The sequence below is a fragment of the Chlamydotis macqueenii genome, chromosome 4, assembly GCF_036417535.1.
Source record: "Chlamydotis macqueenii isolate bChlMac1 chromosome 4, bChlMac1.mat, whole genome shotgun sequence".
In the NCBI taxonomy this organism is placed as follows: domain Eukaryota; kingdom Metazoa; phylum Chordata; class Aves; order Otidiformes; family Otididae; genus Chlamydotis; species Chlamydotis macqueenii.
Genome location: NC_141559.1, coordinates 54,560,893 through 54,705,071, shown reverse-complemented (window position 1 = coordinate 54,705,071; position 144,179 = coordinate 54,560,893). Strand labels below are relative to the sequence as shown.

At 42.9% G+C, this 144,179-nt stretch overlaps 1 protein-coding gene across 1 annotated transcript; it reads left to right on the top strand.

The window, feature by feature from the left end:
* The first annotated feature begins 78,827 nt into the window (after positions 1 to 78,827).
* On the top strand, positions 78,828 to 135,198 carry KIT (KIT proto-oncogene, receptor tyrosine kinase). Its single transcript, XM_086746451.1, has 21 exons — positions 78,828 to 78,946; positions 97,686 to 97,925; positions 101,531 to 101,809; positions 105,194 to 105,330; positions 108,014 to 108,173; positions 110,959 to 111,148; positions 111,862 to 111,977; positions 117,942 to 118,056; positions 119,308 to 119,501; positions 120,534 to 120,640; positions 120,733 to 120,859; positions 121,124 to 121,228; positions 121,315 to 121,425; positions 123,090 to 123,240; positions 125,019 to 125,107; positions 125,450 to 125,577; positions 127,951 to 128,073; positions 130,732 to 130,843; positions 130,938 to 131,037; positions 131,687 to 131,792; positions 132,935 to 135,198. The coding sequence occupies exons 1-21, from the start codon at positions 78,880 to 78,882 to the stop codon at positions 133,058 to 133,060; spliced, it is 2,883 nt and encodes a 960-aa protein (XP_086602577.1). The 5' UTR covers positions 78,828 to 78,879; the 3' UTR covers positions 133,061 to 135,198.
* Positions 135,199 to 144,179: the final 8,981 nt, after the last annotated feature.

Below are 144,179 nucleotides of genomic sequence, written 5' to 3'. Positions count from 1 at the left end.
TCTGGCTTCCATGCAGTCGTTAGCATTTAATAACATAAATACTCATATTCCCTTATCAAGCTGAGTTGTTCGTCTGCTTTTTGTCTCCTGCAGGTTCAGATGGCTGTGTGTACACAGTTGCAGGTGTACGTGCAGGGTCTGGTTTGGATTTGACGCTTCCTCCTTCATCTCATCCATTCCTAGGGAGGCAGCGATGAGCATTTTGTATCTCTGAAGTCCATTTCCTTTAGCTGCTCCTTGTAATTTCCTAGCAGGATTTGTCTGTGTATGCAAAGGCACAGCTGGAGAGGGGCGGTGTTTGTCCTTTTTTTTCCTACAGCTGCTCTGTCTGTGTGCGTGGAAGCTGTCAAGGAGGCCAGAAGGCTCTTGGTCGCAAGGAAGAGCAGTAGAGGAGTGTGAACCCCGAACTCTTCCCAGGACACAAATAATCTCATTGGTTTAAATTTGGTACTTCCTAAGGTTTTAGGTGTATAATTATTTTCACTTTTTGCTTCTTGAAAAAGAAGCCACTGAAAAGTAAAACAGTTTCTTTTAGGCTAATGTGAAGAGGCAGGAAAAAAGTAAAGACAAGTCCACAGGTAGGGAAGCTGCTGGAGACTGAATGGACCAAAATTAAACCTGGCCCAAAGTTTGTCTCAAAGGAGCAGCTACAGGTAAGGAAAGGGCAATAAAGGAGGGAAAGCTAGTGTTTATGCAGCAGCTGTGAAATCAAGGGCAGATACTAATAAACATCCTTCTTTGTATCATGCCATAGAGTCATTTAACAATGACATTAAATGGCACAAAAAGATGAATTTTAAACACACTTTTCTAGACCAATTTCACAAAAACTGCCATCCCAACTGTGATAAAGCTGGAGCTCTCTATTTACTGATAGGACCAGGACTGGGTAGTCTAGAAAGACCACATCTTACTATGGGAATCTCTACCTTTGCTTGCTAAAGGCACGCTGTCAAAATGATACCTGCTTATTTCCTAAAATGAGTTAAAAGTAGCTTGAGGATTACACCTGTCTTTGCCAATTTCTGTCATTAAAATATTTCCTGTCTCCAGTTTCGTGCTTTATTTCCTGCTAGTGTCTAAAGAATGCGCGCTGACAGCTGAAGAAAGCGACAGTTGTGAAACACTGGCACTGCCCGTGGGGCCGTGATGAGCAGCAAGACGAACTGGTGAGCCCGGGTGAGATGTTTTCTTTTGTTTTGATCCATCGTTTAGCGTGAGAAAAACGCAGCTTTGGCGGATCTGGCACTACTCACTAATCGGGCTGAATGTGCAGATTGACTAAAGCACATGCTTACGGTTTGGGAGATCCAAGTTCAGCTCCGCCATCTGTTTGAAGCCCCGTTTTCCTGCAGGCCTGGTTGAGCAGGCTCTGACTTGAGAGGGGCGCGCAGGCGCAGAGTCTCTCTTGCTGAAGTTGTTGCAGTTTACTTACAAAGATTAAATATTCATTAGCGCTGATGGTCCCCTGTGTCCCAGCTCCCACCTGGGTGCCCTAATCGCCGCACTGTAATGCTCCCTCCGGAGCAATTCATGTTCAAATGTAATTTGCAAAGTGAGACTACATCATGGAGAGAGACTGCAGAGGGGTTTCGGTGCTGCACAACACTTTGCAAGGCTAAGGCAACTGCTTGAGGGAACTGGTGGATGAAGTTGCCAAGCCACTCTCCATCATATTTGAGAAGTCACGGCAGTCCACGTGAGGTGTCCACTGTCCACAAACCACATTTTAAAAAGGGAAACAAGGAAGACCTGGGGAATTACAGGCCAGTCAGTCTCTCCTCTGTGCCTGCCAAGATCATGGAGGAGATTCTCCTGGAAACTATGTGTTGTGGTTTTGTTTAGTGGGGAGGGGGGGGGCTAAGGTGGTAGCTTCTGTAGGAAACTGCTAGAAGTTGCTCCCCTTTGTTCAGTGGACTCGGCCGGGCCTAGGGCGGATGCGCTGCTGGCCAAGGCCGAGCCGATTGGTAGCAGAATGTTCCGCGATAACACCTCTGCGATAATGTATTTAAGAAGGGGAAAACAGAAAAAAAAAAAGAGAAGAGAAGATGTGAAGAAGCTGAGCAGGGGCAGAGGCGCAGAGGGGGAGGCGCAGACCTCATGGGCCTTGCAGGCTTCACCCTCTGGCCTCTTGCCAGGCAGCTGACTGGGCCCGACTTGGTCCAGCCCGGCTGCAAGAAGTGGAGAGGAGATGAGAAGTGAATAAGATGTAAAAAGGATCCTGAGAGACGTCTGCCAGCCTGTTGTGAAGAATTTTTCTTGTGAGAAGAACGACTGCAGACGCCAAGGTCAGTGAAGAAGGAGGGGGAGGAGTAATGCGGCTCCTGGCCAAGATTCCCCTGCAGCCTGTGGTGATGACCATGGTGGAGCAGGTTGTCCCCCTGCAGCCCATGGAGGTCCACGGAGGAGCAGAGATCCACTTGGAGCCCGTGGAGGACCCCACACTGGGGGAGGTGGATGCCTGAAGGTGGCTGTGGGCCGTGGAGGGCCCGCTGGGGCGGCCATTCTGAAGAGACTGTACTCCATGGAAGAGATGACCCACACTGGAGCAGTTCCACGAAGGACTGTGTCGCATGCGTGGGACCCCACAACAGAGCAGGGGAGGAATGTGAGGAGTTCTTCCCCCGACCATGAAGCAGTGGCGTGAAACAACGTGTGATGAACTGACTGCAACACTCATTCCCTCTTCCCCCCTGTGCTGCTCGCGGGGGGAAGGCAGTAGAGACAATGTTAAGCTTGGGAAGAGGGAGGGGTGGAGGGAGGTTATCCTGTTGTCTGTCTCATTATCCTGCTGTTTTTGGTAATAAATGAGTAGTTTTCCCCAAGTCGAGTCTGTTTTGCCCGTAACGGTAACTTTAAGGATTTCTCCCTGTCCTTATCTCAAACCTCGAACCATTTTTCCTTATATTATCTCTGCCTATTCTCTCGGAGGGTGCGGGGAGAGTGAGAGAGACTGCGTAGTCTGGTCCCGATCGGGGCTGAACTACGACACTATGTTAAGACACATGGAGAATAAGGAGGTGATTGGTGACAGCCAACACGGCTTCACTAAGGGCAAATTGTGCCTGACAAATTTCGTGGCCTTCTACAATGGGGTTACAGCATTGGTGGATAAGGGAAGAGCAACTGACATAATCTACCTGGACCTGTGCAAAGCATTTGACACTGTCCAGCACAACATCCTTGCACCTAAACTGGAGAGACACTGGTTTGACAGATGGACCACTTGGTGGATAAGGAATTGACTGGATGGTCACACTCAAAGAGTTATGGTCAACGACTTGATGTCCAAGTGGAGACTGGTGACGAGTGGCATACCTCAGGGGCTGGTATTGGGACTGGCCCTGTTTAACATCTTTGTTGGAGACATGGACAGTGGAGGCCAGCTGCATCCTGGGCTTCATCAAATGAAGCGTGGCCAGGGGGTCAAGGGAGGTGAATCTGGCCCTCAACTCCTCTCTCATGAGACCCCACCTGCAGTACTGTGTCCAGCTCTGGAGTTCTTCGTACAGGAAAGACATGGACCTGTTGGAGCAGGTTTAGAGGAGGCCACAAAAATGATCAGAGGGCTGGAGCACCTCTCCTATGAGGACAGGCTGAGAGAGCTGGGGCTGTGCAGCCTGGAAAAGACAAGGCTCTGGGGAGACCTTATTGTGGCTCCTGAGTATTTAAAAGGGGTCTATAAGAAAGATGGGGACAGACTTTTTAGCAGGGCCTATAGCTATAGGACAAGGAGTAATGGGTTTAAATTAAAAGAGGGTAAATTTAGATTAGACATAAGGAAGAATTTTTTTACAACAGGCATGGTGGAACACTGGCACAGGTGGCCCAGAGAGGTGTTAATTGCCCCATCCCTGATAACATTCAAGATCGGGTTGGACTGGGCTCTGAGCAACTTGATGTAATTGGAGATGTCCCTTCTCCTTGCAGGGGGGTTGCACTAAATGGCCTCTAAAGGTCTCTTCCAATCCAAACCATCCTATGATTCTATAATTCCAAGATAGTCTCCTGGGGAAGTGAAGCAGGTAGAAATCCCCTTGTACAGAGGAAAGCAGGGCAGAACTGGGATTTCCTTCACACTGAATATGTGCCCAGCCCACAGCTCTCTGGGGTTCCCCTCTGGGTGTGGAGACATCCCCAGTCTCCAAGTTATGCAAAGGACTATGGAAATTCACTAAGAAGCCTGAGCCTGCAGAGGAGATTTTAAATCCTTTGTACTGGAGTCCTCACCTGGCAACTTTGGGGGACTTCAGTAAATCAGAAGAGCTGGAAAAAAGTGGAGGAGGTGCTTGGATAAAGGAACACAACACCCGGTAGAAGAAGATGAACTAGAAATATCTGCATGCTTTCTTGGTTTTTATAAATTCAGGTGAGATGCACTGAAGACTTTCTGAGGTCTAGAGACTGCCATAATCAACAACACAACTGCAGAACTAAGTCTTCCCTTCAAAAGCTCACGGGCCATAGTGGGTAAATACAGTTCAGACACAAATATGTTTTTAGATTAAGAGTGTTCTTTTAAATCTTTTTTTCTCTCTCCTGAGAGTGCCAAGTAGTGCCAGTTTGGAAGTAATTTCTGAAATGTGGACATCTGTCTTCTACGATCTGTACTGAAAACACCATCTTTTTTTATATGGCTCACCAAACAAGCCATTCTTTAGTAACTAGTCTCAATTTGTGATGACTTTGGGTCTGATTCATGGTTGTTACTCTTGAGCTTTGTGCCATTGTCACTGGGGTTTGCATGAACATGTAGCTGGGGTGCAGAAGTGAATCTGGCTCTCTTTCTGGTCAGACTAATGATTTTCATGTGATGTTTCACAGCTCTTCACAGAGCCCTTCTAATGTTTGAGAAAGAAAAAGCTGCAGAATAACATCTACATCATAAAATTACTCTAAAAATAACAGCTAATCTCCTGTTTGAGATGTTAATTTATAGGGGGAAAGGCTTTGGAACAAACCCCAAATCTTGTAATTATGTGACTGTTCTTTTTTCTTGAGATATATAAGCAATTCTCCTGCCCTTTGCTGAGAAAGTATGTGCTGTGTTCTACCCCTAGATCTTTTAGCACTAGTGAAAAGGTATTTCACACCAGTACACATGTAAGAAAAAGCTTTTCGTCAGTCTGAAGTAAGGTATAAACAACCTCAGGAAGTTTGGAATATGTTATTAAAACTGTTCGCTAGTATCCTTGTTACAGGGTGTTTTGGCACCACATCCTTTAGTGTAAGCTTATTATGTAAGTCACTTGTTAGCTAGCCTCTGGTCTGTCCCATGATCTCTCATCAGAAAATCACATCCTTTTGTACATGGAGTATGAAAGGAGAGACAGTGCGCTGCTAGTCATTTAATGATTCATCCATCTCGCTTTCCTCCTCTTCTAACCTCCCTCTGCTTCTGTATTTCAACTTGCCTGTTTCTCGGGCATTCCTCTTGGCTTCCTCCATCCTCAGGGACGCCTGCACCCAAATAAGTCCAGGTTGACTTTGGGCAGCTCCCCGGACACGGCATCAGGGATGTGCTGGCCCTTGGCCCTGCTGCAGGTCGGGGAGAGTCTATGGCTCCAGTCAGGAGCGATGAGCACAAATGCTGGCTTTAAAAAGACTGAAGATGCCAAACAGGAGCCCCTTTGCTCCCCTGTTGTAGGGCTTGAGCTGAGCCTCCTGAGATGACCCTCTCCAATCCCTGCACACTGCCCTGTCGCAGGCATGCTGCTGCATTTGGGTTTTGCAGAGGTGATGTAGTAGCGCCTAAACTTCTGCTGAAAGCAAGAGGTGTTTAAAGGGGGAATGAGGCAGCCAGGTATCTGTGTTTCCAGCTTGCAGTCAGTGCCTCTGCCTCTTACTTTACATTTGACATATTAAACTACAGGATGCCACAGGCAGACCCTGTAACTAGACAATTTTGAAGACAGAAATGTCAATCTTGGATAATGCTTTGAGGCACTGTAGCTGTGGATGCAACAAGTACTGTATTTATTATTGCTAAGGAGGTATAAGTATAGCGGTTACAGGAAAATATGAAACTATGGAAACACAAATATGAAGCATTTCTAGTGCTGTACAAGAAAAAGCATCAGATAGATAGTTATTTTCTTCGCCACATCTTGAAATGAGTAGGTCAGTGTGTTCCTAGGATGATATCTGATGCCTCATTTCGTCTCAAGAAAAGTCTTCAAAAGTCTTTAGACTTTTGTCACAGGGCTGTCTCTTCAAATGGCCCCTCCCCCTGTCCTTTTATCACTTGTGTTCTTCAGGCTTAATAGAGCAAAGGTTGTAAATCATCCCATAGGTTAAGTAACAGAGCTGGAAATAGCTGGGCGATGGGGACAGCAGAGCATTGCCACCACCAAAGCAAAAGTCAGCTCGGACTTGTGGTGAGGTTATCTGAAGTGCCCAGAAGTCCCAGAATCAGTACAAATTCAGCCTCCCTCAGGGCTTCCTGCACCGCCTATCAGTCCATCAGGCAGCGCTGGCTGTGGTGCCGCGGGTGCCGGGGCTCACAGGGTGCTGGGGGTGGCTGCTGGAGGAAGAGGAGGAAGACAGGGGCCAAGCAAACTTTCAGAAATCTTCCTGTGGTTTCAAAGGCATTGCCCACGTTTGACAGGTTGTGCAGGTGTAACGGGAATAAATACATTGTTGGTAATGCATATGAATAGAGAAACCTGTGAGGTGGACCTTGCCCGTACTTGCAGACACTTTTTCCAAAATTACTTTGGAGGTGGAACCAACCTCAAGTATCTCTTTGCTGTTCTTCACTCTGAGGCACTGTTTTGAAAGGGTCATTAAGTGGCTGAAAGATGTTACATCAGGGTTTTTATGAGGAGAGCTGTAGCAAGGGTAGGTGAGGAGCAAGAAGAAGGAGCAGAGAAGCCCGAACCTTGCATTGAGGTGAGTGGAGGAGGGTGAATGCCTGTGGTGGCCAGGAGGGAGGGCAGCAGCATGCATCGCTGTGGAAAGCGGAGCAAGCCTGCTTGAGGATTGTGCTGGCAGAGGGAGAGACAACACAGCACCCGCATATCTAGTCTGTCCTCCCGGCAAGTTGAAGCCCATCGGTAAAAGCTGCTATGGTCATTATACATTGTAGTTACGAGCTATCTTTCATCCCTCAGAAATTAAGCATGCATTAATGGTATATTATCCATTATTAAGTACTATGCTTTATGTAAACCAGAAATTTTCTGCTCTTTCTCTGGCTCTACATTTTACAACCACTGAAAAATGCAAGTCTGGATCTACTTATTTGCTTATCTGAATTGCTTTTGCTGCTTCTGCTACCACTGCTATAAATTTCCTAGGAAACCACCCTGCAAAGCCTCAGTAGGAATTCAAACCTCTCTGATTGATGGCATCATAAATTACAAATTTCTTCAAGGTCAGTCACATCAGAGGTGTTGTTCAAAGCTTTTTAAATAGCTAGCCTGGTACTGAGTCAAACGTGTTTTTTCTTGACTTGGTTTGTATTAAAGGCCTGAGCTACAAACCTTACTCAGGCAAAATTCCCAGGCACTCAGCTCCTGTTGTGTCCTGGTTTTGCTTGCTTTGATGGGAATCTACTTGTTTAATATCTTGACCTGCACAGATAGTGCGAAGTTAACCTTCTTTAACCAAGTTATCCTTGCTCACCCAGCACTGGCAGTGGTTATCACAACAGATACGGAAGCAGCAGGGAGGGAAACTGCCTGGCCACAGCCAGCTCCTGAACCTTGGGCACAACTGGGTAAGGTCATCTTGGCGACCTGTTCATTCTCCTGGGACAGCAGGATGGCTTTCAAGGGTGCAGAGGTGGCCTTAGCTTTATTTAGGGATGCATGTTTCCCCAGGAATATGTAAGATTGCCCCAGCTGAAGGCAAAGTTTCACTGATTCTTATTATGCTCACGTTTGGTACCATGGAGTTTCAGGGCATAATTACTGCCAATTACAAAGCAGTGGGTTTCCACAGGTAATTAGCATCATGACCTCTGCCTGGTCAAGCTCCTCTGCTTGCCAAGAGCAGTCAGATCCTTGCAAAAAAACCACACCTAAACTGGAGTTTGCAACTCCAGCCCCATCGCCCAGCTACCTCATCTGCAGCTAATGCATCATCCAAGACCCTGAAGTTTTCTCACTGGACCAGAAGTAGACTTATTAGTTTGAAAAGTCATTTCAGAGAGCAGGAAGGTGAGGAGAGGCACCAGTAAACGAAGTAGAAAATGAAGGTGGCCTGTTCGTGCAGCACAGATGCTCCTAGTAGGTTCCCCAGTCCCTGGAGCTGCTCTGGGCACGGGGCCGGGCTCCGCGACTGTGCAGAAAGAGCAGAGGATCTGGCTTGACTCTCAGACTGGTGTTTACAGGGCAGGCAGAGGAAAAGTGGATGTTTTACTTGAAATGTTATGGAAATTGCTGAGAAATAGTGCCTGTAGAAGGCAGTTCTCAGAGCCTAGTTCTGTTCACGCGGGACAGAAAGGCAGGCAACAGAACCAAAAATTCTGCAAATCCATTTCCTTTTATTTCATCATTGCGAAGTTCATGAACTGAAAAAGGAGTTAGAGCAATTTGACTCAGTTTTCAAGTGGAATTATTAGATTTAACTTTTTTTAATACTCCAACCTATTATTTTTCTAAGTTAAGCTGGGATTTTTCCCTCTGTACAACAATAGTTAAACTTGATACTCAGTTGCTTGGCTAAGAGACTGATAGGATTAAAATCTAAAAATACAAAAGATAGAAACCAGATTGTGTTATCTAAAATATACATCCTCTCCTGTCGTGCTGGTAACTTAAGTTCACACAGTGTAAACAGAGAACTAACAAGCTCTGGTATTGTCATTCAGGCTAGAGGGTTTGTTTTTTTTTTTTTTTAACATAAACTAGCTCCAAGCAGCTCACAGAGCTCTCTGAGAGATCAGGTACATAGATTTCAATGTGTCTTTAGTCCGTGAGTGCTCGATTGATATAGTACAGTACTGCTGTTCATATAAATATTTGAAGTTGGAAAAATCTTCTTGTTTTAATTCTGTTAAAAAAAAGTTAGTTTAAGCTAACTTCCCCTAGCAGAACAGTTCTTTCACACACACACACACACACATATATCTGTGTGCGGCTCTGCTTCGTGTATGTAGACCCCTGCCACGAGTGATGGGTTTCGTGTAGCCACTTGGCTCTTCTTGTTTCCTACAAACCAGCAGGAAGGGAGGAGGGGCCTGATCCAAAGCTAGCTGATTTTGCAGAGCCCCCATTGACTTTGGAGGACATGGGATAAACAGAGTTGTAGGACCAGTCACTTCCTAGATTTCAGATGTTTCTAGGGAATTCAGTCGTCCTCCTCACACCTCATGTGATCCGCAGTCCCAGTGCAGCAGTTACAGAGGTGACTGCATCACACCGAAGGGCTTGGAGACCTCATGGGGTCTACCAGCCTGTATGTTCAATTCATACGGCAACATTTTTGTTGCATTCACTACTTTCTGAAAATATAACGGTATTTTTTTTCTTGTTCTTATGAAGCAGAAAAAATGTTGTTTCCAATTAGAGAGACTCCTCACAAATGAATATCTGAGAGAAGGGAAATAGGGACACTGCAGATTCTTGTGCCTATGCTGAGGCATAGGCAAAAGCTGTGAGTAACCCAGAAGAGGATTGCCAGTGAAGTAGGAATTGCAACTGACATTAAAAAGGATTTCTAAGATGCCTGGCTTGACAAATTCAGAATTGGAAACCATATGTAAGAAGCTGCAAACAAAGAAAAAAACATCTAAATGTCAGGAAAATCAAGAGACTGATTCTGCAATCAGTGAAGGTAAAAGACGCAGCAAAGTCGAAGGCACAAGACAAAAACAGTATCTCATGCTCTGAGATATGCCTGTTCTCAGGTTTGTATTTTCTCTTCTAGTCTCTCAGGTTCTCTCATAGAACTTTTCCTTGTCTACATTCTAGCATGGAAAATACCACCCTCCTGGTTACCAGCAGCACCTACCACACTGTCAACGAGCTCAGTTATCACAGACAGGGAAGACATATCTGAGTACTCCAACCTCAGTCTTTTAAGGACCTTCGATTCACGACCAATAAACTTGAGCACCAGCAGAAGTTAGAAGTGATTTTTCAGACACAGCTCATGCCAGCAATAACTGGACATCTGCAGGAACCAGTGACAAGTGTGACTCACCACCCACGACGCTGCTCCCAGCGCGGTGGGGAAAGGCTTATTGAGGGCACCACTACCTGATGCACGTCCTCTGGCTTCTGCGGAGTGCATCAGAACTAGCAGCATGGCTCCCAGGGAGGATGGAGCTTCAAGGGCTTTGCCACTTTATCAGCCTAGTTCCTCCATGGGTTGATGTGGCTTTGTCCGTAGCTTTTCCAGGGAATCAGAGATTACCTTGCAGTGGCAGTATTTTCTTTAATCTTTATTTTAGGCAGGATTGTTAATTTTTTTTTTGCTACCTACTTGGCTGGGAGATAGGAGCCTCCCAGCATAGCCAGGATGGTGAGAGCCATCTCCACCAGTTTCATTGTCAGAGTGGCCTTCGTCCTTTGTCCTACATAAAATCAGAATCATAGAATGGTTTGGGTTGGAAGGAACTGCCAAAGATCATCTAGTCCAACCCCCCTACCCTGGGCAGGGACATCTTTCATTAGATCAGGTTTCTCAAAGCCCCATCCGATCTGACCTTGAACACTTCCAATGATACAGCATCCATAGCTTCTCTGGGCAACCAGTTCCAGTGTCTCACCACTCCCATTGTAAAAATTTTCTGCCTTGTATCCAATCTAAACTCTTTTAATTTAAAATTGTTGCCCCTTGTCCTGTCGCTACAGATCCTCATAAAAAAGTCTTTCTCCATCTTTCTTATCTGCCTGAGCCCGCACAAAGCTGATGATGCACAGAGGAGGTAACAAACACATGGCAGCAGTGGAAGAGGTGAAGCCGCCTTGCTGTGAAGGCTGAAGTGAAGCAAGGGCACTTGTAGTGTTTGTTCAAAGATGTCCAGACCAACTTATTCCTATATCCCTCCATGTTTCTTCTCTGGAGCAGCTGTCTGGTACCCTGCAATTTGCAGCTTCCCTCAGCCCTGCACCCTGTGCCAGACACCACTTTTCCAGGAGAAATTATTTCAGGGTCAGAAAGCCTGCAGAAAGAATAAAAGGCTGCCTCTGGCGATGAGCGAGCTCGAAAGCCTACACAGAGTGCAGTCTTGTGCTTCCTGACACTTAAAGGGAATATAATTTCACAGTTTAATAAGGGAGGCTGTCTGCTTTAACTTCACCTTTGTGACTTTTTATTTGTTTGCGGTTCTTTTTTTTTTTTTTTTTTAGTTCCGGCTTGTACAGGTGGAGTCAGTCTATGCATTAGCTTGTTCCTGTCTGCCTGTGGCTTAGCTATATATTTTAAGATCATTTTCCTTTATAGGAAACAGGAAGCTGTGGAATGCAAAATATCATTTTAGTAAAAATAATGCTGCCTAACAAACTCCAAATGATTTACAGTGTATGTAAAAAAAAGGAGATACACCAAAGAGACTCACTTGGAAACAGTATTTGGTGAATAACTTTTTTTTTTTTCCACACTGCATTATTTAAAGTTAGTCGGATACACCAAGAGAGGCTGACTTGAGTAGGCGGTTTGTTACTCATCACTTATTTCTCAGTTATTGCTCCAAGCATACACAAAATACAAACAAATTCTGCACCAGTGTCCCCAACAACGCCTCTGCTACAAAAGAGTCAACCTGAAGCCATTATCCTATATAATATAGGATTCTCACAGACAACATGAAGGCCAAGAAAAGTAGGCAGCTACTTTTCCTTTGGGACAGGTTACAAGTGGTCAAAAAGCAAATATGAATGCATCAGACATTCACAGAATCATATAATGGTTTGGGTTGGAAGAGACCTTAAGGACCATCTAGTTCCAACCTGCCTGCCCTGATCCTCTAGACCAGGTTGCTCAAAGCCCCATTCAACCTGGCCTACCTCTCCAGCCTGTCAAGTTCCCTCTGGATGGCATCCCTTCCCTCCAGCATGTTGCCTGCACTACACAGCTTAGTGTTGTCAGCAAACTTGCTGAGGGTGCACTCAATCCCACTGTCCATGTCACTGACACAATGTTAAACAGTGCCTGTCCCAGTACCGACCCCTGAGGAATGCTACTCATCACTGGCTTCCACTTGGACATCGAGTTGTTGACCACATCTCTTTGAGTGCAACTACATAGCCAATTACTTAGCCTTGTCCATCTGTCAAATCCATTTCTCTTCAGTTTAGAGACAAGGATGTAAGGATGTTGTGTGGGACAGCATCAAATACTTTGCACAGGTCCAGGTAGATGATGTCAGTTGCTCTTGCCTCATGCACCAATGCTGCAACCCTGTTGCAGAAGGCTACCAAATTTGTCAGGCATGATTTGCCCTTAGTGAAGCTGTGTTGGCTGTCACCAATCACCTCCTTATTTTCCATGTGCCTTAGTATAGTTTCTAGGAGGAACTGCCCCATGATCTTGCCAGGCATGGAGGTAAGATTGACTGGCCTGTTGTTCCCTGGGTCTTCCCTTTTGTTTCCCTTTTTTAAAAATGGAGGTTATGTTTCCCCTTTTCCAGTCAGTGGACACCTCACTGGACTGCCACGACTTCTCAAATATTATGGATAGTAGCTTAGCAACTTCATCCACTAGTTCCCTCAGGACCCATCGGGTCCCATGGACTTGTGCACCTTCAGGTCCCTTAGATGGTCTCAAACCTGATCTCCTACAGTGGATGGTTCTTCATTCTCCCAGTCCCTGCCTTTGCCTTCTGTGACTTGGGTGGCATTGCTAGAGCACTTGCCAGTGAAGACTGAGGCGAAACATTCCTTGAATACCTCAACCTTCCCCATGTCCAGGCTAACCAGGTCTCCTGTTTCCTTCTGGAGAGGGCTCACATTTTCCATAGTCTTCCTTTTATCACCAATGTACCTATAGAAGCTTTTCTTTTTGCCCTTGATGTCCCTGGCCAGATTTAATTCTGTCAGGGCTTTAGCTTTCCTCACCTGATCCCTGGCTGCTTGGACAATCTCTCTGTGTTCCTTCCAGGCTACCTGTCCTTTCTTCCACTCTCTGTAGGCTTCCTTTTGTGTTCGAGTTTGTCCAGGAGCTCCTTGTTCATCCATGCAGTCCTCCTGCTGTTTTTCCCTCCTTCTCTTTGTTGGGATGCATTGCTCTTGAGCTTGGAGGAGGTGATCCTTGAATATTAATTGGATTTCTTGGGCATCTCTTCCCTCCAGGGCTTTATCCCATGGTACTTTGCACAGCAGATCCCTGAAGAAGCCAAAGTTGACTCTCTTGAGCTTGCTGTGTGCCCTCCTCACTGCCCTAAGGATCTCAAACTCCACCATTTCATGGTCCCTGCAGCCAGGGCTGCCCTTGAGCTCCACATTCCCCACCATCCCCTCCTTGTTGCTGAGAATAAGATCCAGCATAGCACTTCTTGTTGGCTCCTCTATCACTTGCAGAAGGAAGTTATCATCCATGCATTCCAGGAACCTCCTGATTGCTTGTGCCCTGCTGTGTTGTCCCTCCAACAGATATTGGAGTGTTTGAAGTTCCCCACGAGGACCAGGGCTTGTGACCATGAGGCTGCTCCTATCTGTCTATAGAAGGCCTCATCTGCTCGGTTTTTCTGATTGGGTGGCCTGTAGCAGATCTCCACTGTAATGTCATGTGTCCTTGCCCTTCCTTTAATCCTGACCCACAAACTCTCTGTTAGCTCCTCATCCATCCCCAGGTGGAGCTCCATGCACTCCAGGTGGTCATTGACATAGAGGGTGACATCCCCTCCTCATCTCCCCCGCCTGTCCTTCCTGAAGAGCCTGTATCCCTCCATTCCAACTCTCCAGTCATAGGAGCCATCCCACCACATCTCTGTGATGCCAATAAAATCATAGCCCTGCAGATGTGTGCATGTCTCCAGCTCCCCTTGTTTATTCCCCATGCTAAACGCATTTGCATAGAGGCACTTAATTTGGGCCCCTGCTTAAGCTGACTTGCTGACTGGAGTGGCTGGAATTCCTTTGTGCTGCTTTCCAGGTGCTCTACTGCTGACCTGTGGTCCTTCTCCAGGCTCTGGGCATCTGTTGCTGGCACTGGCATTCCTTATTCACTGGTGAGAAACCTTTCCTCAAGAGCATTTTGCTCTTGGTAGGCCTCACATCAGCTTGACTCCCTCATCCCACCAGGTCTCAGGAGAAGCGGCACTGGTGACTTGGCAAAGCTGGTGGGTGGTAGAAGGCGCCCACCAGCCCGGCAGCCGCTCCTGGTAAATCTTTGCGTGCCAGGATGTGTTCAAGAAAAGCAGGGAATCAGTTTGCAAGCTATTCATTCATTTAAGCTGAAATTAGTTGCTCACGGCAAATTTATTTGCACTGAATAATTCCATCCTCGCCAGTGAATGGTTAGTTTTGTTTGTGTACGGCCTGCAAGAATGAATCCAGACTTTTCAGCATCTGTGACTGAGTTTTGGCCATGCAGAGTAATTAAAGAAAGTATACTAAATAAAGTACTCTTTAATTTGCATGTTGCAGAGCCTTCCCTTGGCAGATACAATTACTTTCAAATGCAGCGACAGGGTGACATTGTTCTGGCACAGACTCTCCACAGAAATGTTATCGGAGTGACTTTAAGCCAGCAGACGGGGACAGGAAAGGCAGCCCAGATTCCATGGGACTGGGACCATCCCTAAGAGCCCTGAGGCCCTGGTTTGCTTGCCAGGGAGATGAGAGAGGATGTGCATGGTGCCACAGCAGAAATGGATTTTAAAAGAAGCTATGAATCCACTGACAGGCAAGGTAACCACACCGAGCATATCTCTGTGGTGCAGCTGTGTCAATTTGGGGAAAATATTTACATTCGGTCCATGTCAAAAATATAAAGCACACTACTGTGTCTTTCTTAGAAAGAGAGAATAATCTTAGTAGTGTATGTAAGAGAGATAATTTCTTACTTTATTGATTATTTCTCTACAGATTATTTTCTTCTTTTATATGACTGCTTATAATAAAACATCAATGGGAAAAACAAAGGCCGTTACTATAGTAGATCACCCCTCATGCTGACCACAGCATCAGACAAGTATGGCTTCCTGAAAGAGCATTTGACGTCACAATTTTGTTCCTCCTGGGCATCACCTTTACGTTTTGAAACAGTGGGAAAAAACCACATTCGCCTGCTGTTGTCTTATGGATGCCTCATGCCTATTCATTTAAGTTTGTTGTTTCTTGTGTTTCAAAGTAAACACATTTCTTCCTGACAGTTTTTGGTTCTTGTCATGCACTGGAAAAAGATTACTGCTGGCTGGTACCTTCTCTTTTGTTGAAAAGGAGCCCAAACCAGTAAAGCTTTGCACCTGCAAGTAAGACTTACTTACTCAAATAAATGAGACACTGCACAGAAATGGCTAACTTGAGTAAAGACTGCAAAGCCAGTTTTGCCCTTATGAAAACACTCCTCAGTCTGAACAGGAAAAGGCAAAAATGCAAGAGAGAAGAAAAAACTAGGAAAGAGAAAAATCTGAATGTCAGATCTTTAAGTCCCAGAATCTACCTCCTGTACAGAATTTGCATGTAAGCAAATTGCAGGCATAGATGTTATGTCCACAACCAAGCAGTGGAGAGTTAATTCCATTTAGCCACGTCAGTGCTTGATATGTGAGTACCACCAGATGATCAATGGTTACTTTATATCAGTCACATCTGGTCGTAAGTACTGGCTGTGAAAATTACACCTCGGTGTTTAAAATGCCGAAAGCAAAAGAGATGCTTGACCTTAGGGTGGCCCAGATAACATGCCACAGTTATCTCAAAGAGTTACAAGTGAAAAACAACCCATCGGTGCCGCTTGCTTGCTTGCAGTGGACTTGGGTCAAATCATTACCAAGAAGAAGCACCCAAATGTGAGCTGCAGATTCAAAGTGATTTCTACTGCCAGAAAACGTATCACGTATCAGTGCTGCTTCCACTGAGATACAGGTAAAATTCACACCAAGATCACTATGGGAAGGATGGGATCCAAAAATCATGGCCACAGGTAATGATAGAAATTTAATGTTGTAGGAGTGAGCTCTTACATCTAGGGATGCTTTCCAGATCCCCAATGTGCTCCTCCCTCCCAGCCAGGGGTGCTACCCTTGTCCAGACAGGGCTGGCTCTGATCTCAATAAATGATTACCAGGCAAGCTTCTGCTCATCTACTAGACTAGCCACATTTTCGTAAGAGTGTCTGCAATACCAGTTTGAATAACTGACCTTTTCATTTTACCTGCAAAAAAAAATCAGGCTTTTTTTTTTAAACAAAAAACAAAAGGGTAGATCTAGGCTTTCCAGTAGCCTGTATTTAGTGCTACCAAACTGTCCAGATTTGCTTTCCATCTATTTGCAATGTCCTTCTAGTTATTAAATGCAAAGCTTTTGTTTAAGGCAAAGCAAGAAAACAAAAATTTGGGTTTCCCCTTGACTAATCATTTTGAATGGAAATGATGGAAGATCCCACAGGTTTGTTTGTTTCTTTGTTTTCTTTTTTCGCCCCCTTCTTTAAAAATATGAATACAGAAATGTCAACAGTGTTTTATTTTGGCCTCTGCTTCGGCTAGGGGATGCCTGTAGAGAACTTGAGACATGCAGGAGGATTAGGCAAGCTTGGAGCTGTGGCTGCTGTCCTTCTCCCTTTCCCAGGACCCCTCCACATCACCAGAGCAGCAGTGGGTTGAGCTGAATCATGCTGTACCTCACCGGCTGGTCAGGCAGCAACCAGGGATGACTCTGGTGCTGTTGCTGCTTGAAGGCTACAATAAAACCCAGGAAAATCACCTCAGTCCCACTTTGACCTGACGGTCCTCAGCTGTCAGGCTAATGTGCCACTTCAGAGGTCTAGCATGGTGGAAATGGGTGGAAATTTCCAGATTAAATCTGAGTCTCCCCACACACCCTGCTACCTTGGTGTGAGATTGGTAAAAGGCTTTTTGCTAAGTTGCCTTGGGTTCAGCAGCTGAAATCCTGCATTAAGATGTATTTCTGAGTCGTGCTGTTGGGTCCAGCTGTCTCCAGAACACAGAGAACTGAGAATGCTTTTTTTAGCTAGAAAAGTCCTTTAATTGAAATTTTATTCAGCGTAAATCAGTCTTGCAGAAAAACTAGCTTTAACACACTAACTTTCAGTCACTTTTTACATCACAAATTATATTTCTTTCTTATGAATTTCATACTGGCAATTGCTGTTTCTTATTCTTACTCTTAAAGGGACATATTTGCTGCCTGCTTTGTGCGATTCAACTGCAACGTTACACTAAGATTAAAGTGCAAAGGTATAGAATTTCCTTCTCTGTGTTCAGTTTTGCTTCTTGATATGGAAGTCTCTACACCTAATATGTATGTATGAAAAGTGCTGCTATGGAAGATTCAATTTGTTGAAAAGCATAGCCATTGATTTGTGACTCTTTTCTTCTGCCGTAGTCTCATCCATTGTATTAATGCAAATCAAATCTCTTTCTTTGTGAAACAATAGCTTTTACACACACGTACGGCATTTTTATTACACATCCATTTCATAAAAGGTATAGATTTACTTCAGAAATTCAGCTTCCACACTTTATATTTTTTTTCAGAAATGAAGAGTTTAGCCACAAACAAATATTTTTCAGACTAAGTTTTGTTAACCCTGGATAGTCCTGGTTGCTTAAGTGTTAGATAATATGAAATTTCAGTTCATGGGAGCATTTTTACCAGTGCTGGTAGCATTTGGTCCAGGTCTCCATCGTTGCAAAACTCTGAGGGAAGATGTCAATGAATGAACTTGTGTATGTGTTGGGAATTGCTTAAAAGAGACTTGTTTCTACACCTTCCTGTAAGTCCCAAATTGCAAAATGTTTGTTTTCAGACAATATCCTTTGTGCTATTTAATGACTGCCAGCTTCTGAATTGCTTTCTTTTAGGCTGACTCCGAAGTTTCCATGACACCGGATTACAGTACCATGAGAAGTATGCCTTACCAATTCAATTACAGCCTGAGAAGAAAGGTGAATAAGACAGAAACTTGCAGCCACAGAGAGCAAAGATTCCACATTTAAAGAGAATCCAGAATAATATACTTAGGAAAGGAGGGGGTTTACCTTAAATACTGTGAAAAAAAATGGAACAGCAGTTGCCTGAAAATAAAATGAGGCTGCTGTGTATTCTCTTGTGTGTGTCATTTTTATAGAGTGTATCTTTTTCAGGAGCTGGTTAGAGCTGAGATGATAATTTGTATGTCAAGCAAACTGTCTTAATTTCCTTGTTCTTGCTTCCCTCCTAGGATGTCGCCGCCTGGTATGTGTTCTAACAAACATGTTTGTCAACTAAGGAATCACAGCAAATGCTTAAGTTAATGACAGCGTTAGCTGTTAGTTTGGCATCCTGCTCTGACTTCGTTGGCAGATCTGTCTGTGACGGTAGCCAGCAACGCATCTACTCAGAACACAGACACGGGCACAGGGAATCCACGCGACACGCTATAGTCCGATATTCCTCCTCACAGTGAAGTTAACCTTGAATTTGAAGTGTTTTAATATTACCAGTTCTGGTAGGGGCCCTGTATCTGCATGCACTCCTGCTCTGAAATGCATAAAAAACTCAGTCATACAACTCTAATTTAAATCAACTTTGTACCATTAGCCATAATTCTGTGAAATTCTAAATGCATTGTAATTATAAGAAATCCATTGCGTTTTCTAGCCCATTAAAAATACAAATGAGAAAAAATAAGTTCTTCCCTTCTCTCCCTTTCCCAGAGGGCAAAGAGTTCTTGAACTGGGTGACAAATGGATATTTCAGGAACTTCAGGTAGTAATGTTAATTACTTTATCTCTTCTGCTCGAAAGCGTCCTGTCGTAGCAAGTATAAAAATATTAATGCAGACTGATTTACAATCAACAATACCACATTGATAAGGAAATACCTTTGTTAAGAACAGTTTTAATTACTGGGGCAATGGAATTGCTTAAATGAGGAAAATCTGAAGGGGCAAAAAGGGGGAAAAAAAAGAAATTCAGAAGGAGAAGGAAAGAGTTATAAGGGAAAGCCACACTACAGTCTCAGAAAGAGATTGTAAACTAGGTAATATCTTCTCATTTCAGGGTTCGATGGAGTTAATAATCTTGAATGTTCTGCTCATTCCTGGATCTTCATGGTCAAGTAACAAATATCTAACCAAGGCCCTTTGATGTGAAGCAACATTAAAATGCATTCTATACAGCAATATTAATCCATCTCCGCTTAGAGCTGAAAAGTCTTGGTCATGTTTTCATACTGGATACTGTGTAAAAGCCTTTGGTCCACCCTGGCTGAACTGCTGCACTCTTTCAGCACAAAGCCTCTAGCTGTATCAGAAGATGCTTCTTACAGATCAGCCTTTGGTTTAACTAAAACACATGAAGCATTTGTGAATTTTGAGCGCTTGTCCTTGAAAAGATGGGTGTACCTTGACTGGCTTCTGATATAGAGCTTTAAAATATCAAATTGTTATGGGAAAAAAAGGGAAAAGATTGGCCTTCAAATCTAGATAGCCTACACACGTAGTTTCAAATCATTCTTGTACTGGTTAGTCTAATCCCTGTTTCCATGAAAATCCCCCAGCTGAACCAAACATCCAGTTCTTCTACAGATGATGCTTCTCAAAATGGACAGGCACTGGAGGAATTAATTACAGGTGAAAAGGATATATCTCATCTATAAAAGTAAGTATTGGATGCTAAGCAAACAGGCCACATTTTTTTATTTAGTTAAAATAACATGATCTTATGTTCCTGAGGGTGATAATAAATATTTTACCGCACAGAATTTAGGTAAAATTGAAATACTCTAATTGAAAGTCACTGAGGACATATTTATTGAAAATTCACCTTCCAAGAGAGTAGCAGTGGCTTTTCATAGTGTTAAAACATAATTTGGTAACTTTCTAATCCCAGCTGATACCTATAAACAAAAAGCTGTCCTGCAGTCAGTCACCAATTTTTTTTCCAACCTTCTTACCAAAACCTCTGTTTTCTACACATTTGTCTTGATGCAGAGGTACCTCAGTGACTACAGTTACTTGCAGATGTGTGGTTTTTAGTGTGTCGTAAAGATTTTTTTTTTCCTAAACATCCTTTTGCTCTGCAGCACATGTCAACCGAACTGAATGAATTTCTCAGTGCCTTGCTGGGCTCAGCCATTGAGAGTGAAGGCTCTTCCTCTGTCTTCGCCTGATGCTTGTGCATTGAGCATTGTTGCTGCATTTCTGTCTTTCACAGATGGATTGCTAGGAAATGTGTGAAACTGCCTTGGGCACCAAGAAAACAGGGGCATCAAGCCAGGGTGTTAAAAGACGACTTCCAACAACTGCAGCTGCAACGTGCCTTGCTCCACACTGAGCTCCACTCTCCTACCCTGCTGGCTCCCTTCTCTTTTATCTAAGAAAGAGGGCACGTTTCAAGTACAAGCAAGTTGGGGAATTACAGGAAAAAATGCAAAATGCAATCTCCTTTAAAGCGTATGCAGATTCTTTACTCAGTGTTGAAAATCTATGTATTCCCACAGGTGAGATGGGCCATGAAAGTGCTCAGATGCATCTTTCATCGGATCCCTCCCTGTTCATGCAGAAGCGCAGAGAAGGCAAAGAGCAGTACATAAATACCAAAATTAAATAGTGACTGGATTTCAAAATTTTCTTAAATCCTATTTTTCATTTTTTATTTCTCATCATTTGACTAGAGCGATGGTCCCCGAAACACTTTGAGTGGAGAAATTGGGAGCAGAAGAGCACACAAGCCAGCTCAGCATCAAGGTGTAAGGAAAAGATAGGAATTACCATGCCATCTCAATGCCCAGCAGACCTGAGGCACCTCACAAGCAGAAGAAAGCAGTTCAAATTTGGCTGTAAATTTGCTGCAAAATCAGCTAATAGCAGGCTTTAAGAGGTGTACCTGTCCCTGGAGAAAAACAGAACTGGGGGATAAAAGAAATCTTGCAAAATTGCAGCTAAATGACAAAATTGCGAATACTACTGGAGCTTTTCAGGAATTCTTAAGAAAGCAAAAAAGGATATATCTGATGCCAATAGAAAGGGCATAAAAGCAATCTATATCAGTGTAAATTATACTGTAGCAAGTCCAGGGCATCATTTGTCTGTCTTACAATATCATCATAAATGTATTCTCTGTATATTGCAATTCATGTCATCATTCTGCATCTGGAATGCAAAAAAAACCAAGGACACCAAACTGGAAACAGATGGTATTCTCTCCATCTAGATTAATATTTACATTTCTAGCCACTTAATCTCAAAGAAACATAGAAGAAACGTAAGGGGCATGGGGAAGTGACAAAAATGAGAAGAGTACAGGGAAAACCAGCTTGGTAGGGAAGGTGGGTTGTGGAGGAAGGAAAAAAATACAGAAAATAAGCTGGTAAATCTCATTTCATATTACAGGGATGAGAGAGAAAGCCAATGGAACTGAAAATCAGTAATCAGAAAGCTAACTAAACCACCACGCTTTGTCTTTACACAATACATAATTAATCTATGTCACAGATGTTCTAGAGTCAAGAGAGATTAGGTGATTGTATACATAATATGAACATCTGCAGCCATGTGATATAGGATGGAAACCCTTATGTTGTACGATATCACCCAGGTACTCACTGCTGGAGTTTGGGATCAAACTTCTCTTACTAACAGGTTATTTTCTATCTCCTCTGCCTTAGGTTTGCGGTGTCTTGAATGCAGTTGGCAGACAGCTGTCACATCGAGTTCCTGATGTGCTGAGCTATTTGGCCTTTTCTGACCTGTGTCATCTATTCCACTTTGATCTAAAGATAAATATGTATATATATATATATATGTATCAACTTATCAACCTTGCATAATAAAAATCTCTCCTGAAAGAAAAATAAATATGACTTATTTTTTCGTGTGGCTTAAAGCAAAGATTGCATCTTAAAGACTTTGATTAAAAGCATATATATTAATTCTGCATATATTATACAGAATTAATCACATGGATGCAGATCTCTTCCCTCAGAAGGCTGGCTGCCTTTAAGCAGCTTTTCCCTTTAAAAACCCTGAACCCTGGATGTGACAAAATCATTAGTTTGTATTTTAAAAGAATTACAATGAATGCTAAAGAGAGACCCCCACTTCCCACATACAAACTTTCTAGCGATAAAGAGCCTTTTCAGACTGTATAATCCTATTTACTGTTCTTAATTGGAGAACCATGTTTGTCAAAAAGTACAGAAGTCTTCAGTTGTTTGGAAGTGAGTCTGGCTCATCAGCTCCCAAGGGAAGAAAAGAACTATTTATTTTAACTGTTAAGCTTAAACACAAACTGCACAATAAATCTGTCTATCCAAATACTGACCTATTTCATGTAATGTCAGGAAGAGGCTAGCCTTGCTGTATAAGGCTATTGTCGCTCATATAAAAACAGCAAACCCTATTACAGAGCCCTGGAACCAGTTTTTAGGAGGTAGCAGGGTGAACGACTGCCAACCTCACCGCCTCCCGCAGCTCTTCTGAGACCCACAGGCCTGCAGGGAGGCTGAAAATGAACCTCAATTACCCAGCTCCATCTAGTGTCTGGGAAACAAATCACTCCTCAAAATCCATCCTGCCCATTTACAGGAAATGCCACTGGTTTTCTGTTTTCACCAGAAGAAAAAGTTTTGTGGAGCAGCTGGCAAACAGTGGTGCCCGGACGGGTACTGGTGCGCATGTATGGATGAGGATGGCCAAAATCACAGTGTCTCCTGCCTGGTAAACCCAAACCAACTGCGTTTCTGTGCCGAGGAGCTTACTCTGTGGCAGTGGGGTTTTGCTTTGGTCTCTGAACCTCTGAATATTGGTAAGGTGAGCAGTCAAAGCCAGCTCATATGAGTAATGTATCAATCTGGGTATGCTCAGCTTAAGGGAGGTTTTTCCACTGGAAAATTTACCAGGATCAGCAACAGAAAACCACCATTCCACATCCAAAGAGGTGATCAGGAGGAGATGGTTTTGATGCTCCTCAGAAACATGCCAAAGTGGGGTCTCCAAGAGAAAAATGCCTCTGGATTTCTAGACAAGACAAAAAGAGTCAACCCAGTCTTATCTCCCTTTAATTTTCCCACACCAAGGCCAGCCTATAGAAAGCAGAATCCAAAGAAATCACAAGAGACAAGGTTGTCTTCAGGCCCTCCTAAGCCCAAAGGTCTCCCTTCTGAAAGGGCTGGTAGTTCCCCTCTGCTCACTTTCTCTGGCTCACAGGTGATCTCTCCCTGGCAGCCACTAACAGAGCTCCTGGAAAATGCGCAGCGGCTCAGCTGCCAGTCACATTTCTCTCATCTGACATGTTTCAACTGTATTTCTTTAAGAAGAGACCACTCAGGAAAAAGAAAACCGTGGCATATCCCTGCCAGCTCTCCAGTCTGAGCATTTTGAATAGTGCCGAGATAGAGCAGTTTAAATAAACAATACGACTGTTTTCAAGAATGAATCAACCATAAAGAGTTTCCAGCAAATGCTTGTAAAATTTAATTTAAAGTTAGTTTTCTTTCTAGTCAGCTCAGAAATAAAGTTTCTTGCTTTTTTTATCTCCTTAATCCTTTGTATGGCTTAATTGGCAATGCGCTTCTGCTAAATTTCCTGGGAGACTCATGGTTTGGTCCAGCAGAAGCAGGACTATCCCTGCTCCGACTCCGCAGATCTGCTGGGCATCAGGCTAGCCTTCTTCTGAACTGGCTGTGGATGCTTCCTTGAAATCCTGCCTGCATACTGCAATGGGGTTACTTCATCGGATGCAGAGATGGCTCTTTCCCTGAGTCATAACAATAGTTGTAACTCCACAACAGCAGTTGCGTACTCTTCGCTTCAGGGTATCTGATTTGCATAATAACTAGAGAGATGGTTATTGTGGAAAAAAAATGGGCCGTATGCAAATCCCCGTACTGCGGGAGGCCAGCAGCCTTGGGAACCAATTACAGAGGAAGGATTTGAGTTAACTGCTGCACATGTATTTTTTTAGGGGTGTGTTGCCTGTGAGTTATTTTAAGGTGGCACAGCTACAGACCACCAACTCTCCAGCCTTCTGCAGTCTTCTCAGGCTCTCTTCCTGACCCTAGCCCTCGTGTTGTCTAGGAAAGCTTAAGGAAGCCCCGGTTGCTCCCTGAGGCACAGATGGCTCACATACTAGGTGAGCCTGGGTACCTCCTTGCCTCATGGAGGAGCCTCTCAGCTCCCGTTCCCAAAGGCCAAGAGGTGCCAAGCACCTCAACCCCATCTCCAGGGCTTCCACACAATATTGCAGGACTATTAATATGCAAGCCTTTTGCCACAGCAACATGTTGCTCAGATCTCCTGCAGGATGGCTGGATCTGCAGCACTTCCTCCTTTACCCTACACTGTTCCCCATCGCCTTCTTCTCTATAGTCTCCTTTAATCAGCCCGCAGCTAATCTTGTCCATGCCTAAATAAACGTAAGGTAGTGTAAGCTGCTTAGGTGTGCTTAATGGCCCATGCCTCCTCCTCCCAGCTTCCTTCAAACTCTCTCAGCTAAAAGATAATTCTCTTCACGGTGATCCATAAAACAAAGCACATATGTAGCTCTTTAGTAGTCCATTTTTGCAGATTTCCAGAGTTAACGTTTTGCCTCTAAAAAGTGAAAAGTAAAAGGGAACATTCTTTAAAAGCATAATTTTGCACTCCTTTTCTGCTTCTTTTTAGGATTAAGCTAGCAGACAATATTTAGTCTGGTGAGACAGTAGCATGGGACATTTCAGGAAGGATTTTTTTTTTGGCAGAGAATATGGAACGAATTAGATATTGGCAACAGGGCTTGCATTTAGCTTCAAATTGACCTGCATAAGCTTAAGCAATGCACAGCTGAGGGATAGTCAGCATTACTAAGCTTTTCTAACAATTATATCTTTCTGCAGAGATAAACGTCAGTATATTCCTTTATCTAGCAAGCTACTGTAGGTATCATGAGACCTATTGACTCACGATCATTAGTAAAGTCACAAACCCACAGTTACATTTATCTGCAGCAAAACATTTTGCCATCTATGCTATCAAAATAGAGCAGAAGTCAAAAGAAAATATATAAATCATTATCAGAATCTAAAATGTTTTGTAGTAATTACGGCTCAGTGAAAACCAGATTGGAGAAAGGCTCACACATCCTTAGGTTGTCGGGAGTGAACTTGCTTACACAGAAGATGTCAAAGCATCATTTTAACACGGGTTATGATTGTTCTTCAAGTCTAAGTTTTCTTGAGAAAAATGTTCTGCAAATTCATAAATGATAGCAAAAACCGAAATGAAGAAATACATCTGAACCTTTGACCAGAACATGCTCAGAAGAATTTAACCTTTCTCTGTCTCCACACAACAATTTTCTCATTTCTACAGTTCCTGGTTTTGACTGGGGCATACTGAGAGGATAGAGAAGTGGGTTTGCTGGTATGTTGCTCAGAACAGACCAGGAAGTATCAGAGATCTAGATAAAAAATAAAGTCTGAGTGTAAGAGATTTCCAGACAGATTTCTCCAGCTCGAAGTTTCAGATCAGTGTGGCTAACCTTAAGATAATTATTTCAGTTTGTCTTGAAAGATAAGGTCTCTAACCTGTACCCATTAAAACTGAATGGAGGGTTTTGGTGTGTTTTGGATTGGGCTCTAGGCTGGAGAATAACCACTGGAAAAAACCCTTTGTTATATTAATCAGCATGAAGGGTACGTTTGTTGCTATTTTAAGGATGTTTCCTCAGAGCCCTACTTTTGCATAACAGAATGTTGAGATAATGCACCCACTGTAATTCTTAAACAGAACATCATATTCTCCTGTCAATGAGAAATGTGAGATATTACGGTGGCTGCCCATGTGTCAGCAAAATCAGCTGGGTTGCCAGGGGGTCTTCTAGCTCTCTTGCCTGTCCATGTCAGCCCCCAAGCCAGGGGCACAGCATCACTGTGGGAGCAGGGACAGCCACCCCAGCCCCGGGCTACCTATGTACCCCAAGCACAGCTCTCTAAGTACAGCATCTTTTGCAACGTTTAAATGAAAATCGAGGTGTTTCTAGATACCCTGAGGGTCTTAGTCACACTCTCAGGATCCCCCAGGCAAATTCTTCAAATTCTGGCATATGGCACCATTTCCCAGGATGTTTCTCTAAGCAGATAGGCAGGGAGTGCTCTGCTTCTCTTCTTGGCAGGAAGGGTCATAGCTAGAGACGAGGAAAAGTATCTCCGAGGCATGGGAAGCAGCATTCCCGTGACACCTGGAGAGTACCTCCATAAAGGAAGAGCAGTTGAATTTATACAAGTAGAGGCAACCACTGGATTATGTTTCACTTCTGACAGCCAAAATTTCTGACTATAGGTCTGATGACTGACTTCCTCTAGGTGGGTACCAGAACCAGCTGATGGGATGAAGTTTTCTGCTGTGCCAGTGACGAGGATCAGCAGCTGATGCCAGAAGGTTGGAAGAGATTTTACCAGATCTCCAGAGTGCTTAGCCCCTGACTGCAGCATTGTACTCTCCACTGTGCCATTCTCCTGGGTTCTCTAGGAAACTATTGAAGCAGCATGTGGCTGGGAAGTCACTGGCGAGTGCCATGCTGGCAAAAGCACTGGAGCTTCAGCTACCATCACTCCTAAGCTCTGTCAGAATGAAATTCTTCAGCAAAAACTGTGGGTAGACTCTGAGTTTTCATGTTGCCAGCAAATGTAGTAGTATATGGGCAAGAAAGAGATACTACTTGGCACAGTCCAGACTTTCAAACACAAGACTGAATTCCATTAGAGAGGCTGAACTGCACTGGCTGTGAAAGGATGTTTGTTTATTTACAATCCTTCCAACTTTTGCAGGGATCCTGCAATTTCTCCTCTGATGCAGATGGCATCTTGTACACCTGAGGATCACCAGAAGTTGTCCATTGTGGTATCGTAGCATGTTCATTTTGTCCTGATTCATTGTACCCGTGCCGAGATGCCAACTCCATGTGATACTCAAGGTTCAGAATGGCATCAGAATGTGATTTTGGGAGGCTACAAGGAAATTGGAGGTGTCTGCTTGGTGACTAATGTGCTTGTTATAATATCTGCCTGCTGAATTTTGCATAATACATGGGAGGGAACTATAGAAAAGGAAGTCAATAGACTTGGGTCAATTTGTATGCAAACAGCTAGGTGATCTGTTGCTGCTGATCTCACACAGATTTGGACAAGAGAAAGGTATCCTGGTGCTACGCTGGGCTTGTTCCCCACATGTATTTTACATCCGTGCCAGAAAATTGGAGATAGATGAGTGAAATTAATGTTACATTTGGTTTAAATCTGAAAAAAAAAAAAAAAGAGAAGAACTAATTATATGTTGCTGGCTTGATCTGTGCTTTACAAATTCACGTTTATGAATTTTTTTCTCACAATTAGCAATTTCTATTTGAAAGGGTGAGGAAGTGCTTGGAAGAGTGAATTACTGCTCAACACTGCTGCCAAGTCTCATGTTTGAATTTCAAGATTCATGATTTTTGATGCATTTCTTAAAACTTATATTCTTGGAAAAAAGATTCTATAACATTTCCAGCTTTTTAAAAATGTAAAATATGGAGTGATTTCACCTAGAAGATAAGATCAGATCTAAAAGGCAAATAAAAAGAATGAAAAATGTGTTATTTTAAGCATGCCTCATGATTTTAGGTCAGTCTGATGGGATTTGAGAGGCCTGATTCCTGAGATTTTAAGGAAATTCGGTGCTTTATTCATATGAAAAATAATACTTCAATTATACAGGTATATTTTCAAAACCAGTTGTGATAGCCAAATGAAGAGAAACATTTGCAATGACAAGTAGAGATGTTTGTTTTACATTTTCATACAGCCCATTTCAGTTATCTCTCAGTTTTCCTCCTCTTTTATATGGTAAACTATTGAAAGCAGAGGACCTGAGATGGTCAGAGAGCAGCAGTTCAAGAAGTATAGTTCTGTACTTCGGCAGGTGACACAGGACTGGTTGGGCACAGAAGTTTTATTTTCCACTTAAGAAATCTTTCAAATTCTGGAATTTTTCATTCTGGAAAGCATTTTTCAGCTGATTCCCTCTTTTCTGTCACAAGCTTTGTGTTCTTGCAAAAGTGGCTTATTCAGAGAAATGCTTTTGATCTGAGCTCAGGTTCATCCTGTCAATGCATAGACAGGAATTAGGCTTTTGTTTTCCTTGGATCTGAGATTTCTTTTCTCCTTCTGCTACAGATCCAATTTGCTTACTCCAACCAAGACTATTTGCCAGTGATTACTACAATGTATCAGCTGTTACCGTGTGACTGAAGAAATTAATGCAGATTAAAGAGTACATTGCCATAGGAATATTCCATTCAGTCCTAGAAAGACTAAATGCGTGTAATACAAACAGCATCTTCAGGCCAGTCCCTGTTTCTTGCAGCTTCCTTTCCCATTTCATTAAGGTAGAAGCACATTTAGTGTGGAATATGCAAGAATACTAGAGAGATTTGCAAAAAAAAAAAAAAAAAAAGATGAAAGGAATGAATTAAAGGGAACAAATAAGATGAGGGGGACTTTCCTCTTATCTGGGCTGATCACGTGAACGCAGCGCGGTGTGTTATAAGAGCCAAATGACGGTTAGCGATGCAAATTTCTCCACGACGCATCAGATCAAGGTCAAATTCTCAGTTTCTAACAGTTTGCTCTAGATCAGTGTTGATTCTTTATGCAAACAAGAACACTTCATGCCACAGATTTTTTTTTTCTTTTTATTCTTAAAGGTCAAATATAGATACTGTAAGCTTTGCTTCCCCATGCCCTTAGTACAAAAAGAGGCTCTTCTGCTCCCCTCCCCTTCCATATCCATTTCAGCAAGCTTTTCTTCTAACTTCCTAACACGTTTTTTCCATAGCAATAGTGCACGAGCCCTGAAGCTGAATGCAGTGCAAGCATATGATCTAACATGATCCTTGTTCCCAAGAGCTTACAGTGTAGGTAAAGCAGAACTATGATACAAGAAATGCACTTGGAGAGCAGCTATAAAAAAAAGCAAAATTCAAGTTCTCCTTCAGTGAGGGATGACCAAAGTAAAAAGGACGGTATGTGGACTGATTTGTCCCCTGAAATACATCTGTCCCCTTTTGCTGGCTTTCTTCTGAAGGCTCAGAAGAGGTCACTCACTCTTAACCAGGCTGTATTTTGCCACATGGTCAGGCATGTCCTGGAGGCTACAGGTTTCAAGCTTATGAAAACATAGCTGTCATCTTTCAAATCTGGGACCTGAAAGAAAAGAGATATAGGTGTGATAAGAAAAAATATGGTGAAATACTATAAACATTGAGGTTAGGACACATAAGGTTCATGTTCACATGAGGAGAAAGACGGCTCTGCCTGGACCAAGGGCAATGGATTCTGCCCTATTTACAGTGAATCACCAAATCTGGGCTCTTATCTTGGAAGAAAAAGGTCACTGAGCCTACAGTTATTTAAAGAGCTGTGTCATGAAAGCAGTAGGGAGATTAAAACAAATAGATTTTAAGCTTGTTGGCTTCTCACCTCCTTTTGAACCCCTCTGTTAAACTGAGGCTCTATATTTTCCTTTCTTTAAAGTCTCTTTTTTTTTTTTTGTTGTGTGAAAGACTCACACAGAGCAACAGGGGAAAACACACCAGATAATGGATATACAAATAACACTATCTGATGCACAGATACAAAAAATTATCTTTTTATATCATTTCTCAGAATAACCTAGGCTTCATGCAGCAGAGTGAGGTTTCTCAGAAGCCACAGGAGGTCCTGTGAGGGTGGCCAGAGGAGCAGAGGTACTTCTCCTGCCATCCTCTCACCCTCCGGAGTAGGAACGAGGCTGACGGGGCTCCCAGGTCCTTCTTCTAATTTCTGAGCTCTAGCAGCAGCCCTACAATGGCAGGCAAAGGAAAGAGAAATAACATGGTTTGATATTCTTAAAGAAGAGCTTGTACAGCTAGTGTAAAAACATATCACAGAACAAAAGAATAAAAAGGAATTAAATCTTTGCACCTGTCTCTTTGGGTACCATATTCTGTGACCTTGGGATGTTGGTTTTTTCATCTCCAGCATAACTTTCCAGACTGTAACTCACCTTGTTAAGTGTATAATTACCATAGCAACCACAAATAATTTTTTTTTAATGGAACTAGTTCAGAACTGAGCACTTTTTTCTTTTTCAGTTTTGGTGCCTGCATGTGCTCAGGTATGCATTGTGCTTTTGAGACAGGGAAGGGGAGATTACAATTCCTATGTGGAAGGATTGTCTTTTGTGTTTACACTGATATTCTTGTCTGCAGTTTGCTTTACATTGGGGTGTAATAGCAACAGCTAAACTTAAAGGTCACTCTGCACAAAAATATACAACAAAAAAGATTAACCCTACTCTGGCAATCCCATGGTCTAAATGCACAAGACAACCAGCACATAGGAGGAAGAAAGCATCCTTGTTACCCACAGCATATGCACATATTTGTGGAGAACACATTTTAAGATCAGGGAAATGTCAGAACATAGTATTTCTTACTCTAAAATATATTTGACCCAAAGTGGTTGTAAATGTGGGATGTGTCTCCATTGGAGTACCCACACAGAGACATCTTAAGTAAAATTGGTTTTCACAAGATGGCAATGGTCAGAGTAACTTGAATATATCTCCAGGTAAGCATCTGGAATAGCTCAGCCTGTCTCACCAGCTTTCTGATGTTTACCAGCGGTGAAGACACTTCTGTCATGCCTCTGGTACTGATGGTATTAACACTTTAGTGAGCTGAGCAAAGTTCATCTCGTTTGGTCTAAGCTGCACTTACAAGCTCTTGCCTGCATGGATGTCAGTAATGTGAAAAAAAAAATCATATCTAACTTAGAAATAGTGCTGAAAACTCTACTGTAGATATAAGCCCACAGTTCTTTTGCTAGTAAAGTTTATCCTGACTGGCAAAATAATACGACCCAGACTGACACAAACCCTCTTTTCTGAACATAAGTTGACCCACAGCAAGGAAGATGTATTGCTCTTATAAAACAGTATTAAACATTTTCTAATAACAGGCTTTGGAGGCCAAATGCAGGAAGATGTCTAGGTACTTAACTCCACTGAAATTGGGTGGGAAAATTGTTTAGCATAGTTTCTGTCTGCAAAGGAACTAAAGAAGGCATGCTAAAAGTTATTTCTGCGATCAGAAAATACAGTTAAAACAGAGACTGCTTAAGGAAATTCATAAGGAGACTTTAAATCTTCTGACAACATATATTTTTTGAGCTTGCAACATTCTTCCAGTATCCACATTGGTTTCATTGCACCCTGTTACAGACAGCATCACAGACTGGATGCACCTGATGGGAATAATACTACGGCTACGTGCATAACCTTAGCATAGTCCTGTCGACCCTTCTGCCTGTTCCCATTCCCGCTCTAAGACCATTTTCTCTTCTCTGCCACTGCAAGTCATGCCTCCTTCAGGGACAAATTTCTAGCAAGCCCAATCCCCAAACCAGCAAAAACCAGCAAAGAGAGTGAGAAAGGGCAGCACTTGCACACTTACAACTTTAACCCTAGCTACGTGAGGATTAGTGGGCTGAATGGAAATGCCATGTCTGCCAGTTTCTGAACACAGATAAGCATTTCCTCAGACTACGCTCCTGCAATCGCTTCTGATTTGTCAGCCATTTCGCTAAAATTGCCTGGAGACCCCAAGAGGCAACAAACTCAAAACTAAGCACGAATGACTGAAACAGAGAAATGAAAGTAATCATGCACTGTGGCTAGGAAATCCTGGCTGGAGTTATATCTGAGTTTATCTGATGACTCTCTGTTTTCAGTGTTCAAATGTAATTTAAATGGGGAAATTCAGGTACCTAAACATAATGCCTTTGGAGATGACGGCAGTTGCTGGAGTCATCTAAATGTGTTGGCAGCTTTGACATAGGATTTATGGCAGGATTTGTGCCCTGCTGGAGCAGCAGCTGCAAGCCAGACGGGCTTCTCAGAGCATCTAAAATGACATTAGACAGCTCTTCTTATATTTAGGCACCTCTCTAAATGTTCCTTTCTTGGAAATAAGTGTTTTTGAATCCATTCAATGCTACTTCGAAGTTACAGGAATGGTACAGTTGTGTAATCAAATACAGAACAGAAAATGACTGAAAGAAGGTGCCTTAGGCAGTCTCAACGTGTCTTCTTGCAAGTGTGCATCTTGACATAGTTCTTAGGATATCGGATATTTTTTTTCCTACAAAACCCACGTCGCACTCAGTCTCCAAAAGGCAGATACTTATGCAAACCTTTCCATCTTTTAATTACTGTGTACCTTTCAGAATCAACAGTGAATATGAAATTATTAATTTCCTCATGGAAAATTATTAATGAATACTAATGAAAACAACTTTACACTACCTCTCCTTAAAAAAAAAAATTGCCTCAATTCCCAGTTTACTCTGATGCCAAAATCTTTAAAGCAAAAACAGGGACAGGTAGTGTGGACAAAACACCTTGATGCTGCAGCTGGGTGGCGTCCATATGGGTGTTGCTGAGAATCTGCTGGAGTTCATAGATGAACAGAAGGCTTGTCTGATTAATATGTTTCACAGTTGTATGCTCCATGCTATCACAACTTAATAACGGTTTCAAAAGGTGTGCTATGTCACCTTATCCTAGAGAGGGTTACTAATAAAAGGGGATGATAAAGTTCAAGTCATTAAGTTCACATTTGCTGCGTAAGCAAATTAGGAGTGAGAAGATAAAACAGTGCAATGTAAGAGCTAGGATGGAGATAAATGATTCAGGCAAGAGGAGATGGGCAGGGAGAGGGGTGGACAGGGAATGGATGGCTATGGGAACGCTCACTTCCCGTCTCTGCTGCTTAGACATGTTGGAGGACTTTGTGGTGACGCACACTGAAATGGCACAGAGAGAGTGTTTTTAAGTGCAGAACAGTACTGCGTTTTACCTTTGATTTGATCCTGAAATCTCTGTTTCTGGTATTAAAATGATTAGTCCTAAAAGCCTAGCCTTAGTCCAAAATGTATCTTATATTTAAAAGGCAGGGCAAGCCTCAAGGAAACGGGAGCCTGTGGGGTGCAGTGCCTCAGTGGCAGCAATGAATCAGCAGAGAGGAGGAAGCCAAAGTGTCTGCTCCTGACAAAGCAGGAGATCCTGCCTGGGGTGGACGCCCCTGTGTTGTTCCTGCTGCTGCCATCACAGGGAACTGAGATGTTCTGCAAGGCTCTGGGTCAACGTCGAGATGCCACAAACGTCAGGTCAAGGTGGGCAAGGTTAGTATGCACAAGGCTTAAATCCTTTGTAGACTCAGTCCCCAGTCCTCTAGGGCAACATCAACTGCCTCAACTCTAAGCCCGTCCTTTTTGCCTGTAAACCACTGTCTCCTTCACGGTATGTCTTTCCAGTATCTTCAATGAAAGAAATGGGTCCCGTGGGATGAAAAGAAAGTGTTGTAGAGACCAAGCTATAAAATATGTGCATAAAGGCAGTCAAATGAAGGCTGCACAGGAACTCTTAATTTTCCCATTTCCTAATTTCTTCACTTAACTTTTTTTTGTAATGTGGTATTTGAAAGAAAAAAAAAAGGCCATTTCCTATTTTCACTCAAAAAAAATTCCAGACAAACCACAGAAAAAAATTAATTCCATGATGTGACTCAGTCTTGACTCTTATCAGTGGACTTGGGACCTTTTTAAATCCATAGCAAATCCTCTATCCTCTTTCTGTTTTTACACTAAGGTGAAGGATTTTGTCTGCCATCTGCACACCTCTGAGGCAGGAAAAGATGTCCAGGAGGGCAGTATGTTCTAACGGCCAGATCATCCCCATATCTCCCCCATCTCCCCTACCGTTCCTGCATTGTCCCTGCTAATGTCTGCCCCCTCCCTTCTTATTCCTGATTAAATTGCTCTCATAATTTTTGTTGCATGTGTGAGAAAAGATTTTATGCCACATGTTGAGAAAAGACTATATGTTAGATTTCTGTTTTCTTTATAATGTTACACTGTTGGCTTGGTGAAAGGCACACAGTGTTTACTCCAGAAGCACATTTCTTGTGGCCAATTTAATATGGAGTTAGCAGGAGGCTAAATCCATAGAGACTGAAGCTTCCCAATGCTCAGTGTTGTAATGACTGACCAAATCCAAGGCTTTTCTCGAGACCCAGAGCAAGGTTCCAAACTGTTTCCACAGCCCATCATGCTCTTAGACTGTGATGGCAGCCCTCAAGTTGTCCTCCAGACCCTTGCGAGGAGGGGCCATCTCATCAGCCTAACATTAGCACATAGGGATGTGGGAGGGCTTCAGGCTTTTCTGGGTGTCAGGGTTATTTACGCCACCTCTAAGTGTGCATTAGTGAGAGGCAGACAGACACACCACAGCTTGATCCTGGGAAAGTTCATGCCACTTCTGAAAAATGACAGTGTGGGAGATATACTTCTTTGTGGCTTTTATCAGACTCCCTTTTATGAGCTTAAAGACCAACTGAGCTCTTTAAAGCTACTGTACATCATGTTTGGTACTTTTTTTTCACTCTCCTGCCTCAGCAATTTTTCACCTGGCTATGTATTTCAGTGATTGTTGGGGCCCTGAAGGTCTACTGCCAGGAGGACCTACAGCTAAATCGCTTCCCAGTGCTTGCCTTGGTGCCACAGTATATGTAAAACGATAGTTGCAGCTGCAAAGTTTGGCATGCACATCCCTGAGCAGTTATGGGAACTGCACTTATTGCATCCTTGATGTTAGGACCTGAGCCAGCTTCCTCGTCAGGGGCTGCACCCTCACCACAGGGCTGTGCATCCCTCTGTGTCAAATTATAGCCCTTTTGATGGAAGAAGCTGAGCAAAGCCAGCTCCAGCCACCCTTTCCTTGTGGTTACTGTGGGAGATGTGGACGCACCTCTCTCACTCAAAACAGAGTGGGGATTTAAAGCTCCCTGCCCCAGTGGTCAGATACAGTTATGTTTCTTGCTATCATTTATGGGTCACTTAAACCTCCTAAGACAAGGCAGGTGATGCTCTGCAGAAACTCTTGTTGGGATCTGGTTGAAGATATCCCTGCTCCTTACAGGGGAGTTGGACTAGATGACTTTTAAAGGTCCCTTCCAACCCAAATTATTCTATGATTCTATGACTTTGCTGTGAACTAGGGCTGATTTTGGGCAACCTCTGGCAATTTGTACACAGCCACTGGGAAATGTGGCACTGGTAAAAGTTGAATGTGGCTTTTAACATTCATCAGCAGGGTTGAAACTAGTAGATAAACACATAGTAAAATCCAGTGGCAGGAAATCGATGGTCACTTTGGTAAGTCTTGAAATGCGCAAATTTTTAAAAGTGAACGTGATTAACAACTAGAAAATCTTGTCAGAGTGTTGTGGTTTTGTTTGGTGATGGGGGGCCTAAGGTGGTAGCTTCTGTAGGAAACTGCTAGAAGTCGCTCCCCTTTGTTCAGTGGACTCGGCTGGGCCTAGGGCAGACCCGCTGCTGGCCCAGGCCGAGCCAATTGATAGCAGAATGTACCCTGGTAACACCTCTGTGATAACGTATTTAAGAAGCGGAAAACAGGAAAGAAGAAGAGAAGATGTGAAGAAGCTGAGCGGGGGCAGAGAGGGGGAAGCGCGAGCCTTGTGGGCCTTGCAGGCCTCACCCTCTGGCCTCTCGCCAGCAGGCTGACTGGGCGTGACTTGGCATGGCCCGGCTGCAAGAAGTGGAGAGGAGGTGAGATGTGAATGAGATGTGAAAAGATCCTGAGAGGTGTCTGCCAGCCTGTTGTGAAGAATTTTTCTTGTGAAAGGAATGGCTGCAGATGCCAAGGTCAGTTCAGAAGGAGGGGGAGGAGTAATGCGGCTCCTGGCCAAGATTCCCCTGCAGCCTGTGGTGATGACCATGGTGGAGCAGGGTGTCCCCCTGCAGCCTATGGAGGTCCATGGAGGAGCCGAGATCCACCTGCAGCCTGTTGAGGACCCTGTACTGGGGCAGGTGGATGCCTGAAGGAGGGTGTGGCCCATGGAGGGCCCTCACTGGGGCAGCTGTTCTGGAGGCACTGCACCCCGTGGAAGAGATGACCCACACCAGAGCAGTTTGACGAAGGACTGTGGCACGTGGGTGGGACCCCACGATGGAGCAGGGGAGGAATGTGAGGAGTTCTTCCCCCGACTATGAAGCAGCAGTATAAAATAACATTTGATGAACTGACCACAACCCCCACTCCCTCTTCCCCTCTGTGCCACTCAGGGGGCGGGGGGGAGGTAGTAGAGATCATGTTAAGCCCGGGAAGAGGAAAGGGTGGGGGGAGGTTATCTTGTTCTCTGTCATAATTCTGCTGTTTTTAGTAATAAATGAGTAGTTTTCCCCAAGTCGAGTCTGTTCTGCCCGTAACGGTAACTTTAAGGATTTTCTCCCTGTCCTTATTTCAAACCTCGAGCTGTTTTTCTTATATTATCTCCCCCTACTCTCTCGGAGAGTGGGGAGAGTGAGAGAGACTGCGTAGTCTGGTGCTGGTCGGGGCTAAACTACGACACAGAGGATCTGATGAAACCATTCATAAGATTTTTATTTTTAGTTTTAATCAAAAGTGCCTGTTTTCTGAAAGGGATGCTCTAGTTCAAACAAGAAGTGACCTGCAAATGCCTGGTAGTTTGGTCTGGTAGATTCCACAAGACACCAGGCCAGATAATCACAACTGATCCTTGTTAACCTACGATTATTTGAGAAAGAGGCACTGGATATTAGATATCTCTGATGGGCTAGACCAGTTTTTTGCATCTTCAATATTGTTGCGTGAACTCAGAGAGTGATTTGAATATAAGTATGTAATGCTGTGCTTGAATCTTCCTGGAAATTCTTCAGCACTTCCTTTTGAATGTCCTTCCCTTAAGGCAGGTGGCTATCAGCTGCCACCAATTACATGTACATTCCTTTCAGCTCTTAGTAGTTGAAGTCTGTCTCAATTTATGACAATAGACCATGTCCTGGTGTCAGTGGGGATGGAGTTAATTTTCTTCTCAGTAGCTGATATGTTTTGGATTTTGTATGTGAAGAATGTTAATAAAAACACCCTGATGGTATGAGTTGTTGTTAATGAGACCAAGGACACTGTCTGGCTTTCCAAGTGTCGCTAATGTGCAGATGCAGGAAGCTGGGAGAAAGACAGACAGCATAATTGACCCAAACTGGCCAAAGAGAGTATTCCATGCCATAAATGTCATGCTCAGTATGTAACTGGGGGTTGCCCATGGGAGGGAGCATCCTTGGCATCCTTTGCATCCATTTTAATCTTCTTCCACCTCTCTCTCCATTGCTGGCATCGTTCCCTCTACCTTGCTGGCTCGCTTTTGCTCCTTTGCTTGCTGCTTGGTTTTGTTTCCGCGATCGCTGCTCGGGACGGGCTGTATCGCTCATTCAGACATTGGTGGTGAGAAATGGTACATTGTTCATTTTGTATATTTTAATAGCGTTATATTCTGTTATTATTGTAGTTTCCCTTTGCTATTTTAGTAAACTCTTTTTATCTCAACCCATGAGTTTTCTTTTCTTCCCAATTCTCTCCCCCATCCCACTGGGAAGTGAGAGGATGTGTGAGAAACTGTGTGGTCACTTGGGCTGAACCACCACAGACGAGAATTTCTTCTCCTGCCCCAACTCATCTGGCTTGTTTCCTCAAGCCCATTTCTTCTTTACTCAAACCTTGTTCCATAACACCCTTCTTCCCCCAAAAGGAAATAACAAAAATTAATATCGAAGAGCTCTTGACTTTCTTTAGACAAAAAAAGTGCAGACAGATTTCTAAATTTGATACGTTCACAACTTTGTATTTTTTCCCTTAAACTGCAAAACTGAAATATGTCTTTGAGTAGAGGTGAATGTGTTATAGCTAAATTTGCCCCAGACCAACTGATCAGGCATCCATGTGTCATCATGTGAACCTATGAGGAATTTCCTGAGTATGAAAGATATCAACCCACATTTATTATTTTTGTGAAATATTAGTGTGATATTTTTAGATGCCTTTTTTTTTTAGTAATGCAGTCCTGAAGTTTATTATGTGAAATATTGTTTTTATTTGCAATTGGATTGCTAAAATAAGTTTTATTTTCCTTTTCTCTTTCTCCTTCAGTTAAAATAATTATTTATTGCATGTGCACATTCTGTGCCACTTATCAGAATTGTACTGTATAATATTTGGAGTTCCATCTATAGAGTTAAGCAAAACTGGAGATCTTTCTGAGACCTTTTTCATGGCACATATGCGTAGCTGAACCATATTTGTTAATCTCTTGTTAAATTCCCCAGACAACACCTTCCCTCACATTAAAAACTGTCCTACCTATTTTCACATCAGCCAAGTTTTCTTATCTACATGCACTACAGTTCCAGGCCATACAATAATTTCTGTAGAGACCTGTGCAACAAATTTTCTCTGTAAGAATGCTATTTACTTTAACTAAATGTTTAAAAACCAAATTGTAGCAAACGTTAAAGCACAGTTTAGGAACTAGGTTAAACCCACTGTCCATCCTGTCCAAGCCCCTGGCTTAATAAATGGCTTGCTGAAAGAGATCTCCAGGTAGTAACGATGTAATCAGCTGATCATGGTACTTCTCACTATTTGGTGTTGGCATACATTGCAATGCAGGATACAGAACAGGAATGAATGCCTGAACCATTTAATTAGTTTCCTTGCAATTCTGCAATCACATTCAGAAATGTACAAAGTTTCATCTTAAAACCAGTTTCCTCTTTCCCATCAACTCAGTTGCTGATGGAGGCTGTTGGAGAACTTATCTCTGCTGAGAGCCAGCTTTCCTAACCTCTTAGCATCACTACTGGCCATGTCTGCCCTAGTGAGTTGGTCTGAAGCAACAGCACAGTTTGATGTGAATACTCTGATTGTTCCCATTTACTTTGTGCCACTTTGGTTCCTAGAGGGAACCAAAAGCATGAGAAGGAACTTAAATGACAAACTCTATTACAAATGTATTCTAACACTTGCACACCATTGGTCCAAGATACACATATGAACTACAGCACCATGAGATCCCCTAGGAGGTAAGCCCTTGAGAGTTCCTGTGACAGCATGTGTTGCAGCACAAGGACCAAGAGCCACATACAGTTTATTTGCTGCTGACTGCCAGACATGAACTCTATTGCAGTTCGTTGGACATTAGGAAAAATTTCTTCACTGAAAGAGTGATCAGCCACTGGAACAGGCTGCCCAAGGAAGTGGTGGAGTCACCATCCCTGGAGGTGTGCAAAAAATGTGTAGATGGGGCACTTCAGGACATGGTTTAGTGGACATGGTGGTGTTAGGTTGATGGTTGGACTTGATGATCTTAGAGGTCTTTTCCAACCTTAAAGATTCTGTGATTCTATGATTCTTTATGTCACATTAGCCAACCAGACATTGCACCTAAGAGAACACCTAATCCGCATCATGCCATATTGCTGTGTGGGGTAAAATGGCACGTAGGCATATTTAAAACCAACAGATTCCTGTTGTTTGTCCAGGAGGAAACAAACTGCCTCCTGGAAAGGCAGCCTGTTGTGTATGGTGAGATGTTTGTGTGTTAAAATTCCCAGCTCTCAGGCTAGATGGCCAGCAACACAGCATGGATAAGATGCAGAGCAAACACTAGTAGGATACCCCTGCTGTGCTCAGAGGCTCCATCCACCGCTTTGCAGCACTGGAAGCAACAGGAAATTCTTGACTTCTTCATCAGCACAGACTCCAAAAAAAGGGATCAGTATTGCCATGGAGGGATCTCTCTGGCCTCCCTATGTAGACCCAGATTTCCGCTTCCCTTCCTTTCCTGGACAACTTTGAACAACCCTTCCCTCCATGTCCTGCTCTGACTTCCCTGCCATATAGAAGAAGTTGCAGAAGACAGTTTTGTCACACATGGCATGGAAGGGACATACCTGTTCCTGGAGCATTGCCTTCTTCAGAGTTGGGCTTTCCACCACTCCTCACAAGAATTAGGTTTATCCCAGTAATCCCACAGAAAACTCTGTCCTTGACCACCTGGGGCTACGTTGGGTGTAGCCGCTGGCAAGGGCACTGTGCCGAGTATCCTTGCAGGACTGCTGGGTTTGTGTCTCTCTCCTCTACGATCAAGTAGAGGCTGCCAAAACCCTTCTCCTACCCCTCTGTGCCCAGTCTCCATACTGGAGCAGGCACAAGGTGGGTACACCTAGGAGTCCATCCTGGAGGGGGAAGTGTTTCGAAGGAGGAGAGAGGCTAGGGAAGCTGAGGTAGAAAAGGAGCCTGTTCCTGCAGGGCTGGCAGCAGCTCCTGCTCGCTTGGACCAGCAAAAGCCTGGAGAGGAGGTGCAAGGAGCAGCTCTTCCCCTGTTTCTCAGTTTATGGCCTAGGTTGCTCTTCCAAATCCCATCCCTGACCTTAGGAGCTATGGACAACTGTGGTGCCCAGAAAATCAAGGTTTTCTGTTTGAACATTTATATTTGGCTGTAGGAGTTCCCCAATTCAGATTTTCAGCCTTTGCTTAAAGCTCCTTGCTTGTGTGCCCCCACAGCGGGGACAGGCAGCGAGCCAGGGCAGGTTGTGCGGCCCATGGGCTGGGTCTGTCATGGGACGGGAAGGCCACTCTCACTCCGCAACAGTCTTCTGCCTTTGCCTGTGGGATGGATGTGCAGGGTGTCCTCCAGGCCATTTTGGGAAGCTAGTTCTTGATCTTTGCTTTACTGTTACAGTTTTCTTCCTTACCTGTTCCTCTTTTTTTCCATGCAGCTGGAGAACCTTTTGCTGTGTCTTTTAATATCCTCTGCAGGTCTGACTCAGCTTGACTTTTGGCAATACTCCTTTTATTGAAGACAGATTTCTTTGCTGATCAAATGCTTTTGCAATACTTCTGAGCTCTCTGCTACTCTTAATATGACTTCTGAGATGCTGACTCAGTTTGAATAATCTGGAGCCCTTGCTGAAAGATTTTCTTTTGCTTGGGATAAAAGTTGAAGATACTACGGCACCTTTGGCTTAAATACATTTCTTTCCATTCATGTCTTCTATTTCTTCAGCTGTTAGAATTCATTTAATTACACAAAAGTACCCTTTAGAAATTGAAAAACTTTGAAGTCTTCCACTGAATTTAAGCTGAATCAGGTTGTAATCATGAATTATTTTATAATCGGAGAATATAGAGGATACTCTACATTTCCTGACATCTTCTCTATTATCTAAGCACCTTTCCTGAGCAAAACATGAGGATTTTCCTGGAGCTTCTTTCCTCCCTTCATTGCCCCATTGCAAGTGGTCCAGGCTCCGCTGTGTTTCGCTCCTCAGGGGTGTCCTCTGATTTCTCTTTGCTTTCCCCAGAAAATCCTGCCCATACACCTGACGGCGAAACCCGATGAAAAACCTGCCATCCTTCCCTCTGGCTGTAAACTGGGAGCATTTGGTCTCTCATCTGTACGAAGGAAATCAGTGTCACTCCATAAGATGTTTACCAGTTGCATGGGCCAGCTACAATCCACACTTGCATGCTGACCTGAGCCTGCTGGTCTTGGAGCAGTGAGCTACACCAACCATCTTTTTCCTCCCCAGAGATCTCTGACCCAAACATACCCTTATCTAGGCTTTTCCTGCTTATTTCCTGTGGTGCAGTCAATCTGTTGCATGTATGGCAAGGCACGGCCCTTCTCACCTGAGGTAGGACTGGAGACAGGGCTGGGGATGAGTCCTCCAGTTGTAAGATAATGCTGAGTGGGGCAAGACATTTTTGTCTTATTTCCTGATGTGTTTACTAAGTCCCAACGGAAGATTGCAATTCTGAGGATGATGTCTCATCATTAGCAAATTAGACGCTGTAATCTGCTTCTAAATGAATCTTCTTAGGGGGCATTACTTAGGGTCAGATTAAAATTAAGTGAGGGAAAGACTGATTAAAATGTAAGGTGAGCTTCCGTTCTCTGCTTCTGGCAAATGCAACATGAAACCCTTGAAAGGGCAGAGGTATTTTTAAACCAATTTTTTTTTTGTGGCCTGCCCCAGAACTGTCTCTAAATTCTGATGCCTCACAGATCCCATGGTGATGTGCATCTCCTCCTCTCCTCTGGGTTCCGGTCCCCAGGTCTACAGGAGAGTAGGTCTGACTGAGATCATGCCTAGAGCAGGAAAGTATTTTCACTACCGAAGGGGAACTTTAACAGCTGCTGTAGACACTTTTTCTGGAGCTGCAATCAGCAGCAGGAGACCTTCCCATACTTTTCTAGCCGTCCTAGCATTATCATTCAGGGTCAAGAGAACTTGGACTAGCCAAAGATTTCAGCTACACTAGTGCTGTTTCCTTTTAAATATAGGATCCTAAGTTAGATGATGCATTGTTGAGGGAGAAAAAGAAATTAATTCAAAGTCGTTTCGTCCTAGTTGTTCATTTGTTCAGTCTTGCTCTGATTTCTGAGAGGGAAATAACCCAAAACTGCAAACAAGAGGCTGTGAGAGACCAGCTGCACTTTAGCAGGGACTCAGCTTATCTGAGGGTGTCTCATGGCCGCTTTTGGGCTCTCTGACCCAGATCAACCTTTATTTACCTTTTGTAATCTCAGATTAATTCCGGCTGGCTTCAGATGACTGCAATGCCATGCTGGTGCCATAAGGGTAATATGGATCTCTGTAAATGGGCCAATAAAAAAAATATTTGCTTTTAATTTTGACTGAAATAAATGACTTAGCAAGCCACTGTATTTCAAAGCTTTGCTACGGCAGATCAAAACTGTCCTGTTAATTAACTGCCATGTTAATTAATTAGACGGGTGTGAGTTGAAGTTTAGCTGCAGTTGAATAGCAGCGTATTTATTTTTCTCATGCTTTACAAATGGCATTAGCATTTCCAGTTTCTTGTCTCATTGCTGCCTCATTTAATGACTGAACATGAAGGGTGTTCATGAAAAATAGCGCTTTAAACTATTCTGACGTGCTTTCCTTTCTGCTCCCTCCCCATCCACTGACACCAGCCTTGCAGGTTTCTGCTCCATGGCCACTGTCCATCCTACACGGCCCCAGTGCCACTGGGATGGCCTCACTGTGTGTGCCAAAGGAAGGCTTCCCCAAATGTCTGAATATAGCCTCCTTTACCCAAGGTGGTTACTCATGAGGCGCTCTAATGCCAGTCACTGAGTGATCAATGCAGCTGCTCATCTCTGTGCGAGGTGGGCATGGGGATGGTGCAGCACAACCGCACCACCCAACAGCTCATGCAACCGCTGCCGGCAGTGCCAGGCATTAGTCCAGCACTTCGAGAGCTTGCATCTCATCCTCCTTTTTTTTCACTTCTTTTTGAAAGAGGTGTTGGGACCCTCAAGGGAAAACACTTTGCCTTTCTTTTCCAAATCTTCTCCTTTGAAATGACAGAAAGGATTTCAGTGATGAATGAGACCCAGGAGGGAAAATTAGCCATTGTAAACAGCTGCCATTTTCTCTCTCAACACACAGTCCTCCAAGGCACCGATTCCCACCCTGGGACTAAACTCTGTGCTTTGGTTTTTGCTTCTTCCATTCCAGCCACTAAAGCTCCTTGTAGTCTTGGTAACTCTAGGGGAAGCTGCCTTTCCCCACCACTGGCTGGTCTGCATGGGGCTTTCGCAGCCTGCCTTATTTAAAGCCCTCCTAATTTAATTAGGTGTCTCTCATGAACATACTAACAACAAAGGCCACACGTCCAGAACTGTTATTCGACACACAGAACAAAGCCCATTTTGTAATTTTTCCGTTCAGGGCTTCTAATAGCTGAGCTCCACATTTGCCGGGTGATACATTAGGTTTTCATGCCAGAGAGACAAGATCCAATTCCTACCGGCATTCTTAAAAAGGCCCCTGCTGACATTTGGCTGGGGCTCAAGGCCTACATCTTTATCAGAAAGCTTTGTTGTCTGCCAATTTTTTTGAGCCTAATGCATATATTCAGGCAAATGCAGTGACAACTGTGAGAAGCGCGCTAACAAAACCAGGCAGGTATATCAATAATCCAGCTTCAGTCTTTTTACCTGAATATTTGACATAACAGATTTTTAGCCTTTTTCTCTGAAATTTCTGAAAAGCAGGTTTAAAATTCGGCTAATTTTCTAGACATCATGATGGCTTTACCACTTATTTCCAGGCTAGAGATAATGTTGCTATTTCTTATACAAGCCAGGATGCTATTGGCCCTCTTGGTCACCTGAGCACACTGCTGGCTCATATTTAGCTGGCTGTTGACCAACACCTCCAGGTCTTATTCCACCAGCCAGCTTTCCAGTCACTCTTCCCCAACCCTGTAGCGTTGCATGGAGTTGTTGTGACCCAAGTGCAGGACCTGGCACTTGGCCTTGTTGAACCTCACACAATTGGCCTTGGCCCATCAATCCAGCCTGTCCAGATCCCTCTGCAGAGCCTTCCTACCCTCAAGGAGATCTTGCTCAACTTGGTGTCATCTGCAAACTTACTGAGGGTGCCCTTGATCCCCTCGTCCAGATTGTTGACAAAGATATTAAACAGAACTGGCCCCAGCACTGAGCCCTGAAGAACACCGTTTGTGGCTGGATGCCAACTGGATTTAACTCCATTCACCACAACTCTCTGGGCTTGGCCATCCAGACAGTTTTTTACCCAGTGAAGAGTACACCCATTCAAGCCATGAGCAGCCAGTTTCTCCAGGAGAATGCTGGAGGAAATAATGTCAAAGGCTTTACTAAAGTCCAGATAAACAACATTCATTGCCTTTCCCTCATGCACTAAGTTGGTCAGCTTGTCATAGAAGGAGATCGGGTTAGCCAAGCAGGACTTGCCTTTCACAAACCCATGCTGACTGAGCCTGATCACCCAGTTGTCCTGTACGTGCTGCGTAATGGCACTCAAGATAATCTGCTCCATTACCTTTCTAAGCATCAAGGTCACACTGACAGGCCTGTTGTTCCCCAGATCCTCCTTCTGGCCCTCCTTGTAGATGGGTGTCACATTTGCTAACCTCCAGTCAACTGGGACCTCCACGGTTAGCCAGGACTGCTGATAAATGACTGAAAGTGGCCAGCTCTCTCAGCACCCTTGGGTAGAATACTTCTTTCTTAGGAATGCACATAGAGGCAGATACATTCAAAATCTCAAGGGACAGTGGGAAATACAGACTTTTGAAGGACACACTTTAGAAGGGCTGTAAATGAAGTCCAGGATGGGCAGTTATATCCTGCCAGCTCTATGAAAAACGGCTATGGCTTTGAAAAAAAAAACATTTTGGATATTTTAAAATTGGATATTTTTAAAATTGTGAACAAATTTTGTGAACATATAGAGGAAGGCAATTGGAAAAACATGCATAAAAACTTCATGATCAGGTAATAAATGTTCCAGAATGAATTAATTAACTCTGGTAAATGATAGGAAGAAGTTACAGATTGGTTCGCCTCTTATTTCCACTGGTATGAAGTAGGAATAACAGCACGAATGTCAGTGGGCTAAATTAGTGAGAATGGGAGAAGAATTAATCCTTCAAGAATGTTCCCCAGTTTCAAAGTCTTACTACATTTCAGTGGTGCTTTGGGATCCAGTGAGATAAAACACGCTGTACAAAACTAAATGTGTTTTATTATCAAGTGTCTGCTAATTTTATTCAGGGAAATAACCCTTGCTGCTCTGAGTTCAGCAATGATTTGCATAATCTCAGGTAAGTGAATCAGAAATGTCTTTTAAGAAGGAGGCTAAATCTTAAAGAATTTAAAACTAGAAAGGACATAAAACTATTCAAACTCATCCAAATTGTCAGGTTCATCTTTCCAGAGGCAACTTACTCCAGCTATGTGAAAGGCATGGAGGAGGAGGGAAGATAAAAAACAAATGAAACCCAAGCAGAACATTTGAAGGAGAAGCAGCATAAATGAAGATTGAAGAACCACAAAGTAAAAAAAAAAAACAACACCTCTGAAAGCAAGCACTGCTCACTGAGCATTTTAGTATGTCACAGGGAAATTACATTTACAGTGTCATGGATAGATGGAGAATTTTTCTCTAAGCCTCCAAAAAATACTTGAGCTCCATTGTAACACCATCATTTTTGGTTTGGCATATTTTCTGGGTTTTAGGGCATAAATACCCTCTGAGCATTCCACTCTATTCTGTCTCTTTCTCTGAGATGTAGTGACCAGCAACAAACATGAATGTTTGAGTGTCAAACACATCAAAAAAAAAGCTTGAAATTAAGGATGGTGCTTACCTTGACTTCACTGAAGCCAGGGAGTAAGATTGCCAAACACAGCACAATCCTTCATGTAGTCTGCGTGCTCCTGCTATCAACTAATTGCTTTAGATTGTTTCCTGCAACTTTTACAAATGGCAAAGAATATTTATGAGAAGCCAGAAAGGAACTGTCTGGCTTCAAATTGTTCTTTGATGGCCTTTGAGCTAAAAAAAAAAGGGGGTCTAGGTAAAGAAGGGTGTCCCTGCCTTGAGGCTCTAAATATGCCCAGCTGCTCTTTTGGGTTACTTTTTCCATCATTGACAAAGATCTTCCTGTCAACAAAATGTTGAGTGTTCCTTTTTGCCTGTATTCTTTTAAAAGGCAAATGCAAGAAACACTAGGAAGCTGTCTGCTGTCACTTAGTTACAACAAGCCTCCCTTAAAAACTTCAGACATCTTGCTTCCTTACTCCAATTGGAAATGCATTCTAGGGCAACTGAGGATAAGAACTTGCTTTTTAGTTCCCACTCAAAATTATTCATTGTCATTTTCCTCTCATTTGTCCTTGTGCCAGTGTTGCCACCTTACTTAACAAACTCTTAATTCTTTAATGACTAACTGGTGATCAGCCATTTAACAGATATATACAAAGCAATCGTAACTCCGTTTTCTAGTCTAAGCCACCTATGCTCTTTTATTCTATTATTGTGGGATGAGCACTCCACTGTTTTTATGACCCTTCTTTGTCTTTCTCCCACTTGGAACACACATTTTTGAGTATGGGCTTGTACAGAGTAGTGTAGAACAGATCCTAACAGTCACTTGTACAACACCATGAGCATGTCTCCAACTACAAGAAATATTGAGCACCCCATAATTACATCTGTATTTTTCTTGCTGCATCAAACTGATTAACCGCATTCATCTCGTGATTACCCAAACACACAGGACTATTTCCCTCAGTCTCTTCACCCTGACAGTTTTGGGTTTGTGTTCCCAGACATTTCATCAGGGATGACATGACATGTAAGCATACCACGTGCAATCATTGAGTTAGCGCCTTTCTTTCAAGTCACCTGCCAGCAACTTGGATCTCAAAAGTTGAATCCAGCCTAAGGAGATGATGACCATGGAATATGACATTTCCTTTTTGTGGCTGTACCTCTCTCAAAGATTACACACAATTCCCATTTCCTGGAGCTGTATGTGGATAAATCACACGCCAGAAGAAAGTTTCTGTGCTGGTCACTCCAGTTCTCCGTCCAGACATTGTAGAGGTCTCTCCCAGGGCTCTTCCTGGGGTTGCACAGCAAGTACTATCCATGGGGCTTCTTTGCAACTCTTCCTTGGATATTTTGGCTCCTGCTGTGCCAGACATGTAACTTCACAGGAATAATATCCACCTCCTGCACTTGCATGCATCCTTCCCCAGTGAAAACTTCCTATCCATCTAGCTCTGAGTAGTCTTGTCCCTGGCATGTGTTTGTGGCTTTAGGTGTTACTGTAACTCAAAGAGGAGGTTGTTATTCTGATGAAAAAAGGTTTGTTATGGACAACTGTAGAGGTCAGCCAGGCTTCATTTAATTTCTACAAGGGCAAAACTGCCAACTTGGGGGAAGAACTGCAATCCCTTTACTCAAAATGCTACTACCAAGCCACACCTACCTAGACAGGAACCAACACAGTACCATGAAGAACTCAATATATTGTAGTTTCAGGCTCTATTGGTCATTTTAGAAGTTGTGCTTGCACTCAAGCTGACAATGTAGAAGTCTGGGACTTCGGGGATGAAAGTTGTCACTGGACTAAGAAATAGGGAGATTCTTGACTGTAAGACACTAGTAACAAGGAGGTTGCTTGTACAGCTCTATCTAAATCCTGCTGCCTGATGTAACGTTCACAAACATTGGCAAGTGCCTCATTTACTTTGCCAGTGTTCACAGTGTTTAAAAACCCTCCGCATGCTGCATGATATCCTTGTTAAAATCCCAAGGCAGTGCCCCTGGAACTGCAAGTGATAGATACTTGGTAGTTCAAATATGTTTGAGAAGATTTCCTGTTATCATCCTTCCTTGCTCCTGCTGTTCTGCTACCATGTTCTTACAACACAAGAGGTTTGGGTTCTTAAGAAATAAGGAGACCGTTATTATACTTTGGAAAATGTCCAGCATTGCTTCTAGGAATGTTACTTAGAGTGAACCTCAGGATTCTAGTCCAATCCTAGTGAAAGTCAAGGGAAAGTCAGATCTACCTGACGTACTGACGCCAAACCAAGTTGGCAACAGCACATATGGTGAAGGTTGCGAAACATCAATGAAGAAGATAAGCTTAAGTTTCTTCAGCATAAATCACAGTAAATGATAACCTGAGCAGGCCACAGCCACAGTCCAAAGGGCAAATCTCAAAGGAATAGCTGCTATCTGTTTTTTATAATGTCTTATTTACCCAGACATTATAAAGACAGTAATGATAAAATTGAAATGTTAATGCCTTCCACCTGAAGCAATGCCAAGCATGAGTTTTAGAGAAGATAATGAGCTTGATGGGAAGGCCATTTTGAAAAGTCCATCTGTGGGGTCTAAAGTACCTTTCAGATCGGAAACGAGTCCACTGGTGTGGACTTTATCTGATCAGATGTAGATGGCTACAGCGAAAACATCTGTATTTGAGCTGGTTGTTAAGCATATTCATTGGAAGAAAAGAAACACTGCAAGTATATGATTCATTTAATCCTAAAGCAGGTGTCTACAATGGTTCTGATTAATTACTCACTAAAAATCCCTGGTTTTCCCTATCAACTCTAAAGGTTCCTAAACTGGCAGCCAGGAGGAACGCATCTGTATCATAGATATAAAGTTACAGGAGGTGAGCTTACCCTGGTGCTTGCAGCTCATTGACGGTTTGGGAAAACTGGAATTACTGTTCAACAGATAATCTCCTGCACTATTTACCTTGAGAACACTAAGATTGTAAGACTTGTGCAGGATCTTTCCACTGTTTCTGCTCCTACTGCAAAGGGACAGATGTGCTACAAGTCATCCGGTATTGTGAACTAATTCATTAGTGCATTGCGTCCAACACGCTTTCCTATCCTTCATCTAGATAGTAGTGTAAATATTATACTGGAGCAAACAAACAGACAATATGGGAAAGACAAAAAGCTTATGCTGCTTAAAATCAAAACAGATCAACAGTATTTTGCTTACAAGACATCATGTGCATTCTTTCAAAGGATCTCATGCTTCTTTAAACAGCAAGTTAAGTGTAATCTCAGACAAGGAAGCTGAGGTTAAAGATGTGATTTCCTTAGTATGTCAGCTGAGTACTGCATGGAGAAGAAGTTCTGCACTGGGGTCACAGAAGCATATTCCTGAGTTGTGGTGTCAGTGCGAATCTACCCTAAAACCTGCAGGAAAAGATGAAGTTACTTTCCCACAGCAGAAATCACAGGAATAGTTAAGCTCTTCAGCAGAACAGAGTCAACAGTTGCACTGCAGTCGAAAACCACCAGTATCACAGGTATTGCAACTGCTTGGGATTTGCAGTGCCCCTCTGCACAGGGAGTGGCAAAGGGAAAAGAACACACGTTTCCTGCCATAAACAATATCATTGAGGCATGACAGGAAATGTAACCCACCACAACAGAAATCCATATTGAAAAATACTGGCTATAGCTGAGTGAAAGTCCAAATGACAGGTATACATACATGCTTTTGTCTCAGGGAAAACAAAGCTGCTACTGTGAATAAAGCAGAGCTTATCGGAAAATAAAATGTTTTTTTTTTCTCTTTAATTTCTTACAGATGCTTCAGGTAATGAAATATATTTGTCTTTGAGTAATAATGTTCTTTCCTTTCTTTCCTCCTAGACTTTCCTTTCCCCCTGGATTTCCACCACATTTCAGGATATTTTTCTTCAAAATGCAGTGCTACTGGAGAAATGCCTCTTGAATGTCTACATGTAGAAAGGGAAGCGGTTTTATTCTACAGGTAGGATGGCACCACCTGAAAGCAATGCCACTGATTAGCAGGGAGACCTTGGCCTTGTAAGAATAAAATTGCAAGGGAGTCTCGACATAACAGCTTCACCTCAGAGGGGACATGGTGAGCAAACAGCTCTCCTATCAGCTGAACAACACTTAGTTGTCAGGGGTAGACCAGCAGCAGAAGTAGGTGCTTGCAGACAGTGTGTATGGTGCCAAATCTTACCACAAAAAATAATCCACACCCAGAGAGAAAAATAACTACTCTAAGGAAAAAGAAAGAAGCGTTGAGAGGATGCTGGTGCTGAGTTCCTTATATCAGCAAAGCAGTGGCATACACTCATAACTAACCATGTGCTAGATTACACAGGGGCAAAATTTGCCTTTCGCAAGCACTGAGATGTGAAGACCCAAACTGCCTCCAGCAGCCTTAGCCTCAGGAGGAGGGGTCCATACCCGCATGTCCAAAGGCAGGACTGAGATCCCACCATGAGGCTTTCTCCAGCTGCTCCATCAGCCCCAGACGGTGAGAATGGCCTCGTTTTCTATGCTCTATGTGCTGAAGAAACAACCCCAAAACTGAGGGTTCACGAATAATCAACTAAAAATGAACAAACAAACACTGATCTACCAGCACCTATAAAAACATAGGGTTCCTGTTATTTGTTAACCTCTTTTTTTTTTTCTGCTCTTTGAGGCTTACAGTATATGCATGGCCCATATTTGAGCTTTTATCTACAGCCATTAGGACTGGAACTTGTTAAAATGAATGCTGAGATTCTCACATAATGACAAGAGCTGGGGAAAACATCAAATATCATGAGACATGTGAAAAACATCTTAAGTTGGCAGCACTGCACATAAAAAGAGACAGCTCTTGCCTTGAAGAGCTACAGTCCAAACACGAGACAAAGAGTGGTAGAAAGTAGCATTACCACAATTTTACAGATACAGCAAGATTAAGGAATAACTTGTCAAAGGTGAAGCTGAGCACAAATCTGCCGCAGCTGTTTAGAGCCCCAGCTATAGGGATACATTTCTTCTTGCATAGCCTTAGTTGTCATAGGGAAAACAAAATATTTTGCATGTTGCCAGAGGATTATGTTTTCCTTCCTAAACCAGGCAAATTAGGCTATTGTTGTGACAAATCATACTTCATATGCTTCAGTGGGCTATAAGCTTCACAAACAGAATTTGTTGCATTACGCGATATCAGTATTTTTCAGTGAAACCAATGAAAACAACGTTATAGCACCCAGCAAAAATATTTCTGAAACAGATTCAGTGAGTATTTCTTGGATTATTTGAGTAGGTGTACACGTGCATGCAAAACCAAACAAAATCCCATGCTCTGCAATTCCTCAAAGCATCAGGAAGGTGACAGACTGTGACCCTTCTCCTTGGGTTGCTCTGCAGAGTATTATCTAAGCACTGGCCAGAGCACCACACACAATTAGCCACTTTTATCCATTGAAATGCATCTTTTTCACTACGGGGTTAATTTGCTTCAGTTTGCCAGATTATTTTAATCAGAAACCTAGCCAGTTCTCAGCTGTAGCTTATTTTGACAGTCAATGACAACAGAGTGTTCCTTCAAGTTGTGGGAACATTGATTATGGTGGTTATAGAGATGAGATAAAGCTATATGTACTTGTTCTCTATTATTTAATGAGTCATTGAAATTAATAACTGCCGTGTTCTTATCTTGCATTGCAGTTGAGAAACACATTGGTTGTAGCCAACAGTAAGTTGAAAAGCTGGTTGTTTTGTTAATGGATCTGTTGCACTTGTGAGCTGTACAGTCATCACTCAGTCCCCAGAATTTTACTGGCTTTGTGTTCTTTAAAAACCTCCCAATATCCAGAGGCTATTTTTTAATTACTTGATTATACCCTGTTTCAAGTTAATGGAAGTGCATGCATCTGTGTTAGTATTAACATAATTCAATTAATCATATTTAAATTTATTTGCTGGTATTTGCATGGAATAATGAATTGATTAGCATGGCAGCATATGCCATCTTCATCAATGACTGACTTAAAAAACAAAACCAATACGGAAGTGAGACTTTGCAGTTTTAATTAACATAAAATCTCTGAACATTTTATTGATCAATGATCTTACAATAAAACTATTGAATCAAATACAACGTAATAGTAATCATAGTGTAGCCCGTCATGGCACTTATCTCTGTGGCCTTTGTTGCAGTCTGACCCTCTCCCATTTAAGCTTTTATTTCAAGCACCAGAGGATGAGTGTGTGAACTAAAGCTATGCAATAATTACTTTGTGCTGCTTTTTCTTTGTTCATATTGGAAAATTGCTTCTAAGAGTTTGGGGTGATGACACAAGAGCCTGTGCTGGTAGGACACGATGTGTGAAACGCAGAGGACCTCCACTCCACTAGAATATTGGCCCAGGAGACACTAAGTCTGCTTTGCTGGTTTTGTTCAGATGAATTAGATCCTTTAAAACATGCCATTGCCATATCTTTCTTTCATGCACTGTCCTGCATAAGCAAGGCTCATGGCTCCATGCTACAGTCCCTGATAAAAGAATGTGAGGAAAGACTTTTGAGTCATGGAATCGTAGAATCTTTAAGTTTGGAAAAGACCTCTAAGATCATCAAGTCCAACCATCAACCTAACACCACCATGCCTACTAAACCATGTCCTGAAGTGCCACATCTACACATTCTTTGAACACCTCCAGGGATGGTGACTCCACCACTTCCTTGGGCAGCCTGTTCCAGTGCCTGACCACTCTTTCAGTAAAGAAATTTTTCCTGATATCCAATTTAAACCTTCCCTGCTGCACCTTGAGGCCATTTCCTCTCATCCTACGGCTAGTTACTTGGGAGAAGAGAGCAACACCCACCTCACTACAACCTCCTTTCAGGTAGTTGTAGAGAGCAATGAGGTCTCCCCTCAGCATCCTCTTCTCCAAATTAAAGAATCCCAGTTCCCTCAGCCACTCCTCAAAAGACTTGTGCTCTAGACCCTTCACTAGCTTCATTGCCCTTCTCTGGACACACTCTTGGCCAAAAATCACAGATTTTTCCTTTTCTGATTTCTTTTTTAACTGTATGTTTTGAGAAGCTTCTCATTTAACTGAAATGCCTGAGGCCATTTCCTCTCATCTGATCACTAGTTACTTGGGAGAAGAGACCAACACCTGCCTCCCTACAACCTTCTTTCAGGTGGTTGTAGAGAGCGACGGTGGAGAACATTTAAATCCTTTCTGAGGTTGGGTTTGTCTTTCTTTTTCAACTTAATGGCTCAGCATCTCTGAAAATTGTTTCTTCAGTTGCCATAGAAAAGTACCATAACAAATCCCCCACAGGTAAATAGGTATTTTCACACTAGTGTTCACTTGCCCTCCCAATTTGCACAGCCCAGAGCTATTCCCACCTCCCAGCCCATGCACGCAGAGCAGTACTCAGGTCAGTCAGGAAATCTCATCACTACAAAGTAGCCTGAAGAATTTGCTTCCCTCAAGGAGTCAATCTGATTGATTTTTCTTTCCATGTCTATTGATCACAAACCTTAAAGAACATTACTATTGTCATGGTTGCCTCAATAAGTGAAGATGGAAGGGAGACATAATAACAATCTTCTGACATGTAAGAAGTAGCTGGAAGGAAGACAGAGCAAACTCTTCCTCTCATCCCTGGTGGACAGGGCAAGAGCTTTAGGGGCTTAAACTGCAGCAGGAGTGATTTACATGAGGCAACAGGAATACTGCTTCATCTCAGTGATGAAACATTAGAAGACATTGCTAAAGGAGGCAAGGGATCCCCAGCAACGTGCTTGGGCAAGCTTCTCTGAGGAATTGTTCAGGGAAAGCTAAAAGTCTCTTAGGACAGCAGAGTGGTGTAAATGACCTCTTAGGTTTCTTTCCAAGCCCTGGTGTCCAGTAGGAGACAAGCTCAGTCCTTGGACGCTTCTGAGGTTCCACTACAAGTTAATGTCAAAATGGACATGGCTGGCTTTCATCACCTGCAGCTGTTTATTTGCTAAGGTGTCACCACTGGTGACCAGCAAGCAGCAGTGCTGGTGGTGGGCATCGCAGATGGGAAGACCTTGGGACCTACATTCTTGGTGGCATCAGCACAGCTTTGTGGACAACGTTACCCGGCAGCTGGGTGCCTTCTCCTTTCTTGACCAAGTGTGGTGCTTTCCCACACCTGCAGCATCTGGACTAATATTGTTCTGTGTTAGACCATGATTTGGATGTTTCCGTATTCAAGGTGTCCCGGTTCTAGCAGTGAAAGCAGCTCAAACTGGGACGGTGTAGTGGCTGTTGTCAGACGTCTCAATGCTGTGTGTTGAAATGACATCTCATCATCACATGCAGACAGGAAGCAGCAAGCAGGCGAGAGAGAAAATATAATAAAAAGGATTTCTCTGTCTGCCAAGGGAACAGTCCATGCGCAAAATCCTGGCTGCTAAAAAGGTAGACAGCAGCATCAGAAACGAAAGCTTTTGATTTTTTGTGCCATCTTCTTATCTGAATTTTCATTACATATCTATAAACTAATAACATGCAGATGAATGCAAACATCACCTGAATATTTTCATAGGTTTCCACCAATTAGCTTTTTCTAAATAGTATCGTATTTCTACATCCGCTTCTGCATTTATCCCTCTTGATTTTAGTTACCTCTGTCACACTGGAAGCACATCATACTTTCTCTCTCCTTTTCAATGTATATATATTTTTTTAAAACTAGGTACGTTAAAAATGTGAATTAAAAATCACTCCTTTTTTACTTTACAAGTGGAATAAGAATTGCCAACACTCCCATCCGTTTCTGTTTCACCTCTGGATCTGAATTCACACATTCCTCTTTCGCTTTTAAAAAAATTCCATAAATTTACTTTGTGGCAGTTGTAGTAAACCGTAGCACTTCAGAGAAGACCTTCTGTGTTTTCTTTTAACATGGATCCTGTTCCCAGTAAGATTTACGCATAAGCAAAAAAGAAAATCATGCTACATTTTTTTGGTTAAAATTTCCTGCAGATTTTAAGCACTAAACTGATCATAGCCTGAAAACTTCTGAAAAATGAAAATCTCATAAGTTTTATCCAACTTCCAGGCTTCCAAAAAATGTTGGCATTTTTTGAAGCAGCCACTTTTGCTAAAAAAATTCCTATGTAAAGCTCTGTTTTGCGGATGAAAAAGATTTGGATGTTATGATTCCATCTGCTTACGCAGTTCCTCAGGTGCATTAGAAAGTTATTTCCTTTAGTCAGAGATACTGAGGGTTTTGGAGGGGAATAAGCAAGCTCATTGCAGAAAACACTCCATGGGCTGAGACTCAAGACTTCTCTCTAAGGAATGCTTTGTGGTGTCCTGTTGCTCTCTTCTGTGTCTCTACTCTGTATCTCCTTCACTTTACTTCAATATTTATTTGAAGAGGGGTTTTTTTGTCCCAAATAGAAGATTTTTTTTTTTTTAATTACCGAATAGTTTGTGTGGGTATGCAGCTCTTTTGCTTACAGCTGGAAGACAGAAACTGCAATTTCATTTTACACAGAGACGTTTAGAGATGATGAACACACCAAGCTGGTGCAGGGCCATGGGCAATATCTGCAGCAGCACACTAAGGGTGAACTGCAAAGCAAATCAGTTCTAGTGCAGAGGGCTGGATATATAGGATATACATGTTAACAGAGGTTTTACTTCAGACTGGTTCTAATCTGGTCTGTTCCCTGTTTTCTAGGGTAGGACTTCATGGATGTGCTCCTGATCTGCACTGTCTGGTTTAGGTTGATCCCAGAAGAACCCAGCTTACGCATCCCAACACTGCTTCACAAAGCATGCTGAACTGGGACGTGTGGTTTGAAAGCATCTTCCTGATCCAAATGGAACCCTGAGCTGCCTTGGGGCACACCTCAGTGCAGAAGCATATGGGACCACCAGAAGAGTCCAGTGGCAAGTATAGGCCATTTTATTCATTTAAGCTATCCTGACAAATGTTCTCTTTCTTCCAAAATAAGCTGTGACTCTCTTACTAGTGTTTGCTAACACACCTGTCCTGGCTGTACAGCTATGTTAGTGACCTCTTCCTTATGCAGGTAAGGAGCGATCCTAAGCAAGCAGTGATTTGGCTCCATTTCCAATCTCCAGCAACATCCATGGGAAGCCGATATGAGGTAGATGCCCAAGTACCTTTCTAGATCTCAGACTGCAGATGCACTTTTGACTAGCACTTGGTGGTGGCAGGCAGTGGTCAGAGAATTGGAGATGTGACCACCCTAAACCGGGGCTCTCTAGATCAGTGAAAAGTGAAATAAACTCCACAACTCTCACCTCCGTGGTGGCAATTCTTAGCTAAGGAGCAGTAACGTTTTACACTGTGATTATCTGATCCTTTGTGTTCATTGGCCTGTGGCTGCATTTCACGCCGTCATCCACAATGGGAAGCATTGGTATTAGCCAGTGCAAAGTCTCAGCTGAGACTGAGTGGAGATTGCTGCATTCACCAGTGAATCAAATCAGAATTCAGTGTGACCAATTTCCTTCTACTTGGGAATGTCTACACAGGATTTTAACAAAGATTCATTCTCTTTTCTCAATTTACAGGTCTGGTGATTTCAGATCAAGGTAAACCCAACACCTCTACAAATGTAGGCACGCAGGCTTGTTCCCATTCTCTTCAGTAAGTGTGTGACCATACTGATTTCCTCCCCTTTCTCTGGCAGAGGGAAAATACTGCCATTCTGCCACAAATTAACTTTCATAGATAAGACAGTCATCGTAGCTTCCTGCATGGAGCCCCAAATTTTCATCCTATTTAATAATCAGAGACCGTAATGTGGCATTTTAAATGTATTCACAGCTTTCAAACATGAGGGGCGTACTACTGATGTGCAGCAGACGACTAACTTGTATATATTTTGGTGCATAATGCCACAGCCTGGCTATTTAAGAGAGAATATATGAGATAGAACATCCCAAACAAAGGATTATTGGTGAACTTACCTGCCACTGCCTTTTAGTCGCCTGTTGAAACAGTACATGTATATTTGCATAGCCTGAGCTGCTCAGCAGCAATCAAAGCCATCAGTATCCTCCTATCATTAGTTTTTCCCTCATTTATGCAAAAATTAATTTACACAGGTGAGCAATATGGATCTTACCTTTTCCTATGTTTCAAAATCAACAGCAAACAAGAGAAGGCTCTGTCAGAAGTGTTTAGTCATTTTGGAACACAAGGGTTATTTCTACAGGTTTTGGCTACGCCATTTAGGTATTTCATTATCTTTTTCAGCCTCAGTCTAAACATGAAATTTCTGATGCTTTAGAGTTTCTGCTAAAATAGTAGTACCATGTTTTCTCCCTGCATTTTAATAACTTTTGTAATTGATTGTTTGAATGTCTCTGTACTTTAAAGATATATTTTAATCTGAAAGGGAATCTCAGGGTGCAAGTAGCAGGTTTGTGGAAGTTTGTATTTGAGGGTTAATATGAAATGGTTTGCTTGTATCAGTGAATGCAATTCTGGCATTCATGCCATACAGAATGGTGAACACAGACAGTTTCCATAACAATAAGAAATCCAGAACTTATCATTTCCACCTTCACTGTTAACGAGAAGCTCAAAAAAAAAAAAGCCCCAAACACCCAAAAAGTGGTTGTGTGGTAAATGAGATTGTAAGAACAGTCATACAGTTTGAGACCAAAGAATCTTGTCTCCAGCAATGGTCAGTCTCATCACAAAAAGATATTATTTTAGTTTGACAAGATTTGTTTTCCATAAACCAATTTTGATTTGAAACAGTTTTATTTCTATCCTTAAAATCAAGTCCTCTACTCACAATTCAACATTTTGTTTTACTTCCAAATAGTTCTGATACGCTTGTAATATCCAAGCTTCCTGCTACGGTTTTTAAAATACTGACACGCTATTGACTTTCTTCCAGTCTTCTGGAAACTGCTGGAAGTTTTCCAGTATGCTGAGAATCACCATTTCTGTTCCTCGATTCTCTTCAGTTAGCTGTCTTAAAAATCACAGGTGTAGGTCATCCAGACCTGCTGATTTTAAATGTTTAATCTTTGTAGCTGCTGTTTAACATCTTCTTGCTCCATGCCTGGAACGACAGTCCACAGAGAGAACTGTGATATCACCAGATTTAAAGTAGCACAAATTTGTACACACACTGGACCAAAATGCTTCATCGGATGTAGTCCAGTTTGGAGATAAAAAGCTTAGCACTACTTCTGAGAGCTTAGAGTGGGCTGGTATATTGATCTACAGCACATAGATCTATCTCAAAATTCAGTTTGTCTTTCATTTTTGTAAATAAATGTTTTGCTGTGAGAGCTGAAAGAAAATTCTGTGAACAAGAAATGGATGTGTGCCTGAAGCTGAAGGGAGCCTTGGACAACTGCTTGGAGAAGCCAGAGATATTTTGGTCTGTCGTAGCGAGATGTGAACTGTGATGGTGAGGGACGCTAATCTTTGCCTCAGCACTGATAATGAAATTGCTCTGGAAGTGGAGAGCCCGCTTGACTTTTGTCAGTGTGTTAATACAACTATCCTGGTAGTGCTTTCCATGAAGACAAGCCATATAAGAGTCATGTCCCCATTGTACCTGACACAAAGGGCTGTGACCCAAAGACAGTCTTCTCTGGCACAATCTCCAGCTGCCTACCAGCAAAGCTATGACTTTGAGCAGATATAGCGAAACAACTTAAATGTCTTGATCTGGAGATGGTACCTTACTGTCATAGACCCTTTTTGACGGTGTTGTGCTTCCACCTTCTCTTCCTGCTTGCCTTGGCAGCTATATTTTTCTCCAAGACATGGTGAGGACCTGGATAACATTGCACATGGCTGTCTTTGCCTCTCCAAAATGGCCGGGTCCCTATTTTCAACATGATGTGGGATTCAGCCGACGGCCAGAACAAGAACCATACCCAGGTTTCTAGACAGAGGCAAATATCTCCTCTACTGCCCCTACTCAGACAAACACAGTAACAATCCAGCATGTTGACAGCTAACACTCTCGCCTCCTCAACACAAACAGAGTTTTATTTGCAAGCAAATAAGGGGAATTTAGTAAGTATATGGGTTTAAGCATTATTCTAGACAGTCAATACTTTGATGACACCACAATTTATGATGAGAAAAAAAATAAGATGGCTCTGGGTCACAGTTTAGGCAGCACTAAATGTTACATACTGTTGATGCTATCCTAGTTTAATGTGGTTTACCTCAAACACTTAATGCTGGGCATTATGTGTTGTGTACAAAAAACATAAATGGCTCCTTTTGACATTCGAGACAAGACATGTGACTTAAAAATTTCCCAGCATGCAGGTCTTGGCATAGCACTTGTCTTTGAAGTGAAACAAAACTGCAACTGACAGGGAATGTTTTGATGAAGCAGTTTCTCATGAGAAAATGCAGATTCATAAACATGGAGAATTTTAATTGAAACAGATGGGGCAAGAAGATAATTCCGGGTCAGGATAGAAACGCTGGGTCAGAGGGAGACCCCCACAAGTGGCTGAAGTGTTAGCTGAGATGAGAGGGATAGTGTCTTTCAGGTATGATCCTCAAGTGTATCTTGGGCAATGAAATACACTCAGGCAGAGCTAACACAGTCAAGTGCTCAATCAGTGCTTGAAAATGTCAGTTAAAGTACTAGATGGGAAGTTTTTCAGTACAGAACTGTCTTTAGGGTGTTGCTGATTAGCAGTGGACAAATTTCTGGGTCTGAAAACTGAATTCTAGTGAGAGTATTATTGAGCATTTCCCATGAATAATTTGTTGGCCCTATCCTGGCTAGGGAAACTTAACATGTCAAGAAGAGTTTGCCACCTGCAGAAAAGCAGTAATGCATTCTTTGGACCTGAAGACCTGAAGGCCATCAGCTGGAATCAGCGGAGTGTCACTGAAGGTGTTCACGGAGAGATTTAAAAAGTCACATCACCAAAGATGCTGTGGGAAGAGGGGTGAGAAGAAGCGTGTTACGATTCTGTCTTGCCGTGTCTCATTGAAGCAAGCCTCCAGCCAGGCTCCAGTCATGCCGGCTGATTCAGCCCAGGAGCTGCTCACTTGTAACCACTTGTAGAGGTTGCTGAGCCTCAGAGGCATAGCCAGGACTGCACCAGAGGGAATTAGTCTATCTGAGAGTCTAGCAGATGGCTGAATGACCTCTGTAGCTGAGCTGGGTTCTGTCCTGCCAGCTCTGGGTGCAGACACAGCTAATGCGTGACTGTGCTCTCACCAAGCTGGCAAGCCCACAGATTTTCATCAAAGGGTACATGTGTAATAAGTCCCTTCTGATAAATGTTAGAGCCATGAAAACATCCATCTTCAAAGCTTTCCTCCAAGCCTTATATCAAAGATAGTTGGAATAGGAAGCACCCAAGGCTGCACATTTGTGGGATCTTGATTCAAACGAGCCTCAGACTCCATAAAAACAGGGATGAAGTATATTGGTAACTTTTCTCACAGCTGGCTCTTATCCACATGGGATCTCATCGCTGAACAAACTTGAAACGGGGGTACTAATAAACATCGGTCCACATTAAAAAATCCCTCAGTCACAGCAAACTCCTGTTTCCTGAGACATCTCTAATCTCTGAGACATTCCCGAGCATCATCCTAATCTGAGCAGCTTGAGTTGGCTCACAGAGAGGTCTCCAGGTGGGCAGATGGGCAGATGCAGCTCCATGTCCAGTCCCACCAAACTTGTCCTGTATCTGAATGACAGGCCCTCAGATGAGTTTAAAGCACTGAACTGCTTTGGGAGGTCAAAAAGTCAGCCCCCAGTTTCAGGAAGGGTTGACCCCTTTCGTCTCTGGGCCTTACAATGCAAGGGCAAAAGTATTGTCCTCTTGTCAGCTTCCCTTATTCTCTTTTTTTCTGGGAGGATGCTTCTTTAGGAACACAATGTTTGTTTTCTCACCTGTCCAGACAAAGCAGTCAGCCTTTTCCTCTAGGTAAAGCCTCTTTAATTGCAAGCAGGTAACATCAATCATTGCAACTTTGTTAGAAGTAGCCTGCCCTTTACCTGGCATTGGGAAGGTCTGTCCCGTTGTGACCTGCACCAGGTTGGAGTGTTGACTATCCATATAACCTCCTGCCTTGTTTATTTACATTACAGAAGGCACTGAGTAATTCTGCAAGCATTTCAAAGGTAAGGAATATATCTTTTACTTGCTTAAGTCATGATTACTGCACTGCAATGTATCACTGTCCAAACCAACTACACTTGAACAATACATATCTAATTTGATATATGTTCATAATAAAGTGCATTTAACTACAAAGATATATATGTCTGAAGGTATAATTGCTACTGGAAGAACATCTGAGCCTTACTGCCACAGGCTCTGGAGATGCAGAAAATGCTCAGCAGGCCAGTGACACAATAGTGATTAATAACACTTGCATTTCTAACCTATCTTTAACATACTTCAAAGGCGGTTGCTGAGAAGGCTCTTCCTTCAAAAATTAGGGCTTTTCTTCAGACATGCAGATGGGAATAGAGAAGAACATGTCTAAAAACTTGATACGCTGTGTATAAAATGTTTTTATTTATTTATGCAAATCATAAATGGTATCAACAATAATTCTATTCAATTCACACAGAATCAAGTAGAAGAATCTGATGTAGAGGCTTTTGAAAAAGAAAGAAAAATGAATAAGCTGTGTGTCTGTCAGAGACGTGAAGGTGTTCCAAATAATGGAATACTGTCAAATCTAGAACTTCCAAGGGGTCTTGAAACATTGATTAGGCTGAATTAATCAGCATAGGAAAACCATACTGTGATTGTGTGTCTAGAACAGTTACAGAGTCTATAAACTTTTCTAAGAAGTCTTGAGTTCGCATGTCAGGACCACAGCTCTACAAACAAAGAATTACTGTGTTTTGGAAAGTTTTTCCCATGGAGGAGGAAAAGCATTTTGGTTGTGAAAACATTATAGATGTCCAGTTTGGTTATGCTTAAGGCTCTCAGTTTTCAATTTGCATAGCAATTTTTATGCCCAAGCTATTCTGAATTAATTCTGAGAGTAAGACTTTGTACGGCACTGTATCAAATGTTGTTGCTGTTTTTAATTCAAATCACCACTACTGCGTTTTCTTCAGTTGCTAATTTACCAAAAGAATTAAGAGCCACCGAAGAAAAGCTATCAAGTTTCCCAAGCGAGATTTCATCTTTATGAGAAAATGCATGCATAAGTTTCATTCTTATTAAACACTGCTGAGCATCCAAAGATAATGAAAATTAGGCTCTGTCTTCCTGATTTCAAATGTGTAACTCAGAGGCGAAGGGCGCTTTGAGGACGCATCATGCATACACTGGATCTGTGAGCCTGACATTAATCGTATTTTTTATGTCATGCTTCACGCTTGCTGTATTGCTACATTATTTGCATTTTGCAGTAAGCCTCAGTCATAAACAAATATATCTGAAAATCTGTATTGTGAAGGCTCAAGAACTGCTCGAAGACATAATTCATACTGCAACACTTAGATGCATTGGAAAACTGCTAGTAATTGTTGGAAACATTTTCAACTTCACAGCAATTTCAGTTTTTTCCCACCTTTCTATCTTTTCTCTTTGATTGAAACTCTTATTATTTTAGAGATGCCTGCAAAAAGTGTTCTGTAAAACCATGTTATAAAGGTTTCCTCCAAAACTAGGTCTGCTGGAGACATACAACATATGCAGAGGGAAAGTTAATAAATTACGGCATATCTGAATCCAAATATGACAGACAGTACCTGAAGAAGCTGCGAATGCCTGGAGGATCTTTCCCAGCATGTTATGATGCTGGAAATGGCTGAATCAGATGTTCAGTGCCTTTTCCAGACAAGTAGAGGAGAAAGATAACTTCAAGGTTCTTTACAAAAACTTCTGCAGGAAATAGACGCTGCAGAATCAAGCCATCCCAGATGTATGGTAGCTTAATAGGCAGGAAAAAGTAGAAATTTGGACCAAGTGTTCCTCAGGTCCTGTGTTGGAACAGATGCTGGGCTCGGGGCTCGTTTCCTTACTGACAAGACTCAGCGGGCCAGAGCCCAGCCTTGTATAGCATCACACAGATCTACTTATGCTCTGAGACGGGCTTTTGGAAAGAGCCTCTCCTCACTAGTTTCTGTCTAGGAATTATGGAAAGTCTTTCAAAAGATGACCTTTTCGGTGCAAGAGTCAAAAAAAAAAAAAAAAAAAGAGGAAAGACCCTGCGTAGTTCACACACACAATTACTGCCACCTTTCCATGCACGCATCTATGTTCCTGGCAGCAGCCGCTGGTCCTATTCATTAAAAGACCCCATAAAATTTAAATCAATTTGAGCAAATGAGACCCAAGCAACACACCTGCCCACAGGCTCCACTATTACATCTGGAGGAACAGATGTAATTATGAGCTTCCTTTATTCCAACCTTGCACCATGGGTATGAAAGGCCAGGACAAACGATCAGCAAGTCATTTACAGGACAGCGCTGCCTTCCAAGCCTGAGCAAGCTTGCCGCAGCTCTTTGCAGGGTCATCAAACCTGGCAGAAACTCAGCTGTTTATGTCAATGTTTGACGTTGCAGTGGGATTCCCATGGGGAAGCTCCTGCAACTCTGTCCTATGATCTTAACAATGAAACAACACTGCCAAAGTGCATCAGCAAGCACAGTATCTTGCTCAGACCGTTATTTCTACCATCTGACACCAGTTTTAGTCAACTTTGTCTACCTAATGTGCCCAGTGGGATTTTGCAGAGGTTAAATCTTTCTCACACACAACTGCGGCCCTGGGTTTTGTTTGCAATTTAGAAAAATGGGATTAATATCATAGTTTCTTAATTAACAGCCTCCTAAAAACGGGAACAGGAATTGCACCCGATACAGATCTATATTAATATGATCATAATTCATACTATGTTACTAAATTACTTTTTGTTCTTTTCATCTGATTTGTGTGTTACTGCTTTAAAATGTGTGCTATGTGCTATTAGTATGCAACTTAATCTTTAGCACATTTTCTGTAAGATATAAACACAATGCATGCTCTCTTAATTTTGGTTATAGCTTTGGTGACATTTATACTTACTTTCCCTTTTTCCTATGCTGATAAGTTTAAAATGCCCCCAAGCATTTTGCAGTTTATTCCTGTGTGTTTGTTTCCATGGAATTACACATTTTGTGTTGCAAGGAAATACATTTATCTGGAGATTTAATAGCTGGGTTTACTTTTTTTTTAATCTTGCAGATATCAATAAAAACAAATCTCTCTGATTCCATTTTACCTTAAAAAAAAAAGAAAAAGCAATTCTCTTGCTGTTAATGAACATTACTAGTGGTGTTTTCAGTCCCTCAATTTAATAGTTACCTCCCATGTTTACAATTCTTCACAGAACAAGGGCACAAAGCATCTCATATAGGGAGAGCCTATGACAGATCGTCCCTCCGCTAATGGCAGCTCCAGATATGCGACGGAAACATTTACATCAGAAATGGATTGCCTAGACCTAAAATTTTCCCACTTCAAAGCCTCAGGGTGACCAGATCAATTCACAAATATATCTTCCTTCTTTCATTTCCTTACTGTGTCATCATCACATGAAACTGTTAAAGGGTTAGATCAGAAATAATTAGAAAATTCTTATTTATAATGGAGTACGGAACAAAAAAAAAAAAAAAAAAGAAAAAGAAAAATAGAAAAGATGAAAGAGACCAAAAAGAAACTGGGGGAAGTCCCCTCTGCTTAATAGACAGGAAACTGGCCAAACAAGGAAGACAATTCATGTGTGTCTAGGGAAGATTTCCTAGGGTTAGCAGAGATGCAGATTTGCTAGGCATACTGGGAATAGAGGGATTTACTTTCTCCTACTTGGATGTACACTCCAAGTCAGGATGGAGAGCAGTCTCTCACATTGAGCTCACAGCAGCATCCTGCCCTGAATGCCTGCAATGTTGTTCATATTTATCAGGAGATTAAATAACCTGGAAAAAGTCCTCACTACTTTTAGCCTGTGAAAGTTTTAATTGTCAGTGGGGCAGTGTGACAGGAGAAGGGGCTGGATGGACAGGAGGCTGGGAATGAGAAAGGAGAGGCTGCAAACAAGAAAAATCACAACAAAGTGAGGCAGCAGGTGGAGGGGAGGAATAGGTAGGTCCTAGCCATCAGTTACATGAAAGACTGAGCTCAGTCTCGCCCCACTACAGAGCACAGCTTTCTGAGACAGAGCCGGGAAGAGCGGTCCTCCTGCAGCAGGAGCTGTGCAGACCCAGCGTAACGCAAGACAGCTGCATGACCCTGTGAGCCTCCCCATGAGCCACAGACAGTATTAGAAGTAGAGATCTAAGACTACAGTTTCAGGCTCTGAATATTTGACTCTTTCTGCAGCTAACCAAGCACAGTCATGCGCCTCTCATTTAGCTCATATCCAGTCTTTAATCAACACTGACTAGTGCCAGAGACATCAAAGTCCCAGATACTACAGCCTTCTCCTGGGTCATAGGTAACGCTCCGTTTCTTTAATATCATCTGGGGGCGGAAGTCAACGCTTAACTTTTTTTGCTTAGACCCTGGGGTCTAAGCATCATGCTGAAGACAATATTTCCCCCAGGGGCTGAATTTTTCACCTGGGTCATCAGCTGAGAAATCTGCACAAACACTTTTTGGAGGACTTTAGTTAAACGCAGTTTAACCTTTCTGTGCTAGCTAAGTATGAAAACTGCAGCATCGGTTACTGAAAGAGACATTGGTCATATGCTGTTTATTTGTGTAGCAAACCCCAAAAGAAAGCTGCTTTTCAATTTTGCCACAGGCTGTATTCTCTGAGAACAATTATATGTTTGAAGAAATAATAAAGGTACATATAACGTATATATATATATGCAATGTGTGGCCCTTTAAAGGAATACTGTAAAGGAATTTAGGCCCATCATGTAGTTTTGTAAAAATAACTAGAACACTAGTCTATTTACAAACTTAATATTTGACAAGAAAAAAATACTTGTACATTTTCTGCATAATGTTTCCATGTGTAAAAATGAATGTCACTTCTGCACTAGTTTGGCTCTGTTTAACATCTTTGTTGGTGACATGGACAGTGGGATAGAGTGCACCCTCAGCAAGTTTGCCAACGACACCAAGCTGTGTGGTAGCGTCGACACGCTGGAGGGAAGGGATGCCATCCAGAGGGACCTTGACAGGTGGGCCTGTGAGAAACTCATGAAGTTCAGCAAGGCCAAGTGCAAGGTTCTGCACATGGATCATGGCAATCCCAGACACAAGTACAGGCTGGGTGGAGAATGCATTCAGAGCAGTCCTGAGGAGAAGGATTTGGGGATGTTTGTGGATGAGAAGCTCAACATGAGCTGGCAATGAGCACTTGCAGCCCAGAAGGCCAACTGCATCCTGGACTGCATCAAAAGAAGCGTGGCCAGCAGGTCGAGGGAGGTGATTCTGCCTCTCTACTCCGCTCTGGTGGGAGCCCACCTGGAGTACTGCATCCAGCTCTGGATTCCTCAACATAAGGACATGGACCAGTTGGAGAGAGTCCAGAGGAGGGCCACAAAGATGATCAGAGGGCTGGTGCACCTCTCCTATGAGGACAGGCTGAGACAGTTGGGCCTGTTCAGCCTGGAGAAGAGGAGGCTCTGGGGAGACATTACAGTGGCCTTCCAGTACCTAAAGAGGGCTTCTAAGAAAGATGGGGAAAAATTCTTTAGCAGGTCTTGTTGTGCTAAGATGAGGGGTAATTGTTTTAAAGTAGAAGGAAGCAGATTCAGACTTCATATAAGTAAAAAATTGTTTACAACGAGGGTGGTGGAGCACTGGAACAGGCTGCACAGAGAGGTGGTGGATGCCCCATCCCTGGAAACATGCAAGACCAGGTTGGACGGGGCTCTGAGCAACCTGATCTGCTTGAAGATGTTCCTGCACCTTGCAGGGGAGTTGGACTAGGTGACCTTTAAAGGTCCCTTCCAACCCAAACTTTTATATAATTCTACTATTCTATTGGTTTAAGCTCTTAATTTCAGCATTAGGTGGATCTCAAATTTTGCTGGAATAACCATGTCAAAGAGGAGTCAATAACATAGAACTCTCAGCAACACGGTCGTGCTCGCAAATGCTGCTGGGCTGGTAAAATTGTTCTTGGTATTGTTGCTTCTGTTCAGAAAACCGGAACAAGCTCTAGAGGGAAATCATTTTATTTTGGTGCAACCAGTGGTTCTTCATGAGGGTTTGCTGGCATTTCTCTACTAAGAAAACTCCATTTGTAGTGAGACAAAGACTTTACAGTCAATTCATTTTTTTTTTTTTTGCAGAGATGTCTTACAATTCCATATTGTACTTACATATCTTGACTCTAATGACATTCTAGTTAAAAGTAAAAACATTCCCTACTGCCTGGTTTGATTTAGCACAGAAATTAGATACAGTTTGTTTAAAAAGAACTTTTAATTGTAGCTCAAAATAGAGTGAAATGGCATAAAAACTGATGTCACGGTCCAAAAATATGATTCTATTTTGAACATCTAAATGATATCTTGTCTTATAAATGTTCAGATTATCATAAAAGTAAAAAAGAATCAGAAGAACAGTGAAACTGCTCTTTTACAGATTGGGCAAAATCTATAATTGCTTAACAAAAAGATGCCCTCTAAAGATACGCTTGCTGTTAAAATTGAGATAACATTGCATACTTGGCTAAAAAAAAGTTAGCAAACATTTTCCTTTTTATCCAGCTGCAGTCAATCAAACAGTGCAAGAACGCTATGAATAAATATGAATTAAATTCATCTGCGGCAAACACAACATATAGGTTGAGTCTTTTCAGAAACATCATACCTGAGAATGTACTAATGACTACCAGCAATTTGTGCACAAATGGTTCATTTCCATGGCCCTTCCAGGACAGGTTTACTTACGGTGATGCTGTTTAATGTAGTGACATCATCATAAATAGGTCTCACAACCCAAGGCAGCAGCTTTCTGGTAGTACCCCCCTCTCCCTGCAAAGGCGATCATGCGGGCAAGGCCTAAGTAGCACCAAGGCTCTGCTCCCAGCCCACCAGTGAGCTGATACAGGTGCAAGAGCTTTGGGCGTACATTGGAGTGCACTCAAGAGCTAGTGACAGGAGGAAATCCCTTACAAAACATGCAATGCTGCCTGGCTATTGTGCAGAGCTTTCTGAGGCCAGACCCTTGCTGCAGCTATAGGAAAGGTAATCCTGTACCATTTTTGTCTGCTTAGGGGAGCCACCTCCACCTCCTCCCCTTCTCCTGCCCCGAAGTAAATCCTGCTTGGGGATGTTCTGCTTCTGCCGGCTGTAGATTCAGTGCAGATGAGCTGAGAAGAGCATTCCCTGTGTCTCCTTCAGTATGTCTGTGAAAAAGGAGCTTCAATTTATCTGAGACATCTTTGACAGAAGGAAATTTAAAAATCTATGTGGAACCACAGTCTAGCTGAAGGAACTGGAAACTATCAGAGGCAGTGGTCAGAAATTGTCAGCTCTAGGAGACAACAAAGACCTTGAAAACAACTTTATGGGCTGCAGTCCATGATGCACCTCATTGACAGTGGTTTTAATTTAAGCAACCCTGTTCTCCACCTCCCTTTTTTTTTGTGTTATGGCAATACTTCATCTAGGCTAGTTCCCTGCCTAGTCCGTGATGTGGGCACACAGACCTTTATCTAGCACAATGGAGGGGAGAGAGCTGAGTACAAGTAAGTCACAGACAGGTCAGCACAACTACTTTGAGAATATGTGGTGTTGGGACATCACAGTAATGCAGGGATACAGAAGGCTCTGGTACCTACTACAGCTGCTGGTCCAGCTTACAAACACCCAGCTACACTCCATCTCAGTGGGTTACAAATGCTCCTAGAGTATTAAGCATGGCAGTGTGCATCCATAGAGGAATTCACCTGCAAATACAGTTGCTGGGCTTGCTGACTTCATCAGGAAACACTCTTTGCTCCACATGGCCGTTAATGGAAGGATGACAGTCTGCAACTTGCAACCTTTGTGTTATGTTGGTTTCAATGCAAAGAAAGGAGTGGAGCTTCACAGAGGAATACACACCAGCCAGCTAACGAGGCCCAGAGGCATACTGGAAATGAATGTGTCATGCACCGGAGACGCTCAGTATTGGGAGGCTAATACCTAGTTCTTATGTTGCCCTCATTAGCCACAGAGCACAAAGCATTTTGCGAAGGAGGTCAGTGAACTTTATAGCTGGAGACACTGTGGCACAGAGAAACTTCACTGAGGTTCTCTAGTGGGGCAGTGCAAGGGAGCTCCCAAATCCCAGTGCCATATGGCAGCTGCAGGGTCCTTTTTTCCATACTGAGGAAGGAGACCTGCAGATGTGTTTAAGGCTGTGCATTCACAGCTGAAAACTGTGAAGTTATATGAAATGTAGCTGGTAGTGATGCAAGATCTAGACAGATCTGTGTTTGTGACTGAGTCTTCACGTCTAAATATTTTTTTAGTACTGCTTTGGATTTATTTACAGAGGAAACTCCTCATTGATTGCGTTCATGCACCTTATTGTTTTCTAGGCATCTAAAGGAAATTATTGTTATCCTTTAGACTAAACAGCATATGGAACTTTCACATCATTTCAGTCACCTAAAAGTGAAATATCTGTCTAAACCCATGGTCTAGGTTCCCTCTGGGGAGGAGAAAGACATCTCCAGAGTGTAATTCATCCCACCTGCATCATGTTGGGTGACTATCACTCCAGAGGTGCCTACATTTCTGTATTGGATATAAACAGCACCTAGTCATCTAGCTCAGACCCAAGTGAATCTTAGCCTCAGCTGGCTCATTTCAATAGGGATTCTGTCTTCATTAAAGAATGAAGAGAAGCAAAATTCAATGAGCTGTCAATCAATAATGTTTTATCCAATGTAGCTGACCACACAGCAATATGACACGAATACAAATGAGTGGGTATTTGACATGATGATGCAGGACCCTGTTATCGCCTTGAACGTAGGCTGCAGTTTTCTAATTTATCAGTGGCTGATAATATCAGCCAAACATTAACCCAAGGGCTGTGATGTGTTGCTAGCTCTGGATATCTCCAGTGTTTGTTTGCAGAAGGATTTCTGAAGTGTTTGGAAAGGAACTTGAGATGCTAATGCTCTTCCAGGCTTTCAAGGGTCAAAATGACACATGCTTCATCATATGATCATGTTAGAGACACTGAGAAACCACCTGTGAAAGAATATGAAAGAATAATTCTAAGCACTATTTACAACATTTTCTGCATATTTCTGCTTAGCAGCCGTACAGCGGCTGTGCAGTGAGAATTAATAACACGGCATCGAGGTTCTACAGATAACAGTGCCCCAAGATTTAACCCTAGGTTGAGACTCTGACTCAGATTCAGCAAACAGCACCTGTTAAATTTGCCTTTGAAAGGAGCCACCCTACCGTGTTATTTTGACTCCCTGTCACTGTCATAAATCCAGCGCACGTTGTCACAAGCTAATGAGCGGACATTTGCCACAGCCACATCCTAATTGGTAGACTAATTTCATCCCCAAAGCCCCACACAAACGATCCGCTCCTGACACACGAACTCAAGCGAAAGCTGGGAGGGAAGCGCTGCCCGCTCTCTGAGGTGCAGGGAGATAAGCAAGCTGCTCCTGGGCTGACATCTGTGTTAACAATGGGCCATATGTGGGCTGCACGGAGTGGGCTGGTAACACATCGGAGATCGTGCATTTAACAGATTGTACCTATAGCCGACATCTTGTGCAATGTTTAATATAAGGATAAATAAAGGCAGCGGCGGCAGCCCGGGCTGGGCACAAACCAATCGGCCCGCTGACGTGAGGCAGGGGAAGCAGCTTTGAGATAACCGAGATACCCACTCCTTGGAGGAGCAGGCCACTGCCTCGCATTGTTTTAAGCGCCCTGGCTACTTAGGTGTCCACAACAGGGAAATCACCTGTAAGTACCTTCACACCCCACTTCAGGTAGAGGCGTTGTGACCTTTACTTGCTTTGGGTTTTTAAAGGCCAGCTCCTGTACGATCAAGGGGCTGGCTATTGCAAGGCGCCGGCTTTGGCAGCAGGCCAGTGCCAAGCTGCTTCTCGCTGCTGGTTCTCCTCGCTTCTCCTCTCTCAGCTTGGCAGTAGACCTGTGTGCAAAGCCACACAGCAAACCACATCACGGTCTCGATTAGGGGTGAAATGTAACCTTTTCCGTGGTTCCTCTAAAGAGCTGTGACAGGAAAACAAAGAACTAGTAAGTTAAAGTGCCACAGCAGGGGCCAGAATTAGGGAGCGAAGGGTCAAGACCTTTCCAAGCCTATTTCATGGCCGGTGTCTTGCAAACTGATGTGACAAATGCAGGCCTGAACAGCACAGGAGTAGTTTAAGATGGAGGCAAACACAGAAACCGCGCTATGAGCTGTGAAAGCCGAGTCCCGGTGGGTGCACATCCCCTCAGCAAGAAAGGCCGTATGCCTAGAGGGGCAATGGGATCCTAAGCTGCAAAAACTGACATTTACATTTGCATTATTTCCAACAAGAAGCAGATGGCAAAGGCGCGCTCTGTAATTTCTTATGTGAACTCCAAAGTTTCCCAAATCTCAGTTTTAGTTGGACACTTTCCTGTCCTGAACAGGTCCGGCATGCTGCCAGGTGACAACAGCTCCCTCCCCAAAAGCAGCTGCCCATCAGTGGGTGACAGTTCTACAGGCAGTTAATTAAGGAACCTGGGGCAGGGAAGGCCTTGAGATATAAATGTCTGTAAGATTTAAGACAGGCAGGGCTTTTCCACTGCAGGCGCAAAGAGCTGGTGAGCTCTGAGAAGGCACCTCGGCGCAGCTGCTCTATCAGAGCCTGTATCAGAGTCCTCTGACTGCAGGGAGCTGTACACAAGCTGGAGCCTGGCTTTATGCAGGATCAGCAGCTAGGATTAGGGGTTTGCCAGCAGCGCTCTTGAATTCGGAAGCAGAAACAACACAAAGAGGGAACCAGCTGAACATATCAGCACAAAACCAGATACCATCTTTAGAATACATTTTTACACTAATGCAGTTGTTTATACTGAATACTAGACAGATGTGTATAGAAAAATGGGCAGAAACATCTAGATAAACGTTGCACATCTGAGTAATGCATCGTTTCAATACCAACTCCCTAAATTAATGGAGATAAAATAGGAAGAGGATCCCGGAAAATATATCCTAAAACTCATTTGACTGAATTTGAGTGTACTAAACTGATATGGCCCCACTAAATCTGTTTAAACGCAGATCAGGAGAAGAAAAAAGGAGAAGCAGCCACCTCATTTAACAGAATATTGCCTCTTGAGATCCAAATTCACAAGCCTTCTAAAGCTAGATGATTTCATTAATATCAGCAGGCTTTACAACACCTGTCTCACAGGGACAAATACCATTTTTATTTCTGGGCGTCTTCATGAAGTGCTTTTTTCTTTCTGGTCATCCAGCCTGGACAAACTAAGTTATCAAAATGCAAATCAATCAAGGTGCAATTCCAGGCCTTCCCAGAATGCCAGGCAGCCTGCATCTATTGGGGAGCTGGCTGAAAGTGTCTGCAAAGCTCACTTACGCTACATAACAGGCTACATACAAAATTTCCAGAGGTGATTGCACCATCTCTGTTTGAAAGCTCTTATCAAAATGACTGAAAAAAACTTCTACAGGTGAAAAAAATAGAGGATCGGATGATAAATGTGATGGGCATGACCTTCCTAACGGGGAGGCACCTTTAACTGCCCTTTACTCTCCCAGCGGTGTGTATGTTTCTCCTGCTGTCTATCAGCAGTGTGGGCTTGGGGATTATGATATACACTGCATTCGCAAATATACATAGCTGAAAAAAAATCCCCAAAGGCCTCTGGCAGTACAAGATATCTGTATGAAAATGGAATAAGACTGATAGGAAAATAATCTCTCAGAGGCTTTTGGTGACGAAGAACTGTGAAGATAGATTGTAATGAAAACATAAATACGTACATACCTGCTGTGTGGTCCCCTAAGACACCGCAACACTGCCTTGGTAAGGGTTACCTACCACATTGGAAGGGTAACGACGTCTACAGCATTGTAATTTAGTCAGGGTTACTCAAAAAGCGGCAGGGGCAGAAATGAGAGGCGATGGAGACACTGTTACCTCCGGGCATGCTTCAGCAAACTGCAAGCCTTGCTTTACGGAAGCTAGGGTTACCTGCCCAAAGACCAAGATGCTAATTAAAAAGTGCCTTGGTCTCTAAGAAGTTTGGTTGTCCACAGCCATCCTGGGAACTGAACAAAACCGAGGAGAAACTGAAACAAGCTTTGTGGAGCAGCAGCTAGGGAGACCAGGCTGCTTGGTCTTTCTATGAAAAATAGAAAATGGGTCACATGTGCAGCCTGTTTCCTATTTTAAGAACTGTCTTCTCTGAAATGCTTTGACACTAATAAATAACAGTTGGTTTTAAGGCCGGACACTGACATCGTTGTTCCAGACGAGATAGCAGGGTGGTGACAAATCCGCCTTGCTCTGTACAGGGAGATGGGGCAGAGAAGACACTGAGGATGGGACTGGGAGAAAGCAGGAGGCTCATATGATGCTCCCCTGACAAAGGCTGAGTGCTCCAGGCCAGACATGTGAGAGGAGCACTGGCAGGAGGAGTCAAGAGAGGCCACTGGCCCATAAAGTACAACCCAGGTTAGTAACCAGTTTTAAAGCTGAATAAAGGGGAACCAGCACATTTCTGCAAGCCACACAAAGATGCAAACAAAAATGGGACCTAAAGAACTTGCAAGGTGCCTTGCAAGGCTAAAAAGGATCCAAGCAATTTCTGACACAGCTAAATAATGATAAATTAAAACAGCTTAAAGAAAGATATGTTGAGAGGCGACGCGACAAATAAGACATGATAAAACAAAAAAGCTTTTCAATTTCTCCACTCGGGGAACACAGACCAGACAAGCATCTCCACATCACACGTTTGACATACATCATCTCAATCAAGGGAGTTCTTTTGCTCTTCTTTCAGTTTTCTTCTTATTTGATTCCCAAATTCACGCACAAAATAGTGCCGTTTAAGAAAAATGCCAAAGGAGTCAACTGGATCTCATGTGGCTTTAATCACCTCAGAAGAAAAACGCCTGACAATTATTTAGATTTCAGATGCGGCAAAGCACTATGAGAAAACACAGAGGGACTCTTTATGAACTGCAAAGCAAAGTTAGTTCTTGTCACGAGACGCAGGGCCTGGATATGTTTTCAGCAACCAAGGCATTAATTGGGAGCAGGCAGAGGGGGCAAGGATGAGGCTCTCCAGGTCTGCAGCCCAAAGCTGCCGTGCATGGGAAGGCCAGGGAACGATGGGAAGGGCAGCGAGCTGGGAAAGGAGAACGCTTTTGAGGAAGCTATATCAGCTGTTTCTCCACACACTTGTTTTAAAAAAACCCAGCACCAAAACGAAGTAAGACAAAACAACACTTGAAAAGACCTAAGTTGCTGCACGGAGTCAGCTCTCAATGGTGGCCTGTGCAAGTAAAGCAGCAAAAACCCCTACTTGGCAGTTCATAAAGACAAATCTCTTTTCTCAGTAAGATTGCATGCTATAAACTAACAAAAAATGCTATCAAGAAGATTAGAGCCTTTATTTTCCACTTAAGCTTATACTGATAAGACAGTTTTTACAATAGTGTGCTATGCATGTGATAATACAAGACATCTTTTAAAACAGCCTATATTTCAGGCTTCAATGACGATTATATCTATGCTCTTGACATTCAATGCTGGAAAACTCTTTAATTAACTAGGATGGCAATGCTGATTTAAGATCACGGGTACAATGGGATTTAGTGAGTATTTTACAAAATTGGATTAAAAGGGAATAAGAGTACCTCCCACTTTAGTAAGACTGAATGAATTCGGTTTTAAGGGTCATATTCCAGAGGGAATGAGATAAAAGTGTCCACTTTATCTGCATTAATTTTAGTGTCATCCCTGCTAAAAATAGCGGAAGTTTCTGCAGTTAAGCTGTGTAGAAGACATTATAATCCTATCATCTACAGATGAAATCTTAAGACATATGCCTATCAAATGCTACCAGTTTTCTCTACTCACCCACCCTTACACATCAATGTGAGGATGTAGAAGACTGGAAATTGATAAAACTAAATGCAATGGGATGTCCCAAAATCTCAAGGCTCCTAGAAAATAGGTCCACCTGGATTATACCTTCTTGTACCAACAGTTTAGACCAGCAGATTTCACACATTTTTTTATTATTAATAAACAAGAGGCTCAGAAAATTCACAGCTATGGTTTTGTTGATTAAAATCAAGATACAGCAGAGTGCTGAGTATATATTTTTGCACGGCGGTCATATGACATTCCTGACAGCTACTCTTCAGAAACGCTGTTTTAGATGAATGCACAAGGCAGAGATTTAGCCACTTTTCACTTTTAAAAAGCTTAACAAACTTTTATGCCAATGATTAGATAGCTTTTACAACAACACTGGTAAATCGATACCTGTTTCAAACTCTCATAATTTCTCAAAGCCTTCAGGAATCACAGAGGAGTTAATTCTGGAGCTGTCTGGCTTGCTCGGGCTGCCAGTTTATATGCAAGAGTGAGGCCTCAGACTAAGATCTATCAATCTGCAATTTAGAAAAATCAAAGTATAACCTTATAGGAGAAGTCATTATCACAGGGGTTTATCAGGCGGGATCCTAGCTGGCATTGACTGGCTGTGCCAGAAGGGTATCTGCCTCTCTTCTGACTAGGTATGTTGGGCTATAGATAAAATAGATCCATGGGATTATTTATGCTGTAAAGATTTAGAATAAAAAGGCTTTCACAGCCCTGAAAAATAAACTGTTGAAGCCATCAAACTAGCTCATTTCCAAATGCATTTTCATTCAGATACAGAAATAACACAAGTCCTTCACTAGGGCACCAGTTGTTCAATGACATTAGCTTAATCTTACCAATATTATCGACTAATTCAATGTTTACCCCAGTAAGCAGTCCCATGGATGTGTAAAAGCCATCATTTGAATTGACTCTTAAAAGGAACTGGTCCATAATGTTAAATCACTTCAAGGATCTGAAACTGAAGTGAGCTTTCCCACTACAAGGTTTCCTATTTTTCTCCAAGCTTATAATTCTTATATCCAAATCTGCATCCATTGTCTCCAAAGTCTGTGGATCTCCCCCCACTTCGCCCCCAAATGTCAACCTACTGCAAGCTGGTCCCAGCAGACAATGAGGAGAACTGGCATTACCTGTCCAAACACACTACCACAGTACCATCGTGACGACTGAAGAGAAGGACACATCAGGCTGGCTGCAAATGCAGAGAAGACCCCTTTTGGCTTAACATATTATGTTAACAAATATGTTAAGCTAACATATTTTTGGATGAAGGTGGAAAAAGACCTAAGAGAACCCTCCAGTGCTTAAGAAACTTTCTTTTTCTTCTATAATGCAAACAGAATATGGATGAGAGAACTTACAGCATTCAGTGCAATACATTGGACAGAGGTGGAAAGGGCAACTGCCTTTATCATTATGATTATTAAAAATAAATGAAGTGGCAAGGTTAAAACAAATTCACCTTTGTTTCTCACTTACTGTCGCTATTTATAGCCAGGCAAAGTACGTGGTGAATGTTGTTGCCACTCCGATTTTGAGTTGTCTAACATTCAGCTAATGCTCATGAAAGTGAGGCACATGATGCAGGGCTGTACGGAGTTCGGTTTCATGTGATCAGGGATGTGCAGGAGATAAAGGCAGGCCACTAACTGGAAGAGCACTGATCAAGAAGAACAGGGAGACAATAACAACATCTCATGCTCCTTGATAAGGTTTCAGTGGAAACCTTATGTAGCATATTGTGCATCTTTGCATCTTTAAGAAATTAATTAAATTGTAAATGCTCCAAGCATTTATATAAAACATTTCCAACTCCCATTTTTGTCCTACAAAAACAAAACTCAAAGACACTTGGAAAATCTGGAGTGCACTAAAAATTTAAGTATTTCAGCTATTTTTTCCCTCTGCCTAAAATTAATTCTATGAGGCTAGCACCTAGTGAGGAATATGATGTTAAAATGATGTTTGATTTTTAAATTGTTGGTGCGCTAACAAAAATTTATTCCATTTTGCAGCAGAGGCAGGATTCACCCATCAAAAGAGACTGGCTGTCAGAGATGAAAGAGAGTAAAGAAATGGAGAGAGCCATTTTAAACATACAAGACAAGACTTTCATCTAATGCTGGACCATATGGGACAGTGCTATTAACCTTGGAAAAAACCTGACAGTACTGCAAAAGAAAAGAAGATGAAGGAAAAAAAAAAGGGAATAATTTACCTTCAATAACTTTTCTGATCTGTACCAACACGTTTCAAGAAGTCTACATTTATGCTTTTCCATGGGTGAAGGTTTTGCCAGGTGTCCCCTACATCTTTGTATACACCCAGAAGTGCTGGCATGGGTTTTCTTATGGTCTGCGTGTCCTTCCCCACCCCACCTGCTACGGTGCTGTCTATGGATACCTGGGCAGAGCGCAGCCGGCAAACACATGGCCGACTCCTTCGCCTGAATCACCTACAGACCTTTCTTTCACCTCAGTGGCATGTGATACTGACTGACAAAGCAGTGTACAGGACAGGTATTTCTGTAGTTTGTATTATTTCTGCCTGAAGAGCAGCTCCGCTCCTACTCTGTAGCTACAGATCCTCCTTGTCAATCGTCTCGTCGGTGCTTAAAAAACTCCCTCTGTGGGATTCCACCACCTCTCCTCCGCAATGCATTTGTAGACTAAATTCTCCTTACTCTTTGCAAGTGCTTTCCTAATATTTAAGCTATTTCCTTTTTTTTTTTTTTTTTCCTGAGAACTAAATGGATTACTTTTTATCTTGCCCTTGAGGGACATGAAAAACAATTGCTCACAATCCTCTTTGTAAGAACCTTTTCCACGTTTAAGCTCCCTGTCAGCTTTCTCTTTTCCGCACCAAACCAGTCAGTTCTCTCAATCCTTTCCCTTTGTCTCATAGGACATACTTTCAAGTCCCACTCGGGGTGCTCTGACTGACCCCTCACAGGGTACAGCCCAAAGTGGGCAAAGGTTGAGATCTCAGCGGTGCAGGCCGGGGCAGAAGCAGTTACCTGCGGTGCAGACAGCAGCTTCTGTGACACCTCCGGGAGCTATCAGTGAGGATTTCAGAGCCAGGCAAATGGCTCCGTACCTGCACTTCGAGGGATGCTCCTTCTCTTTCTGTGCCTAGCCTGGCCGCTCCCGCCCCCCACCCCCCCTACCCCGGACCACGCTGACTCCCGAGTCCCCCACAGCCCAGACCCCTCCTCGCAGCCACCCCGTGAGGAGGGCGAGCTCTCCCCACTGGGGTTTTCCTTTTTAAAAAATATTTCATTTAGGGGAGTATTTGGGGTCTTTACGCTGAGCCCCGCCGAGGTAAACCAGGATCCCCCTCCCCCTGGTGGGGGGAGCGTCTCACCTGCGCCCATCCCCGTGGCGGCGCGGCGGGGCGGGGGCGCGGAGGGTGCCGCGGGGGGCCGCGCAGCGCGGGCGCGGGGCGGGCGGGGGCGGGGGCGGAGCCGGCGGCGGCGGCGCGGCGGGGCCGGCCGTACACTCCGCAGCCCGCCCGCGGGGGCTCGGGCATCTCTTACGCGCCGGGCGGTGCGAGCGGGCAGCCGCGCCGCGCCGGGCTCGGGGGGTGGCGGTGGCGGCATGGAGGGCGCGTACCTCGCCTGGGAGCTGGTGCACGCCGTGCTGCTGCTGAGCCTCTTCCCCGCAGGTGGGAGCCGCGGGCGCGGGCGGGCGCGGAGCCCCGCGGGGCCGGGGCAGGCGCGGGCGGCTGCGGGGGAAAAAAAAAAAAACTTCGGCGGCAGCGGCTCCTTGCGAGGGGGCGACGGGAGCAGGGTTGTGTCGGAGCAGGGTTGTGCCGAGGGTCGCGGCGGCATTGCCCCGCGCTGCCTTTGCGGGACGCCCCGCCGGGGGGGAAGAAAAAAAAAAAGTGTCCTTTGTTTGCAGTGCGCGGTTGTCCGGGGCTGGGAGAGGGACAGGCTTATCCCCTTCCATCTCCCCGGGCCGGGCTGTTTTGACAATAAACTATCCGGTAACCGGTACAAAATGTCCCCGCGGTTAAGTGCTCGTTGAACAATAGGCAAGGAACGAGCCGCCGTCAGGTGTCCGGCGCTCCCCAGCAGCCGCAGAGCCTCCCCGGGGCGGGAAGAGGGGCTCATTGGCTCGGTGTCCTGCCGCGGGTGGGTGCCCCGCGGTCCGGAGGGGGCCGGGCAGGCGGCTCAACGCGGGACCGGGCGTCAGGCGGCTCTGGCACTGCTGGCCCCTCGCCTTGAAGAAGAAGGCGAGCAGTACCGCTCAGGCCTTCGGGAGGTCCGTCAGTCCCCAAACTTGGGTGCTCTGGCTGATGAATTCAAAGGTTCCCTTCCACGTCCTTGATAAAAAGGGAGTTTCCTTGCCCAACCTCACAGCCCTAGCGCACAGGGCGAGTGGTTTTACATGCAGCATCGCACTGGGCAACTTTGCACATGGTTTTCGGAGTCACCCTTGTCGCTGGTTGCGCAGTTTGTAGGCTTACGAGCATTTGTAGCTCTGCTGGGGAGGGTGCCGTGAGGAGGGGGCTGCTGGTGTCTGAGGAATTGTGTCCAGGAAGGAATTTTGGCCCTGTGCACTCAAATCTGAAAGCCGGTAAGCTGAAAGGTTGCTTTGCTACTTGGCTGAGAGCGAGCAGAGGATCCAGGGATGCGATGCACTGTGCGAGGTGTGTAACGCCTGCTGCCCCCGACGGAGAGGATCCCTGTGAGAGCAGCCAGAGAGGGCTCTGCAAGCCTCTGCCCATGCTGCTGGGAGCGAATAAAACTTAAACATGTTGCCATTGACACTTCTTCATTGTAAGCACTTTATTTTGGGATGTAGGAGAAGGCAGTAGTTGATTTATAAACATTCTTGTTAATAGTTTTGTTTGGGTGATGTTTTGGGTTTGCTCCCTTTTGTTTATTGATAATCTGAACTCGGTATCTGACAGTTTGGGCTTTCCTATTTAGAAATGCCCATGTACATCTGCAAAATGCTAGTGCTGTGGCCACAGGGATAGGAAAATCTCCTATCAATGGATTATTCCTCGAAATAAATTTTTTAAAAAGTTGAAATTATTAATACCCACCAACTTTCTTTAATTCATGGATTTCTTGCCTGCACTTGAAGGTTATAATTCGTCATATGGTTAGACTGTCCTTAAGGAAACCTTGAGACTGGTCGGACTGGCAGCATCTTCTGCAAGATGCAGGCTCCAGAGTACTGGAGTAGCAAGGAGGGATCCTTTCCTCTGGTTCTGGGTTCAGACACTTGTGGGAGACAATTTACCTCAGGGCCACATCAGACAAACTTGTATAGACAAAAATACCCTGTGTAGTAGGCATAAATGACTAGCTGTTGCGAAAGACAACTGTCTTTGGGTACATATGTATCACATGGATGTAGGAATATTCGGGGCTAGTTTTGTGCTGAAGGGGGTATCAGAGTGATGTCTCGTGTCCTGGCAGGAGTGAAGGGGACATCAGAAGTGACGGGCAGGACAGAGCTGATCTTCTGTGCTGGATCGCTCTGGAGCTAGCATGACCCTGGGTTACTTTTGGGTTTGCCTGAGTGCTGGCGTTTGGACGGGGTGATGTCCCAGAGTCCCTATTCAGAGCTATCCTGTTGTTTATCAGTATACAAATTTATATCAAGTACCTTTCTTTGGCTGTTAGTCAGGAGCTTCTTCCTTTGGTGGCAGATAGGGAAGGAGGATGTAGAAAACAGCTTGCTGTAGCTTCTTGGATGGTAAACCATTCATCTCCTCTGTCCAGAGCCCCTTCCTACTTTTTGTTTTTCTTACATCCTAACATATGCTGCCACTTTTCCTTCCTTTTGGGGATTGCCTAGTTCTCCTTCTATGCAATATTCTGAAATGGTCTTTTCTCTGTGTCCCCTGTCCTCTCCCGAGGCTTACCCCATCCCCCACCCCCCAGTACTCTGCCAGAGTCTCTCTGGCATTTCCATCCCATGGTCATGGAATACTGGACGTGGTACCTTTCAGCATCCATCAATATAGCAGGTTGTTTTTTTTTTTTTTTAGTTGGCTGCAGAGTGATAGAAAGCTTTCCTTGTGCCCAGAGGGAAGAATGTCTGTTTTCATAATGCTTCCTGCTACCTGTCAGCCGGGAGGGAGGAGGCTTGAAGGAGGAAGATTGAACTTGATGAGGATTCTGATTGCTGTCACTCAGTTGCTGCCTTGACCCCTGCAAACAGTCTGAGCATCCTGCCCTCCCTGCTCCCCCGTTTCCATCTCTGCTCTCTCCTTCTTCTCTACCTCCCTCCCCTGTGGCAGTGCAGATTCTCCTGCGCAGAAACGTGGCCCAAGGCCACTGCCAGGAGCAGCATGGAAATGTCAAAGATTGCTCAATACTTGACTCTTTTTTCCTTCCGTTACAACTGGGAAGCCTCTCCCAGCAAGTGCTTAAGTGATTTTTTTTTTTTCTTCAGGCTTTATAATAAAGAATGTGATAAATTTGGCAAGAAGCGAGACTCCCATTTGTATCCCATTTAAGTACCGTTCATAGACACTGGAGGCATTTCCATGTCCTCGTTTTGCAAGGGAGAGCCTCTCGTCAACAGGTGACTGCAGCCCTAGTCCCGCTGGGTTATACTGGCTCTCTGTGGGCTTTCCACCTCAGCCCTCCCAGAAACCTGGCGCTGATTCTCCACACAATAACACTCTTTGCATGTGTTTGGACTGACTGAAGGATCCTGAGTCACCTCCAGAAGGGACTTGTTGTGCCAGGACGCAGGTGGAATCAGAGAGGATATGTCTTTAGCACGTGTAAACAGGAGCTGGGACAGGTCTTAGGAGGAACATCTGAGTCATGTTCCAGGTGGTAGGAATTTCTCCTAGTGAAACTTGTGCTTTGTGAGAAACTCTAATGATACATCTATATTCTTTGGATTCCTGTCTGATCTGTAATTTGTTGTTATTGCAAGCTATTTGAAAGATTTTAAAGGCATATCTGGAGCTGTCAAGCTAAATACCAAATATTACGCATTTGTAGTTTGAAGGAAAGCTGCTTTCCAGCCTGAACTTTCAGTAAACACTCTGTTGTAATCTGAAGGTAAGGAATAACAAATTCTGGATGAAACAAGAACCACACAGCGTCAAAGAGTTTCAACAACATGTATGTTTATCTACAATACATGACAAACGATCTAATCTCATATCAATATTGTAGGAGAGAGGCAGTAATTGCTCAAGGTTAAGCCACTTCTCAGCTATTTCTCTCTGTCCGTGAAGATGAATGCCATTGCAGAGATCAAGCATTGCACATTGTCTTGCTCTATGTATGTGACACATGATTTTACAGATGTTGTTTTCTTTTTCATCTAGTACAAACATCTTCCAGGATTTTGACTCATTTCCTTAAGTCTCTTTCAGCTGTTCGGAGAACGGCTAGAGGAAATGAGGTCTAATATCCTAATGCATTGCATTTACTGTAAGTACCCTCTCACTCTAAGTGTAAATCTTTGCCTTTTTGTGATTTCTGAGTGTCCTTCTGAATATTCCCCTGCACAAGAAACAACTTGCAGTTGTTTCTGTCCTTCACAAACTCAGCAATCTCAGTTGAGTCTCTTCGGTCTTAATAGAGCTTGAGGTGTTCATTGTCACCTTAGGCGAAAGGGGAGAGCTGATGCTAAAGGCATGTAATGAAAGTGGTGATCCAGAGTTCAGTGCGTTACGTCTTTTGGACATTTATTAAAAAAGAAATCTGAAGAGAATGCACATACAAATTACTAGGACTTGGCGTAAAGGGAGTTCTAAAATTATTATTCCTCTTCTCTGTTATTTTACTGCAGAAGTATTGTGCTTGGCTTTTTCAGGGACATTTAGGAAACCAGGAGGGCTTTTTCTGAAAGGACCCTCTTTGACAGTGAACCCTGCAAACAGTCATAGATGAACGTAATTCTATGTGTGTGGGTAGCCTGCCTGGCCCGTTGCCAAACATAATGGCAGCCGAAGTGTGTTGTTTGTCCACCGGCCAAGATTGCTGCCGTTAGTGATAAAAGCGTAAGGGGAGTGTAAACATCTGGGTTTGCAGGGAGAACGCGACTCCTGTTTTCTAGGTTATACCAATTAGAAAGCAGAGTAAATGTTAATCCCTCAGCGGATTTACTCTTGGGGATTATGTTGATTTATTCTGAAAACATACGTTTTCAGATATACCTTTAAATGGATTTTTAATGATCTTTTTCGTGTCACAACCGATTTTTTTGCACAGTACGTAAGGCTCTTGGTTATATTATCTTTTACAGCAAACAAGCATGTAAAGAACAGAAAAGTTTCTAACGTTGCTATCATGCTATGCAACTCCTGGGCTGCTCCATACGGATCATTCCTGGAAATTGTAACTGAAATGAAGCATAATTTAGTAACATTACCAGCTACAGGAGGTTTTGTCACTGGGGGGCTGACAGCATTAAATGTCTATGATTTTAAGTTTCATCTGACAGCTGAGTCTATAATTATGTAGCATAATCATTAAATATCTGATACAGAGAAGAATTCGCTGGTCAGATAGGCGCTGGCAGTTGTAAATCTGAGTGATAAAGAGGATGCATGGGCTGATTTGATTTAAGAAGAGACAAAAAACTGTGGCAGGGAAATTTGGAAGTCAGAGAGATGCATTTCTTACAGGTTTTTTGGAAGCCTGGCAAATGCCAGGTTAGTCCTTCATCTCCTTTCCTTTCCTGTCCGTTATTGTCTCAAGCTAAGCAGCGCTCCTCTGCTGGTGCTGGATGAACGAGCTTTTCGTGACATGCAGTGGACTTCTGTTATAGGAAAGATTTGTGCAAAAGTGACACCAGAAAAAGAAATCAAACCTCTTGGTTATAACCTGTCATTCAGAGCCTGCATGTTTCAGAGGGGGGGAAAAGGTCCCAATGAGCTGCGTAGTAGGCATGGTTTGGGTACTCATATAACTAGGCCATCCAGAACTAACTAGGTTCCTGCTGAAGGGTATCATGAGATTAAAAACCTGCTCTTGGCTCTCTTAATCTGTTTTTTGTCCAGGAGTTAATAGGTGCACCGACATCACGTGCTGAAGCTTTTGTCCATAGCCCTCAGGACTGGAAACTTCATTTTTTGCTGAATGAAGTCTGACTTTCTCACATGTTCACCTGCCTCCCGTGGCTGATTTTCTAGGAGACAGAGTAAGCCGTAGGAAGCTCCCGCAGAACTGTAAGAGTAGGGCTGGAGGAGACCTGCGGAGGTCATCTGGTCTGTCCCCTGCTCTCCCCCGGCTCAGATGGAGCAGATCTTCCCAGGAAGATTTTTGTCTGACCTACTCTAAGGCAGACTTGTGGTGCGGAGTTCACCACGTGTTTTTTCTAGTGCATAACTAGTTGTTAAAGTTCAAAAGCTTCTCCTGAGACCTTCTCCCTTGCAGGTCGCTTAATTCCGTCCTTTATTTTCCCCTGCTCTGGTGGATAGAGTGAACCATCCTCTTTATAATTGCATTTTGCACATTAATAGTTAATGTCACATCTTTGACTTCTCTTCAGCCTTTTCTTTTGGTGCATCTTTTGTAACTCCTCCTCCTCTTCTCAGCCCTCTCCAAATTGTTTGCATTTCCTGAAGATGTGATATGTAAAATTGACATCTGACTCCAGATAACAAATGTAGGGCTTCCAGGTTGAACAAAATAGTTCCTTGTCTGTGTAGTGTGTGCTTCAATTTGATTCAAAGCATTGTAAATCTGATTTTAATCATGATTTAAATCAGCCAACAGTAAGCCTCATTTTAACTGTTTTGCATTTGTACTTAATCATTTTGTAAAGAAAGGTTTAACCTCCTTTATTACCATTGAGATAGTTTTAATTAAATATAGCCTTTGCACTTAATGTTATACTTATTTTGATTAATCACCATGCCTGTATTTAAGCAATTATGTAGCTTATTATATATACACGTATTCTGATTCTTCATATGTAGGTTTTAATATGAAACTAGGAAGTGTTGACATTTCTTGTATTAGATAATTGATTTTTTACTGATGATTTGCATCGATTACAATGAAGGAAACTAGATTTCTGACATGTTCTTCCGTTAGATAAATAGCACCGCATAGAAGCCAGCCAATTCAGAAGAAAAAACTCATTGAGAAATGTTTTGAAATAAAGAATTAATGTCTGAAAGGCCTATCTGTAGTCAAATCTGGTGGTTTCTAATCACTATGCTGTAAAAATTTTAGAACTAGTCCTCATCTTATCCTCTTTTTATTCTTAGAATGGCAATGGAAAGGAACATTCATGGGTTTTTTTTCAACTACTGGTCAGTAGCTCCTCTTTGAATGGGCTAGCTGCTTAATTGAGTTGTACTGAATGAACTGAAATAAATATTTTCTCTGCACCTGCTAGGAAACTCCAGATGCCAAAGGCTGGTTTATCACTGCGGCACAACCTGCCTAGAGGTGCTCAGCGGCTGACTTCCGTGAATTAGATAGTTTGATTATCTTTAAAATGTTGGCAGCAAATGTACGGCTTGAGTAATTTTTTTTTGCCTTTAATTCTTTTTAATGATTAGAGGAGTTCTAAGTTTAAATTTATGTTATTGTATTTTCAAAATTACTGTGGAATATTTTTACTTTTCAGAAGGAAAATGTGCATTATAAAAATGCTGCATTTTTACTTTTGATGCAAGATTAGGCTAAATATGCAGTTTAATAGGCTATTTCTACCTGAAGTGGTTCTGTTTTTATGCTTTAGATGCTTTTCTGCACTAGGACCTGGTATTGAGGCATTCATTTTCTGCTGCCTAGTGACTGCCTGATTCTCTTTACTTCTGCTGCCTGACTCTTTCTTTGCTACTTGATATGGCATGGAAGTGCATGCTATGCCTAGATGAGCATAACTTTTTAACTTTGAAAAGAAATTGTGTTACCTTCAACAAAATAAAAGCTTCCTTCCAGTAGTCTTCATTGTAACACAAGCTGTTGAAGTTTCCTATTCCATAGCACGTCCAACTTCCAGGTATTATACAGAAAATTGCTGACTTTGCAGCAATGCTAATATCATCATATCTAGGATTTGAGGTACGCAGCACAATAAAAGAGGTCGAATGGAAGGAGTAGAAGTAAACCCCGGGTTTCTGGTCTCCTCCCATAACCTAGATGCCATCATCAGGAGTGATGCTGAAATGGGATTCCCTGCTTAGGCAGGTGTTCCGACCACGCTCACAGCAGGATGCCCTCTTGTATGTCTCTCTTGGGGTAGGAAGGAGGACCACTTTTTCAATAAGCAGCTATATATGCCATGCATGTGTGATTTATGCTAGGGCTTATTAGTAAACTGGGAAATACAGTACAATTTGCAAGCAAAATAAGTAAGTGGGACTTCTGCTGACATTGGCGATTAAGTTCAGTGGCTGAGCTATGTATCTCTTTTCCAGAAAAGGACTAGGAAAAATAAAACTGGATTGTCAGAAAAATATCTAGGTCTCTGTTTTCAAGGTACTTCCAAGCCAACATCAGTGATAGGTCTTGCTGGGAGTTGGTGTGATTACTTGGGGCGAGATTTGTTCACGCTAGGAGGTTCTGGAGAACCTGTCAATGAATCCTCAACAAGTAGTCCTAGTCACAGTTTCAGAAGTCATGTGCGAATACTAACACATTAAAAATGCAGTTATTAGGTTTGTAAGACAGTGCTTTTACAAGGATTTTCTAACAACATCCTAATTAGCAGCAAAGTTTGTGCACAAGTTAGTCAAAGGAAATCTAATTTATTGCAGGCTTATTCAAAATAACTGAATAGGTAAAGATAATTTATATGGACAAATACAGACATACTCCAAAATCCACTTCTTAAATGGATCTGTGTGCTATGGGGACGCATGATGTGATGCAATGACTTGTATTTTGGTAGTAGAGCTCTATTAATACTTAAGCTATCTTATTACTAAACTCAGCACTTTTCTCATGAATCTGTCCATTCTTTAAGTGAAGGAAAAGAGAATACAAAGTAATATGGACGTAAAAATTAGCTGTGTCTTTTCTGCAAAATTTGGTGCACATGTTTATTAATCTGAAGGTCTTGTTTATTACTGTGGTCTTCTAGGAAAAAGTACTGCACTAGATATCTAGAGAAAGTAAAAGGCAGTGCTCCTCTTTGTGGTGTTTAATGTGGTCCATTGTAAGAGCAATGATAACATCATTATGCAATTATTGGTATATTTTCCTCTCTGGAGGCCTTATGTAGATGATTACCAGTGCACCTTTTAATGAAATTGCTACTATTTGATAAAATTTCTGCCAGGATTTGAAATAATTAGAATTTGCATTGCCGAAAGTCTTATATCTCCTTCCTCAGTTGAGCCTTTTCCAAATAGGCATTAATTCAGATTGCAAAATGATTCACTGTTCTCCAGTTTTCTCATTTCTCTTCATTAAAGCTACCTTTTCAATGTGTTTCAGAAAACATGCTTTCAAGCCCCTGTTGCTCATTACAAGGAACATTCATTCAAAATGGAAGTTGAAAGATACTGCACCTTTTAATGTAAATGTCAGCAAAGAGAAGTGAGAAGAAAAAGCCATTAAAGGAGTAGACTGGATGAGTGACAGCTGAATTTGAATACACTGTGCATTACAGCACTTTTTCTCTCCTTCTAATCTTTCTCCATGCTTACTTTATAATTTGTTTGTTTATGTGCCTAACAGCTGATAAAACTAACTGTGGGAACAGCTGGTTAATAAATAATTTTGGAAATTAGTGGGAAGAAGGCTCCTTCAGTAGGAGCAAGGATCGGTCTAAATGTGTAAATCTCAGTGCTGACAAGTGTTGTGGCAAACAGTTGCTCATTTTTGCAAACCTTACTTGTATGCGTGTACATACATATATATTTATGTGTCCTCTGTACTTTTCTGTGAATAAGAATTAGCAGGTAGTTGTTTTAAGCTTAGACCATTCCTTTTGAAAAAAATCTGATAGATCAATCATGCTTTGGGTTTGGTTTTGCTCATTAGTGCGTTGCCTGTGGATTCCTGCTGTAATAAAATGAACTGATCGCCTGGAATAGGTTGTTGCTGATAGCACTTCAATATGAGTGACTAGACTGCTGTCGTGCATATGGTGCTCCTTCCAAGAACAAACTCCCAAACCCTGAAACAACAGAAAAAGCCCCAAAGCCATGACTTCCCACAAAAAGAGGATTCAGTAGGGTGTCATACCCAGCCATGGAAAGGAGCATGACGTTTGATCCTGCTGTGGCCATTTAGTCTGTGTGCTAAACTGGAATTATATTTAGCTGCATCTCTGCTTTGACAGATGCCTCTATTAAGCTGTATTAGCGGTGTAAGGCATGCTGATCAGAAAGGGCAAGCTCCTTGGTAGGCAGGAAAAGTGGCCTTTTTGCGCGGCTGGAGTTTCCTCACCCCAGCAAGGGAAGACAAAGCAGCCGGGGAAGAGGAAGACGTGTCTGTCTCTGTAAGGTGCAGTTTTTTTCCCCAGCCCCTTGCCTTGAGGGAGTGTTGCATTTGCATGGATAGGGCGGCTCTCAGGCGTTTGCTTTGGAGGTCATGTGCAGAATGGGCTCTGCTAAGCCTGCTTCTGAAGTAAGGAAGCAAAGCGCGATTAGCTGTTGCCACTAATTGCTGCGGCAAGACCCTCCGCCGGGAGGATCTGCTGGCTTCCACCCACAAGCAGGGGGATCAGCCCAGGTGCTCGCGCTTGTCCTGCAGGAAGATCCTGTGAATGTCTCTCTTGGAGAGTGGGATGTGCGGGGGCTGGAGAGCTGGCTGGATTTGTCTTCTTGCCACCTGCCTCCGATGCTGGCTGTTCCCGATTAACGACATATCGTTCAGAGGGGTGCATAACCTCTCTTCAGGTGAGGCTGGGTGTCTTCTCTGTTGCCTAGGCTATTTCCTCTGCAAGAGGTAAGCACCAAGCGTCTCTTACTTGTCCTGTGAAGTGCTGTCCCAGGGTGTGAGGTGTTTAGTGAGGCAGATCGACATAGGAGTAATCCCAAACCATGGGGCTGAAAGCTTCCCGTGGGGTGTCACTGCAAAGGGGGGCATCTCACAGCCACAGCCAAGGTCCAGCTGCCGCCGTGGTTCCCCATGCTCGTGCCTCCACAGACGATAAAGACAACCTTTGTTCCAGCCTCCTTCCACTTCCTCTTTTTGGGTTTGTCATGGGTGGGAATCCGCTGGCTGCCTTCACACGTGCTCTTTGTCTTGGGGGATACCCGTTTCTCCTTTATGCTGCCTGCAGCTGGGGTCGGTTTGTCTATGCCTTTGCATGCTGGGCTGCCGAGCTCCTGCCTTCTGCCCTCCACAGTGCCCTTCCTCTGCCCCCTTGCCCACTCAGGGTGAAGGGTCTACCGGGGTGGGAAGGCTCGGCGAGAAGACAGCAGTTGCTCTCATGCAGCTGGGTAAATGCCAAAGCCCCCACTAATCCTCCCCACTGGTTTTCTGCTCCGTACAGCCCCTGAGGATCCAAAACTTCAGAGCAAGTGTCAGAGCTCTGCGTTTCTGCTTGGGAAACATGGCGTTGAATCTGTCGGTCAGCAGATGGCACTGACTCTGTCAGATGGGTTAGAAACAAACCACTTAGTTCTGCAGGGAAACCTGATCAGTCTAGACCCTCTAATACATACCCAATGACAGTTACATTATTTTTCAGTCTCCAGGATGAAGTTGGGGCAGAGGAGCCGGTCAGCGTTTCTGTCAAGGATTTGTGGCATTCATATATGCCCAGAGTCCATGATGCTTGCAGGGGACAATCACATTTTTGGTATTTTTTGGTTTGTGTCTTTGAAGAAGACACTAGCATAGAGGTTGCTGTGAATGGTTTCTTTAGCAAAGAGACTATAATGCTAGCCTTTTCCCCCGCAGCCCAGCTGAAAGGGGTCTGATGCAGCTTTCAGATCAAATAATTTTAAATTGACATTTGCCGTTGCTAAACTTTTCATCTAGCATAAGGGAATGTGTCTGTTTAGCGAAGTGGAACAAAGCAAATAAGCATGTGATAGCATCTCTCCTTTGAAAAATCTGGGAGATTTTATACATCAGAGTAAATTAAAGTTGTTTCAGTGTGATTAATGCGAGTTTGACACTTTATTTGTTTCCTTCGGACGTGAAATGGCAGGACAAAGAAAATATAATTGAAAAGGTTTTAAATTCATCTCCATCACAGCATATGTCAAGTGTCATAGTGGCTTTAACAAATGAGAGATGGAGTTGGAAAGGCGATACACTTCCATCAGACCAGCTAATACTGAAGAAGGCAACGACCGGGCGGGCTTCTGGCTAGGACTTGTGTAAAAGGGATATTTTTGTGTCTGCTTTTCTTTCAGACCTGCAGGAGACTCGTGTATCTGAAAATATGGTTCATTTTTCCAGCAGTGCTGGGTACGCTGAAAGAGGATATTACCTCTCTGCAAGCCATGTCTTGCTGATATTCCCAGACCATTGCATCTACAACACTGCTACTGCTTTAACTGATAAAGCATATCTCTCGCTTCTGCTCTCTTATGTTCTTGTAGATGAGAAACTGAAAAATGCGGTGAGTGAGGTCTGTGTGATAGCCCTTGGAATGAACCCAGTGCCCAGAATGAGCAGGCACTGAGAAGAAAGTTGTCTCTTGAATTCCAGCCAATCATGACATCTTACACGAAAGTCGCGGACGTTTTGTCCCTTGAGGTTTAGCTCCTCGGTGCATTTGTTATAGAAATACGTTAACTGGTTTAGAAATCATGGTCAGGATCAGGTCGTGGTCAGGTCATCGTTTTTGTTGTGCAGTGTTTGTACAGCTTACATGGGGACGGCTGATGACTGTGAAGGTTACGGAGGAGCATGAGGGGAAGAGGCAGAAACTCAGAAGAGCCTGCTGTGCCCTCACACAGTGTGTTGCAGCCTTGGGAGAGGCAAAGAGAAGGGATCTGGGTGGGAATGAAGCCGCTGGCGGGTCGCTGCCAGTCCTTGGGTCTTGGCAGAAAGGCTGATGCTGGACGTGAGCAGGTTGTGGCTGTACTGTTAAGCTGCATTGTGACCCTGTCTTGGGAGATGTTTGAGATAAGTTAAATGTAGAAGGGGGTGGGATAAGGCAGGTTTTTTTGTTTTGTTTTGTTTTGTTTTTCTCTGAAAGCAATCTGTTGTTCTATAGAGCTGTCACAAACAACTTCTTCCTTTTAATGTTTAGATAAGAGTTGAGAGAGGAAACGGCCACAGAGGGACTAACCTGTTGGCCTAAGGCTGTGCAGGAAATCTGTGGCAGAGCTGGGAATAAAATCCATGGTGCTTAGCTCTTCATCTTATTCCATGGCAGTCCCACGTCCTTTTTTTGCTTGGCAGCTGGAGATGGTCTCCAGGTGCTTGTGAGCGGGATGTGGACCTGTACCTGATGTGCTTCTGCATGCTACAGCGATGTTGTGGCTCAGGCTGAAAAGCTCCCGCATAACACTTTTTTTTTTTTTCCCCCAGGATGGTGCACTCCTTAGCCAAAGCTTTTTTTTGTTTGCACATCCCTTAATTGTTACAGGAGCATTCTGCTGTCCTTAATCATATCCCCACAATTTGACCTGCATTTCCTATCAGTATTATCTAGAGCTGTTTAGTTTTCTAATTCCTCCAGCCCAGTTTTCCAGATGTTCCTTCTGCATGCAGAAGTCACAACTGCCATACTCCCCCCCCTTTCCTCCCTCTCCCTTCATTTTAGGGCTTAGGAAGCTGCTTGTAATATATTCATATATTCTGCTTCTTTTTTTCAGTTACACAGCCTTGTGCACAAGTGATCCCAGCATTGTAGTTTTTAACTTACATTTGTTATATTACAGGGAGAAGCTAGCATAGTGGAAGTGACTCTTTTCAGCTGTGAGACACAAATTCAGAATATCCAAAACGGGCCTTAGACTTTCCAGCTCTGAGCTTTGCAATTTGTTTTACTTTTTAAAAAAAATTTATTCTTTATTATTTATTTGAATTTATTTAATTATTAAATATTTGCCATAATAAACATATTTTGTTAATATAAATAATCACCTGCTAGTCACCCTTGTTAACAACTCAGTGTGGTACTCTGGCTATGCAGTTTACAAAGAGTGTTGGGTGTTTTGCAGTGGGATCCACAGCCCTTGACCAACAGCAGGATCATGTGCCCCTACTAGCCCGCAGGAGCCATGGGGGCAGAGGGTGGGTTTCCTCACTTCCCTTTGTCCTGTGGGGTCCCCGTGGTCAGATGGCCTTCACAGAGGTGGTGACACTCAGCTGAATAATGAGGTAATGGTCCACCTAATGGTCCTCTTCCAAGGCGTAAGGAGATAGAGAGAGGGTGGAGGTGTGTCCAGATGTGGGTCAGATAACAGAGTAAGGCTGCACACCTCCACCTGGAGATTTTCAGTGGAGATGTAGCCATGAGTTTCTCCATCCTGGTGCTCAGAGAGTTTAGAATCCCACTGGTGGCTGGTAAAGTCATCATCCTGCATGGAGTGGACATGGAGCCCTGGGAGGAGGTAGCAGACTTCAAATCCCTTGGGGTTCAGCACTTGGAAATCTCTTCCCATCCCTGGCGTATATCCTGCCAACACAACTGATTCCCAAATTATTAGTGTTACTGTCATGGTTATGCTCATTTGTGTTTGGAGGGTTTTGGATTTGTGTCACTGGCATGTGCAAGAGCAACAGCAGGCCAGGAGGAGCCCTGTCCTGTCTCAGGTGTGGTACAAATTTGCTCTCGGACGTGAGACGTTAGCAGTCTGAGAAAAGATCAAGAGAAAGCAGATGGACACATGTTGTGGGGATTAGTCCACTGGATTACAAGTTGTTGGTTAAATTCTCAGATTTCTGTTACTTAATTATTCCTCCAAAAAGGAAATACAAAGTAATTCCCATCTTTCTAAGCACCAATTTAATTCTTATCTTTTAAAACAGGCAATAGTTAAGTGCTTAATACTAAGCACATCTGATAGTTCTTGCATTTACAACCTGCTTTTACACTGCCATACTTTTCTTGAAGACACATTTTCTGAAGGCAACAGAGAAAAAGCTTTAGATTGTGGGAATCCTTTGCACAAGGCATTAACTCAATTTGTAAACTGTTTTGCTGAGAATTTGTAGGCTGTGTAAAGGAACCATAATAAGATTGTCTCAAAATATGAGTGATGGTTTCACCTAGAACATCATGGCTTTTGTGGTGGAGTGCCCAGTGTTCTAGTTCGCTCTACACCTTTCTTTCCCCAGCTCTGGTACATAATGTATTTCTTGTGCATCGAGACGGAGTCATGCTCTGCTGTGTTGCTTACCATCTTTAAAAACTTCCCACCAACTTGCTAGATAGTCCTCATAATAAATGCTACAAAATTTTGAACTCCTAACCTGCGTGGGTATGATGAGTCCTAGGGGAAAGAGTAGGTAAGGCTGCCGTGAGACCCCACCTGGAGTATTGCGTCCAGCTCTGGAGCCCCCAACATAAGAAGGTCGTGGATCTGTTGGAGCAGGTCCAGAGGAGGGCCACAAAGACTAGAAGAGGGCTGGAGCACCTCTCCTATGAGGACAGGCTGAGAGAGTTGGGGTTGTTCAGCCTGCAGAAGAGAAGGCTCTGGGGTGACCTTATAGTGGCCATCCAGCACCTAAAGGGGACTTATAAGAAAGATGAGGAGAAACTCTTCAGCAGGACCTGTTGTGATAGGATGAGGGATAATGGTTTTAAAAAGAAGGAAGCAGATTCAGACTTGGTATAAGGAAAAAATTTTTTACAGTGAGGGTGGTGGAGCACTGGAACAGGTTGCCCAGAGAGGTGGTGGATGCCCCATCCATGGAAACATTCAAGATTAGATGGGGCTCTGAGCAACATGATCTGATTGAAGATGTCCCTGCTCCTTGCAGAGGAGTTGGACTAGATGACCTTTGAAGGTCCCTTCCAACCCAAACTATTCTATGATTCTAAAAGTCACAAAAGTTGCATAAAAATATGCAATTATGTTTTTCTTAGTCTTTCTGGCAAATATTATTTCTAAATAAGGTTGTTTATATGTTCATTCATGTGAGTTTGTGTAGAGGATTAATGTACTTCATGTGAAAAATTTCTGGTAGTGATAGAAAAACAGGAGCTGGTGAACTGCCTGTTGAGTTTATCACAGATGAATAAATCTTCATCCAAGGGAGATGGGGAGAGAACAAGGGCTCCCACCAAAACCCAGGCTGCAGACCAAGTAATTAGACTCTGCAGATGGTCTGACCATCCTTTGCTTCCTACTCTGGGGTGGATTTGTCAGGAAGAGGAGCAGTTACCTGACCTGCTCTTAATCCTGTTTGTAACTTAAGAACAACTAAAGCTGTGAGATGAGTGAATTAAGTCTGGAGTGTATAACCTCATCGCAACTAATTATCCAATTGTTTTGCTTGAACGTCGGTTGTTATCTGTGTGGGTAGGGAAATTCAGCTCTAAAAGGAGACACAGAGTGTGTTTTGTCATACAAGTGGTGTCGGTTTTTGAGAAATTTTCCATCCCCAATAAGACATGGCTATTATACATCCGGTCTAACTGCACAGTACTGTGCTATGTGTGTGGCGATGGATATTTGTAGGACTAAAGAGCCAGTCTTTAGAAACGGAAAGGGTCAGCATTTGCACACATCATAGTGATGTGTTTGGATCCGCACTCATTTGGTATGGTAGGAGAGTTACGACATTAAGCTATGGACTGCTATCTCTGATCTGTCCTGTTCCTCTGCAGACCAGTTAATGACACCCTACCTTGACCTTCACGTGCCCTTGTGCCCGAGGGTTGGGTGGTTAAGTGGGTTTGGGAAGGTGTTGAAGCCTGGCTATGTGGTGCATTATAGGCTGGTTCTGTCTGGGCATTTTGGAGCCTAAGCTTACCCCATGTGTCATTAATCTGCTGTATAAACACAGGGGAGAGAAGTGGAGGGAGCAGTTCAGCAAGCCAGGCTGGCTCAGCGTTTCCTCAGGGGCAAGTGAATGAGCTTATTCTCTGTGTAGCTCTGGGGCTCTTTGGATGAAGTTACTCCTTGCTGCAGCTGAGAGCGTGTCTCAGCGATGCAGAGGTGGCAGTGAGGTCAGGGGAGGGAGTGTCTCCTGTCCGTGCCCACACGTAGGTAGTGCACCAGAACTTCTGTTGGCTGCAACTGCATTTCTGTTCACATGTCCAAGGTGTCTTGTTGGTTTTTGTTGTTGTTGAAAGGAGAGGGTAGGGGCTGCATTTTTTGTCTTTGTGCTTTGAGAGGCATTCAGCCGTCCAAGATGCTGTGCCAGCAGTGCTGCTGAGGCTGCTCGTGTGCTTCTTGGTGGTGGGGCAGGGGGTGGACAGTGGGGGCCATCCCAGCCCAGCCATGCGCCCACGTCCCCTGCGAGGGCCCAGGCTGAAGCCTTGCTGGGTGCAGGCAGGAAGTAATGCCAGTGCAAGATGCCCCAATCTTCTCCTATCCCAGCCTTCCCTGACTTTTCTGAGGACCTAACCCCATGGTGGGTATATAGCTGTTTCATGCAGCTCATGTCATTTGTCGCTTGAAGCACCCCGTGGCCTGTGGGAAGCGGCAAAGAAGTCTTCCAAAGACATCCCCATGAAGTACCTGCATTGTCTTTCCTTGTCAGAGGTCTTTGCCCTCTGCCTTCTCACGTGCTGAAAGTTGCTTTCTCTGATCTGAGGGGTTTGCATGTCAGAGGTCTCCTTGCCTCTCCTTACCCTGCTGTCAGGCCCCTCTCTGTCCCAGGCAGAGGGTTTTTCTAGCTCTCCTGTCTGCAGAACTGCTGCTGGCTGGGACCTGTGCTCCTCAGACTTTGGACTTCTGCTCTTCTCAGTTGAGCTGCTCTGTCATGGCTCAGGCTCACACCTGCACTTTGAGGTAGCAGATTTGAAATTAAAAGTGGGGGGTTTTCTGCCTTTTTCTGGTAAATATTATTTCTAATATGGTTGTTTATGCATTCAGTCATGGAAGTGTATATGCAGGGTTAGTGGACCTCACGTGGAAAATTTCTGGTGGTGGTGGAAAAATGATTGCCTGTTGGGTTTAGCACTGATAAATAAATTTTAATCCGAGCGAGATGTGTAGAGAGCAAGGGCTGTCTCCAAAAGCCAGGCCGCAGACCAAGTAATTAAACTCTGCAGATAATCTGACCGTCCTTTGCTTCCTACTCTGGGGTGGATTTGTCAGGAAAAGGAGCAGTTACCTGACCTGCTCTTAATCCAGTGTGTAGTTTAAGAACAACTAAAGCTGTGAGATGAGTGAATTAAGTCTGGAGTGTATAACCTCATTGCAACTAATTATCCGATTGTTTTGCTTGAACGTCTGTTGTTATCCGTGTGGGTAGGGAAATTCGGCTCTGAAAGGAGACACAGAGTGTGTTTTTGAATGCAGAGTGGCATGACTCTGCTGCTACATATGGATGTCGTACCATCTTGTACAACCATGCTTCATGTGAGAGGGACATAAGCTAACAAGCTAAGGACTCTGAAAGGAGAGAAGGGTTTGTTCCTGCAGGACCCCGTCAATATTTGCATGTGTTCTTCTGATGTTCAAGTAGGTCCATGGTAGTGAGAATTTATTTGCATTTTCGTTCATGAACTCCGTTTTTTAGGTTGCTAAGACTTTCACATCAGAGGTGTGCTAACTCAGCAACCCCTTGCTTGACTTATTTTAACAGTGGAGCCAGAGAAGCCCAAATGTACTTCTTTCTCCAAGTACGCAGTGTAAGGTGGGAAGTAGTTGGGAATTGTGAGTTGAGTCTGCTAATTTTACTCAGCTTTATTTTCTGAGAGCTTTTTAAAAGTTGTATTGTGGCATGTTCAGTGAAAGAGAAGATAAGAGATCATTCAGGGCAGCTTTGGTGACCAGGAGGTTTGTACCTTGGTAAAAATAATTTGGTAGCGTTGGGATGGAAGCTTGAAGAATATTTTGCATAAAGTTTTTTTGGAGGTAACGGGTGATGAATTAGCCCTTCAACTAAAGAAATAAGTATTGAAAACATGTACTGATGCCTTTGTTAAACTGGACACTTCCGGTCTAAGAGCATGAGTAGAGCTTCTGAATACATGAGAGAGCAGTTAAAAAAAGATAGCTGTTGAGCAAGGAAACTTTAGTTCTTGGCAACATACTGAGTAAATGACAAAGAATGATTAAAAGTGCTGCCATGTAGAATCAGGCTCATATGTTCTTGAATTTAATTTTTAAATAGCTTGGGTCTGTTCCCATTCAAAAGCCAAACCATTGCAGAAACTGGTGCATCTGAAAGTGGCTTCAAATGTTTTTTTTTAAAGGCCGGTTTACATCTGCGGTGGTTATTTGCTCTGTGTGTCAAAGGTCTGACAAGGCAGAAGGTGTCTCTAGAATTGCACAGTGCCATTGCAGCTTAGTATTTTTAAGAAATAACTCCCAAAATATTAACTGCACATATACAACTATAAATAACAATTTTGCTGCAGGGAAAAAGAGAGTGTTGTATTGACAGGCGTTGTATTTTGTGCTTCTTTTTGTCCAGGTGGTTCACTGTCCCATGAAGAATCTTCACTGGTTGTGAATAAAGGGGAAGAATTAAGGCTGAAATGCAATGAGAATGGACCTGTGACTTGGACTTTCCAGAACTCGAACCCATCAGCAAAAGCAAGGAGTTCCAATGAGAAAGAGTGGTACACCAAAAATGCAACAGTCAGAGACATAGGCAGATACATATGCAAAAGCAAAGAGAGTATTGTCACCTCTTTTTATGTTTTTGTTAAAGGTAAATATCAATGAAGGCATTATTTTTGCTTTCCCCTCTGCCCTTCCCACTCCTGAAATAATATGACAGTAAATGTTGGAGGAGGGAATGAGTTTGAAGTACAGAGGGAGAATATAGTTTGATAGAAGAAATCATCTTCCCTGTCCAGTAGAAAGAAAACTCACTCCCAGTTTTGCTTGCAGTGGCCTTTGTCACCAGAGCAAAGGTCTGGATGAGTTGTCTTTACATCCCTGTTGTTTTGTGCTGAAATATACCTGAGCTGTCTTTCTAGAAGCTAGTCAAGTGAGCTGGATCAGTTGTATGAGTCAGTTGTACTGTGAGGAAGCAAGCAGTATGTAGAAATGTCTTTTTAATTCCATGCCATCCATCAATATGGAGTCATGTAAGGTTTGGCCCCAAGCTCTTTATTTATTGAGGCAGTTAGATAAAAGATTTGGCTTTTCAAGGCCACACTCTCAGGCGTGAGCCAGCAGGCAGCAATGATTCCTCTGCCTCCAACTCTTGATCTACCTTGTGACTGATCAGAAATGTCTCAGATGGGGAAAAAGGGCCTCTACTTTCACTTATTTTCCCAATCCTTTATTACCCTTCTCCTTTCTCCAGTGTTTTCTTCTGTTTTTTTGATCTTCTTTTGTTGGCTGCTCATCTGTGGCTTCATCAGCTGCCCTCAGGCTGGCAGTTTACCATGCCTGGCATTCCCTTTTCCTTTCCAAGGAAGACAGTTATTTTACTGCTTCTTCACATAGCTTTGGTGGTCTTTCTTCCCTGTTGATTGAAAACAGTCCCACAGCATCCACTTTCTTGGACACAGCATTCCTTGTCCAGCAGGGGTTGCCTCAAAGAGCCTCCTCTGAACCCTGCCCATCCTATGACCATTACTGCAAGGTTGTTCTCCAAGACAGGGAGATTACAGCACAGCACAGTAAAGAGTATTTTCCCAAGGGAAGATATCTGATGTAGTCACCACACAATTTAAAGAGTGCTTCTTTAACTGCTCCCAAGTTGTCCAAATAGCCATGCAGCTACCATGGATGAGTTTTCTTGACCTTTTGTGTTTCTCTGAGACTGTGACTAAAGGAAATCTGGCATGTATTTTACCTGTATGTGACAAACATTGTTGACTTTATCTACTGTGACTGTTTTCCTGAAGGTCGTGGTAATTATCTCAGACAGCTGTGATCATAGAGGTGTTTGTGCCTTCCATTATGTGAGTGACTCCTTCACCTCAGGATAGCAGGGAACTCTCCCACTGAGCATGATTACCAAAGCATCAGAGAAGTTGTGTGGCCCTCATGCAACATGTTGGTAATTTCTTTGTCTTAATTGTGTTAAAAACGTGCAAGCTTCACTTTGACAAGTTCCTGGTAGTAAAATGTGTGTTTCTCCAGTTGGCCATCATTTTGCAATAGGCTGTGGGTTAATGACCTCTTACATCACCTTGAAGATGCTTCCATGAGCTCAACTACTTGTGGGGTTGCCACAAGCAACCCATAAATTTTCTGCTTATAAAGCTGGGAATGAAGAGAGAACAGGACCAAGAACCTCGATCCTGCGTAGTCCCAGGTGACACATAAAATGGTGGCAGCTGTGTATCTCTTGCGTCCATCTGGATCTACTAAAAACAAATTGTCTATGCTTCTGTGACCAAGGATGACGTGTGATAGACTGTAGGTGCTTACCTCTTTCATCTTTCTGCTTTCGCAGAAGGTGCCTGTATTGTGTCCCTTTCTAAGCAAGTTTAGTGATGATCAAGCTAGTTCAGACACCTACATAAAAGAGAAAAATCTCTTGATTTTGATCTCAAGTCTTTTCAGATGCAAGCAGTGGTAAGCACCACCATATCTTGGGTTGGAAACCTGAGGTATGCCCGGAAAGCTAGTGCTACCCAAGATGTACCTGGGCTGGAAAGCTGTGAAGGGAAGAACATGACCATGAGCAGCTTTGTTTGTGCCTGTATTCCCTACAGCAAATCCTTTCATATCTTCTCACTGTGGTGTCTCCCTTCCAGAGGGGGATGGAAGATGGGAGGGGAGGACCTCAGCAGTTCTGCTTACCCTAGCCAAGACCTTCCCTGCAGTTTCAGCTATTAGTGAAACAGGTTTTTGTTCCTTTCTTCTGTTTTCAAAAATGTCTCTTCCCCGCCCCCCGAGGAGCCATACTTTCTGTATAGTGAAGATATCTTGACTGTGTCCATCTTGGAGAAAAAGTGGCCTGAGAAGAAACCAATCAGTTAACTCTCTGTCAGCAGGGACATTTACATGAGCTCTTCCAGCTCAGGAGTGACAGCTATTCATAGCATTTCTCTAAGTATCTCCGTGTGTAAAACATCACACTTTGGTTCTGTTCAGACATGCTTTACTTGCTTGTTTGTTAGTCCCCATCCTCTAGTCCTAGACTGATGCTTCAAAGCTTTTAGTTTGTGGGGGGCTTCTTGGATGGCAGTATCAAATGAGGTTAAATCTACACCCTCACTCTAAGCTAGAAACCAGCCAGTAACTTCTCTGTTCAGTGATGAGCAAGCTTCAACTTACCGTTTCTTAATTGCTAACGTAAATGTTCTGTGCTTCATTTTCAGCCTGATACTTCTTGTCTTACACCAAATACACATTGTCCATCATCATAATCAAATTCTCTCAGTCTTCCTTGCTAAGTCATCGTTTGTTGATCTCTAATCATTCAAGTTGTATGAAGCGAGTTTGCAAAAAAGAAAGAAAACTTTTCTCTCTGTTTCTACATTTCTAGTTCATGCTTCTCTGTAGGGAGGGCAGATGGGAGCTGAAATAAGCTTTTACAGAGTGTTTGTCACCACACCATCCTTTATTTTTATGTTTGCTATCAATGGCCAGGTTCTTAGCATTTCAAGTTCATTATCTATCATGGGCTTCGACTTTGGCTGTAAAAATGTTTAAAGTACTGTATGTTTGTGTGCTGTGGTTGGCTGAGATTAAATGCTTTAGAAAAGTTACCTTGTAAAAGATTACATGATGATTTTTCGATTAGATATGCTGTTTATATGGCCAGTTGTTTTCTAAGGAGGCTAAAAATAACCCCTACTTTCAGGGAGGGGAGAGAGAAGTTTTTTGGTGCTTCCTCTGGTAGCGATGTGTGTTCATTTAGATTATATATTTTACAGAAGTGAAAACCATAATTTAGGTGCTTTTCAACTTCCATTTGCTCATAAATTTCTTCAAAATCCTCCTGTGGGCATGAAACCTTACAGCACTGCCACTAGCTGAAAACGAATTATTTTTAATGGTCTGTGAAAATCTGTTTACTGTTGTTGGGGGTGGAAAGTGGACATTTCGGAGCTAAACAAGGTAAAAAAAAAAATCTCCATCTCCAAATAAAAAACCAGTAAGATTATTTTTAGTGCACATGATTCTTTAGTGTGTCTGGTATTGAATGCTACTGCACATCTCCAGTTGTGCTGCTTTTTTTAAGACAAAATTTAATTACTTTCAGTAAATATGACTTGGGTAAGACTGGGTTTTACTGGCTGAATACAAAACTTTCTTTGATGTAAGTGCCTAGTTGCAGAGTTAGGGCCATCAGAAGTTCCCTGTGCAATGTCACCTTCTCTGACAGCTCTTTGCGTTTCTTCACAGATCCAAACGTGCTCTTCCTTGTTGATTCTCTGATCTACGGAAAAGAAGACAGTGACATCCTGCTAGTGTGCCCGCTAACAGATCCAGATGTTTCAAATTTCACGCTGAGAAAGTGCGATGGCAAGCCTCTCCCCAAAAATATGACATTCATTCCCAATCCCCAGAAAGGCATTGTTATAAAGAATGTACAGAGGTCGTTTAAGGGCTGCTACCAGTGCTTGGCCAAGCACAATGGAGTTGAGAAAATATCGGAGCACATTTTCCTGAATGTGAGGCCAGGTAACACAAGATTTTTGCCTTCTTGTAGAGCACCTGATTTTACCCTTCACCTCCCAGGAGATGACGGGAAGTGCTGTGAAGCCTCACCTTGTGTCCTGATCTTGCCATGGGGAGGCTGGAGGTGGTAATCTCCTCTGGAGGCTTTTGGAGTCTTCTCCTACTCAAAGCCAGAGGTGCTTGTGCACCAGGGGATTACTATGTGGCACCTGTGGCCGCTGCAGACTGTCCAAAGGAAGGTGGTGGGCTTAGGAAGCTTGTTCAGGGCAAGTTGTGTCGGGGCACATGTTGATCTCGTGACACTTGGCTTGTGGCTGTGCTGAGCCGGTTTATCCATGATCGCTTTTATTTTCTGTTCCTGGTGATTTCCAGATGTTGTTTTCACCATTCTAAGAAGTGTGGCTTGTCTGTTAAACTTTGAGGACAAACCAGCGCCCTGAGGTTTGGACAGGTTTGTGCAGGCAAGGTGGAGATTTGGGTGCCTGACTCAGTCTGTTGCCCACAAGTGACAGCAGGAGGAACTGATTGATGGCATTGAAGAAAAGGAATTAAGTGGAGAGGCGGAGCTTGGGGGAGCAGAGGGCCCTTGTTTGTCTCCATCATCATGGGATGCAGCCATGTGCCCAGATCATGATGAGAAGCGTGTTGTTGCTGAGCTGCCAGATGCACCACGTAGCTCTGCAGATCTGTGGATAACACCCTACCTTGACATTCACATGCCCTTGTGCCCGAGGGTTGGTGGTTAAGTGGGTTTGGGAAGGTGTTGAAGCCCGACGCCTGGCTGTGTGGTGCATTACAGGCTGGTTTTGTCTGGGCATTTTGGAGCCTAAGCTTACCCCGTGTGTCATTAATCTGCTGTATAAACACAGGGGAGAGAAGTGGAGGGAGCGGTTCAGCAAGCCAGGCTGGCTCAGCGTTTCCTCAGGGGCAAGTGAATGAGTTTATTCTCTGTGTAGCTCTGGGGCTCTTTGGATGAAGTTACCCCTTGCTGCAGCTGAGAGCGTGTCTCAGCGATGCAGAGGTGGCAGTGAGGTCAGGGGAGGGAGCATCTCCTGTCCGTGCCCACGCGTAGGTTGTGTACCAGAACTTCTGTTGGCTGCAACTGCATTTCTGTTCAGGTGGCTGAGGTGTCTCGTTGGTTTTTTCTTGCTGCATTTTTTGGGGCTGCATTTTTTGTCTTTGTGCTTTGAGAGGCATCCAGCCGTCCGGAATGCCGTTGGCGGTGCTGCTGAGGCCACTGCTGGAGGAGGGGGTGCATGGCTTGGGCCACGGGCTGGTGTGCTTCCCCCCTCACTGCCTGTGTGGTGCTAGGCGTGAGGAGCTGAGGCCGGCATCGTGAAGGCTGTGTGATCTGCCCAGTGCCGTTGTCCTCGGTGGTGGGGCTACAGGTAGGCAGCAGGGGCCCTCTCAAGTGTGCAGCTTGCTGTGGCAAATTGAAGAAGTCTTTTTCCTGGTGATTTGGAAACTCTGATATAGTGAATTTTAATGAATATTAAATTTCAATTAATGAGAAGAGAACAAAAGCGTAATCAGTACAGGCATCTCTGGCATTCCCCTTTGACAACAAAAGTCAAGTCTGTTCTTGCTGTCTCTGTTGTTTGTTCTGTAACAAGGTTTGGTTTTTTTTTTTTTCCAACTATTTTTTCAGTGATGGCCAAAGCAGTTGGTTGACATAACTGACATTTCTCTGACATAGGAGAGTGCAAGTTTTAGTATTTGACTATTTTGCTTTTTTACGAGATAAAAGTCTGTACTTGCTCGGTACAGCGGTGACTTCAGATGGGAGGGTGCTGACCTGACATCCATCACCAGAGACTCACTCATGGTGGGCAGCTGTAAGTGGCTGGTGGGACCTGGATGTTCTGCCCACGTTCTCTGTTGAGGGAGAAGTGTGCAGTAAGTGGGAAGCATCTGCTGGAGGCCATCAGCAGTGAAGCAGCATTGTCATCCTCAGTGCTGTAATTACTGTGCTGTAGCATTCAGTCCTTATCGAGTTCTCCAGGTAAAACTCTTACCTTCTCCTTGACTGAAGACGTAAGTGTATTGGAGACCCTTTGGTAGGCAGTGATTTTGTGGTCATAACCGTGGCACTCAGACCCCTAGGCCTGAGCTTCTGGTGCAGAAAGACAGAAGAGGCATCCCTGAAACTGGGAGCTGTGCAGGCGTACTCAGACGTACATCAGCCCTGCAACGATTTCAGAGGGAGTGTTTATATCCAGCCCTTCTCTGAACAATGAGGGGCTTTATGGACTTAGAGCTTTTTTTTTTTCTTTTTTTTTTTGCTTGTCTGTAGATGTTGCTGGCGGGTGAGAACACAGCATGCCTTCTGCACTGGCTTCCTCCTGTCTCTTGGGTACTGCTGAATGCCGGGGGGAGGTTTTTATTTGAGCCTTTATATGTGAAGAGAGCAAACATGTTCCTTTGTTCTCCTCTGTAGAACATGAGGAAAACATTATTGTTGAAGTATGAATAGCTGAAAAGCATGGCATTTTCCTAAGATTCTTACAATTTACCTAAAACAACTACAAAGCCTGTGTCAGAGGCAGGAAGAGAGTCTGGAAGGCCTTATCTGATGTATGTTGCATTTGCGGTTTGAAAGTGAGTCTTCCTGCATAAAAACCCTAGTGGAAACTTCACTGGGGTCTCATAAATGAGGAAAATTTGAAGAAAGGATGAATAAAACAGAAAAACAAACTGTGGAGGGAACAGAGGAAGAGCTGAAGAGCTCTGCAGGGATGAGAGACACATCATCCTCAAATATACTTGACTGTTGACAAAAGAGACCCCGGAGCAGAACAGGGATACAGCTAGCCCATGACTGCTTGCAACCACCTACCTCTTGGGTGACAAGCTTGTCCACGGTCTGGGCTCTAGCCACCTCTGTGAACCATCGCTGTGAGCAGAGGTTGTGGTGCTTTCAGAGGCAGGTGTGCGGAAGTCCTTGAGCTGTACCTGTCCTTCCTAGGTTGTCCATCAGGGGCTTTTCATGGCCCTGTTGGATGGTGCTTTGCGTCAGCTGTAGTAATTGGGAATTAAAAGTTGCTGTTAATGCTAGGCTGTGATTCTTCAGTGAGTGATCCTCACTGTGTTTTCAGTTCCAGAGTGCAGCTTTTTAATCGCTCTCATGGCATTGACAATTCAACATCAAGTTTCTTCATGCAAGTTGCTGTGCTCTAAAAAGTATTATCTAATTTTAAGTGTAATTTGAAGGGAGGTTGAAGCAGAAATGTGCTTGTTGTAAAGGAACACTGTGTAATATGTTAAAGAAATTTGAATACCTCTCGGAGGCTTGAAATTTTATTGGAAAGTTAATGACTGTTGATTTTTATCCCCCCTTGGAAGCTCTGAAGCTAATGAAAAGTAATGCACTTTTAAATTGTTTTCCAGTTCACAAAACTCTTCCCGTCATCACCTTATCCAAAAGCTATGAGCTTCTAAAAGAAGGGGAAGAATTTGAAGTTACGTGCGTAATCACAGATGTGGATAGCAGCGTACAAGCTAGTTGGATTTCTCGTAAAAGTGGGGTGAGTTCCTTTAGTTGTGTTTTATATGCACAATACACAAACACTCTCTGGATTTTCACATGCTTGTCTTGGATGCCTGACACTGGATCGGTTTGGATTTGCTGCATTTCCAAAGGTCCCACATCCCACAGACTGGTGAGGGGCCAGCAATGATCCCCTGCCCATGTGGGCGACTGGAAGGAAAAGCATCTGCACAGGCTTCTCTTCCCAAACAGAAGTTAAAGTTAGGCTCTTCAATGTGACGTTTAGGTGACCTCTGTTGGGCTGCCTAAATGCGGAAGCACGGAGTGCCTACACATCACATTGCAATCAATGGGAGCTGCAAATATCAACACATGGACTGCAAATTACATATTCTAGTCGTTATCATTAACGGTAAAATACCTGCTAATTAGCATGGGATTGTATGTGACAGGAATAGTAGTAAGCATTCGCAGGAATGATTAATTCATTTAAATTACACGGTGTGCCTCACTAACTGGGAAAGTTCTGAAAAATGAACCAGTGAACTGGCTTCTCTCTGTAGTGACAGATGAAGTTACTGCCTGGGATTACAAAATTAAATTATTGGCAGGCTAAGTGCTCCAGGAGAGTTCATTACCCACAGCGCAGCAATTTTGCAGACAAGGGACAGAGGGATCCCCTCCCCTGGTCAGCCAGCGTGCTACCAGCTCTGCCTTTGAAACGAGCAGCAGGCACTGGGTTGTTTTTAAGGACGCTTCTTGGTCTTCTGGGTATACCCTGAAATTTAAATGAATTAAAAGCCCTTGTGAAGACCTGTTAGTAACTCCTGCTGTATACACTCCCATGCTAATTGACTGGTCTTTTTCTGCTAATGGTAGTGACCAGAATATGTAATTCGTAGTCCATGTGTGTATGGAAAAAAAGGCTTCTGTGATGTTTGGATAAATCACATCTCCTTGGGCAGATCGCGAGCAGGAGGCCCATTCCCTAGGGCTGGGTATGCCATGCTTAGCTAATCCCCTGTCTCTGGCAGAGCTGCTCTCGCTAAGTGCTCACTGCTTCAAAAACCCCACCTCGCAGCTCTGAATGTTGGGGAGGTCTAAATGACATGAAGACGGCATGGGACATGCAGATGGGGCTTTTGGTCCTGTGCCAAGATCAACTGCAAGTCCTTCATCTGAGAACTTCGTTTCTTTTCTCGTTCCCCTCCCTTTTCTTTGTTATTTGTTACAATGTGATTAAATCGGGGTCTTCCCTTAAATTTTTGTGGTTTATCACTTTTCATTTTAGCAGTAAAAGCCATGAGGAAAATATTTTTGAACAAATAAGTTTGACCTTTCTGTTCTTTCTGGTAAATAGCAGGGAATGCTATCTTTTAAATATTGACTATCAAATTATATTTTGTACTGAAACAGAATTAATGAAATTCATGTTTAAATAGATGCAGAATTATGTTTTGTCCTGAATAGGTGAGAAGAAAAAATCCTAAACATTTTTCCTGGTATGACTGAAGTTATCACCGCTTTTGAAAATCAGGAGACTTGTTATAAGCAAGCACATCCATACAAAACAAACTTCTATTTGTGATTATTATAGCTCAGGAGAAATCAAAATTGTGTTGAGAAGATTAAATTTATCTAGGAGCTCTTAGAATCTCCAAGAATTGAGATCATTCTACTAGAAAATCATAACAAGTCCAGGTCTGTATTTGGATTAATCAATGTAAACTTATCAGTCTTTCCAACCACACCGAGCTTTCTCACAGAAACTAAAGCAAACACCTCAAAGCATTTATTTTTTCTATGCATACATAGGCATAGAGTCGTGATATACTTAATGCTTTGGAAAGAGAATGAAGTTTCCAGCTGCCTTTAAGATTAGAAAATCTGAATTGCTATGGAGCAAGAATCAGAGTAGGTATCAGAGGAAGGATGCGGTGTAAAGCCTGCTGCCGGCAGATACTCTCTGCAGTATGTCTGCAATGGGGAGATGCCACGGACTCAGGACATAGAGCAACCCAGTTTAAAATGGAGCTCCAGTACTGTAAGTTCTCTTGTGTCATTTACTGGGAAGCATTGCAACCATTAGAGAGTTCAGCGATTTTTAGGCACCACTTGAGTGGTGAACCGCACTTCAGAGTTGCAGCAACTTTTTACAGCAGCTGCACCTTCTGAGCATTGGGAAAGTCAAGACCCGGTGGTAATTTTGCATCAAGCCCTACAGCTAGAAATATCGTTAGTGCACATAAAACCTTCTGTCGGTTCCTCACCTTCATCAGCATTAGAAATTTAGACAGAGTGAGCTGGGTCTGACCTTGGGCACAACACCCTTTTCTCCGTATGACTGAAATATTTGAAGGAATTAAGAGTTTTGGCTTTGTGGCTTGGGATAGTCTCTCCCGTTTGGCTCTCTCGAGACAGGTGAACACACACATGCGCACGTGTATTCTTCCCTTACAGTCAAGCTTGAGGAGGAAAAAAATAAAGAGTAAGGGGAGGGGATAGGACTTAGGAAAGGACATTATCTCCCTAAGACAGCTGATCACACACTTGTTTTGCACAGAGAGATCCTAGTGACAGGTTTGTCGTGCTGGCTTATTATTCTGGTTTAAAGTTATGAATATTAATATAGCAAAGTTATAATTACTTCTATTTTTAATTTATCTAGGAAAGATGCTGCATACACAGTGTTTTAGATGTTAATTGTTTTTTACCGACAGATTGTTACAAGCAAAAGCAGAAATTTGGGTGATTATGGATACGAAAGGAAATTAACATTGAACATCCGTTCAGTGGGAGTTAATGATTCTGGAGAATTCACATGCCAAGCAGAAAACCCTTTTGGAAAAACCAATGCCACAGTAACCTTGAAAGCACTAGGTAAATAGTTCCTGTAGAAATCTTAACATTTCTAAGAGCGGGAGGTGGGAAGTGAGAACACTGGGGAGCCACCTCTTTCTTTTCTCTCCTTCTCCCCAAACCTCCATGAGTAAAGTTGCTTTATTAAAAGGTACCATATGGGATTGCTGAGGAAGTGCTGTGTTGTGTGTGACTACTTTAATTTCTATAACCCTTTACGTGTTATTGGAATGTGATGTTAGAACAACCACCCAACAGTGTTTCCATCTCTCTGGTTTGTCTCATCCTTCCTGGTTTAATTTTAAATTTAATCCAATCTTAACAAAGCAAGTAATTTACCTTCACCTGGTACTATCCCTACGCTTAAGTAATTTGGCAGCGGGAGCACAAAGCCTATCTTTGATACCTACCTTCCAACACAGGAAATTTCGCTGACATCGACATGTCAGTGGTCTTTACACAGAAGCTATATATGTGCCCCTATTTAAAATAGTGCTGTGAGGAACATTGCAGTGTGCATACACAGCACGAAAATGTTCCAGAGTTTACTCCTGTGGTAATTATCCATCACTTCCACAGGTTTTGAATCGTGTCTCTCAACGGTGAGCGAACTCCCTCCCTCTTCTTGTTTAATAACAGACTCATTTAGAGTCTGCTATATATTAACTTGGGTGACACACAGAGCCCTTTGAATTTTAAAGCTGCAGAAACTTGATAATTTGATAAATTAAGGGCAGTTAAGGACATGTTGGTGTAGTTAGTAAGATCATTCTGAAGAAGTCTGCGTAGTTGGCTACAAACATTTCAGTTCCTCGCTGTTCAAGGGTGTAGTAACTGAGGGAAGTGTACCCTTGGATCCTTTTTCATTTTCAAATCTGTTTTTCTGTTGCATGAATACTCCTGCAACATTGCTTGTTTTGCTTTCCCTGGTAACTTGAAGAAAACAGCGATGTTTGGCCTATGCAGGTCAGATCTTCAGCAGAGCAGTAGAGGTTTGAGTGCCCTTAACCTTGCTGTGCCGTTGGAGTGGGTAGGGCTCATAGCCAGAGATATTTTCCTCTTTTTTTTTTTTTTTTTTACAGGAGAGACTAAATTTGTATGTAAAAGAGTGAAACAGTGTGAAGTATGAAAGAAAATCTTTTCCCCAAGGGGAACAATATGAAAGCTTTTATTATAAGAGGAGGGAAGTTCTTAACTACAGAAATTCTTAGGACTACTACAAATGCAAATGTAGCTTTAAAAAGGATTGACTTTGGAAGGTCTGGGGACTAGAATAAAGCACGGCATTATAAAAAGTAGAAAATAAAGTAACAAGTTTGTATTTAATAAAAAATGCCAGAGAAAAGCTGGCATTTCTGAGATACTTTTCTCTCCTCACCTTCTCAAATTTGACTTTAAATAAAATAAACTCTGTCTCCTGGATGCCTTTCACCATTCATTGTCAAACTGACTATTTACCTGAACTGTGCCATCTCCCAGGGTCCTGGGAAGTGGTGTATGGCATGTACTGGAAAGATCCTGGGACTGTATCAGATACTAAATTGCTGTGGCTTTAACGTTAGCCACAAGAAATAATGGGTATTTTTGGTAAATTCCTGAATTACTTTTTTTTTAACAGCTTTTAGAACTGCATTTCAAGGACGCATAGCACAACCGTAAAATTCTATTTGCAGGCTCTCGGGTACGATTTTGAATCTAGGTTGCATAGGGGATCCTGTGTTTATATAGAAAATAGAAAAAAAACTCTGAGAAGGAACTAAAAGTCTTCAGTTTCCAAATGTAAAACCTTTTCCTCTTTTGTAATGATGGAGAGCGTTTTAGAGCGTACCTGCCTGCTGTGAGTTTACTTCATCCTTTCTTCTCCGAAGCAGCTGTCAAGTGCTCTGGCAGCTCCATATGCTTTCACCAAGCCCCGCTGGCTTCCGTTTTCCCAAGCTCAGGTGCCCAGCTGGCCACAGCAGTTTGATTACTAGAAAGTGGGAAGGGGGAGGGATCTGAGACTGACTTTTGGTTGAAATTCAAGCTTTTTCAGTAAATGTATTTCCTTGTAATTGCAATCTGCCTGTCAAACTGATAATTCCCGTATGAATTTGTGTAATAGAACTGAAAAATTTGTCTTTTCAAAGTGAATAATTCTGAAGCTGATGAGTTTATTAATGATATTAAAACCACTGCAGTCAGGATGCTGCTCCACATGATATTTTGGAACGGAACGACACAATGATAAATGGTATCTGCCAAATAAAAGATTAAGACCCAGCAGTAGATGAACAGAAATGCCTTAGTTTAAGACAGTTGGTATCCAGGCCTGTGAACTTAGCATATTTTTCTCTAATTACAGTTTTTAATAGCTTCATTTTTAATGTTGTTCTTAATTACACTTGACAAAGAAACCTTAAATACTCTAGTATGTTGACATAAATGATTAATTTATCTTGCCTTTTTCTTAGTGTCTCTTTTTTGCCAGACAGTTAGCAACTGATTTTTGGAAAAATATAAATACTTGAATAGAATCAAACATGTGCTTGCATTTTTCCAAAAGCAAATAGAGGGTATTTACCAACAGAAGATGGAATTATTTGTGTTAAGGCACTCAGGGCTGCTTTAAGTCCTGTGCCTCATTGCTATATATAGATAGTGGTTTTGGCAGGTGAGGGAGCAGTAAGTTCTGCTTTGTAGATAAGGTTTCCTGTTTCACAATTGGATGTTTGATCACTGATCTTGAAGTAGTCTAAGTGTGGTTAGAGCACTGACGGTTTTCTAAATGGCCCTGAAATTGTTTTTCTTCTCCTCTTATGGCCATCAGCTAAAGGATTTGTCCGTTTGTTTGCGACAATGAATACCACAATAGATATAAATGCAGGACAAAATGGAAATTTAACAGTTGAGTATGATGCATATCCAAAACCGAAGGAAGAAATCTGGATGTACATGAACGAAACATTACAGAATTCATCAGACCATTATGTCAAGTTCAAGACTGTGGGCAACAACAGGTAATACGAATGACTGTAAGTGCTATCGATTTCACTTTGGAACAGCAAACCGGAGTCTGCTTTGGGAAGAGGAAAGTGGAGATGGTGAGAAAATTGTGATTACAAAAGGTCTTGTAGTACGCGTGGCTTACCACAGTAACTGGTGCAAAGTGTGCTAACCCAGATTTGGAATAGCGTTGAGCTGACCCCACCATCTGAGGACCAGTGTGCCACATACTCACAACTGACCAAGAAGATGCCGTTCCTGCCCAATAAGCAAAAATAAGAATTTAAAATTGTCTATGTGCGAAGACTCCTTCCACCAGCACAGCAGAACCCAATGCTCTGGGCAAAAGCTTGTGCTTTTATTTTTGCTCTGTACTGTTCTCTCCTAAGTCCTGGTCCTCCAAAAATCCAGTGAGGCACCTAGCACACATGGCTTGGGTTGAGTATCTGGGTTCTCTCCTCAGGGAGAAAAGGGGCAGACGGTGGTGCGTGCACAGAGTCTGAGCCTAGTGCTGAGCTACAATGCAGGCACACATCTGGGTGTTGGGAGTGGCAGAACTTTTGGACGCTGTAGTGCAAGGGCAGTCGAAATGCAAGATAAGAGTGTCTGCATGGACAGTGTCTGCAGAAGATGGCATGCTAATGATTCCCTCTGTAGCTTCCGTGCAGCAATTCCCTGTTTGCTTCAAGTTGTGAGCATCAGTAACGCTTAATTTTTTTCTTTGCAGTTATACAAGTGAACTTCACCTTACTCGATTAAAAGGAACAGAAGGAGGCATTTACACATTTTTTGTGTCCAATTCTGATGCCAGCTCCTCTGTAACATTTAGTGTCTATGTGAAAAGTAAGTAAAGTGAACAGTCTGAAATATTTCATTATCACAGTCATTGTATTTTATACAACATAATGTATGCACAAGATGTCACAGCGTGGTTCAGCATATGAAAGGCTTTCTGAAGTGAAGCACATGCTGGAAAACTGTTTAAATGTCAAGATATAAAAGTGCAGAGTACTTACACAAATCCACCTGCTATCCAGCATGACCTTCCATTCTAGCGGATGTGTTCCAGAGGTTACTGCAGAGCAGATACATAGTTTATACAGGAAAAAAACTGTAGCACCTGGGAAGACGATCTCGAAAATAAATGTGTACTATAAACCTTTGATAATTTAAGGTGGAGCAGATTATACAGGGATTATAATTTGCATTTTTGGCAATCAAGTTCAGCTATTAATTGTCTTTAATTTGTTTGAGTTGGATGCAGAGTTTGAAAACATCAGGGGAATTATTCACTTGTGCCTTTTGGCATCTAAATATTTCTGTACAATAATATAGATATCCATTGTTTTAGAGAAATTTGCATAGCTTTGCAAATACGTGTCATCTTTGGGACGTGCTTGTTGAAAAAGAGCATCGGTCTCGGTTCCAAACAGCGTTCTTCAAGGCAAAAGCTAAACTTCAAAATTAATTCAATGAAACCTTCAGGAAACCATGTCCTTCTCAGCAGAGCCATCCTGTTAGAGCTGCTTACAGGCCAAACTTAAGGAAAATCAAACCAGGAGGGGACTACAGACAAACTGGAGAAACTAAAATGAGGTAGACAATGATGCATTCAAGCCCAGCAGGAGGAACTGTATAGAAAGTGAGCGAATGTGCTGCAAATAGAGTTCCGTGTTGCTGTGTTTCAGCAGCAATGTGTCTTCTCCAGGCATAGATTTATGCAAAGAACTGTTGAGACTTCCACAAATGCACAAAATCCTAAATAAAATTTCTGAATTCTTCTCATTTATCACAGAAGGTCAACATTTGTAGCATCACTATTAGCAATGCCATAGTTTGGATCTAGAAATGTCACTTGGACTCCTTTCAGAACATGGCATTTTTTCCTTCATCTGTGAATGTTGTCATTTGTATTCTTGTGCCTTTTCTGTTCCCTGGCTATGATTTGTGAGATGAAGGCACTGGCCATCTCAGATGTCCTTTTGTCACCTTATGTGAGTGTGGGTTACGGTCACAAGGGATAGTTTACCACTTTACAGGTTAGTGGAGCAAACTGTTGATCCAGTTTGATTTCTGTGAAAGGAATGGGAGAAGTTGCAGGTTGCCTGTGCAGCTGTCGGTTCAAATGAGGTCGGATGGTGATTTCCAACCTGCGGCATCATATGTGTGCTTGGAGCAAGGGGCTGTGGGCACTGACTGCCATGGACAGTTCATGGTCCTCTCGGCTCTCTCGGGCTCTGCAGGCTGCTTGGGAGCAGTCTGGGCACATTAACTGAAAAAAAAACCCCACAGTTTTGTCATCATCAAGCATCACTTCATGGTGCAGAGCTCCATGTTGCCGCTTTTGAGGAATCTGCTACTTGATAAAAGCTGAAAACCCCTGTGGGTCATGGTTAGGAAATCAGACTAGGAAGAGCGTGGTGCAGCGGGATGGCCAAAGCAGGAGGGAGCGTGGACAGCTTAGTTTTTCTAAACAACTTGCCTGTGCAACCAGCAGCATTAAAGTCTTCTTCCCTCTTGCTTCAACTACCGGTCCTGTAAGCATTAAGATAAGCCCTGAGATGCGATGAGGACATGTAAGCTGTCTCATGGAGCCCAGGTTACCATGCTCTGCAGTCCTGGGTGGACTACAGCCACTGCTGAAGCAGATGGGCTTGATACCTTGGCTCAGAAAGAGTTTGTTTTGGCATTTTGACTAAGCTCCTGCAAATATTTTTTTTCATTTTGAAATGGGAAGCTGAAATGGATTATCCTTCTAGGGGTTTGTTTTTAAGAAAAATAACCTGTTTTCAGTGGCTTGTAAGATGCTCATCATTCAGATAAGAAACACAAACTGCCTGGTACTATATTATTTGACATCGTGAGTAATGTATGGGTGGGTAAGATCTTGATCTAATGGTGTGGCCTGTCCTGGCATTGTTGTCAGCAGGGATTTCGCATAAATTGCTGGGATGTAGCTCGTGATGTTTACATGTCTGGCTTTGGGGGAGTAATCAGCAGAAAGTAATCAAACAGGTAAAACACGATTCATAATCAGGAGAATGTCTTCACATTAACAAAAATCGATGCTGAAGCATTTGCTGAAAGACTTGAAAAACCCTGTGCAGAAATGCTTGCCTTGGCAGTTGCATGTGCTAATCTGAAACAATATTAAATTGCTTTTAAAAAAATGTAGTCAGTGATAGTAAATGTGACATAAAGTAAGTAAGGAAGGAGCTCTGAAATTAGGAGCCAAAAAGAAAATTACAACTTGACAAGCAGCATGCCGAACTGAGTTACAATTAAGAAATTGTAGAAGTCTCCAGAGTGGCAAGGTACAACGCGTCTGGCAATTAGTGGAGGAATCTTCCAACTAGTATCCGAGCGTAGTGCAGAATAATATCCGGGCTTAATTATAGTCAACAAAATATTACATATGCAGTTGGGGGTTGTGCTGCAAAGACAAATGGTATTATAGATCATGTGAAGCCAAGCTCTGCAATTTTTCTGTCATTGAAGTATGCAGTGAATAAACGAGGAGTCACCATGATATTATAAAAATATTTGTTCCAATTTAGAAAATGTGGCTCCAGAAGGAAAGCTCTCTGTCTTTGACTGCAATGACAGACAATACCTATTAAACGTTACTTTTAAGATATTTACTTTGTTAATGATGAAGAAGAGGAAACTGGCAATAGAAAGCAATTAAATGCACAAGATCATTGGATTAAAATAGGAGTGACCTCTTAGAAATCCTCTTTGCTGCATTCAGAATCAACATTAGTAAAAGCTGAAAAGCAGTTAATAAACATAGTGAAATTAGAAGTTTAAGACATCTAATGACTGATATGGAAGGCAATATGTATATATGCCAAGTAATGTAATGAAGCATTAAATATTTAAGGAGTTAAAGCTGAAACAGTAAGCAAAGTCTAGTCATTAGGAGCCTGTCTGATACCAAGGATAATCATGCAGTGAAAGTCATAAAATCTAGCACAAAATCTCTTTTGAAAAGAAGGTGCTCAGCGACAGCTTGGCATTCATTTGCCAAAGCCAGTCCATCTTTGCTCCAGCATCCCCTGGAGCACCTATGCTAAGTGAGTGAGGAAGATGATCCGGCTGCCAGAAGGGGATGCAGATGCTGAGACACGTGTGCGGCCTGAGCTGGCAAGCAGTGTGACCCAGAGGGACAGCAGTAGCAGCCGCCTCCATCCCCTGGGGTGCTGGCTGTGGGGGACTCTTCGCTGCCGCAAGTGAAACGCATCCCTTAATATCTCTGAGCTGGGGAGGTTTGGGAGCCCTCTGTGCTGGTGGGGAAAGGTTGATCATACTAATTGCCAGACCAAAGTGCTTCACCAGGGACAGCAGGGGTAGAGCTGCTTTCGGGTCAGCTGTTCTCGCGGGCTGCTGCAGCTCAGCTTCCCATGGCACCAGAGCTGGATGGCTCTGCCCAGGCTGCTGGAGATGTGAGCTCTGCATGACCTCTCGCCTCCCTCCACTGCTGCAGGATTAGTCCACGTGGACTCGTGGCTGTATAGATGTGTTTTTATTGCACTAGGTTTTTACAGTGGAAAAAGCCTGATTAACAAGAGCATTTTCATTTCCCTCACTCATAGTGCTAGATGCAGCCCAAATCTGGCACAATATTTTTTCCAGGGTTTAATGTTAATTTTCTTCTTATGTTTGACTTTTCATTTCTTGAATTAAATTGTATTGTAACTTTGCCTAGAAAGCGGCATATACCTAAAGAAATAGATCTCCTGTTTAATGATGTAGTTTAGTTGAGGAAAACTAAAGAAATAAGTTCTGTGTCTTAATACTGCCCAAGTCCTTAAGAAGAGAGTTTTATCAGTGGTTGAGCTGGAAGCTCCTCGCTGCCTGTGAGGTGGGATGTTCAGCACCTCTTTGCTCTCCTACGAACCAAGAAACTCCCCTCGTTCCTGCTGATTAGTCATGAAAACCCATACAAAAAGTGCTTGGGTGTTGCACAGACCTGTTTGTACTGTCACGGAGCTGTTGAGTCTTTTCTGTGTTGGTGCTTGTGTTGTCCTTGTGCTGGAACTGCCAGTTCTTTGCACAGCAATTTCAGATTTTGCAATGCCTTGTCCCTGACTCAGCAACTAAAGCAGCGAGGGGCTGGATTTTATACCAGCCTTGAGGCTGCCTAGCTTTTAGGAAAGGAAGATTGTGATTGTTTTACGATGAGGGTGGTGGAACATCGGAACAGGTTGCCCAGAAAGGTGGTGGATGCCCCATCTCTGGAAACATTCAAGGCCAGGTTGGACGGGGTTCTGAGCAACCTGATCTGGTTGGAGATGTCCCTGCTTCTTGCAAGGGGGTTGGACTGGGTAACCTTTAAAAGTCCCTTCCAACCCAAACCATTCTATGATTCTGTGATCAGCTAATTACAATGTCACAATCCAACCATTTTGATAGGAGTTTCGGAAATGTGAGTTACATGTATCCATGAGTGCTAAGACGGGATGAGATGCCGTGCGCTCTCAAAAAGTTCCTCAACAAGTGAGTAATGCTGAAAATCCCTCTCAACATTTTGCAACAATGTTTGGTCCTTGGTGACTTGTATAAAACACAACATGCGGATTTAAAAATGAAGGAACATTCGGTTCCTGTAACATGAGTCATGAGGAGATGCTGTGTGATTGAGAATGTACGTGTGCTTTATTGCCTCTAATTTAATCAGCGAGTGGAATATTCATTAAAAACTAACATCGTGCAATCTTTGTACGTGGATTTTATCTGAAATAAATCTGTGTTCTCCCACTGTAGTCTGTACAGCTTCCCAACTTTCTAGAATACTAGCAGTTCATCTTACCTTTCTGTAAAGTTCTATTAACTGATAATGGATTCTTAACTTGTACCTGTCAGGTGAGAAGCATCACTGGAATATAGCCTGGTTTTGCCAGTAACTTTTTTAGGGGTAATTTTGCAAGGAAGCTTAGATAGTTATGGGAAGTAATGCCTCTAATTCAGTTTTTTTCCAAGAAATAAATCTTGCTGTGTTAGTGGTGCCTCAGCTGAAGGCCTATGCCATTGGACTAATGACTCTAGATTGCTCTAGTTTCCTGCCATACTTGAAACAGCATCTCCTGAACCGAGTGCAGGACCAGCTCTGGTGCAGGATGTGGTGGGAAGCATCAGCTGCCCAGATTGCTTTATAAACTACCAAAGCAATCACGAATTATCATTTGGAAAGCTAATACATTCAGCCAAATATTCGCTTCCTCTACATGCAGTGTTTCAGAGAGTCAGGCAGTTGGGCGTTTAGGTAGCGGTACCTTACAGGAACGTATGTCCTCTATGGAGACGGGGAGGTCGGCACTGGTTGCCTTGCACTGTAGTTCCTTTTCTGGCTGTGGTGACAGTATTTAATACAAAAGGGCAGATGAAGAGAAATGTGGTTTGACAGATTTAGTGAGCTTATAACTGGAAGAAACTGTCATTTTTACAAGTCGTTAAAGTCGTGCCGCGCAGGAACGAGAACAGCATTGTTGTTCCAAGCACACACGTTGGATTGTTAAACTCTGGGCTTTGATAGTTTTAGATCTTTCATCAAACCTAATACCCAGTGGGCATAAAGTATTGTCCTGAAATCCAGCCCAAGCATTCACTTTAAGAACTGCTATTTTCACAGATGGTCAGTGCTTGCAGGGCACCAATTCTGACCAGGACACCCTTGAACACAAAAAGCTCTGTTCACCTGAGTAATTACACGCATGATAATGCACACAAGTTGCTGGGGTGAAGAGCAAGTGGCAATACAAGTTCTGTGTTTCCCTAATGTGTGACTCTTTTTTGTGTTTATTGCAGCAAAGCCAGAGATTCTCACTTTGGATATACTTAGCAATGGTGTTCTCCAGTGTGTAGCAGCTGGATTCCCAGCCCCTGCCATATACTGGTATTTTTGCCCAGGAACTGAGCAGAGGTAAGTTAAGTAACCAGAGTCTACAAAGGTTATTCTAGATGCAACACATGCAATTTATAATTAAGAACATAAAAAGACTTGGTAACAGTTATGTTCAAACATTGCATCACTGTTTTCATCATTTTCAGTATTGCATTATTCGCAGTGGTTTGAGGGGAAGGCAGGGATACGTTTCATTATTCCCCTTTGCATTCCATCCTTGAAAGGGGAATAACCAGCATTTTCTGCTGCAGAAAAGTGAAAGCCAAAGTTTCTCCCTGCTGCAAGCTAGCTAAGGTTTCTATCAGTTTGGCCCTAAATGACACATTTTCTGTATGCAGTTTCACAGAATGAAAATCAGAATCACTTGTGAATAAGGCTTTTATCTTTTGGTTTATTGTGTAATGATATAATTTCTTAAGATACAAAGTAATTAGATTTCTATTCACATGAAGCATATGACAAGTAAACAAGTCCAGAGTTGTTATGAATGAAACCTGATGTCTAGTTACTATGTTTCTGAAAACATTGTAGATTTTCACTGTGAAGTGAACATTTGTGAAATATGTTTTAAGGTTTTGGTTGACTTCCATAATGGTTGTAGATCTCGTACTAGCAAGTCATGGATCTTCCACCTGCATAATTTGTTTTATGCCTAAAATAATAGTTATTTCTCTTAATTTTTTTTAATAGTACTTTTTTAAATCTTAACTGTGTGCTCATACAGTAATTATGTGACATATGAAGGAGAGACAGCATCTTGAGAGAACAGAACTGTCTACTTTCTGGCTGCATCTAAGCTTGATGGTGTTGTATGTACATCATGGAATTTTTTTTTTGTGCTGTAATAAAATGATGTTTAGGGAAAGCAGTAGGTAATAGAGTTACCTACTCTATTATCTACTCTTGTGGTCTCTTACCAAAAGAGTAGGTAATAGACCACAACTGCTCAGAGCTGAAGTTGGAGATGCGGGTTGAACGGTACAAAAGCCATAGTAGACTTACAGACCTGTAGGTATCTCTAGCCAAAAGCAATCGCAAAGACCTCATGGTGTCCAGTTAAGTCAGGCTTGGTGCATGCATCTGTTTCATCCACTACACAGAAGACAGTATAACATTGTAAGTAAGCTGAGTTTTGAGGATAAGATCATCAGCAGTGTTGTTTATTTTATCTGATGGTCTGGCAGTTACTATCTGCCTCAACAGCAGGACCTGTCATCCATTCCAGGTAGCAATCCGTGGCAGGTAACTGTCAGTATTTTTTTTTCCCAGATGTTTTGATTCACCAACAATATCCCCCATGGATGTCAAAATCAGTTACACAAATTCATCAGTGCCATCATTTGAACGAATCCTGGTTGAAAGCACCATTAACGCCAGCATGTTCAGGAGCACCGGCACCGTGTGCTGCGAGGCCTCCAGCAATGGGGACAGGAGCTCTGCTTTCTTCAACTTCGCTATCAAAGGTAATGGCTGGAGTGGGTGAGACTGTAAAACATGGCTGCCATTCAGCACTTTCCTTCGTATTACACTGGCTTTCCTTCTTTCTTTTCATTTCTCTTTTCCTGTCTTTTATCTGTTTTGACTATTTAGGCCATCATTTTTTTTTTCCAAGGAAAAACTGCATTTTTAAAACGTTTTTACAGTGTCTCAGGAAAATATGGTCCCAAACTTGACTGGAGCCTAAGGGCTCTGCTATTGTAAAAGAAGTAACAACAACATACTGCAGAAGGTCTTACAAGTTTTGTAGCAGTATTTGTAAGGGGGCGGGCAAAGCACTAGAACATAAATGACTTGAAATGTGTTTGTAAATCTGTGCTTTTCTTTGCAAAATCAAATATTCTGGTGCTCAGAGAGGTGGTGGATGCCCCATCCCTGGACACATTCAAGGCCAGGCTGGATGGGGCTCTGAGCAACTTGATCTAGTCGAGCATGTTCCTGCTCCTTGCAGGAGGGTTGGACTAGATGACCTTTGAAGGTCCCTTCCAACCATAACCATGGTATGATTCTATGATTCTTTTTTCTCTGTTACACCCAGATATAACATATAAACAAATAAGCCAGATTTGGGACAGATGGTTTTTACTGGAACAGGATTCCTTCACCTCTCAGCACAACCTCTACTTGTAAAGACTGTGCTGTAGAGACCATACTTGGGAAAAGAAATTAGGACTTCAGAAAAAAGCTTCTTTCTTTAACCTAAATTGGCTGAGATCATGCAAACCTCCTGTGTTAATTGATCTTGGTATCACATCTTCTGAATTGATGAAGCTGAGACTCCCAAGGCAACAAACTGGATGGTTTCTGTGCCCGCTCTGTCCCTCACAGTTCGTTCAGGAAAGCCGTTCTGATGTACCTGGAGCAGATCTGGAAAAGTCAAAACCTCAAACTGTGTTTCACAAGGAAGAACCAAGCAAAGGTTTTCACCTGTATCTTTTTAATATAGTTTATCTTATTCAGTATTTAAGCAGAATTTTCTCTGGTTTTTTTTTTTCCAGAACAAATCCGTACCCATACCCTTTTCACTCCTTTACTAATCGCATTTGGAGTTGCTGCAGGACTGATGTGCATTGTAGTAATGATCCTGGTGTACGTATATTTGCAGGTAAAATCAGAAGCCCCTCTGCCTAAGTTGGGAAAGTGTGTGAGCTGCCTGTGAAGGCTTTGGTTGTGACAATCATTCTCTTTCCTTTCCAGAAACCCAAATATGAAGTTCAGTGGAAAGTTGTTGAAGAAATAAATGGGAATAACTATGTTTACATAGACCCAACGCAACTTCCTTATGATCACAAATGGGAATTTCCCAGAAACCGGTTGAGTTTTGGTTAGTTTGGATTTATTTCACTTCATCTGCAAGGTGAAACCTTCAGGTCTCATATGAGACTTCGGTCAAACACAGCAGGGTTTTGTCAAAAAGACATTGTGCAATAATGCAAATAGTGGTAATTGCTCATAATTATCTTGGGACAAAAAGCAAGCAGGTGTATCTACAATAGCTTCCTTGATAGCCTTGATAGAAATAAAACGTTGAAGCTTTCAGGAAGAAGTACTTCAAGTCGCTACAGAGTATTTTGTTTTGCTTTATTAGGTAAAACTCTTGGTGCTGGAGCTTTTGGAAAAGTTGTTGAAGCCACTGCTTATGGTCTGTTTAAATCTGATGCTGCTATGACCGTAGCAGTAAAGATGTTAAAACGTAAGTTACTGTAATATACTGTACAATTTTTTCTCACTTCTTCTGGTCGATGTGTTACGTACTGAACATTGTGCTTTGCCTTGCAGCAAGTGCCCATTTAACAGAAAGAGAAGCCTTGATGTCAGAGCTTAAAGTATTGAGTTACCTTGGAAACCACATTAATATCGTGAATCTGCTTGGAGCTTGCACTATTGGAGGTGGGGTTATCAACAGATTATTGATTATTTCTGTTCCTTTTTTATTGCCAAAACCAGGAACCTCGTGAAGAAGAATCCCGTACTGCTAAGTATAGAAATCTTAAATACATTTCTTGCTTAGGCAGGTTGCAAGATCATCATGACTATCGCCTGTGAATTACTGAATCTAGATTCTCTCTAGAATGAGACCACTGTAGCTGCAGGTGAACAGGAAGGTTGCTGTTACTCTCTTTCATGTGAACTGTTGTGTGCTTTCTTCTTGAGAGGTGACAAAATGTACGGCATCAAGTTTTCTTCCTCAACTACACTATTTCTTAGGAATGAGAAAAGATACGTGAACTGGTCCCCTGTTGGTATCCAAGCTGAAGTCAACAGGCCTGTCTTGTATAGTCTTCGAGCCTTCTGTTTAAACTGCAAATGTATCTGTTAAGGCAGTGCTGAAGTTACAAGTTCTAAGCAGCAGAAAGTTGAGAAAAAGAATTTTCCAAATAAACTATTGCAAAACCCAACTGTTTCACATTTAATATTAACATAGTAAGTTTGTTTTCATACGTACTAAAAGCTACAAAACAGCTGAAGTGTCAATACAGAGTGATCCAGTCCTGTATTTTTTAATTTATGTGCATTTTAATATGAAAGATGGTGTTGCTTCTTAAACAAATATTTGCTTTTTAAGTTTTTGCTTCATTTTTCAAAGAAAAGCAGGTTGTAAAAATTCATGGTTTTAGACAGAGGCAAAACATTTCTCACTTTCACATTTAATGATTTAAAAATAGGATGAAACAATTTTGTTTAAGCAGTTGACAAAGTAGACTCACTGGCCTGAGTGCATGTCTGTCTCGGCTGGAAAAAATGTGGTGTCTGTAAGAAAATCCCACCACAAACACTGCTTTTGCTGTACGAAAGCCATCATTTTTAACTGCAGAAAAATGGAAATAAACTAGTGAAGTTAGGAAACGTGGTACAGAATAACCTTACAGATGAAATAACACGCAGTGCAATTACATATTCAAGGGCCATAGCTGGAGTCATTCACTCAGAAAACATATATTTGATCTATAAACATCCGTACTGGAGATGACTTGATTCTCCTTTCCGATTTCATTTTAATATTCTAAGACCTTGTGCAATGTAGTTTTCTGTCGCAGCAGGCTGTTCTGTTTGAATGATTTTTCCTATTATACTGCAGAATATAACACTCTACATCATTTCCAAAACATTACTGAAGGAGTGTGAAGCTCTACTGTAAACAGAAGTGAATCAAAAGGATTAATGTTTGAAGCTTGAATTACTCTAACGTTTGGAACAAATAACTTCCTTCAGGAAGTGAGCAAAATCAAACAGATGTGTCTGGCCAAAAACATTATCACATGAAGAAAGAGAAAAAGACTTATTTGTTTAATTTTTGTACAATGCAATGCTGTTGAGGTGGAGGGGCAAATTAATTGGGAGCAACACAGCTTTAGCCGGATGATAGCTGCTGAAAGGGAAGATGTCGGGTTACTTTTCTCTAACTTTTCAAGTCGATAGTGCTAGGCAGTGTGATTTTTAATAGCCCAGCCTGTGTGCTTGGCTGAATGCTCTCTTTATGTAAGGTTTTGTGCTTGGAAAACATTATTGGAAACAATACTTACCTACTTTCTAAACCTCACCTACACCTACAGGTCCCACTCTGGTCATTACAGAATATTGCTGCTATGGTGATCTTTTAAATTTTCTAAGACGGAAACGAGATTCATTTATTTGTCCAAAACATGAAGAACATGCAGAAACAGCAGTTTATGAGAACCTTTTGCATCAGAGAGAGCCTGCGGCGTAAGTATGATCTGCTGAAATGTACTTGTGGTTTTAGGAGATCGGGAAGGATCAAAGTTTATTAAGGATAAGAAATGTGGAGAAACCTTTCATGCAGCAGACTTTGAAGGTTCTTTGCTGTGCAAGGGAACGATTTAATTAAGGAGATGATTTGTACAGTGGGTGGTTTATTCGAACAGAGAGCAATTGATTGTGTACACTCTCTGTTTTACTTCTTTATCAAATTTCCTGTCGTTATTTCATGCAACTCCTTGGCTCCAGTGTTTGTACGTATTTGTGTTTATCGTTCCTATTAAACATTGGCAGTGCTCATTTAGCAGCTTGAATGACAATTCCCCCAGTGTTGGGGTGTTAATACTCTGAGTTCTCCTAAGGTCCTGCCTTCAGAAATGGCTTCTCACAAAATCAAACCAGTGCCTTACCGTATCAGAGGCAATCTGCCACCGATAGCTCGCTAGATTTTGTGATTACACGACCGATGTCACGATTCTGAGATTGCTCTTGTACTTTGTTTTTTTTTTCAGTTACTTCATCTGTATATTTTTAGCTGCTCTGTTTTAGATACAAGCCCAGAGCTCTTTCCAAGTACGTTTCCAAGCAGACTTCCTACTTGCTCCTTCCCTTTGCAAAGTGAGGGAGACATAATTTCCCAAAATCTAGGGGCTGTTAAAATACCTGCCCATTTTCATCTTTAGCCTGTTTATTGCCCTAGTGGACCCATTGCTTTGTGTTGGCAGACAGAAAAGAACCAAGCAGACACTTATGGGGTAGTAAAGTCCTTTGTCCTAGCAAGATGTAGCTCTGGTGAAGCTATTTGTGCCATGGCAATACATGGATAGCTGGTGATGCCCCAGAGAGATTGGGATCACTGAGGTGATGAACACAAAGCTGTGATTTGCCAGTGTAGGTGTGCCCTCCTTTCAGTGCAGAAATGTCACTGCTTGAGCACATATGGTAAATTTATATATTAATGGAGTAATATTCACCAAATTCTTGTATTAGTATTTACTGTAAAATTGCACTTGCTAAATGCATCAGATGTGTTTGTGGTGGTGACTATTGATGATCTCATTACTCCTTTCGACGTTAGCTCTGTGGCTGCATTTATTGTTCATGAAATAAACAGATATTTCAGGCTAAGGAAGGGCTGTGTATGTGAGTTCTAATGGCAATGAAGTGAAAAATGCCAAAGTACATCCATCATTTCTGAAGGTGGCCAACTCTATATTTATAAACCATATAGTATGAAAATCTGTACATTTGAATTATATATAGCAATAAGAAGACTTAAACTTCAAAAATGTAGCAGATGGCTGTCCCAAGCCTCAGCTTATTCTTCAAAATACATATGAATCCCCTTTGGAACTTGGGAATCTCTGAATGTAACATTTTTACCATTTGTCTTCTGCATTTCCATTGCCACTTGAGTTGCTGAAATATTCTAGTAGAAGTTGGTCTAAGCAGAAGAAGAAAGCACTAGCAGGTCCTGTGAAACATCTGGATGTTAATTTATAGAGAGTGAAGTCTGTATAAACAGTATAGGTATGATTATCTGAGCCAAACTCCAAAATTTGAGATGTATCATTAGCTGTACTGACAAACCTCCCTTTCTGTACAGGCCTTTTCTGATCTTCTTAACATACCCGTGAGTTTCCAACCTACTGATCATTTGTAAAGCATTGTATTCAGAAGGTTGACGTAACCTTGGCTTTTTGTTTTAATGGCTTCTGAGGCCTTTTTCTCTAAATGATGTTTTATTTCATCTGCTACCTCTACAGAGATGTTGCCAATGAATACATGGACATGAAACCAGGAGTGTCATATGCTGTCCCACCAAAAGCAGATAAAAAGCGACCAGTGAAGTCTGGTGAGTACAGTGACAAGGAATTCTGTTTGCTGGTGGGAGTGCAGAGAGGAAAGTTGTATGGATTTTTTCAGTTTATCATACTTTTCTGTCATGGATAGCGACAATTAAAACCCATGAATTGATATGAGAAGTCTTAAGAAAGACTGTTATACTAAATTATAGTTTGTTTTTTTCCCCACGCTTAAATGGAGTATCAGGATTATTTTTTGCTTTTTGGCAGTGGGCTATTTATGAGGCTGTAGTCTGGTACATATTAAGAAGATCACTGTTTTAAGTCAGACAAATCTGTTTCTAAGTGATGTACCTGGTCCACTCAAAGCTATTGTTGTTTATATTGTGTAGGATCCTACACCGATCAGGATGTTACCCTTTCTATGTTGGAAGATGATGAACTTGCTCTAGATGTTGAAGATCTACTAAGCTTTTCTTACCAAGTGGCAAAAGGCATGAGCTTCCTTGCCTCCAAAAATGTAAGTTAAGAATTTGTCAGAGCTGAACAGAATCAGTACATTTCTGATTTCCTTTGGGAACTATCACATCATGTACTTTAGATTTTTAGCAGTATGGCTTAATGCACTGGATATGTCTTGTGTTTTAATTTTCTGGAAGGATAAAATCAGCCTAGAGACCCACAAAGAATCTTCATTGACCACCCTGAGCATAATAGACATTTCTCTGGGTTTCATAGGAGAGGTATTGCATAACAGAAAGGGATTTATAAAGAATAGAAGTCTTAAGCACAGAGTAATTATGATCTTCCTGTGGTTGTTCTTACATTTTATTGGAAAAAAAAATTCCATTTAACCTGTAAACATTGTAACTACTATAGACACAGGGTAGTACAGGTGCACCTTCAGTAAAGTGCAAAACCAAACTTATGCAATTTAAGGAAAATAAGGTAATCCTGGTATCCTGTGGTAGTAGTGGGAAATGTGACTCTAATTCTGCTCCAAAGGAAGTCCACACTAAAGCTTACTCTTGCACTTGTTTTTTCCCCCCACTGTTCTTCCTTCCAGACCCTTTAGTTTATTTTTCATCTATCATCAACTTCGGGAGAGACCTGACAGGCAAACACATTATATTACAGATTTTAATGGTTTTCACCAGGCTCCTGCATCCTTCTCTATTCGAGACATCCAAAGCTTAGCACACATATTCTCTATTTATTCTTATTTTCCTACAGAATAGCCCCAAGAGGGGCCCCACCTCACTGTGAGGTCGGGCAGTAACATGCAGTATCGCTTTGGCAGTGCAGGAATAATGGCTTTATCACATAATTAAGTTGCACTGCACTTAATTACTGTGCTTGGTCCTCTTCGGTTGTGTGCACACACGCTCTTAGCTCCAGCCAGTAAATGCAGAGTAGCTTGGGCTGATGGATAGGATGCTTCAAATGGCCTCACGCCCTCGGGGAAGGAGGGTCCACGCAGATGAGCAGCACAGAGTACTTGATTGCTCTTCTGCAACTTGTGTAACAAGGCTCAGAGGCATAAAAGTGCCTCTGTGCAGGAGCTGGGATAGGAGCCTGTCCTGGGGGGATAATTCCTTTATTAAGCATATGGTGCCTTAATCACAAGACAGGGCTTCCTCCAATGGACAAAGTCTTTATTCAATGCGAACTGCACTGCTTCTGGAGCAACGAGGCAGAGACATGCCGGATGCTTGGCCATTCCTTCATTTTATTGCTTCAGTGCAGTTACGCTCTCAGCTTTACATCTGCAAAGTGAAGAATATGTTGGATTGGGAGTTGAATGAGAGTCCCCAGAGACAGTAATTGTCATTAAAAATAGTTCATCTTGAAAGCATGCAAAAGGGACAGAGAATAAGTTGCTTATGCAACCTGCTGCTATCATTTTCTGAGTTTGATTTGCATAACTTTTGGTATTTTAAGTAATTGTTTTTTTTGTAGGAAACTTGGGGAGTTTTGTATTTCAAGGAAAAAAAAAAGAGAAAAATTGAACCATCATCAGCTATTTTTTGGGAAGCTGTGGCCTGTGTACTATATACCATCAATAAAGTGAGGAGCTTAACACTCTCCTTTCCAGATGGAAAAAGAGATCATTTTGTTAGAGAACTACCTCTGTTCTCTAACAAATGCACATGGGCTCCACAGTTGAATACAAAGAAATCACGACTGCTGGGAAACTCGGGCTGCAGTTGCAAACATGTGCACACTTCTGAAGTGATAACTGGAATATCAGCTGGCTACGTCACTGAACGCGTGACTGTTCACTGGAAGATACTGGCATGTGAAGATTTATTGTATTTTCAAATACTTAGATCTGCTTATAAAACTCTCCTAGATACTTAATTCAGGTCTTCCAGAGGAGTATTTTTGAAATAGAATTCAGTTTCCTGACTTGTGTGCTTGGAAGTTGTTACCATAATTTTCCCTATTTTCGGCACCTTTCCCTCAACCACAATGGTCACTTAATAAAAGATTGAAATTATTTTAGAAACAAACCACATTTTCCGCTTATTTGTCCTGTGTTAGGAAACAAGCCAGTGATTTTTTTGGTAAAAAGTCAGAGAAAAAGTACATTAAACTTTAGCTGCAAACATTGAAACACTAGAAAATTCAAAGTGACTGCAAGTTGTTTTTTTCTAAAATAAATGCATAGACAACCTTAACTATGTGGATCAATGTCATGATAGTAAACATTCTACCCTAGAGTGTTTAATTATCTGAGTGAGCTTATTAACACATGGCTTCATTACGACTTTCGGCTTCCCATAAAATGTATAATGCAGAAAGTTATATAGCTAAGTAAACATGTAACCAAGCAACAGCCTGTTGAGGATATTAGAAAATAGCTTTGTTTATTTGTCTGTTTGTTGTTTAGTGCATTCACAGGGACCTGGCTGCAAGAAATATTCTTCTAACTCATGGTCGAATAACAAAAATCTGTGACTTTGGCCTGGCAAGAGATATAAGGAATGACTCAAATTATGTGGTCAAAGGAAATGTAAGTATATATGATACTTTATCCACTTGTTTAAAATTAGGGGAGTTCCTCTTGACTTGCAAAGAAAAGTCTTTCTTAGTAAGATGGAAATCTAGATTTCCCAGTTCTGGTGTATGTCCATGCTGGTCAGGAACTTTAGGAGGGGCAATTCCTAATGTAGATGTGTGTGCTGACAAAACCTTAGGATATGCATGTTGTTATACTGGAAAAACCATAGTGGTATCTGAATGTATGTTGTAGTGAAGGAAGAGTTTTTGCTGCACCAATATAACGCCCAGTCTTTCTGTTATATCTGAATATACTAAAAGTTAGAGCTCTGTGAGTAAGTGCAAGTTTTGCCGTTGGAATATTCTGGTAGCCCCGTCCTAAATATAATTATTTGGAAACTTTTTCTCTGGACATTGAAATAGTTTATTTTACAAATATCTAAATAATCAGGGGTTTGTTCTTTGCTATAAAGCATCATTCGGACAACAGAAACTGGATTCTAAAGTGTGAATTTTTGATTAGGGCATAGTGGGAGGTAAAAAAGCCTTGGTTTTATCTGATTCCATACACAGATTTTAACCTCATATCTGTAACATACAGCTTTAACTTGCAGCTGTATAATTCAAACCCTGTAACAGGGTTGGAACAAGACACTGTGTTTTGACGAGAAAAGTTTAAAACCTCCTGTGTAGAGGAGTACGTATTGCACTGGTAGGTACTAGACCTCTGCAGGGGTACAAAGACACTTTGAAGTGATGCAGATTACCTTGGCAGTACTCCCAAGTCCCCCTTAAAGTACTAGTACAGTAAAAGGAGCCCTACTACAAAAGAAAATCGAGTCTGTCTGTGGTTAAGCTAGAGAAGTGTGCTACAAAGTATTGGTATTTTGCATCTCAGATTGATTTGCGCTGCCTGGATTAATGTTGTAAGTCTGCATCAGATATCTGCAGCCATCCATTGCTTTCCAAGGACGCACGTTTTCACCTGTGTTGTTTTAAAAGCAGAGAAGATCCACGTTCAGCAAGGCAGCCCTCCTCCCCAGCCCCACTGAGTGCTCCAGGGGCTGGTCATTAGTCAGGGACTTGCCAACACACAAACTGAAGGTTGCTCATCCAGGCTTCGGGCAAGCTGATGAAGAGACAAAATCCCACGCCTGAACATCTCTCACCAAAGAGGTTTGCCATGCTCAGTTAACCTGTCAGTTCATGGCACCTCAGGTACCTGAGTTTGCTGTCACCCCGCAGTCCCTGATGTCCCAGGTACCTACAGCATCCCTATTTTAGGCTACAGGAGAGATGGGTTTATTGGTTATCTTGAAAAACAATGTTGGTACTAGCCAGTGGGTGCCTAGAAGCTGAAGTTAGGGAACAACAGGAGCAGAAATAATTCAGGAATGGCTGTCATGGCAAAACACTGGTGGTGTTTAGTGAAAGAAAGCTGCTTTCAGGTCAGGAGCTGCTTGATCAGTCAAGGCTCTTGCAAGTGGGAAGTGCAGACCAGCAGCTTAGGAGGGAAGTGGGCAGTAAGTAATGAAGTTCTACATGTCTAGGCTACCCTTTAAATTTCCTGAGTTCGCTGACAATAGGATTTTACATAGCTTGAAAGGGTCAGAGGAGGATAGGCTGCAGCTGCCTGGAGAGAGAGAGGAAGCACTGGCTGCAGGAGGCGTCTAGTTGCATCTGGCCTGATCTTAAAGCAGATCAGGAGTGCTGGGGCATCGCTAGCCATGGACACTGCTGGGAGGCAGTGCTGCTGACAGCAGCTGGGGGCTTGGCCAGGAAGAGCGTTCGCTGTCTGTGTTGTTCAGGAAATAAACAACTCTGGTTGCCTCTCTGGTGAGCCAGCCCATGCAAATACTGTCTTTCCTCTGACTCGTTTCTTTTCCTTTCCATTTACCTCCTTTTCTGTTGGGTCTCCTTTCCTCACAAGACATCAAGGCTCTTCTCTATAGTATGATTGAAATGGATCTTTGGACACATCATTGCAAGACCGCTTAAAAGGAAGAGGTCTGGTTTCTCCCACAGCAGGACAAGTGCTTAGGACAGAAGCCTGACTGGCTCCTACGTTCAGACAAGGAAAGGGCAAAGCAGGGAGAGGAAAGTGGAAGGAAATCCAAAGGCTTTCTGTGCCCTTTCCTCTGTTCCTGAGGGATGCCTGTCCCCATAGAAACTTAGGAAAAATGTCAATGTATATTTCCTTCATGTGAATTTTTTTTCCTGATACACTGAGGAGCTAAAGCAGATTTCTTAACTGTTGATTAAAGCCTTGAAGCATCTTGATTATGTGAATCTCATCTGTGTGCCTATGGTAGCCAGTCCATGGAAGTGGACTTGCATGTTTGTGTAAGGAACCATGCCGTGGTCACAAATGCTATTTCGCTCTGACTTCCTGCCATCCCTTATAAACAAGACAGAAGGAATCACACAGTATACAGAAAATCAGGGTGCAAGGAACTGCATGAGTTTGGTAGACCAACAGAAAGATGGATCAATAACAATGCAGCACTTGGAGACTCTAAAACACTGAGATTTCAGTTTTTGGTTGGATACTTCTATTTCTTGATTTAACAAGTATTTAAAGCACATAAGAAGTAAAAAAGGTTAATTTTATTATGTACATTTTCTATGCCTTATGTCCATTGTCTTAATTTATTCCTTTTTCCCTGGAAAGGCTCGTCTTCCTGTGAAGTGGATGGCACCTGAAAGTATTTTCAATTGTGTCTACACTTTTGAGAGTGATGTCTGGTCTTATGGGATATTGCTTTGGGAGCTCTTCTCTTTAGGTAAGCTCCTTCAAGATCTGTAGTTCAGGGCATTTCTATATCATCTTGGTTTTAGTGCAGATGCAGAAATCATGTTCACATGCTTTCTCAACAGGAAGCAGCCCATATCCAGGGATGCCTGTGGACTCCAAGTTCTATAAAATGATCAAGGAGGGGTACAGGATGTTCAGCCCTGAGTGTGCACCGCCTGAAATGTAAGCGAGCAACCAGCACCTCTAATCACCAAACATCAGCAATGATGCAAAGGAAGGGAAGCTTCCATTCTTGTATTAAGGCTCATTGCACTGCTCCATTGTCTTTTTTTTTTTTTAATTCTTTCCATGTTTTAAATAATTCATGTGCTCTTAACTAGCAGAATATATGCCTGTGTTGTTACAAGCAATGAAACACACTCGTGCCTTGTACCGTCTGATGACTTTGTCATGGCATCTGCTCCGTGTCAATAAATTATTGACAAACCACAGAATACAATTAAACATTTTTAATTCCGATAAAGCAGTCAGTGAGATGTATCACCAGACTGTACAGCATCTGCATTTGTGCTGTACTTCCTTACAGCAAGAGACTGGCTACTGATCTTCTTTATGAGCCATCCCTAATTCACTGTTTTGTAAATGGATTGGCAGTTAGCAAGCTGTCAGAGAAAATTGTGTCCAGAGACTCCATTAATGTTGAGTCCTTTGTTGTCACAAGCACAGGTGTTAGCAGCTCTATTTCTGTTCTTAAAAGTCATTTAAAGAAGGTAAACTGTGGGACTGGGTCACACTTTTCTTTGAAATAGTAATGCAGGCTAGCTCTAAGGATTTCCCTCATGAGCAGTACTTAATTTCAGTATCTTTGCAGGTATGACATAATGAAGAGTTGCTGGGATGCTGATCCTTTACAGAGACCCACATTTAAACAAATTGTACAGCTGATAGAGCAGCAGCTTTCAGATAATGCCCCCCGGGTAAGTTATGGATCATCAGTTTTTTGAAGTCAAAGCAGTTTCAAGCAAGACATTAGACTAGAGCTGTGAGGAGCAAAGAGCCCAGGCACTTCATTAATCTTCCAGTGTTACTTATGTAGCTTTTGCACTGTCAGTTTGGGTAGTAGGAATGATGTCTGGGCTACTCACTTCTGCTTAATTGTGCCAGTAGACAAGTAGCTGTCTAAGCCCATACCCAAAACGTGCCAGCTGGAGAAGACTTTGCACGGTTGATGTTTCTCACTCAAAAATAGACCTGGCACAGCAACTTTGATGTTACAAAATGCAATGGTACTGCATAAATTTATCTTATCTTAAGCTATGAAAAATTGTATTAATCTGGGAAACATCTCAGCAGTGGAGTATGTTTAGCTTTTATTAGAAGAGCTTTCTGGACGAAGGGGTTGGGCTTTCAGTGCTCTTCTGCCTCTTTTGCTTCCCCTAGCTCTGTTTATATAACCTTGGAGGTATGTCGCGACAAACTGTATTCAGTGCTCTTTCGACCATTGCCCAGTAAAAGCTCTTTCTGAGAGGGTAACTGGACAAAACAGTCCAAAGGAAAATTGGAGGCACATCAGAAACTTGGCTTTTCACTCGCAATAACGTTGCATGTTACTGGGGTTTTAAAAAGTAAGTTTAAAACCTGGTTTAAAAATAAAGCTTCTTTTACCTTCTGGATGCCTTGTTTGGGCACAGAGTACATGGCTTCCTGACAATTTGAGAAAAGAGGAAACTGAAAGCTGCTGGTGTTCAATTGCATCCTGTAGTATATTTTTGGCAGGTGCAGGCATTACTAAAACAAAAGCAAGAATGTGAAGGAAATACTAGTGAGATTTCTGGGGGAGTTTAGTAGTAACTTGAGCTGCATTTTTTCAAGCTCAGTTGAAATTTGGCATGCAGTTGGAAGCTGCAGTGTTGTTAATAACTGAGATTGAGGTTCTTGACTGTTTAAAAGAGCAGTTAAGCCCAAGATTCTCTTTAGATTTGCAAAGAAACACTTGAGCTGGAACCCTTCCACGGCAGTGTGTGGTACACAGTGGGAAAAGACTAGAAAAGACAGCTCTCCAAGTACATGTGAACGGAACAGTCTGCAAAGTATTGACACCAGTCTTTGACTTCTGCAGGTTTATGCGAACTTTTCAACGCCACCGTCCAGTCAAGGAAATGCTCCCGATCACTCGGTGAGAATTAACTCGGTGGGTAGCAGTGCTTCATCTACTCAGCCTCTCCTGGTACGTGAAGATGTTTGAGTGGCATCTGGAAGAAGAGGAGACCAGATGTATTTAGCTGTTTGTATTGTGCAGGGGGTGAGAGAGGGACAACTTCAATAATTTCTCTTACTTTTACTCACTACTACCACTGTGTAGCTGAAATGTTGTTGTAATACTGTCCTTTACCACACACTGTCACACATAAACTTAATCTGCTGAGCACGGTTACAGGCATCATTGCAATGTTAACTGAAGCTGTATATATTTTGCTATATTGTGTGTACTTGCAGTAGAGAGCCAGATCTGAAGAAAAACACAACCAACAAAAGAAATCCTGAGCCAGGGTGTGGAATGAGATGACTGCAGATCAACCCAAATCTGCAGTGATCCTTCTCTGGATCTGTGCCTGGAAGGCGTACAGTCATTTTCTAATTAATCTTGTTTTGCTGAATTTAAGAAATAAACGAGTATGAAGCTAATGGCTTTGCAGACCCCTTTGCATGTCCAGCCAAGCTTGAGAAGCTTTCCCAGGAAGGTATCAACCTCCCAGGTTGGAGGCCAGCAAGGGTGCTGTATCTGCCTGGGCAAGAGAAGTGAAGGGACTGAGACCCTTCCAAAGTTGGTCTGCACAGCAGCAAAGCCTCCCGGGAGCTCTGGGGTTTGAACCAGAGGAGGGGAGAAGAGCGTGGATCTTCATTTCTCACCCGCGCAGTCAGCCTTGCATACTGGTCACGAGGTTTCCGTGGGTATTTGCACTACTTCCCATTGGCCCCTTCCCTGCTGGGGACACAGCTGCCTATCGCAGGGTGTGACCCCACCACGGAGCCTGAGCTGCTCCCGTAACTCCCTGCCCTGGGAGCCTGAGGGCTTTGATGCTTGTTTTGCTAATATTTATGCCCAGAAGTGTTCACCAAAGATAGGTGGGCCCTGCCAAGTTGTTCAAAATAGAGGAGGAGGGCTGCTTCCAGTAAACTGTGTCTGAAGGAGAGGCGGTTTAACGAGTCATCTTATCTAAACAAGAGCAGAGGCAAAAAAATTCTCTCCTGGGGGGCCTTTCTTTATCTTGTCCTAGCCAGGTGAATCTTTCCTACAGGCATGCTTGGATAGTGCTAACTGGAAAGGGCTATTTTCCCCCGCCTCGAATCGTTTCATCTTACTATAGTCACCCAGAGATCATAAGGAAGAAGAGCCTAACGAGGAAGTGTTGAATTTATAAATGGGATAAAAGAAAGAATCCCTTCAGTCTTGTTTGACAGTGAGGCTTTGGGGTCAGTATTTGTTGAGCCCAAGGTTGTACTCAAGTAGCTTCTAACCTCTTTTCTTCCCATTGGAAACACTGCTAGTTCTTTTCTTCCTTTGTTTCTGTCCCCTAGAAATTAGTAAAGGCAATGAGAAGAAGCATTTGTCAGAGGCAGAGTACTGGTAAAGTACCTATTTATTTACAATGCACTTAAGCACTCTGTAACTTATACTTCACCAGGATTTTGGTTGAGTTTACATGCAATTCAAATGTGTAACTAACTGCCCAAATGCAAGGTAATTGTAAATACACACACTGGTAGTATATTTTGGGTTATGTCAAATACCACGCTCCTTATATGACGGTGCATTTGGTTTATTGTTACAGTAATCTGTGTTTCAGAGTTAAGTAAAAAATTAGCCATTTGCACTGAACTTACTTAGGCTGTTGCACCTTTCCAAAGTTAGCCAGTCATTTGGGGGCACTCTTATGCATACTTGTTGTTGAGCATTTTCAGTTTAATGCTATAAAAGCTCTTTCGTAACATGTTGGCTTTCAGAGCAATTGTAGACAAAGTAGTTGTTATAATTATAGATGTCTCGGTACTTTACAGACACTTAGCTGAAAGAGATTTGGGTTTTTTCGTTCTTGAAATTTATATTTTTATAATTTGGGGATTTTTGAAACTTATTTTGCGATGGCTTGGTGTTTTGAATGGGTTTATGCATTGTTTTTGTAAATATGGAAATGTAGCAATAATGTCCTTTTGACTATTCTCAGTCCTTGAGTCTCAAAAATATTTTTATATATATATGCAAAAACTATATGTATAAATATGTAAGTGTTTGAAAGTTTATGAAACACTTATGGATATGTTGCTCGGTTGTAGAATTGCAGTTCAGAAAAGTTCAAATAAATCTGTAAATATGTATTCAAATGCTACTGATGTGTACTATGTTAAGATGGAATATTTTCATGTAAGTCTTAATAAATTCTTGGGTTGAAGCAAAATCTTGGTGTCCAGCCACACAGAAGTCAAGTTCAGCATTCTGAAACATTTTTGCAAATGTATGCCAGAAAACCTTAATGCTATTTCTTATGGAAGTTCTTTACCTGTGAATATATGGGAGAAATAATTGGAAACTTGGATGTAGCTCTAGTCTGGAAACAATTGCAACTAGAAGATTGATTCTGTAGACTGTTGATAGAGTCCATATATCATGAATAGTATTATTTAAAACTGAAAAAAAAAAGTCTCAGTGTCATCAAGGGTATGGTTGCAGAGGTCACTGGAGCCACTCAAAAGCTGCAATGATGCTGAATAATCCCCCTTTGTCCAAACACATGCACATGTGCATGCTCTTGTTCCCTCCTGCACGCCAGCACTAGAGCATGTGCTGGATTGGCCAAATGCAGCACCGCAGGGGAGGCAGCATGAGATACCTAGCACTGCTTGGGTTGGGGGCGTCATAAAGAGAAAACGTAATGCTCCCTTGCTGAGCAGATATCCCGCATCTTAGTGGAGACCTCCTGCTTTAATTACTCCAGGTTTGAAGTCTGCGACTCACCTGCTCGCGTTTGTTCCTCTGCTGCATAAGGCTTTGTATCGTCATGGTTAGTGCAAGGTTTAACAGTCGGTACAGAGCACATAAATAAAAGTTTCTAGAACTACCCCTACTAACTCATATGAGACGCAGGCCTTGACTGTTTTCGTCTTTAAACATTTCTGTTCTGTCAACAGACCTCCTCTCCTTCAGTTTCCTTTTTAAAATGGCTTCCTTTTTTTTTTCTTTTCTTTTTTTTGTTTCCACCCTGGTCTTGGCTCTCTGTTAAAACTAATTAAGGAAAGTAAAAACTAATTTTGTCAGGATCCAGGAGGTGCAAGCTTTGCCACAATTAGCATTGTAATAGTTTTCTAGTAATGTTTCAGAAGATACCAAGATTGTGGCTGTTTTTAAAACATTTTTTCTCCCGTCTTGTCCACCCCCCCATTCAAGCAAAGTAGACTTCATACTGAGGCTGAACTGGTACAAATAATTTGTGAATCCTCATTTAGCATAGCCAAAAGAGCTATTTTGTGTATTTATTCAGTTAGCACGTCATTAATTTTATTTTCCTCAAATGTTTCCCCGTCTGAAGCAACCTAGAATATAGCATCTCTGGTTTCTGAAAAAATCTTTCTCCTATTTTCTTATTACAAGACTCCCAATGATTACTGCCTCCATTCCTGTTCATGGTCGCATGGACCATTTCCCCCGAATTATTTCCTTGTGCCAGTTTTAAGCAATAGCTTACATGGAAAAGCACATCAGGAAGGTATTTAGTATGTATTTTAACTGTCCTTCAAAGGATTATTGTACCCAGATAGAAAGAGAAACCAGCACCCTGTTACCAGCATGGAACATTGGGACCATGGACCATCATGGGAGGGAGGGTGCAAAGAGGACAGAGCCAGGCTCTTTTCAGTGGTGCCCAGTGACAGATCAGAATCAGTGGGCACAAACTGAAACATGGGAGGTTCCCTCTGAACATCAGGAAACAACTTTTTTTTTTTTTTTTTTTTACTGTGAGGGTGACTGAACACTGGTACAGGTTGCCCAGAGAGGCTGTGGAGTCTCCATCCCTGAAGATACTAAGAAAACATCTGGACATGGTCCTTGGCAAGTGTCTCTACGTGGCCCTGCTTGAGCAGGGGGGTTGGACCAGATAACCTTCAGAGATGCCTTCCAACTTCAACCCTTCTGTGATTCTGCAATCAGCAAGGGCACTTCGGAGAAGATCAGTTGTAACAGTCATTTGTCCAGAAGTAGAAAAGAAAAATAAAATCCTACCATTGTGCTAAATGTTATAGAAGGACTCTTCCTCTGTTCTCTTTACTAGCTAGAGAAGAAAATACTTGCAGACTCTGTGGGAGAAGAAAGATTGTAAAAACACGACAGTATACGGAGTTAGTGACCAGTATCATACACATCACCACCCTCAGATATTTTTGGTTTTGGTTCTCCTTCACATCTGTATGCCACATAGGTCTTTGGGGATGTTGTCTGTAAATGGAGACATGATGTGCCTGGCCAAGTCACAATGTGCCTGGGAACAACCACTCACATCCTGGACTGAAATGTCTGCAGCGATCACTGAAGTGGTTGGACAATAGCATCCTTACTTCTACTGCATTGTAGACTGAAATTGAGTGAGTGAAATGTTTCCCTCTTCCTGTACGTGGATTGGGAAACTTCCTACTTGTCCTGTGGGGAGATCTGAGTCTCAACAGAAAACAAGGAGCAGTTGCACAGACCTTTCAGACCCTGGTTTAGAACTGAAGTTGTAACAAAAATATGAAAACCTACTCTGTAGTTCTCTTGTGGTTTCCAGAAACTTCTGTAACTATGAATGGTTACAGACAACCTGCAATTGCCATGTTTCTGGAGCACTAATTTCTTACAAGACTACTCCATAACTAGTAAGTTTATGTCCAAAAATTGCTCTCAGGCTGTATTTTCTGAAAGATTGTCCATAGTTCATAAACTGATTATCAGTCACATTTTTTTTTTGTAATAACTACTATCTACCAGCTGCCAACCAGGCAGCAGAGATTATTTACTAGCAGCGATAGCTGCTGGAGACTTGATTTTTCTGTCCATGCCCTGGAAATAATTTTAGCTAGATTGTGACAAGCAGTAGAAACCAGTTGACCCTGAAGGGCCTGCTGGGCTTTGAGCCTGTGCTCCTCACTAAGCAGTGTCAGCAGGATCAGATAAGGGATTTGCATGGCAGGTTTAACGCTATCCAGCCATCAGGTCACCATGTGGGAGAGCACAGCGTGTAGCTTCCCTGTAGATCAGTACACATAGAATCATAGAATCATAGAATGGTTGGAGTTGGAAGAGACCTTCAAAGGTCATCTAGTCCAACACCCCTGCAAGGACCAGGGACATCTCCAACCAGATCAGGCTGCTCAGAGCCCTGTTCAACCTGGCCTTGAATGCTTCCAGGGATGGGGCATCAACCACCTCTCTGGGCAACCTGGTGGCTCCAGTGTTCCACCACCCTCATTGTAAAAAAATTCTCCCTTATGTCCAGTCTGAATCTACCTCCTTCTATTTTAAAACCTCTCGTCCTATCACAACAGGCCCTGCTAAAAAGTTTCTCCTCATCTTTCCTGTAGGCCCCCTTTAGGTATTGGAAGGCTGCTATAAGGTCTCCCCAGAGCATAGTGCACATTACCCCAGTACTTAGACTAGCTGCAGAAAGTCCAAAATAATCTTTAGCTTCCCCCAAATACATATACTTCGAGAAGTACCAGCACCAGTGGCTGGCTGCACTTCTTCTGTGAATTGTGTTGCATGTGCTTTTGGCTAATCTAAGTATGATTATTGGGCAGGGAGCCTTGCTCTGAATATGTGATTGTGGAGAGGTTTGGAGTGGTCATCAAAAAAGAACTTGGCTTAGTGGCACATCTGAGTGCTCACTTTTGGTGATGGAAATAAGACGTGACATCTGACTTGTCTGCTCAGAGTGGGAGGAGGGCTGCTAAGCAGGGCAGCCGACCTGGGCCTAGCTGCCCGGTGGGCTGGGGATGAAAGGAGTGAAAGACATTCCTCTTGCCTCTGGCCCATTCAATGAACTAAAAGTAAATTTTAAAAGGGCAATAGCAACCTCCCAAATGCTAGGTTTGGCATTTCCTCTTTTGAGATAAAATAACAAAACAATTCAGACTTATCTATGAGATGGAAACATCTTTGTATTTTCCACTTCAGTAATTTTTCATTCAAAAGCTGTTTGCTTTTTTCTTCTTTTGCTGGGACCAAATGTTAGCTAGTCATGTTGTTCCAGAAATCGGTATTATTTGGAAATTTCCAGAGTTCTTGTGCAACATGTGTTGGGTTTCAACTCACGCTGGTAGACAGGATGCCTCTGAACCAAAGCACCAAAGGAAAGGATCAAAAATGGCAATTGCTCCACCAAAATCCGTAAGTAGTTGCACTGCCCACTGTGTGCCTGAGGATAGCCTGGAGTTGCTGCTTTACTAAGAGCAGCAGAAGCACGATGAGCCTCTCATGCTGGGTACCAGCACGTGGCTGAGCGTGGCAGCAGCGGAGGAAGAAGCATTGCCTTTATCCCTACGTAACTCAGGCCTGCAAAGGTGTCCTCACTCATCCCGGTGTTTGCAAGTGTCTTCGTTTTGAGGGAAGAGAGGGAAATCGCTAGTATAATACATTTTAGCTATTCAATCTGAGAAAACTAAGTCACTAAAAGGGAAGAAAAACTAAGTATGTTTTAGAATACTTTCTCTTTTAATAGTAGAAACAAATGTTTGTAGAGCATGTTTGTCAGCATCTTTTGAACTATCTTGATGAAACTAATTAAGCAGGATAAAATCAGTACACTTATTTATATAACCAATTTTGGAAGTTTTATTCTATTCTTTTAGAGCTCCGGGACATGGAGAAAGTATACAAATACAATCAGTACCAGTAAACCCCCGCCCCAGGAAATGAATAGAATCCCAGGAATATAATTACTTTTCAAAAGCTCATGGTTAAGCCAGTGGAGATTTCAGAGGCCTGAGGGCGTTGTCCCACAGTGCCTGAGCCCAGCAACGGGGACCCACCATGCAGAAGGAGAAGTATTTTTTATCATTAAAATATTATTGCAAGACCCCTCCAGGGATGGCATGTCATGCTGCACGGCCTGCGCGCTGCTGCACAGCCCCTGCAGGGATGCATTGGCAGGGCCCAAGGCAGCAGGAGCACTGGGACCCCAGCACGGGGACGAGCATCGCCAGGAGCATTTTTTTGGGGGCCGCATATGACACTTCAAGGGTCAAGGAGGATGTCTGTACTGTATCCCACCAGCCCCTTGCAGAGAAACCACCAGGGCTTGACAGGAATTTCTCTGGGAGTGGTAGGAGTTAACCCAGAGGATTTGCCTTCCAGGTGGTCTCTGTTACTCTGCCCATTAATCCCAGCAGGAAGCATATTACCTGCTTCCTTACAGCCTCTGTCCCGAACAGCTGGGAAGAAAAAAATATTTATGATCTTTAATACATATTATTTTTTTATCGCTCTTTAATAAAGTTGCCTCACCAGCCTTGGCTCTTGCTCTGTTTAATATTCATTATTTTTCTATGAAGGCCTAGCAGTACAACGTTGAGGACGATCCTGTTTTTAGGCAAACTGCTCAAGGCCTCTCTCTAGCCACGGGGAAGGCTCCAGCCCCCTCCTCGGGTTGTGTCTGTGTGTGTTTGTTAGCGCAGGGCAGCTGCAAAAAGCACCGTCCCGCAAGCAAGCATGCTGAGGAGGCGGGTGACGCAGTTTGACACGAGCCCCTCTGGCCTCGCCTTAAACGGCTTTCGGAACAAACCTCCCTTTGATCGTCTTCGTAAGCTATTGTTGCAATTACGTAGGCTCCCCAGGCCGTGTGATGGTCATGTGTGCGGATCACCACCCCGGCACTTTTCTAACCACAAGTAATGGATGGATCTGCCTCCTCGGGATCAGACCAGCACTGTCGGCGCTGCCCTGAGCAACGCCTGTGCGAATCACCATATGATGGTGGTTTGGACTCACTCTTGTCATCTATTCAAAGCAAAGAATGTTTAAAACATCATTTCCTGAAGGGAAGGAGGGGAGGGAGGGAGAAGGCTGAAGGAGAACTATGTTTTGTTGTGCTTTTCATGGCAGAATTTTTTTTAGTACTAAATACATTACATCTATGTTGTCACACTTTACCCTTAGTTCAGAGATCGGGAGAGAAAAATGAGTGTCCTAGTAGAAAGTCAAAGTATTTTATGTTGTACAGTGCAGGGCCCTTAGTAATGTAATTACAAATGATGAAGAAAGTATCTGTTAACCAGTTGGAAAGTAAGAATTTCAACGCCTTCAATTACCATCTACTATCCGGACAGTTCAAGGAGCCACTTGTATTACATGAGGAATGTCTTAACCCACTTATGTTACAAGAGGAATATCTTCAGAAATAGCACCACAGTATCACCAAGGATATTTCCTGGCCTGATGCCTGCAAGTCTTGTAGCACAACATGCGGCCGGTGTCACCAACCCAGAGAGCACATGCAGATTTGTTGTCTTTTCAAGATTTCTTCTTCTGATACTGAACGCCTCTCTGGAGCAAAGCCTAATTTTCACCCGAGCCCATAGATACGTACAAATTAGGACTGTGGAGGAGTATCAGTGCTCCTTGCTTGCCCATCCAAGCCTTCTCCTTCCAATAGAAGAACATACATATATGAAAATGTCGCAGTTTTATTCTTGCGCGCAGCCAGTGCGAAAGCGAAGAAGATGGCACAGAAAACCATGGACCCCACTTGCGCTGCGCTGTGAGATCGTTACAGTCATATGACAAGCTATCTGGATTGTTTGGCACCCGAATTATAATCTGTGGTTACGTACAAGCCCAACCGCAGCGATACCTGCAAATATGGTTAAAGCTGATCTACAACATATCAGCTAGAGAAGGAAACGTCTCTGCGCCTTTGCACAAGGAACTTGAACAAAAACTGTTTTGTTTCTCCTCTGTGGCAAAAAAACAGCCTCTGGGGCTCAGTGAAAGTTTTAGAAAATAGACTAAAAAAAAAGTTTTCCTACACTGAAGAGTTATTCTTCTCCAGGATGGCTCTTTCTCCAGTTATAACGACTATACAGCTTGACCATCAGATAGTTATTTTAAATTTGAAAGAGTAATTTTCTCTGGTGGCAGATCAACCTTGAATTACACACTGGCACATATTTGTCTAGGCTCAATGAAACCACGCAACACATCAAGAGTGGGAAGGAGGGAGGAAAGCCAAACTTTGTGACATCAGAGGCAACTGGCTGGACTGGGCTGAGCCTCCCTGAAGAGGCAGTGGGGATCCTCTGAGAGGGGCAGACAGCTGGCCAGCCAGAGAAGCAGCCACTACTGGGGTGCTTGTGCCTCCCGTGAAATCCAGCGAGGCTGAAGGTCAATCCCACCCCATGGGGAAGGAGGGGTTTGACTTTTATAAACCCATGTGCAAGGGGAAGCCAACACAGCAGCAGTTTGCAGGAGTGAAGGAGCCCCGCGAAAGGGTTGAGTTTTAAGAGCCATTCTGAGAACAGGGTCTGTGGTGTCAGACACCCAACAAAGACCCAAAGCGTGGGGAGATCCAGCCTCAAAGCTGTATCATCTAGATGGCCAGGTAACAGCAATCATGGGAGGGGAAGAAAACTCAGAGGGAAGGGAAAAGGCTTTCCAAGCATCTGGGAGAAAGTCAGGGCTCCCAACTCTGGGCCTCTGCCAACAGCAGCCACCATCCTCCAGGGCAGTCATTGTGAAGGTTCAACCAGCAAGAGCAAACGAAGCAAAACCAGGCAAGGCTGCGTTCGACATTCACGTGGGCAAACACAGCTGCGGGTGGTCACCAGGAGCTTCAGATTGAAGAGCCACTGCAAGGGCTCAGGCTCCTTCCCTGGCTGCCTCCTACTGCTCTCAGCACTGGGCTTGGCACGGTGCCTGTCCTGTCCTTTGAGCTTCGTGCTTGTCCCCCATAACTCATGACAGTGGCAGAAACTAGTGGAAATGCGAGGCTGCGCATTTGGCTGCCAGCTCCAGCAATCTACAGCACATGATGCCAAAAATAGAGAAGTGTTAGAGATGGGCACCCTCTGGACTGTTGGATCTTCAGATAATTACTCTTATCTGCATCCCTCGAGAGCCCTTGTGGCTGGGAAGGCGGAATGATCACATCATATGACACCAGGACACTTATCTAGCAACATCTGAGACTCCAGCCATTTCCCTGGAAAATGAATGCTGGCATTTAGCACTGCAGCTTTGGGCAACGGCCCCATCAGCTGCTTCAGGGGAGGCTGGAAACAAGTCGCCCATCACACACACTTCGGGAACAGCTGCTTCACGGGACGGATGTGTCTTCTTAACCCAAGGCAGTGACTGACGGTTGGTACCCTGCAGCATGAGGCTGGATATTTCTTCTAACTTTCCATCCTGCGCAGTGTCATGGTGGATATATATGATGGGTATCTTCCAGGAACTTTCTTTTCTAAGAGACTGAAAGTAAGCAAAGCCTTCTTTAAAAGAAAATGAGTTAAATATTTTCCTACTTCCCTGAGCAGTTTTGTGCAGACTTGAGGCTGTGTGTAATGAGGTTCCAGGTCATTTCTTGTTTTGAGTACCATCTGCTGCAGTGGGAAATAACAACCAAATTAATTTTATAAACGCCATATGAATATGATTCGTTTTGCCTAAGAATGTCCACCTCTCCTCTCCCAGCTAAGTATATGCTGAACTTGAAAAGACCATTCCTGAACATCAGTACAGCTTCAGAAAGTCTATCACTTCTAAGCAGACACACTCAATATAATTCTTTTGCAATAGACTTTAGCATTTTAACCCAAATGTAGGAAGTGGGCTCTACAGGGCTGCTATGACAGCCAGCTATAAGTCTATGCGTTATGACTTATGCATATTATGCATATTATGACATGACTATGCATGACAGACTTGCCGTGGAGAATTTACAAGAAGAAATACTTCAGAATTCACATTATTCTTCCACCTAGCCTTTGTGCAGCATTTTTCATCCTCGTGTCCAGAGGCCTTTTGTCATGAAAAAGGACGTGATTATTTTTCAGAAGTCTATTGAGAGAACTGTTTTACCAGCTGCCCACAGATGCAACTTGCTAAACTAACCAGTTGCCTCTGAGGATGCTGGTTTTTACTAGGATGGCTCTTGCCAAAGCATCGTCTTCATTACATCCCCACCAGTGCTTTTCTGCACCCACCTGCAGCCCTTGCGCATCTGCTCCCCTTCTTGTCTGTGCCTGCCCCAGAAGTATGTGGGAAGAAGTATATAGAAAGGGTAAAAGTAGATCAGCTAGATGTGCTGAGGGCTCGAAAGGCATGTACTCTGTAATATTTT

Excerpts from the sequence above, each read along its gene's own strand:
- KIT (XM_086746451.1), top strand. The coding sequence starts at position 78,880 with ATGGAGGGCGCGTACCTCGCCTGGGAGCTGGTGCACGCCGTGCTGCTG. Across the intron at positions 120,641-120,732 it reads TGGTGTACGTATATTTGCAG|AAACCCAAATATGAAGTTCA; the intron begins GTAAAATCAGAA and ends TTTCCTTTCCAG. Across the intron at positions 125,108-125,449 it reads AAAGCGACCAGTGAAGTCTG|GATCCTACACCGATCAGGAT; the intron begins GTGAGTACAGTG and ends TATATTGTGTAG.